Raw genomic sequence first — 125,584 nt, forward strand, 5'->3', positions numbered from 1 at the left:
AAAATTTTAAAACGTAAATTTAAGTATTTCTTATATTGTGGATCGTAAACCGTGACGACTCTATTCTTTGCGTTCGAGCGCTGGGAGAAGTATAGTTACGTTGTATTCAAACTTTAGGCGCGTTTTTCTCAAAACCATATTTTTTGAATTGCCGTACACGATAACTCGACAAGTTATTGACCGATCTCCCTGAAATTTTGCACACATCTTTTTTATGATATTACTTTCCATGTGAATTTACAAGTGTTCGAAAATTTTTCGAAAAAATAATTTTTTCGAAGCAAAAATAAAAAAATTCGCCCCAAAATTCATGCTTTTTTTTTAAGCATTTTATTCCGCGAAATTTAAAAAAAAAAAATTTTTATTCATATAGAAATTATGACATTAATAAACAAAAAAAATTTTAATTTTTTGTATTCAGGTCACTGACGCCGATGCTGCAATGCCCGCCGATTGAGAAGCCCCGCTGCGACCTTCCTGGAAGAATCCGCCATTTTAAATGATTAAAATAAAAAAAAAAATTATATTATTTTAATGTATAAATAAACTGTATGCCAATTTTGAATTTTTAATGAAAATTAGGGCAGATATGGGCGTTTACAGGTATCTGTCCCTTAAGGGGGAAGTCTACTGTGACAAGGGAAAAAACAGGCTTATTTTCCGGATTTTATTTCTAACAAAATATTGCTCGTACATAAAATCTATTTAAACTCTTATCTTTATTATATATTTAAGTTTTTGAAAAAAAAAATTTAAGTCAAAATATTCAAAATGGCCGCTGTGGCACTTCTGCAAGCGCAGGTCCGCTTTTCTATACGGTGTACACGATATCTCGAGTTCTGATAAATGAATCAGCTTAAAAATTTAATTATATATTCTCTGTAATAGTGTCTCTCGTCTGACATAGGATTTTTTTGATATCGTTATTTGTTAAATTGTTATAAACAATAGTAACATCAATTTTAGGCAAAAAAAAAAGAAAAAAATTTCAAGAATTTTTTTTTCAACACCAAAATTTTTATCGACATAATCCTACGTCAGACGAGAGTCAATACTATGTATATGATAACAATATTTTGTTTTTTTGTTTTAGATCACCGAAACGTAAGATTTCATGTACACCGTTTAGGCACCTAAGAAAAGCGGACCTGCGCTTGCAGAAGTGCCACAGCGGCCATTTTGAATATTTTGACTTAAAATTTTTTTTCAAAAACTTAAATATATAATAAAGATAAGAGTTTAAATAGATTTTATGTACGAGCAACATTTTGTTAGAAATAAAATCCGGAAAATAAGCCTGTTTTTTCCCTTGTCACAGTAGACTTCCCCCTTAAATGCGTTTTTCTCAAAACTATGTTTTTTGAACTGGTAATCACTGTAACTTAAAAACCGCTTGGTACATTGCAATAAAATTTATACTGCTTTTTAAAAATATAAAACACTCGTGCCTGATCGAAGGATTTTTGTTTTTTTTTTTTGCAAAATATCGATTTTTTTAAACAATTAATTGTCGGCTCTTTTCTCGAAAATCTGAAAAATATTTCCTGAGGCCGTCATATTGTTAATTTTGGAAAAAAAGCTTCGATCAGGCACAAGATTATCTATTAATGAAACAAATTTCTCTTGTCCAACTGATTTTAGATGAATCTCCAAGGACCTGCGATGATTAACGCAAGGGTCTTCTGGAGAAACGGGCTCCACACAAACAGCGATAACTTTTACAATTATCAAACCCACTCATCTAACACCCCTCTCCCTCTGGACCCAAACTGTCGAAATAGCAAGTTTCCTGGGCCCACCGTTAGATGATCTAGACGAAGACGCCGGTGATTGCACTACACTGACAGGGCAAAGTTACTGTTACAAGAACAACAATTATTAATTTTTTTTTGTTTTGAAGATTTGCTAAGGTCAAGTCGAAACATGATGTATTAATGCTATTTTTATTTTAGTTTTTCTCTAGCAAAAAAAAAAAATTTTGCAAATCATAATTTTTTCGGGACTATGACTACCCCTAACCACATAAGCCGACATAGTATTGCATGCACGGAGAATGTTTATTCTGCTACAACAACAACATAGTATTGTGAATTTCTATACGTTTTCCAATCTCAATATTGCCTTAGATGAGTTGATGGTGAATGAGGAGATGCCCAGTTGCGGTACGTAAAGCTGCGCTTTGTGATATCCGGAGGTTATTTTAACGTGTGACACTGTTGACATAAGTAAACATTGCATAAGCGTAATTTAGTATAGATCGGCCTGCAGCCTTGCAGATGGCGAATCGTGCATTTTTCCCTCCTACAATTGCCGAGAACGAGCGACATACATAGATAGATAGATGTGAGGTTTGCACTTCAACCTCGTGGTCTTTTGTGCTCTCTGCTCATCGCACTACCTCATTCAACCCCACTTGTCTTATTAAACTTAATATAGAGCGACATACAAGCGATAAGGAAGCATTGTTCTTTTTACCCACTTTGTTGCGATATGCTAAATCACGTCACAATGCGGTAAAGATACATCCATAATTTTCCCTTCTCATTTCAGCAGTTATATATGTATTATAAATTAAAGTTTCCACAAAAAAAATGTTTTTAAAAAACGAGATATCTTCCAATTTTATTTAAGCTTTTCGCTAACAAAAATATGCTTAGATTATGGAATTGGTTTTAGTATTTATAGGTATATTCGCATGACAAAGCTTTCTAATTAGTAGTATCTATTTCCTCCGCGCCATAACGTCTTAATCTCGATGTTTCTGCTCGGCTTTATAAAACTTCAAATAATGATTTTGTTTTTACACCTCCCCTTTTAAATATTTAATTAATATGCGGATTATAATTTTATGCACCTTTCAGGATTACTTTTGCTAACACAATTATTGATTTTGTTCGTTGCACATACTCGTATAAATGCCATATTAAAACTTTATGCAAAACAATTAATTTAGTTTCTTACGACAAAAACCAGAAAAAGAAACAAAAGCTTTCCGTAATAAAGGGGTCACTTATAAGGAAATAAACACAGTTAGGTATTAAAATTGTGTATTTCTAATTTCTAAAGTTGCAGCATCCGGGAAATACAAGTGTTTCGATAACAGAAATGATAAGAAGGCTTGGCCGCCGACAATAAGAAACAAAAAGTATAATTTTCGTTTTCGTCCCCCGGTATAATCAAGTTGCTGCGGATTGCCGTAGGGGTCATAATTTATAGCGCCGCTGCTGGAAGTTGGTGCCGCATCGTGCAACACTTTAGTCTTTAAGGTACGCAGCTGTGAAATAAACATACATACATTAATCCAAAAGTAAGTGTGGTAAAATATTCGCACAACCAACGTACCAAAAAGAAGCCCAACGTAAGGCTCGTGTAAAGAAGTGCCATGTAGTAGCCAAAGCCGTGGAAAAGCGTACTAACCAACAAACATGTTACTATTATAACGAACTTATATCCAGCAAATGACAGCAAATCCAACGTTTTTAAACTCGTTTTTATATTCACCACATAGAGGGTGATCGAATACACAACCAACTCAAAAATGCAGTATGCTAATGCGCTCGATGCTTGTATACCAAGTTGTTCGGGTGAGAAACGATTCTGCATGCCCAGCATAAGACCAGCAACAACTACATACGTTATGTAGGCCATCGATGGGATATATAGATCTGGAGCATTGATGTCATAACGCGGCTGCACAGGGTTTTCTTGATCATACTTCAGCGACCAGTCCTGCAATAAAACTTTACTTAGTATTCAATTTTACACAAAATTAATTTGAATTCCTCTTTCACATACCCTATGCGTAAACGGGAAGAGTAGTAAGCGCAATTTGTTGATTACATATTTATTGTCCACAGCAAAATAATATTTCAATTTCGCTACTGGCACCCACTTCTCGAACTGATTCTCCACCATTTGTTTGCCTTGATCGGCCAAACGCTGACCATATTGCATGGCCATATCTTGTACAATTGGCTGCTGGAACATTGCAAATTGTGGAACACCAGTTTGAAATTGTGCTTGCGCATCCGGTGCAGGTACACCTCCAGGACCACCTACACCACCTACGGGTACACTTCCACCATACTGTGACTGAACACTGGGGCCAGCAGCAAACGCTGTAGGTTGAGAAATTGGGGGTGCGGCATAGCTGTAGTTTTGGTTTTGCATTGGTACTGCGCTATTGTTGAAGCCTCCAATGCCAGCAGTTGGGTGCTGTTGCCCTATATCATAACCAACGGCTATTCCAGCACCAGGGTCTTGCATTGTGGGGCCAGCTGTTGGCTGCATATAAGCCAGTGGAGCTGTCATTGGAGCTGATGGTCCAACAGCGTTTACATCACTTACACGTTGTGGCTTGCGGGATGGACCTTGAGCTTATGAGGTAAAGAAGAATTCAAAGTTTAGTTAATATTAATATTCATAAATTTATATTTATCTGTAGTCAAAAACTGCAAGACGAAAACGCGCAACGCTAACTAAAATAAACTAATTCTTGCTCGACATAATTTACAGCTAAAGCAAATAATACACAAACAGGCAGACAGTTAGGTGCAACTTAAAATACTGTTCTACTGGTAGTTAAAAAACAAACAAAACAATTATTAAAACAGTCAACCAATTGGAAGGCTTCTTGAACGCATCGAAGCGAGATGCGTCAACGGCTCTTGCAATTTCTCGTCCTTACAGTTTTCCCACTTACGATTCCGGATCCCAGCATTTGGATTATAGTTCATTTCGTTCTTTTTACAAATGCACTTTGCTACTTTGCGAAGATTTGAGAATAATTTGTAAAATTAGCAACAATATAAACTGCTAGTACACATCACCAATTAGATCGATTTGACATAAAGGCTGCCAGCTGATGCTCGCAATGACGTTTCTTATTAGGAAAGTTTTGTGTGGCCAGACCAGCCCGTTTAGGGAGATTGACACTGTAAGAAGCAGATATGTTACATAATATTTGCAATCATAGTTGTGCTCCAATGGCCAATGATCAGAATCCTAATGAAAATTTTGCACGCAAATCCAAAAAACAACGAAAAGATTTTTTGAAAACTTTGGCAATACTCGGGATGCACATTAAAAAATCTGAAAATTTAGAAATTTTTAACAAATCTGCTTTTTCAAAACTACATTTCAAAACTGATAGTAAAAATTCAAAAATACTGTAATTATACTAAAACAAAAAAAAATAAAAAATAAAAAAAGGAAAACACTTAAAACCGTATTCTGATATAAACTGAAAAGAAAGGCTATGTGCAGAGGTCCGCGAAGCAGCTTTTCCAGGCGACGATAAAATGAAACCTGGTATGTATGTTTAAATAATGCGTTACTTTTAATTAATTAATTTACATCCCATGACACAATTCAACTTGATCATATTGAAATGCAATGGAGCCTTGAGGAGAAATTAAATAGGATGGTATGTACAGTCGCAGGTTGTTGTTCTTGTTGTAGCAGCTTAAACATTTCCCATACATGTACTAGCAATGCTTGTGGAGTGACAACCCGGTAACGTAGAACCGACTATCATGGGAACGACCGCAGGTTGTTCTTATCGTTTCGTTCATGACTGTAAGTTGTAGATAAATTAATAATCCTCCACCACCAGAATATTTTAACACTATTCAGGCTTATTTTAATACTTTTTCAGATGAGTTTCAGACGATTTGAACTCAAACGACTATTCGCAAAAGAAAAAAGAAACTATTTTCTGATGTACTACTAATAAAATACTACTAATAAAAAATAAAGTCCGAAATTTTGTTTTCCTTAACTTAGTCGAACGCTTAATTTCTCCACCACATATACAGAAAACGTTAAATATTATATGTATCTTTTTACATTATAGCGGGTTCAAAAAGTTGAATCAGTTCATTGAATTGAGTTATACTCATTCCACAAAACCCAATTATTTCTTCTTTGTTTTTACAATAATTCTTCCTCGTCTTTCAATAATTCCAATAATAACGCTTTTGGTCAACATTTTGTCGATCAACAGGCAGAATTTCTATATAGAATATGAATGAAAACCTTAATGTTTTAGTTAGTAGGAAAGCAAACCTGCGAAAGTAATTGCCCGACGATTTAGTCTGCAGTGTGCGCACCTACATCCTATTTTGATCAATAGTTGCCAAACTAAAAAGTCCGTTGTTGTTGTTGTATCAGCATAAACATTCCCCGCGCATATACGAGGAATGCTGCTGAAGTGACAGTCCTTGGCCGGATATAAATCCGGGTCGTTCCGGTTACGTAGAACGGACTGTTGTGCCGTAGTTTGCGGTGGCTCTAAACAGGCAGTAGTAGTTGAGTAAAAACAACAATTTGGTTTTGTTTTTTGTTTATACTTCATACGTTGAAATTTTAGCGTAATTTAAACAAAATTTGATCATTTGAAGTCGAAATAAAAAAAAACATATTACAAAATTGCAACCCTGCTGCTGCCCTTTTATTGTCTATTTAATATTTCGTTTTGGTTAAATAAGAGCAATTTTCTGGCTAACCTATTTATTAATTATTACATTTTTTTAAGAACCACTTAATTGCATACAAAATTTTATGAGAGAAATCGGCCGATAAATAATCGGCCAGAGTGAGTGCACACCAACAATCCGATTATTTAGTTGGACCATTATGCGCATCTATAGACCAAACTCGACTAAACTATGCCAATAAAATCTCTCTAGTGTGCTCCGGCTTTAAGCTTTAGCTATTGTAGTCCAATTGGAATTAATTTATTTCAGTAATAACGCTAATTTTGTTAAACGTGGTATGTGTTAATCTGTAAAGATCTGCTTTATTTCTATTATTTGCAATGAAAATTTCGTGTTTTAGGTTGCTTCGATATTGAGTTATAGCGCTAATAAACAACAGCAACTAATAATAACACAAATCAAGCATTTGTATGATTTCATTTAAAAACGAATTAGAAAATATGTAAAAATTTATGTTGAACGTGAATCTTTTTACATAGATTTTTTTACCGTAATCGTATGTAGGCCGGTACTCAACAGGTTTTAGAAACCCACATGTTTTCATGGAATACAAATGTAAACCACATGTGGCGGTCGAATTACAGAAGGACAAACAAATGAGTTTGTGCGTACATACACACACGTATGTATGCACGCGAGTGTTTGACTGGAGTGAACTTGTTTACTAAATAAGGGTTGTCGAGCTATTACTAAAGTACTAGAAATAATAATCACTTATGAATTGTACCTACTTATTTTAAAAGTACTATCAGTTTTAATTCGAAAATCTGGTGAATTATAAGCCTACAAAAACAGCAGAACAATTTTGGTATAAGTTAAGAATGCACACCGTTTCGCTAAAGAAAACAAAATATTGTAATAAATTTTACTCACAACGGTATTGAACGTTTTATACGCTAATTAAAAAAGGAGGTCAACGGTCTGTTTTACACATTTTAAAAACCTCATACTCAGCATAAATAGCTCCATCCAACCTCGTTTTGTTTTTGTTTTAGCGAAACAGTACCTACTTTTGCTTGTCCCAAAATTTTTAGTAATAATAGATATCCCAGTGGTAATAAATGTCGTTCTCACGACAGTCGGTTCTTCGTAACCGCAACGACACGCATTTATATCCACCCGAGGGCTGTCACTTCAGCAGCATTCCCCGGATACATATGTATGTATGATGTATGTATGAGGAATGTTTAAGCTGCTACAACAACAACATCCCAACAAAATAACAAATGTCAAAAATATCCAAAATATGTAGTTCGAAGTAACATAGTTGAATAGTTGTCACTACAGTTGACTACAACAAATCAAAAAAGTCCTCAACGTCTGTCTTTTTCATGCTTTCTATTTCACATTTTTATGAAAATCAATCCCATGGCAGCCGGTTTTACGTTTTCGGAATGACTCGGGTATTTTCCAACCAAGGGCTGCCTCCTCAGTAAACTAGCCCTGTCTAGTGTACCGTACCCCACTCCATGTCTATGAAAATGAAATTTTGCGTTGACGCACTATTTTTGATATTTGCCTTATGCAGGGTTTAGTTGGTTATTTTTCAGAAAGGTTTTTCATGCCGAATGTTCACCATTTCCTCATCACTATTAGAATAAACTTTCTAACATTTGATGTTAAATGCTTTCTTTGGGTGCCAAGCTCGGTACCAATCGAGTGATAGCTATGCACATCTGATAATTTTAATAAATTTGTTAAGTGAACTGAACCAAGTTCTGACTAGGAAGTCTTAAGTAGGCTCGTTGCTACCGCCTGTAACCAATGTGTGCGTCAGATTTTCATTTACTGATAGCTAATGGTTCAAATGGGGTCAATTTTTGCAAAGATTCTCATTATCTCTGTTTGACCGAATCCAATGCTAAAGCTTATCTCTACCAATGGCAATCATGCATATTAAAAACAGGTCGTTGTTAGCAATATTACATTAAAATAACAAATGAAAGTAACAAACATGTTTTTGAAAATCTTAAGAGTTAATGCCGATGATAATCCCTTCTCTCAAATCAATTTTCATTTACAGTTGGACTGTATTCGCAAACGCTACTGATTCTATTTCACATATCAGCAATTGAGCTTCTGCAAAAATGGCATCGAAACGCATTGGTAAGTTAAATAATTGGTATTCAGTTCATCGAATTATTTGAAATAAATTTATTAAATTACCTTTAGCGCTTTTGAGTGTATCCGACAAAACTGGTCTGGTAGATTTGGGTCAGAGTCTGGCCGCGCTTGGTTTTCGTCTGGTAGCTAGTGGTGGCACAGCTACTGCTTTGCGTAATGTAGGGCTCACCGTTGATGATGTTTCCGACATAACTGGCGCTCCGGAAATGTTGGGTGGTCGCGTGAAAACTCTACATCCAGCCGTGCATGCTGGCATACTGTCACGCACCACAGAAAGCGATCTTGCCGATATGCAAAAGCAAAGCTTCGATTTGGTCAACTTGGTTGTGTGCAATCTGTATCCCTTTGTAAATACGGTAGCTAAACCTGATGTAACTTTAGCTGATGCTGTGGAGAATATTGATATTGGTGGTGTTACCTTGTTGCGTGCAGCAGCTAAAAATCATGCGCGTGTCACGGTTATCTGTGAGGCGAGCGATTATGCTAAGGTACTCGGTGAAATCAAGCAGCATGGTGATACCACCTTGGATACCAGGTGAGTGCGATATGTGTGCTTATTTAGTATAATCGAATGAAGCATTAAATACGATCGCTGAATCAAATACGATCGCGATTCGATGATAGCAAAGAAAAGTCTAAGACATTACAATTATTCTAGTTAATAAGTGAAGTTATATTTCAATACCTTCGCCTTTTTTTGACAAAGACTATTGACTATGGATTATTTTCATTTTAGAAAAGTTTTGGCGCTCAAGGCCTTCACTCATACTGCTACCTATGATGATGCTATTTCTGACTACTTCCGCAAGCAGTACTCTTCAGGCGTGTCGCAACTCAACTTGCGTTATGGCATGAACCCACATCAGAAGCCAGCACAACTCTTCACACAACTCGGTTCGCTTCCTCTTAAGGTAGTCAACGCTTCACCAGGATTTATAAATTTGTGTGATGCCCTCAACGGCTGGCAATTGGTGCGCGAACTGAAACGCGCGCTAAATTTGCCTGCGGCCACTAGTTTCAAGCACGTTTCGCCAGCCGGCGCTGCTGTAGGTACACCCTTGAGTCGCGACCAAGCTAAACTGTGCATGGTGGATGATCTGTATGACAGCTTGACGCCGTTGGCCACGGCCTATGCACGTGCACGTGGCGCCGATCGCATGTCGTCATTTGGTGATTTTGTTGCGCTTTCGGACGTTTGTGATGTGGTGACTGCAAAAATAATTTCACGTGAGGTATCAGACGGTATTATTGCACCTGGTTACGAGCCTGCTGCATTGGAGATTTTAAAGAAGAAAAAGAATGGCTCCTACTGCATTTTGCAAGTAAGTTTGAAGAGTGAAAGGGATTTGTGTAAACGCGTTGGATAATAATAATAATAATAAAATTGTTAACAGATGGATCCCAGCTATGAGCCTAGCGCGATTGAACGCAAAACCATTTTCGGTTTGACCTTAGAACAGAAACGTAATGACGCCGTTATTGATGCCTCATTATTTTCCAATGTGGTTACCAAGAACAATACATTGCCCGAGAATGCGATACGCGATTTAATTGTGGCCACAATTGCGCTTAAGTTCACTCAAAGTAATTCAGTTTGTTACGCACGCGATGGTCAGGTGATTGGCATTGGTGCAGGTCAACAATCGCGTATACATTGCACGCGATTGGCTGGCGAAAAGGCTGACAATTGGTGGTTGCGTCAGCATCCCCGTGTTGCTGGCATGAAATTCAAGGCAGGCGTTAAGCGTGCGGAAATTTCGAATGCCATCGACAACTATGTGAATGGCACAGTCGGCAAAGATATGCCGTTTAGTCAGTTCGAAGCAATGTAGGTCTTGAATTAGCATATAACATATTCAAAGAGGTTACTCAAATGCTTGGCACACTTTGCAGGTTCGAGGAGGTGCCACAACAATTAACAGCTCAGGAGAAGGTTGATTGGCTTAAGCAATTGGATGGTGTATCCCTGGGTTCGGATGCTTTCTTCCCATTCCGTGATAATATCGATCGCGCTAGATTGGTAAGCTATTGATTCAAGAAGAAAGACCCAAATACTCTTAATACATTGCTACATTTATTTATTTTATAGAGCGGCGTGTCTTATATCGGCAGTCCGGCTGGTTCTACTAATGACGCAGGTGTTATTGAGGCCTGCAATGAACACGGTATCGTGCTGGCTCATACGAATTTGCGCCTATTCCATCATTGATTAAAATTTTATATAGATTATTTAGTAAGCGAAAAATGTTACACATTCATATACAAACAATATTATATACAAAAAATATTAGTGCCAATAAGCAACGGAATTAATTCCAAATACATAATTTTCTTACCCAAATCAAATCGGATTGATGTTTCGATTCCACCAAAACACTTAACGCCTTAAACAGGCAGATAAGCGGAGGACTTAACAAAATTCACCCCTGCTAGCAAACATTTCTAGTAGGCTTGGATTTGTCTAAGGCTTTTGACACAGTTAACGCGGCTACGTTAGTTGACATTGAACAATCCAATCCGTATGGTCGATACTCGTTTGTGGTATTTAGAGATCAAGTCATCAAATAGGACAAAATAAACCAAGGACAAATATAACCTCTTCCACATTTCGGAGCTTCTATATTTCATATATATTTGAAGGTGTTAAGGAGGATTGTTCGATAGTAATGGCTGGCAATGACATCGATAGCTTATGCTTAAATGATTATTTTATACAATTGGCGCTTACACCCTTTTTGGGTGTTTGGCTGAGCTCCTCCTATTTGTGGCGTACGTCTTGATATTGTTCTACAAATGGAAGGGCCTACAGTTTTAAGCCCACACCGACAGCAGACATTTTTTTATGAGGAGTTTTTTTTCTCGTCCGAACCGGCACGAGTTGGACACACCAATTGAAGCCAAGCCCCTCTTCACCTGATCTTTCCAACGCAGAGGAGGTCTTCCTCCTACTCTACTACCAACCGCTGGTACCGCATCGAATACTTTCAGGGCCGGAGCATTTGTATCCATTCGGACGATATGAGCCAACCAACGAAGCCGCTGGATCTGTATTTGCTGCACTATGTCTATGTCGTCGTAAAGCTCATACAGCTCATTGTTCCATCGCCTACGATTAGCGAGTGCATTGGCAAGATAGGTCGCGGCCTCGTCATTCATAGGAATCGAGCCCTTCTTTGCTATGAGAACACATCATCAAGGAGAAGCTTAAGAGTGAAGGGCTAAAGCTAAGGGAGTTTAGCTGGCACCAAGCTATGGAGCTACGACAAGAGAGATCCTTACTGGGAGGGATACAACCAAAAGAGGTTTAAAAATCTTATAACTCTCCCCAACAATGAATTGAGAATGCTCACAAGCATTTTCACAGGCCATTGCAGACTGTGTAGTCATCTGCACATGATCGGGACCATAGACTCTTGTCGTTTCTGTGGCCAATCGCAGGATACTCCAATGCATCTTCTCCTGGAATGCAGCGCCATATCGTGGAGAAGGTTGAGGCAACTGGGCCATTTGCAACCAGATGAAAAGCGCTTACGCTCAGTACAACTCAGCTCTATCTTAAGTTTAATAAGGGAACTGGGTCTGGATGAGGTACTGTGATGAGTAGAGGGCACACAAGGCCATGAGATCGAAGTGCAAACTTCCAATAAATCTAATCTAAATCTATCCAAAATTGGCCCAGACATATTCAACATACATACCTATGCATATGCAACTGGCGAAGGTACCACTTATGACACTAACACGTCTTCACATGGCCCTTCAAAGCTACTCATATAACAACCTTTGCCCTCTGGACTCACTTTGTCCAAACATCTTGTTTCCAGGGCTTACTGTTAGATGGGATAGACGACGACGGCTGATAACATCACTACGCTTGAGCTGATACAACAACAACAACTGCATTTGGCAATTAGCAACACATTTTGTCTAAAATTAAAAATCTTTATTTTCATTCAGACGCTATTTTTACATACACTTAAGCGCTTATCTCTAAAAAATAGTGCGAATAGTATTGAAGTACATATTTTATAAACATTGCACTTAAACTTTTGACATTAGAATGAGTTTGTTAAACATAAGATATTTTATAAAAATTAGTCATCATTTAAATATTCATCTATGTATATTTATTCATATTTATATGTATATTTGTATGCACACTGCGTTGTGCATCATCGGTGTCTCTACAACTATGTTTGAAGTCAGCAAACCATCGTTTTATTGTTGTTTCTGATGGAGCGGAGTCCCCTTCGCTTGAACGGTATTTTTTCCCATCAAGAAGCAGCGTAAAATTAAAACACGAAATTCTTTTTCATCCATTGTTTTGAAAATAACAAAAGTAGCGTCACTCTTAACACAATAGCGGTTTTTCTCACTTGCAAATTCCTACGAGTAAAGATTTATCCAGTAAAAACTTGCAACTTCCCCTCAAAATGAAATGCCATTTTGCTCTCTCACTTTCCCCTACATTGCAAGGTGTTTGGATACATGAACACCGAAACGTCGTCATTTCTAACAGTGGTTACAAATTATTTGATTCATGAACAGACCTATTGTAATAACTCACGAACTAATGAATAGAAAATCATGAAATTTTAACTGCTGTCTTTTTAAGGTTAGTACTAACTGAAGAAGAGGTGAATGCAATAAAACTAGTGTCGTTTATGTGTTAGGCCCATGTGTTACATCTATGTATATTTACGTGTGTAAATGCATCGTTAAAATGTGCGCAAATTTGCTACAAGCTATGGAAGTCAACGTAGATAATTAAAATTCTATCAGCGTTTAATGTGTACCCTTAGAATCTATTTTACGTTACGTCCAACACTTTTATACTTAATTTATTCTTATTTTTTTACATTCGTTTCTGCTTCTTGCGGAAGGTATTACGACAATTGCACACAAAAATGAAAAATGTCACTATAAAGAGTATAACAGAGGCCAGCACCAAGGCTAGTGTGGTGGTTTGCTCGTAGGAACCGGTCGGGTCAAGTATATGGTTGCGTTGCAACAGTTGGAAATCGACTAGCACTTGGGTACCATTCGGTGGTGGGCACGGCTGTTGAACAATGATCTCCTGATGTTGAACCTACAAAAAAAAAAAAACCAGAAAAATGAGTTGCATACCGTATCATAGTTTCAAATTTAACACATACCTGTTTATTGCGACAAAGCTGCAAGCCAGCGGAATTGGCCAGCGTTTCCGCGCTAAATTCATCCTGCACCAAAATAGGCAGCAGCCACTTTTCGGGCGATATTAATTGCGACCACGACCATAATTTCGAGAGATTGCGCGGATGCACTGCGTAACCGCCCACAGCTACTAGGCCCAGTGTAATCAACACGTTGAAAATGCTGGCGGATACCTTGCAAGGCATGAGATGAGCGCAGAAGAGGGCCAACGTTTGTAGAACTGTGAGGTACAGCAACATGTAACCTGTGTGGAAGAGAGAGAGAGAGAGAGAAAGAGTGTGTGTAAGGTAGACAATTTTAAATTATGCGTATTTCGCAAACTCAGTGTATGTACCCATATAAAGATAGATTCCTGCATCGCTGCTTGTCGAATAAGTGTACAATCCTGCCATGCTGTGCGCCGGCAGCAAATAAGCCAGCCAGATGCATAAACTCGGGAAGAGCCCCAATAGGCACTTTGAAAAAGAAATATATTTTTTTTAAATGATTACTTTACCGGCTCTTCGCTAGTAAAATTTACCTGGATAGTGATGTAAAGTGCGCGCGTATAGAGCCCTAAACGTATATCCCGTTCGGCATGCCTTCGATCCTCTTGCGCGTCGCGTATAGTCAAGAGCAGCAATGGCCAATATGCCACCGCCATAACGCAATGATGGTATCCAAATCGATCGTTGTAGGTGAGTTGCGGATCGGAAGCCGGCACATCCCAGAAAATGCAACCGATACAGAGTGAAAGCACTGCCGCAGCGATCAGTTTACTAATCCAAGTGAGCAGCGAACCCGGTTGCTTGTACGCGGCAAAGCGTTTAATTAAAGCTTTGGTCTGCCCCCAGAAACCCGCTTTCCGTGTAAAGTTGGGCAGTGATGCTGGTGGTGCCGCAAGCGGTGGTTCCGAGTTCATTTGGTCCCACGAATTGGCCAGTGATTCGATGCGCGCCGATGACTCCAACATTGCGGCGGCTGATAGGTCATCTAATGTAACTAAGTCCACTGTAAACGAGAAATATGTTAAAGAGCTGTAAAGGCTTTGGTTCAAAGAGGTTGCACTTACAGTAGTAATCTGCTGGATTTTTGAATGGCGGACACGGATAGCCCAGTTCGCCCATATGTCTGGGCAAGTCGGAGCGACTACCGGAAAAGACAGTGCGTCCGCCTGACAAGAGCAACACACTCGAACACATGGAGAGTATTTCAAATGTGGGCGGTTGTAGTGTCATAATAACAATGCGGCCACCACTTGCCCATTGACGCAAATACTCCACCAGGAAGAATGTGTCAAAAATATCCATATTGCTAGTGATCTGATCGAGTATAAGTAGCGACGATTGTGCGAGCAGCTGACATGCGACACTTAGACGTTGCTTCTCCGAGTGAGTGAGCGATGATACATTTGAAGCGCGCACCGTAGTTAAACCAAGGTCTTCAATTAGCACGTCCATCTGTTGAAAGACAACAAAATTCCTTATAAAACGCAAACTCAATAAATTAATTACTTTGCTGAACACTTACTCTTTCTTTGAGGTCACTTCGATCGAGCGGACCTCTTAAAGCGGCATGGAAATTCAACGTACATTGCACGCTCATGCGCGGATCCAGCGAGGATACCTTCAGCGCTGGCACATAACTGCACAATTCACGTAAGCCGCGTCTATTGATTTGTTGGCCATTGATGAGGATTTCACCACCCATACGTTCGTGCAGACCCGCTAAGCATTCCGCCAACGCTGTGCCTTCGCGTTGTGACGTTGCCATTATGGCGAACAAATCACCTGCTTTTGCTTGCAACGAAACACCGCGTAGACATGGGTTCACATCCAGACAATGCACCTGTATGTTGGGATAGACCAGCCCTATGGTGGAATGCTTCCGGCTAGACATAATGTAACTGGCATGTCCGCCGTTCGGATGGTCTGAGCTGCGATTGCGCGATGTGCCGTAAATACGTGACTCTCCATAATCGTAGCCGATTACGTCAGCGCCACCGGCTAACAAATCAGCTTCACTGTGCGAACGATGGCCGTAGTGCTTGCCATTTGGCATATAGTGATGAGTATTTATGTGGGTGCCCACTACAAGACGGTCAAGTGAACAGATATTATGTACAAATTAGCTGCAATACGCTAAAAAGATGAACTACAAAATTGTTTACTTACCCGCAATGCTGGCGCGGCTATTCGCCTGCCGCAACGCTGTCATGGGTACACCTTGTGCGCGCGATTCGGGGCGTGAGTTAGGTATGCCGCCAATGGCACGGAAATCCGACTCGCTGCGGTATTTTCTACAAAATAGAAAACAAATATTTTAAGTTGCTGCTGCTACATTTGGCATACGCAGAATATGAACTGACCTCAAGTTGGGCGGCACACGACTGCGCGTTGTTTCGTTGTCACTGCTGTCATAGCCCGAAGAGCCTGCCGGCGGAACACCCGAGCTATCGCGAAAACCGCGATTAACACGACCACGCATACCACCCGGCCCCGGCCCCGGCGGTCGATGTGAACGCTGCGAACCAGCATTGGGTGGGAAGACGCGCGGCAGACCAAACTTCAAATATGTGTACATATTCGAGCCCAAGGGAGATCTGTGTGCAGAAAGAAAAATATATACAACGGTAATTTAGTTAGCTAACAGTTTTCCGTTTATCTGCCACAATAGCAAGAACTCACTTCGGTCCGTAGCGCGGATGATTGAGAATTGATTGCACTGTGGTGTCGCGTAACTGGAAATTTCCATATGGCAGCGGTGATTTGTCTGATGAGCCCAAAGCGGAGTCAGTGAAGTCGGAGTTTAGATTTTGTCTACAGAGAAGAGGAGCGGAGGAGAATAAATGAGTAGGAAAATTACATTTAATTCAAGCTTTGTACGAGTATGCGGTTGCCCATGCCATCATAAATTTCTTTGCTTTTTTCGCTCTTATTATTATGCATTTATTTATTATATTGAGTTTTTGTGTGCACACTCAGATGTATGTGTGTATGTTTTATGTAATGCGTGATTGTGGATTGATGTGCAACGTTAACAAAAGAGAAATGCGTAATGGTTATGCTTGAATTGAAGGGCCCGGTAGGGCATCACAATGCGTGCTGTCTAGCTGGATATGGGCAAGTACAGGTAGAGAAGGTGCAGCGCATTGCAACGCCACCTGACATTGACTCTTGTGGCTCGACGATTTTGATCAACGTCAAAAATCAATCATTGTTAATTTATGAGCACTTCCGCCATTTCAAACCTATTCAACCGCAAATGCAGTGTGGTAGCTTCGTTTAGCAGTGTATTCAACCCACACTACCACGAGGCCTCTTGTACATACTAGGCATACTTATGCCAGTAGATATAGTTGTAGCGGACTTTGCTGCGCTAAAGCGGAAATGACAAATAAAATGAAACATGAAATGTGCGTTTTGCGTAGTGGCTAAACCCATACGAGTTAAAACAAATTTTTCATTGAGCATTAAAAGCAAATGCGTTAAGGTCGATTAGAAGTGCATGTAGGTAAAGATTTTAAAATAGGCAACTAAGCGATAGATCACAACAACGTCAAATGCTCATCAAAAATGTCGGATAAGAAACGTTCCATGATAAGCTTATGAATCTGCAGACGACTTTGCATAATAAAATTTGAAAGTTTTTAGCGGTACAAGAGGTTCGTTGAATAATTTTGGTTACTAATAGCGAAGCTTCTGTTAGTAATTCAATAGGACGCGAATGGCTTGAATGCAACAAAAGTGATGACTTCGATACGGAAGACAAGGATTCTCTTTATGCATGAAATAGCAAAATGATAGAAAAAGTTTTTTGTTAGACCCTCGGCAGGCAGCGGCAAACCATGAAAAAGCTCTTAAAAAAAAATATCTGCCATTCGGAGTAGGTTTGAAACTGTTTGTCCCTCCATTTGTGCAACATTATCAAGGCACATGCAAAAAATAGGAGGAGGAGTTCGGCGTTCCCACGACAGTCGGTTCTACGTTACCGGAACGACCCGGATTTATATCCGCCCAAGGACTGTCACTTCAGCAGCGTTCCCCATATATGTATGGGGAATGTTTATGCCGCTACAACAACAAGCATCTCGGCCAAACACCCAAAAAGGGTGTACGCGCCAATTATTATTTTTAGTAACCTACATAGGGTGTGTACAAAGCTGTTCATATCGTGGTCTCTTAAAAAAAAATTCGGAAAAAGCAAACATTCTCATTATTTATGACATATGATTTCATTCAAGCGACTGATTCGACTGGCTTCGCAGTAGCACATGCTGTTATCCCAGTTTTCTAAGATTTTGGTGACGGTTTCTGGCCCTATCTCACAAATAGCTTAGGGGATATTCACTTAAGCGTTAGTCCTTCTTGACAGTCTACAAAAATAAAATCAAATGGTGTCAAATCGCAGCTCTGAGGTGGCCAATTGCCGTCGTGGAGACGGCTGATATATTATACAATTACTGAACTTGGCGCCCAGAAGATCGATCCTGGCATGGGATATATCGCATGGTGTGCCATTCTGCTAAAACTAAACAATTTCCTAATCCATTTCTTTAATTTGCGGCTATAAAAACTCGTCTATCATGCCTATAGCACACACGGTTGGTCGAAATGACGTTTCCAGCCATGGACCAATGATGCTACCGCTCCAAAATCCTCGCCAAAGTGTCACTTTCTGTCACAAAATGGCGTCTCAACGATCATGTACGAGCATTTCGATACCCAGATGAGGTAGTTTTGCTTGTTAACATGAAATGAAAGTGGGTGTCGACAGTAAAAGGTGATTTTGACTTCCTTCAATAAATTTGAAATATCTAATCACGTTAGTCAAGCGTAAAACGATTCATTTCGCTCCGCGGAGTTATTATACAGGCTATTTCTAAGACTTTCAGTGGGTGAGAGCTGAAACTGTTAAAATGACATATGAAGAAAAAAGAGAAGAATATCTTTTGCCAACAAGTGGTACTTTGGACTAAGTAGGAAATTGATTAGTAAGGTTCTTTCTTCACGAACCAAACTAACACTTTATAATGCTCGCATCATCCCATGAGACGCCTTGGAGTGTTTAAGAGAAAGATTCTGCGGAAGATTTTTTTTTGTACGTCAGCGACAGCGAGTATCGCAGGCGATGTATCAATGAGCTGTACCGGGAATTGTTCAATAAAACCCAAAATAATTGTTTAATCATCAAAATTTATTTTGTCGCCTTCAAAATAGGCTCCATTCGAAGCAATGCACATATGCCAACGATTAGTCCAGACATTAATGCACCTTTCTTCTTCAGCTTCTTAAGCGACTTCTCCTTAACGGCTTCTATCGATTCAAAGCGGCGTCGGCGGAGTGCAATTTAAGCTTTGGGAAAAGGAAAAAGTCACAGGGGACTAAGTCCGGTGAATATGGTGGTTGTTCGATGATATTTGTCGAGTTTTTGGTCAAAAAAGTGTTTACAATATGAGCCTTGTGAGAAGGTGCGTTATTATGGTGCAAAATCCATGAGTTCTCTTTCCACGCCGTTTCCTACGCACATTCTCTCTCAAACGTCGCATAACTTCTAAAAAATATTCTATATTTACCGTAGAACCATTTGAGTGGCAAACCGAGAGGCATGACTTCCACTTTTGACCGGCTTTGACGTGGTTTTTTGGGTTTCGGCTCATGTGGATAGTGCCATTCAGCCGCCTGTTGACTTGTTTGCATGTCTCATCACCTGTTATGTTGCATTGGATAAACGTTGGGCTCGAATTCACTTGCTCAAGCATGTCTTCAGGCACCTTCTCGCGATGATTTTTTTGAAAGAAATTCAACTCTCTTGGAACGAGTCGATCAGCCACGCGTCGCATGCCGAATTGATGGTGTAAAATGTTGCGAATTGATTCGTGATACACGCTAAGGTCACGAGCTACCTCCCTAAAATTGAAAAGATCATTTTCCAGCACCATTTTCTTGACTTTGTCGACTCTGAAGACGTTGATGGGCGAGCAGATCGGAACAAATCTTTAGGCTTTCTGCAACATTTTCAACGATTCGGCACACGAAATTCCGTTTAAAACACAAAATTTAAGACAAATTCTTTGTTCGATATTTTTATCCATAGTGAAAATCGCAGAGCACACCTGCGATTGACTGATATAATTTAATGCCAAAAACAAGCTAATTGATAATATGTGCAACGCGCGCTTTTTAAATGAACAATTCCCGATATGTTTTTGACAGAATGTAGACATAGCGCAGCGAATAAAGATCCAGCGGCTTCGTTGGCTGGGTCATGTCGTCGGTGCGGTACCAGCTGGTGGTAGCAGAGAAAGTGGAAGACCTCCTCTGTGTTGGAAAGATCAGATGGAGAAAGACTTGACTTCACTTGGTGTTTTCGACTGGCACCGGTTAGCGGTTATCACGCCGATCAAGAATAAGAGAATATAAGAAAAGAACCTTATGAACTACTCTTTAAGGAAAAAAACTGGTAGCAAACGCACAGGTCGATATCGGTTGATAAAAACTTGATACGAGGGTTGCTACTTAAGTCTTAACATATTATTGTTTTTCAAACGATTCCCTTCTATATAGACTTTGAACGCATATGAAACACTTTTTGAAGCACTTTTCCACTTCGATTGATGTAACTCCAAAACATGTGATTGAAATGCATCAACTGTTTCTCCAGCCAGCGAAGAATGAAGAGTACAAATTTTATTATTGATTTGCGCGAACAAAATGAAACCATTGGGTCACAAATCAGGACTGTATGGCAGAAGACTGATCAATTCGATGTTCAAAAATCCACTTGTATGAGTCGACGTGAGAGAGTTTTTATTGTCGTAATGGAGGATGATTCGTCTTGTGCGATAGTTTTTCCCGATATTTCCGCACACTTCTGGCAAACTTTTCAGAACTGACCGAAGCTGTGATTTATTATATAATATATAGTATTTCCCATGGTTCCAAGAGGGAAGTCGTTTGGCTGCGATGTCTACGGTTTTAGCAATATACAATAGCAGGTTTAGTTTGTTTGTGAGAGGCATAAATAAGACAAGCGTTTTGCGTGTTCGGCGATTTTTTGCTATCGAAAAAAATAGATCAAGAAGCTGCACCAAATTTTGTGTAAAAAATGGAATTAAGTGCTGAAAACACTTGAAATGTTGACACTGGCATATGGTAAGAGTACTCTGAGTCAAAAAAATGCTTACAAGTGGTACAAACTTTTCACAGAAGGTGATGACGCTCGTTGAGAAAGAGAAGAAAATTGTTATGGAGAATCATCGAATAACAATTGGAGAAGTTGCTGAGGATGTCAGCATATCGGTTGGCTCATGCCATGCAATCTTTTCAGAAATTTGGGGCATGAAGTATGCGGCTGCGAAGTTCGTTCCAAAATTGTTGAATTTAGACCAAAAACAATCGCTCGGGAATTATTGAATGACGTCAACGGCGATCCAGATTTGCTGGTGACGAATCATGTGTATTTGATTATTACTTTGAAACCAAAACCCAATCGTCCCAATGGAAGGGTCCAGGATAGCTAAGTGTCAATAGCACAAAGTCGCCGAACACGCTAAAAATGTTTCTTTTATGCCTCTCGCAAGCAAACAAATAATCGAAAGTCGAATGTTTGAAAATTCACCTTATTTGATGAACAAACCTCGTATGCACTTATATGCGAGTATAAAAAATAAGCACCTATTTAAAAAATCCATTCGGTTCATGCTTGAGCACAAAATAAAGTGTGAGATTTTCATTAAAATTGGCGATCAGTTACTGCCCAGGCTGTTTACGATGGCAACGCAGGGCATACGCATTTTGTTATTTTATAATATATTAATAAAAAACTAGATGGTGCAAAATTAATTATCCAATTTTGTGTTTGAATAACAATTTACTAAGCAAAAAAATAAATGATTTGGGTGATGGAAATCTTTGTTTTATCTTTACGCACTCCCTGCTTGACTGCTTGTATACTGCAGGGGTCTGGTTCATAAGTGTCAAATATGATTGACGTAAGACGCTATTTGCAAATATTATAAATCTTCTGTTAGGGTGAGTAATTTTAGTTTACCCATACATATGTATATATGTATAAGTTATTCCAATGACTTACCTATATATTGACCATGCATGTAAGTCCTCTGAGGCCGCCGGCGGCTGTGGTGTATTAGGACCGTGAGGTACTGAATATCGGCGCTCTTCGCGTGAGACCTTTTTCGATGCATTAAAATTGCTTAACTCCATTGTCTACAAAATAAAAGACTGTGTAGAACGGGAAATTATTATTTTAATAGTGATAATTTTGGGTAATTTTGTAATACTAAAGGAATATAATTATCTGCATTCTAATTAGCGAGATATTATAAAAGTAAGAAACCATGTAAAATATTATAAAAGCAAATAAGAAATTAAACCTGCAAGAAATTAAAAAAAAGAGAAAAATATAAAAAAATATAAAAAAAAATAAAAATATATATAAACAAAATATTTGAAACAAGTATAAAAATGTATGTATGTATTGTATATATGTATGCTGAGCAGGCTAACCAATGGTGAAAACTTGACAACAGTTTATGTTCTAACAGTTATCTAAACTGTTCATAATGGCTATGGCTTTGGGGTAAAAGCGGCTTTCGCAACGGTTATGCTTATGTTACCTGCTTGCCAACTTCTACACTCACAGTGATGTATACATATTCATAAAAAGTTCACATAGTTAAGACGAGTATAACCGTAGTTAAGAATGATACTACAACTATTTGCGGCTAATTTGTCGCTTTACATAATAATTATATGACTCACGTATCAGCTATTTGCTGCAGAAATATCTATGTAATAGTGGGTAATATGTTTGTATGTATTTACAAAAAATTACAAACAAAAAATTCAACATTTGTAATGCTGCCCAATACGGCTATTCACCACAGTTCTCTGCACCGCTCACAATAAATCTCCATTCAATTTGTTAGTAGCCACAGCCGGCTAAGCAACAAGAATCAGCAACTAATAGTTGATTCTGTAGCTAATTTTACTTTCCGTTAACAGTTTTGCGCCGTAACCAAGTCGAAGTGGGTCAAGCATTTCAGCGAACATTTATTTACTAGCAAACAAAAACAAACATTGGCCGTCGCAGCTTCCACTTGGGCGGCGAACGCATGAAAAAGCGCGCGAGACATGGTAATTTAAGCTTTTTAAGAAAAAATCCAGTTAGAATTTGCAGAAATGTGGTTTTTATCTTAAGCGTTGTCTCTTTGCTTTCTTATCGTTCCTACCTTTCTTCCATATACTATATAAGTGCGTGTGTGTGTGTGTGTATGCAATGCATGAATGTACATAGTATGTATGGATACAGGCCTCTGCTGCTGCGCACGTGCTTTATACGCGAATATAGTATTATTGGCTAACTGATACTCGCATGTTTGTGGTTTTTCGTTAGATTTCTACGTTGTTGGATTTTTGCCTGAACTCTTGACTTGGTGCAGCAACATTCCTTTCGAGTGATTGCTGATTTTGTTATTTATAAATATTTGATTGGAGAAAACTTGAACGTAAGTCCGTAAATATATAAATGCACATTAGATCGGGTCGGTTCCCATACGATAGGAAAATCTTTGCAATTATGACTCCTGGGTTTGAAAGCTAAATTTGGGAATATTTTGGGGTCAAACAAATGTTGGTCTTTTTTTCTAAAATTTAGCAAGTGCTTGGCAGGATTTTACATCTACAAAACGCCAGGGTATACAACGTTGGGTATTAAAAAGCACCTACTTCCGGTATGTAAAACACTAAAAGTGCTCTGGTGTGTCAAAATTGTTAAAATGGCATTATTTAAAAGAAAAAGTTGACAACACTGAGAAATGAAATAACAGACTTCAAGACTTCAGTATTTTTAAATATAGAAACAGGATAAATATATAAATATATGAACGTTACAATTTTTGTATATTTTTTAAAATATTTTTTTTCGTTCTTCGCGAATTTGATAAACAGTCAATATTGAGATTTCTTCATAATTCTTCTAATTAAAACTCGCTTTTAAAGTGGCTAAAATGGACGGATATGTACTACCTAATAAAGTTATTATTACGATTCCTAGGCAGAAATGCATCGCTTTCTGAAATGCTTGATTTTATAAAAAGTAAAGTTGTGGAAATTAAATTATTTGATGTTGTTGTTGTAGCAGTAATACAAGCCCTGTTAGTGGAGTGTGTTTCACCCGTCGTCTTCGTCTAGCTCATCTAAAGGTAGGCCCGTTGATTGGACTCCGATTACGGCATTCGGTGGTCGGTGGTCGGGAGCTTAGGAAGGTCGTGACGGTCCCCTGATGAATGTCGTTTATTGTCTGTCCAAATACTGTCTGGTCCAGTAAATGTCTGTTCGTTTTGTCCTGGATCTCGTCGGCGTAATTGAGGAGGTGTCTCCTGACGTGCCTGGGAGGCGGCTCTGGCGGCTCAAGCAGGTGTCTGCAAGGATGAAACCTGCCGTAACACCATGAATTATTTGATGAGGAGTTATTCTAGGGTAAAATCATCTGGGAAATATACATAGACGTATGTATAAAAAACACTAAAATATTTACTTATAAGCGCACTAGGGTGGGTCACGCAAAAAGTATAAAACACAAACATTAAGATAATTATAATTTTTTGACCTTGAAAATTATTTTGAAGCCATTTATTTTTATTTTTTTTTTTTATTTTTTTATTTTTTTTTTTCCCCATAAATCGTACAAATGCAAATTTCCAATACCAAATATCTGCGAAGGGTTAAATATATTTTTTAGTAATTAATCGAAGATATTTTCTCATCGATAAATATTTTTTTTATAAACAATTTAAGGCCAAAATTTTGGTTAAAAATCGATTTGTCCATTTGTCAAAAAATTTATTTTGCTTATTTCTTCGATTAATTACTAGATTTACCATTACTTTAACGAAATCTGTTTGGGTCTTTAATTTCAGAGGATTCAGTTCAGAGATATGGTGGTCTTTTTTGAGAGGTGCTCCCGGAGATCAGCTGTAGCTTCTTTCCAAATAAATATTTTTACTAATACTAAGTCTTAAAATGCAGTTAAGAGACAAAATAAAATGTGTACAAATTTTTAGATCAATAAATTTAAAAGTTTTCTCAGAAAAAATTCTGGAAAATTCGCTTTGTTTCGGCCTTCTAACTGTATATAACCCCTTAAGGGATTTCAAATGTGTAAAGTTAATCTGAATAAATCGCACAAATATTGACACTATAAGTCTGAAACATTGCCAAACCGAGTAACAATCAACTACTTTGGGAAAATGTTAAAGATGCGTGACTGAAGATTCCGAAGCGGCGATGTGAGCAATTGCCGTAGTAAAAAATTTGGGAAATTCAACAAAACATTAGTTAAGACTTTTTATTTGCAAACTGTATCAATGAAGTTTGTCTTTAATCTTTTTATAAACCTGGTCAGAATGCGGAACTTATATGGCCACTGCTATTTTAATAATAACCCTGCATTTCTATCTCTTGTTTAAAAAATTTTCGTTTTTCGTTATAGAGCTGATTTAAATATTATGTGTGTCCAGTTAATGAACAAAATAATATCTCAAAATAATAATAAACAATTTCTAAACACATCACAGTTTAAACATTTTTTGAAAAAAATCTCATATTTTTTGGTACTGCCATTTTCTTGATCGCAACTGTATGTATGGACACAACCGAGGGATCATCTCGCTTATGTACCTGTACTTCTTAAACACAAAATATTCTTGTTTCCTTATTTGTGTAGTCGCGGACTGAAATCAAGCACATCGGATACAAAAAAATCTCTGCACAAGGCTCTAAGTCGGTTGTTGTAACACCGCGAAAGAATCCTCAAGGTTTTTATGAAGGCAGTTTCTGATTTTGGTATTTTTTTCCAACAAATACGTCCCGACTATACGTTCGTTCCACAAATCGGACAGAACAATGAATTTTTTGCAATGCAGCGGTGCACTTGTTATTAATCAATGCGCCAAATACGGTCGACCCAGCCTAATGTCCATACAAACCCATGTATGACACACTCTTCTATATGTATATATGTATGTATATACGATGGCACAATAATGTATTGATCGTGTATTCTTTTACGAGCTATTAAAATTAATTCTGATTCATAACATTGCCAAGAAAATATAGAATATTACTTGCAGATTACTAGCTTTTGGCTCTGCAGGGGTTTATTCACAATTAAATTCAAACAAAATTATTTGCGTATTTTATTAAGGCTTTGTGTAACGACCGAAAGCAATTTGCGCAAATTCAGTCAGCAAATAAGGATACGAGTGTGAACTTGTGTATATATGTATGTGTGTATTTATGTATGTATGGAAGAGCGATGCATTGGGACTGCCAATATTAGAGGTAATCGTTGATTCCGGGGTTTCGGTATATTTTGAATGTGTAACGAGGTTCGTCTCGTTACTAGTAAAAGTTCAATAAGCCGGAAGTGTTTTTTTTATAAAAACTAGATTATTTTAACCACTTCACTGATTATAAGAGATGAAGAGGTTTTGAGTAGTATTTCAACGCAAGCAAATTTTTCTTAAATCAGTAGTCCATAGATCAAGAAAACATCAAAAAATCGACAAAATCGTTTTGAACAATCGAAAAGTGAAGTTTCGTGCGTTAGCTTTCGTAAAGATTTTTAAAGAACCTGGATGAATATTTTATTTGGATGAACATTTGACTATGAGAAAGCTCTATTCAATGTGGGTGCCGCGTTTGCTCACTGTTGACCAAAAACAAGAACGTGTTGATGATGGCAAAGCAATGGCAAAACTACATGAATTGAACTTCGAATTGCTCCCACATCCACCCGTATTCGTCAGATTTGGCTCACAGCGATTACTGGCTACTTGCAGACCAAAAACAAATGCTCGCCGGTAAGAATTTTCGCTCGAATAAGGACGTTATCGCCGAAACTGAGGCCTATTTTGAGGCAAAAGATAAATCGTTCTGCAAAAGTGTTAGTGAAATGTTGGAGCGGCGCTAGAACAATTGCGTTATTCTTGATGGAAATTACGTTGATGAATGAAGCTAATTTTGAACGAAACAAAAAAACGTGTTTTCTTTATTAGGCCCGGGAGTTTTCAGCCCACGTGTTCAAATATCTGAAATGCGCTTTTATTGATATAGACGAGCGGCTATTTAGGCTTTATCTAAATGGGGTTTACGGCCAAGCCAGGAAAAGTAGTGCTATGATAACCGTGAGATTCCGGAATTCAAAAACAAAGTAATCCAGTGATACTGCTGGATTGCAAGAAACGATGTGCGATTGTAGGTGATTCGCTGAGATAGACCATTTTGTGGTCTTAGCTGGCCCACATCAATAAAATTGAGGTGGAAACTCGGCTGAAAGTTCTTCTTCGCTAGTTTATTACAATTCGAGAAGGAATATTTTTCGAAGCGTAATATATCGGTGGCACTATGTTCCACAATGGAACTGTGGGAATTTATGGAGCCAGGGAATCCGTCCACCAAGTTGGGAGGAAAGAGTAGTGGAGACTCCTCCAGTAAATTTAGGCTTCCGAATGAAGGTGACCGCCTTTTGCCTGCTGACTAGTGGAATCATCTCTAAACAGATAACAATTTGCTGATAATGTTATCATATCTCTTTTCTCCAGTACGATTTCTTCTCATATATACATTTTTTTAAAGTTCGGACTACAACGAAAACTATATAATGCGAAGTTCAAACTTTATACAAATCTTTCACGTTTAAGTTTGATTTTTTTGAATTAGATATGCAGTTTTACAGTTTTTTATATAGAATTTTAGTATCAAAATACAACTTTCAAGGGACTACAAAATACTGTTGACTTTTGACCTTTTTTTGTTGACGGTGCTTTTTCTCCCATATGAAAAATTCGAGCAAGTATTTTATATAGAAGAAAAGGCGTGACACCTCAGCGAAAAAAAATGAAAAATTAAAAAAATTTGCTAGTAAAATTCAATATATAAAAACTATTATAAAACTACGTACGTAGTAAAATTTGAGAAATTTTAAAAATTCTGTACAAGTTATAAAATTTTGCGTTATATGGTGCTTTTTAAAGCATGAACTATGGTTTTATAAAAAATAGTGGTGTGTTGGTAAGTTGGCAAAGGGGTGTATATGAGAAGAAATGGTGTTGGTACAAATTAATAGTGATTTGAGCAAGTAGCTTCGGTGAAATAGGGACTTATAATATTTCTCTTCCGTAGTATTTCTCTCAGGGCGCTCTAATGGTGAGATCAAAACTGTACGGTAAATTCCCAACTCTCCTTTCTGGCGTAACTGAACATTTCGCCAATAAGCTTACTAGGTCACAGAGGGATTACAGGAAACTGTATGCCTTAAGGTAGTGCCCCTTGAAGAGTTCCCTTCGTGCAAAGAGAGAGTTGAGGTTAATTGAACTACTTGCGGTCTGTTCTTGGACACGTGGGCTTAAAGTGAGATCAGTCAGCTGTGTGACTTGTAGGGCTGGCGAAGTATCGAGAAAACAGTTGATTCTACTGACACCATACTTCTTATTAGTTGTGGAAGTCCAAATTATACTTACACCACCTAACAAGCAAATACTTAGGCAAATTGCGTCTTAGTGCCTCAGTTAGCGAGAATGATTTTTTGCTTAATGTATTATGATAAATGAAAACATTTTAATTTTTATGCATTTTTGTACCATCTTCGATAATTTGTAATAAAAAAAGTATCAGCCTCAAGGTGGTATCCAATGATCACCTTTCTGCAGTAGTTGCATGGGGAATGAAAAGGTAGAATCATTTCAGCATCTCCATAGGTGACTGGGTTAAGATTTAAATATCTTGGTACGAAAGGTGAGAGCACGCACTTGAGGACACGATATACAGAATGCAGAGGTGTGGCGAACATCAGACCGTTAACCGCCTCTTAGCGATTTCGAAGGAATCAGGAAGCAACCTAGGTAATTACTGCGGTTTGCTTACGAAAACACTGATATTGTGTTGGTGATATACGGAAAAGATTAACATAGTTCCCACTCAAATTTCCTTGTTATCGTTTGAACAAAGGTTGGGCGAGTGTGTGACGTGTGAAATGAGCCGGCAGAATTCTGCTGCCGAGTACGCGGTGACGTGGCAATCGAAGTTACTCTACAAATTTGCTTCGGATAGCCAAATTTGCTGATCTATAATCCTTGCCTAAGGACCTATCACGCGCGCTTTTCTGCAACTTCGCTTTATTATAGGCATACATCGGTTTGTCAGCCATAATTCTTATTAGATCCCATTCGATCATGTCCTGTGCCCTATTCTCTTGTCCCTGCCCAATTTTCCTTACCTCTCTTTACATCTCAATGAACGCATTCTTTATTCAACAGTCTGAGTGTGTCGCTTGGGGACAGCTATCGCACCTGAACTAATCCGGTATTGAATGGACTCACCTCGAACTCACCAATTACTTTAAAATACAATTAATGCTAATTTGCTTGCAATATCTAATTTAATGTTTATATTTTTTCATTACAATAAAAAAAAGAAACAATTTGGAATGTAGGACAGATAATGCAAAGTTTTCTCAACACCTGTCATGACAGATTGCCAGATTGGCGCTGCGGAAATGAAGTTTTGAAACTCGCACAGGAAACTCAATGGACAGAAAAAATGTGCAAAGTAAAAGCTGATTCGTTTATTTATGACTTTACACACACATTCGCATGTACTTGGGTAAGAGCTAAGAACAATACCGGCGTAATATTATGACATTTGAGTGCTATTTAATGCGCGATTTTCCTTTAATTGCTTTTCTGGCAAGTTGAATGCCTTCTGTGTTTGCAAAAGACTATGCCAGTCATGCGGGTGGCGCGGAATTCACATGCAAATGGGTTAATAATTAAAGCTACGGTTAACAATGTAAGCATAGCAGCCAAAGTCAAGCAATTGGAGTTGAGCCAACTCAAAAGACACATAAGCGTGCGGATGTGGGATTGCGTAACTCAACAGGCAGGCTAATACGGCTGATATGGCTGGTTGGTTGGCTGACAAACCTGCAGACATGCGGACGCAGCACAATAAACGCTAACCATAAGCGGCGGCAACAATGGCAATGGCCACTGCAACTCTTCAAACGTGCAAAACAGTAGCCTTATTCATTCAGCAGCCGCCGTAACAATGACAGCAAAGCACGCTGCAACAACAACTAACGCTCCGCATCTTAATCGTGTTTACAATATTTGGCGTAGTTGGGTTAGGCACAGCTGCCGCGCCCGTTGCTACAGCTGCTAGTAGCGGTAGCGTTGGCGCGTCGGTGCAACGAGGCGTATGAATTTCCGTTTTGTTTACATGCATTTTTGTTGTTGTAAAAGTTGAAAATGATTTTAGCTTTTAGTGATTTCCCTCTCAATTGTGCCGGGCGGTGGTAACGCAATGAATTGTTGGTTGTTAGCTTAAATTAACAGCAATTAGCAAACAAAATTTTCATAAAAAAAAAAACAATTTTCATAAAAAAAAATTCATTAACAAAAAATGAAAAACAAAAATTTAAATAGCTTAATAATCATATAAATCCGAATCTCAAACTTTTCCTTACAATTCTAAGCTTTTAGAACTTCTCATTTAGAACTTCTCAAACAAATACCCGATATTGTTTTTTTTGTGGAGAAAATTCGCACCAACGTCAAGGAAAAAAATTATAAAAAATCAACGGGACTTTTCGGCAAACACAAACTTTTTTTACTAAAATTTAATAAGCTATAAAATTGCATACCAAAAATCTGCCTAGAAATTCTAATCGTAAACCGCGGAATTGGCTTGCAACTTTTGTGACTTTTTTATAATTTTTGTGCAAAATTTTAAAATTAAATGTATATAGTTTTTGAGCTATACTTTAATATAAAAGTATTGAACATTCAAAAAAAAAAAATAAGAAAAATTTTAAAGTGCTATCATTTTGTCGCAGGGTGTAGATATTCATGCATAACTGTATGTATTTATGTATATCTTTGCCTGCATATGTATATATGCATGTATTCAGGCACTCTTGCAAAGATAGAAATAAATGTTACTCTCTGATATTGATTAGCTGATGGCTGATGGCAAATATGATTATTTATACAATGAAACAGCTGACGGCATCGCCTCCCCATGTGTGCGGGCTGATATGTACTCGTATACACGCACACATACATACACACATAAATAATGAATTCACTCGCTTTGGAGCACTTTTACTTTCCTCGTTGCCGGCCGAGTTCAATGCACAAAAACATTAGCTCATTTTTAGTGCTTTGTTAAAATGTTAGTTTTGTTATTGTTTCCATTTTTGTTAATAACCACCCCCCTGAAAGGGGGATGTGTACTAGGCTAGGCTAGGCTAGTTGTTAAATGGCCACGGCCAGCAAGCAACAAAGCCAATTACCTTTTAATCGCATATGTATGTAAATTTTTATATATTTATTACATGTGTGTGTGTGTGCGTATGTACATATGTATGTAAGCACGTTTGTCTATTTGTAGGCAAAAGCGCATCCGCGGCGAGCTTAGCTATTTTAAGGTAAATGGCAGTAAAATGGATTTTCCATTTGTGAAATTTTTTACATGTTCTGCAAAACTTTTTCCTGCTAGGGCACTGAATGATATTATTCGTACAGGGTGACCCAATGGAGACGCAAAAAATTAATAACTACATTTTCGGAGCGAAAACGCCGCTACATTCGTTGACAGTCACACCGCAATGACTATGGGGAAAATATTAAATCGGCTCTCAGCGATTTTGAAAGAATCATCTGATTGGCTGTCGTAACAGGGGACATCATAGCGGTTTGTTCGCGACAGAGGTTGACGAAAACTTAAACTGTGTTGGTGATATACGAAAAAAGTAGTCACAGCTTCCACTGACGTTACTTCGTTGCCTGCTGAACAACTCGTTCAATCGAATGTGTGATTACAAGAATGACAGAAAAAAGAATTGCGCCCATCAGAGAGTGCGTGACGTTATACTGGTGAGATGTAAAAATGCGAACAAGAATGCAAGAGGAAGAAGAAATGAACAAACGACACAAGAATAGATTGCACAAGCGATTCTTTTAAATTTTCTCAGAGCAAAGTAGCGGCACTTTATTATTCTCTCCATCGTGGTGTGAATACGTCTGAGATGGGCGCACAGAACTCTGTAGCCGAGTCCCCGCTGACGTGGTAGCCGAAGGTATTCGCTCAATTTCGGTTTTCACTCTTGGCCAAACCTGGTGATCTATCATCCTTGAAATGAAAAAAATATTAAAAAATGTCCTGCGTCTCTAAGGTTACTAAGCCATCTTAAAGCCTCTGTACGCAACTCAAACCATATACAGTAATACTGAAGGGACAGAAGTAGCAAATGAGTTATTGAGTAAGTATATAAGTAAGTATATAAGTAATACTTAAGAAACAAATGGGTTGAGTATGAGGTTTCAAGATTGCTGTGCCGAAATCTCAACATATGTTCGCTCCTATAATTAAACTAATTTCAAGTAGGACCTATCATAGGCCACTGCACTTTTGTATTAATGCGCCAATATTGGCCCTAAAGTTCGCTCTACATGGAACTAATACACACTCATCATTGTCGCACAAAATGTGGAGAGATACCACATTGCTGATGAAACGTTGCTGGCCGCAAACCGGCTCTCTTTTATTGGCTGCATGGGTTGCTATTGTGTCGGACATGTCATACGGCAAAAGTAGAGGGCTCCGGTAGCAAATACACAAAATTTATTGGGCTGTAAGTCACATAGGAAGAGGAAGGCTTCCTCTGCGCTGGAGAGATTAGGTGGAGAAGGACTTGGCTTCACTTGGTGCTTCCAACTCCGATTAGCATGGGAAAGCAATGACTGGCGCGCTTTATTAAACTCGCCCAAAATCGCGTAACCGGTTATTGCGCCAATCAAGAAGAAGAAAAAGTCACATACTTTGCTGCAACCGACGAAACATATTCGTTGTGGAATAGGCCTGTCAATTGATGGTTTGCTCTACGTAAAAAGTTGGAGCAAAAAAAAAAATTTTGAAGTTTAGTAAGCGCTTCAATAAGTTTCCGAACTATAGCCTAAACCATCAATTCCGTATTCCCCACTTCAGTTTGACCGGACAGAGGTCTTTGCTGTCTGCAAGGCGATGGGGCTTTCTTGATATGGCGCATTTTGAAGGTCAAGGTCAGCACTAAAAAAATTTTCTTCTTCTTCTTGGATGTTCGCGATTACATGCGAACCTTATTTTGGTCTTCGCCATATGGTCGTCAGATCATATTATTAAGGATGTCATTAGATTTGTGTCTGTTTTTTGCTGCTTCTGTTAGGTCGCCAATTGTTTTGAGACCTGTCCACCCTTTGATGTTGTTAAGCCAAGCCATTTTTGCTTTTCTGCCAATTTTTCTTTCTTCCTCAATTTTTTCCTGTATCAACGGTTGTAGGTTATCGTGTCTTGTTCTATGTTATTTGATGTTTTGTAAGTCCAGCTTATTCTCATAATTTTTCTATGGCACCACATTTTAAAGGCGCCATCCAAATATGTCGTTTTGAAGCAGATCTCCTGTGAGTGTGACTGTATTTACGAACGCCTGAGATAAGCCTCAAGACGAACCCAAATAGACGACAAGTCGATTTCGAGCAACGATATTGCAACTTTCAGGTGCCCCATGGGTCACAAGGTAATGGGGACTACTGATAGCGTATAAGGAGAGGAACCTGGACGTAGGTGCTTGGTGTGTTTAAAATGCACAAACATGGCTCCACATTGATGAAATGCTTTCAGCAGTCCTAGGTTGAAATCGGCCGAGAAGGGGGCATGCATAGTATTAGTGGGAGTATGTCCCACATAACACTAGTGCGGCTCCACGTTTGATGATGTTTCTGACATTTTCGATTTTGACCTCCTCTGGGGCGGGTAAAAGGGTGTACGCTTGTAGTTTTCAACGTCCAGTGTTGTATCGTCTGTGTAGCGAATGTTATTCCGTGTCCCGTTAACTAGAATACCCACATCTGCGTATTTTTTGTTTCTTCAAATATATTAGTGAGCAGAAAACGTTTCTTTGTGAATGGGAAAAAATTCCATAAGTTCAACTTCGTGTAGTGTGGGACTACCTTGTAGAATGACTTGGCGCCAGAGGGCACATTCAATATGGGTTTATTGAAAAACGGGATAAAATTCGATAATTTTTAATACTAATTTCGAAATAATAATAAAAATGTAATAATTTTTTCAAATTAAAAATCGGTGTTCGGAAAAATTCCGCTTCAATTGGGCCACCCTGTAGATAGGTAAGCACAACTACTATATTTATGTTTCTGCATGCAAGCGCATAGGCGCCACACCCTAAAAGTAGTTATAGCCACCAGCCAGCGGTGTTTACAAATAAGTAATGTGCGTTTCACTTTGTTTTGCTATTAGCTCATTTTTATACTTATTATTTTTTTTTTTCACAACTGTTGCATTTCTTTTCATGGCTAGTGCGTGTGTATATTGCACATAAGTGTTACATATAGATTTTATCGCTTGGCACGCCATTTATTTACGTACGAAAGGAAGTTTGGCCTCTAATTTTCAGTTGTAATTTTGTTTTTAAATTAACAACTTAATTTTTTTTTATTTTTTGTGTAGTTTTCATTTTTTATTTTTGTTTTAATTACAAAAATTTAGATTTTTTCATTGTTTTCTGTTTTGTTACTTCACATAATGAAAGTACTAATAACTCTAAAAATACTACATTTATTTTCGCGCCGTCGTAAGTCCCAACGAGCTCGTAAAATAAATTTCATTCAGAGCGAAGTTTTGACATTTATGTGCGTAAATATGTAAATAGCGGATGAGCGTTTAGCTTGAAAAATGTGTTTAAGCCTTGCTCATACGCAAATACTTACAAGCATTTAGCGTAGTGTATATAAATATACCGTTACAAATGCACATACCTATGCATGTGTATGTATGCTCATCTAACTATCAACGAGCAATGACCGCAGGTCAAATTTGACTATAAAGACGCATTAATTATGAGCTGTCACGTGTTTTTTGCTTCTCGCAGTTGTAAAAGAAAGCGAAAGTACGCATCTCAGTCGTTTCGTAATTTATTAAAAAATCTAATTCGAAATTTTGTAGTCATCAAATAGGTTTCACTGAAGTATTAAAACGAATTTTAGTAAGGGGGAGCTGGTGAAGTGGTTGATGCATGGAAACCGGGAAAGTGTTAGGCGACCCTCAGTCAAATAACCTCCTTTCCTTTCGGTAAAGCTGGTGTTCGAGATATTGTGTTGAATAACCCCTGTTGGACAGACTTGTAAATATTCTTGGGGAAATAATGCTGTTAACCTTACTTTTTCGTTAGGTCTATTCCGGTCATAAAGATATTAAATGCTCCTTTGTAGGAAGGTATGTAGGTAGATAGGTAGAAGTGGCAGTCAGTCTCTAAACTAACTCACTTAGCTCATTGCAGATCCATTGTGATAGCACAGTAGCAGTTTACCTGCTACTACTCGTTAAACTATTTTGTTTTAAGTGCAAACCCTTTCATCTGGCTAACACTTATATCCCTAAGACCAACAGTATCATTCAAGAACGCTGAGCCAAAGTATGTGAACCAGACAGAGAAGATGTCTGAAAGACTCTTCCTCCTCCTCATTCTTGCAGCTACTGCAATAGTCGAAATGAAGCACGTTTAATCTTTAAGCATGTCGGCCTAGGAGACAGTGATCAAAGCAACTAACATAGAGAATGTGCCATTTTGGTGCAATTCTTTTTGTAGCATTACATGTCAGACCATCAACCCATCACGTGTTGGCTGATGTGACAATGTCACTTGCACCACCCGGTTTATAGGTTGAGAAGGGTATACCTGCAATATCCATACCAAGAGGCAGGCGAGTGATAGTGCCCTCCCTCGCCAACTTTTCTGTCTTACGATCCCTGGTGTGTCACTATGCCTGGACACCCTTATCAAATGGTAGAGAGAAATGGAGGTGTGCTGCATTTGCGAGCAATGATAAATTAGTGACAACCCAACCAAGAGATTTAATCGCCGCTTGGCTATCAGAATGAATACAGATTTCTCCAAAGGCTGAAATCAGCTTGAAATATGTCTCAGTGGTTAGGAAAATGAGCAAAACGCTTACATGGGTTTGGCTTTCTTACTATAGACGCCAAACTTTATCGTCAAGCTTTAAGCCAACAGTAAAGAACCGTGGACACTTTTTCCGACCTTTTTTTCATGAGCTATTACGAAAACCCTTTGGCCCTAGTACAATATACGAAGGACTCAAAAAGTTCTGGGGATTCTACGCCTTTCCATTTTCAAACTCGTAGCTGTGCTAACCGGCCATTGAATGATCATTCAACAAAATGCCTATCGTCATAGATATGAAATTTAAATTTGGTGCAGTTTGATGAAGGAGTTCATAAATTTAATTATTTTTCAAAATTTTTAAACAATCGTATTCCAGTCTTTGCTATGTTCACTACTATCCAATTTAAAATTTTTCTTCATTTGCTGACCGACACTGGAATTTCATTTTTATGGCAATTGAAAGGTGGGCATGGTTTCTGTTTATTTGATTTTATCCATTTTGAATTCCAACTATGTCTCTATCGAAGGTGAGATGTGAGCGGAGTTATCCTGTTTTTGTTCGTTGCAAGCACGGACGGATGTCATAGGTGGGATGTGCGTGACCGAGGTGTTGGGCTACTGTGAAAACAAACTAATTTGTGAATATTTTTCAACAGAAGAATATTCCGAAAGTGATACTTTATTGCACATGTCGTAAACTGTACACTTTTTTTCAAAGTAATATACAAGAGAGAGCTTTTATTCGAGGAAGTTCTCGGCGGTAGTTGCTATTTGTAAGATAATAAAAAACTTTGCTTCGATTATAGATGTGAATTTGTAGAAATTTTTTATATATCAAAGACTAAAAAAAAAAATATAAAAAAGAAGCAGCTTAATTTCTTAATTTAAAGGAAGCAAACATTTTTTTTCTATTTGCAAAAACATCGTATTATAAAAAGAGTAAAACAATAAATAAAGAAAATTAAAAAAAAATAATTGTTGAAATACTTATATCGAAAAAGCTCTTGCTTGGTACCTAAACTTCGAAGATTGGTACATCCGCGAAGGGCTGGGTCGCACCATCGATTTACTTAGGGATGCCGTTAGGGTCACCCATGTTGGAGAGATCAGTCTGGATATGCCGGACTAATATGGACACATGATTAGGTGGAATGGTCACTAAACATCCCAACCCCCGATCCGGAGTCGGACGAGCCGATCGGACTTGTTTGCGGTTTAGAGTAGGTTATGGTGGTAGACGGTCGGTACGACCAACTCTCTTAGATTTTACAGGCTCGTTCTGATATCATTGTGTGACATGGGGACCTCATTTATTTTTCTTCGTGGAACTATTTTGTGACTCTTATGAAGAACAGGATGGGTTCTATCGCCACGTCAGACAGTTCCGTAATAGAATTGAAAAAGTATTTGTCTAGAAAACCTGCTCTGAGTTTAGCTAAGGCTGGACAATTGCAAGGGAAGTACTCAACTGTTTCTTCTTCTTCCCTATCTCTACAATTTCTACCACTCTACAACTCCTAGTCTCAAGGAATACTAGCTAAACAGCCAATGACGGGTTATGCAAGCCACGACTTTCGAGATATCCGCTCTTAAAGGCGGCCGCAGTAGCCTAGCTGTTATACATGTGCCTTCATCTCTCCATGATCTAATAGCTTTTTGGATATTAGAGTTCAAACGCTCACACTTTGGCAGGCAAGAGGGAACTCTGAACGGTATGGTAGATGAACAGCGAGACTAATACCCGATCTAAAACAGTGGGTAGAAAGAAAGCACGGTGAGGTTAACTATTACCTCACACAGTTTTTGTCCGGACATGGGTCCTTTCGCAAGTATTTGTGGCGAATGGGAAAAGTGAGCCAACCAAACTGAATATATGGAGATACTGAGTATGATGATGCGGAGCACACCTTCTTTAAATGCGAGAGATGGAACGTACAGAGAACAGGTCTGCAACGAGCTATTGGTGTATTTACACCCGAAGAAATTATCGAGAAAACGATGATAGACGAAGAAAAATGGAATGCCGTCGCAAATTTTGTGGAGGATATTATCCGAAAAAAGAAACGCGAAATGGAAAGTTATGCTGAAGACCAGGGTGAGTACTTCTTAGGACGCCGTTTTGGCCCTCTACCTCGAGGCAATGCGGAAGTATAGCCAAATTCATTGACTTAATGGCTATCCGAGAATATATGTATTTAAAGTCGTTTTTGTTACGGCATGCATATTTAGATATGTAGCCACTTCTTTTATAGACAGAACTTCTGCCTGATAGCCGCTGCAATGGCTTGGTAGTCGAAGGAATAGTTCGGGTCCTGAATGCTTCGAAAATACTCCATAGCCAACCTTATCGCCTAGCTTGGAACTATCTGTATAGCAATTTAATTTCCCCCAGTTTTAAGCCAACTCTCAACGCCAAATAGTTTTTATGAGGAGCTTTTTCATGGCAGAAATTCCATTGCCTGCCTAGGGGCGGCCGCTATTAGTAAATATTTTTCTATGATTTGGTGTTTCATGCCCCGAAACTGCGCACTCTTGTAAGGTACTCACGTACCAACTCATTCGTCTATGGTGTTTATACTCCAGTCAATTTCGCTATTCGCTGCCACCCGCTGCACGTAAATAGAACAAGAGGAAGTCGCAGTAAAAAAAAAAAAAAAAAAATTGTTCCAACTTCTACACTTCCCAACCGAGTCGCCTCGATTGAAAACTCAACTTAAATACATAAATTACAAAATATCAGCTATCAGGTAACTGTCACAAAGAAAAGCGGTTCATCAAGCTTCATAGGGGGCATCTTTAAAGTGGAGTATTGAGCTGTAATTATGCAGAATCAAGAAAAGTCACCCAGTAGTATAAAAGAATGCCAGTACTAAATATGCTCCTTAAGTGATATTGGAGAATTATTGCTTGTTGCCACTCGCTGCGCAAGTGACATTGGCTTAACAGGTCTACCATATAATCATTACTGTACATCCAATACATACTTACATTGCAATGCACTCAAATTAATTAGTCTCAAAGAAGAAACCATGTAATGTCTATTGTAGTAACGGCAAACGAAACAACCACAGGCTCGCATTAGTCATCCACTGGGGGCTGTGCACATGCAGACGCAGCACCGCCAGCAACTGACAAAGTTAATGAGCATACAAAGCAAGTAGATTTGCAACCAATCGATTGACGGTCAATTATAATTTGCACTCATTATTCGTGGCAATGTCGACTGCGCCGTTCCAACCAAACCCGTTTGTAATAAACCGTTTTGTTTGAAAAATACACAGTTACCATACTCACCTAATTGCACATACATACGAACACACCATGAATCACATATGCATGTAAAAACATTTTGTGTGCTTAAGTATGTATGCATGTCTGTATGTATTTTTATTTTTCTGCACCAATAGTTTGCGATTGTCATTTATAATTGCGGTAATGATTCGAACATCATGTAATGCCTATTATGTTGCTGCGCCTATAAGTGCATGCGTGCATGCGTGCATGCGTGTGAGTGTGTGTGTGTCTTACTCCCATAGCGACATACTTCGTTGGCTGTTAAAAAGTAGCCAAGTGTATGAATGCATTGCGGAACATCGGCAATAGTGTGCAGTTAATATTGAGTTGCAACTGCTGTACACTTAAACTTTTTCGTACGAACGGTAATTTTGTGGTCAGCATAGTTTTTGCGCGCTCAATTTCATATTATTTACAAAGGTTTTGCTTAGGTCACTGATCATCTATTTATATGAGGAACTGTTAAGAACTCTTTTTGCGGTCTGTTTACTCACTTGAACCAGTTGATAAGTTGCCGATCAAATTGTTACTTTAATTTATTATTATTATAAAAATGCTCTGAACGTTTTCCACTAGTTGCCTTTATTGAAGCATATCTCAAAAGGTATGAGAAGGGAAACATTGCATCAGGTATGTGGCGATTTTAAGGTGATATTTCCCTTAAAAACTCACTTTGAGTCTTATCAAAAAAATGTATATTTAGTCATTATCTTGAGATTTTAACAAATTTGTGATCAATAATTATAAAGAATTTCTTAGTTTATTGCATTGTTCAGAAAATATATTTATAATATATATGTCGAGCTATATTTTATTTGATCAAAAATTAATCGCGGAAATAAAACTAAAAAATTGCAAAAAAAAAAAAATAATGTCCACATATGTGGCCATTTATAGTTGTTGTTGTAGCAGCATTTATAGTAGAGTTCATCTATGAATGGAAAGATTTCAAAAAACCGTACACATATGTGCCGATGTCCTTGAAGAGGTTAAGGGGGGAGCCTGGTTAATGAGGTCTAAAAATTGCATCTCTTTGCGATTTTTTTAAGGAAAAAATTAATTTAGCACTGCAAAGTTTTTTCTATCTTTTAATGAACATTTAAAAAGTATAAAAAATTTTTGTACTGGTTAAAATAAGTTGAAAAAAATGTTTAACATAGACGTTAGTAGAGCGCTGCAACGCTGGAGTTTCCAACTGGCGTACAAGATACAGCTCGCAATTATTATCTAAAGCAAAAAATTCAAATGGATTTCTAATTATCATGATTCATTCCAAAATTTCAACTTTTTTGAGGTTTTAAGAAAAAAATGCCTTTCTATAAAAAAAAAATTCACTTCAACTTGGTATAAAAATCTTGAACATTTTTTTTAATCTATTTTGTTAGTTCAAATAGAAGAGAATTTAATACTGAAGGGAACAAGCTATGATTCATTTCAAAAGGTTCATTCGTTTTTTTCATTCATGTACACCAATTCAAAGAAATCATAAAAATGAAAAGTCGAGAAGAGAAGATAAAGTTTGTACTATAGCTGTCCGGTCACAGCGTAACTACCTAACGCTCGCCTACCTTTGGCTTTGTATCTACGGAAATATTGAGAATTAGGCTCTGTAACTTTGTGTGAATATTCTGAAATATATTAGGAATTGCTTAAAACGAAAAAAAAAAAATAATTTTTTTGACCTTATAAACCAGGCTCCCCCCTTAAACAAAAATAAACACTATTTTATGAGTTCTGTTTTATGTATCAATAATAAACATTACATTTTTTTTAATTTATATTTTTAGCTGATAGTTTTTTCAGCAAAAATAATCACTTTTTTATCAGTTTTATTTTATTTTTTTATTCAAATAATTATTACACTACCAAAAAAAAACAAAATACAAAAAGAAGAAAAACAAAAACTAAATATTAAAAAAAAATAACTTTAAAAATAAAAACTAATATTAACAGAAATAATCAGTAATTTATGGCTTTTATTTTATTCCTCAGAAAGAATCACTATTTTTGAGTTTTGTATGTTTCTTTAAAAATACAATTTTTTTTTTGAGTTGATATTTTTTTTAAGCAAAACTAATTTTTGTTTTATTTGTTATATTTTATTGGTTCTAAATAATCAGTACATTTATTAAAAGAGAAAAAAACAACAAAAAATAATAATATTGCAATAAAAAAAATTTGTATCTAAAATAATCATTATAATAAGTGTTTTCGTTTTTTGATCAGAAGTAATCATATTTTTTAAGCAACCATTATCAGGATTTTATGTATTTTATTTTATTACGTTCACCAAAAAAAAAAAAAAAAATTAACAAAAAAGAAATTGTTTTTAATCAAACTTATCTTTATTTTGAGAGTTGATATTTAAAAAAAAATAATCATCATTTTATGAATTTTTTTTATTGCTCTCAATAATGATTACACTTTGAGTTTTATATTTTTCATGAAAAAAAACTAAAAATTATAAAAAAAATGATCATTATTTTCTGAGCTGATATTTTTAAAACAAATATAGTCATTATCTTAAGAGTTTTTTGAAATTTATATATTTCATCGGAAACAAAAATCAAAAAAATAAAACTCATTTCATTGGTAAAAGAAGAAAATTAAAAAAACGTATTTTTTATAACATAAATAAATTATTTTCTGAGTTGATATTTTTGAAACAAATTATTTTATCATTATTTTATCATTATTTTTTTTTAATTTCATGTATTTCATCGGAAATAAAAAAAAAAACAAAAAAAAACACATTTGCTTGGCATTATTTTTTACTCAAAACTAAAAATAAATTTTTGAGTTTTAGTTTTTGTTTTTGATTTTTGCAGATCGAAAAACTCAAAACCCTACACCTCAACTCATCTTAATTCTTGTCATCATTCAGGTTGACTTAGATATTCCCATAATTGAGTTTTGAAGAATATAATATTTCACTGTCCTCCAACAGCAGTGTGAATGTCTAGCTTTAAAACCAGTGTCTTAGTTACTTGAGATGCAATTTGTTAATCGAGGAAAATTTTGTTTATAGAAACTTCCCTTGAAACCACACACTGACTTCAAAGTGGCGTTTCACATTAGCACCCGAGTATATTTCTATGACTCGCATAAGGTCAACCCGAATTGAGTTAGCGGCAGAGCTTCTTGCTTCATATCTATAAACGATATCTTCCCCGCCGACATTGTCTTGTCCCTGACTCCATGAGCTTCTTCTTTGCGCAGTATTCAGAGATTATTTTCATAGCTGGCGTTAAATTGGGTTAATGCAACTTATAAAGCTACTGCCATTGTTTGAGCTGGTTAGGTGGAATGATGATAAGGTTCTGTTTTGGGATGATAACTATAGCTTACCTCAGCCACAGTCAATACATATTGATAGTCCGGGTCATCGGACGGCCAATATGGTGGCCATATATTTTTGCGGTCAATCTACATACTTTATACCTATAACTGACTAGGCTACAAAGTTTGCAATCATTTTGCTTGCTTAGCTCATTTCACAGCAATTTCCCACAAGCTACGTTGGTCCGTAGCACTTAAAGCGCCAGTTCTCTCCGTAGTGAGCCTTTGTATTTGTATTCATTTAACTTTTTTTCCATGCGCTTTTTCATTTCATTCGTCAAACAAATCGCTGTACGTCTCAAATGGCATATGAAATAGTAAATTAAAAACAAGTAGCCATACATTTCATCAAGCATCAAGAGCAAGACTCATTACAAAAGTCTCACGAGTCACATAACTCAAAAAATTAATGAAAGGTAACAAGATCTAATAAATAAAACCACAACCGAGCTCATATCGAAGCTCAGGTAACACTCCCTCTATATTGGGTTCCCCTCACTCTCCCTAAGTTAATCAGTTGTGATTTGTTCTACTGTAAATCATTTAAAATGAGTTCTCTTTATCAAAAAAAAAAAAAAACACTCTTTACAATTTTAACTTAAGCCTGTTCGATTACGGAAATAGAAACAATTTGTATAGTAACATACTAGGGTGTTCAATAACTTTTGCGGTTCGATAAGGAAAACACAATTTTATGGTTTGATATACATTTTATTATTCAGTATAGTCGCCCTGAGACGCCGTAGCCGAATGGGTTGGTGCGTGACTACTATTCGGAATTCACAGAGCCAACGTAGGTTCGAATCTCGGTGAAACACCAAAATTAAGAAAAAGATTTTTCTAATAGCGGTCGCCCCTCGGCAGCGAATGGCAAACCTCCGAGTGTATTACTGCCATGAAAAAGCTCCTCCAAAAAATATCGGCCATTCGGAGTCGGCTTGAAACTGTAGGTCCCGCCATTTGTGGAACAGCATCAATATGCACACCACAAATAGAAGGAGGGGCTGGGCCAAACACCTAAAAAGAGTGTACGCGCCAATAATATATATACACATATATAGTCTCCCTGAACATCAGTGCACTTGTTCGAACGAGACTCCAATTTAAGAATTCCATCCCTGAAGTGAGAATATGATGGTGAGAGCCCAGCAAAATAGGCTTCCACAGCTGTTATGACCTTATCATTTGATGAAAAATGCTTTCCACGCATACATTTTTTTAGGTCTGTAAACAAATGGAAGTCGCTAGGAGCCAAATCAAAGAATACGGTGGATGCTCCAACAATTCCGATTTTAATTCATGGGTTTTAGGCATTGCCAAAATACTTCTGTGTGACGGTGCACTGTCCTGATGAAAAATAATTTTTTTCTTTGGTAAACTGGGTCTTTTTTAACGAATTCTTTCCTTCAGCTGGTCCAAAATATTTAGTATATTTTATAATAGTATTCCACAACAATTCCAGCTATTCCACAAACAAAATTCCTTACGCATCACAAAAAACGGATGTTAACAGCTTCTTGACCGTTTTCTGGACAGGAACTCGTTTCCACAAAATCCACTTTTTCCTTTCGAAAACGCTCTAAATGCTGCCGGATGCTGAGAAAGTCACATTCGAAGGTGTTTTTGGGCCATTCCTTCCTAAACTGTGAAAATTGCAATGACTTGTATTGTTACCAAATAGGAAAGGAGCAGTCGTACCGGCCGATTTGTCTACTGGACACAACAAACAAAATACTGGAACGTGTTATCAGTAATAGACTAGTCCCTATACTAGAGGACAATAGAAGGAAGGAGGCGGCGTTGAGGCACAAAAAATCCTGTACGGTAACCATTCTGGGCGTAAAAAGCGTCTTTAGTTCGGAGTTAGTCGCACATAGTGGATAGCTTTAACGAAATCAGCATCGCGCCGTATCTTTTCAGGATATTAAACTCTTCTAATGGGGAACTTAGATATGAAAGCAGTGCAGGAACCAAAGTTTATAAAGTTATTTCTGGCATACCGCAGGGATCAGTCTTAGGCCCTGTTTTATGGAATATCATGTACGACAAGGTCCTTCTCTTACCAGCACCCAGTAAAAAAAAATAGGCTTTGCGGATGGCATAGCAATAGTGACGGTGCCTAAGCACGTACAAGAAGTAGAACACATAACAAACGAAGCGATAAAACAGGTGAAAGAATGGTTAGAACAAGTGGGGCTGAAACTGGCAAAGCACAAAACGGAGGCCGTTCTGATAACAAGCCGAACACATGAAAATCAGAGTGGGAGAGCAAACTATGATACCATATATGTTCTCATTCCGCGCTGAGTTACCTCGGCGTCATGATCGACTGTCGACTAAATATTAAGGTGATATTCTTAGCAAATGCGGCACCCATTGTGCACGCAGCTTTCTGAAACTTTGTATGTACAAAATAAATGCTTACACTACCAATAAGATGCTTAAATCTCCTTCAATCACTCGACGATTTTCCAATATGATATCCTGTATTTTTTTTATGATTTCTGGTGTTGTTGTTGTCTTTGGACGTCCTTGACGCGAATGGTCTTCAAGGCTTGTACGACAACGTTTAAATTCCCCATCTTTTTACTGTATTAATTATTTCCTCTGTTTTTAAACCATCCAAGAATAAAAATTCAATTACTGCACAATACTTGATTTTTACCATTGTAGCAAATACATTGACACGTATACTATGTAAATGGCTAGTAAGCAAAGAATAAAACACGTCCATATGAAGAGTGCATCGACATAACAAAAAAAAAAAATGTTGGCTAGTAGCAACGCCCTCTCTTATCGAACCGCAAAATTTATTGAACAACCTAGTACGCAGAGTATTTGCATAAAATTTGCATTGACAAAAAATATATTAAAAAAAATATCCAGGTTATCATATTATACAAATAATACAAGAGGAAAATTCGAAGAGATGGTTCGATACCTACAGCAGAATTACGAAAAAGACCTTCAGCTCTCTTATTGTGGGCAGTAAAAACCGTGGAAAACCATCAAGAAGATGAGCAGACGATGTTGATGCAGATTTACGCCTTATAAATGCTAGGAGAAGCGACGCAATGAACCGAGTTGTATGGAGCGCGATTGTGAAGGAAGCGCTGGCTCACCTCGTGCTGTAAATATTATGACGATGATGATTCGAGTTTGAAAGAGTGTTCTGCCATTTCTGTTTTCATAATTTTATTTTAAGTTCAATGATATGAATTATTAAGATAATGTTTTAACTTTTTCTTCACTTGTATAGTAGGTTAAAACTCATTTTTCAAGTAAACTTATACAACTTTTTTTTTCAAAATTAAATATATTTTTTTCTTTATTCAAATAACTGCATCCCTAATGTACAAACATACATACATGTGAATATTTGTATTTAATATTTTACTAGCAACATTTTAGAAAGTTCTGCCAAAGCAAAAGAATCTTCTCAAAGTCAATAGAGATATTGTTGATGATGAATTGGTTAGAAAATCATCCATTAGAGAAATCTTTCGACATAGCGATTTGTAATTTGTTATGACAAAAAACATTTAGCATTTCTGAACTAACTCAACGTCCCGTCGATGTGCCAACTTCCCAACGCAGCACTGCTGAGCATAGATCAGTTTCGTCTATCTTGTACCGCGCAGCCGAGCGAGTAAATGCGCGAATAACTGCGCATGCTTGTATAGGTATGAGTAGTCGAGCGTAAACATAACTCATTGGCACCTGCCAGACCAACAAAAACAAAAACACTGAAGCAGCAGCAACTATGCTCATACATACATACGCTTGCTTTCTATGTATGATCGGATGTCAGACGCGCGATTGTGAACAAACAAGAAAACTTGGTTAACGCGTCGTTTTGGAATGTCGGTCAAACTGGATTTTTGAATTGATTTAATGTGCGAGTATTATCTATGTTATAGAAATTCTGACAACAGGCGTGGAGTGAGTGGCGGCGACGCTGTTATGGCGAATTTGTGGTACTCGGCCGTACTCCGCCGAAACGCAGCGGAAGCGAGAAAATTCATAAATGAAAGTTGGGATTTAGTGAATGTTTTGCTGCTTGCTGCTTTCTGTTATGTGTGAAGCTGAGCATTGATGAAAAGGTGAAAGGCGAGGGAAAAGTGGATGGATTGCGATACCGCTGATACTGGACCAATTTACATATGCACATATACAGTTACATACTTAGTAGAGATGTGTGTATGTATGTATGAAGATTAGCGCAACTTGACCGAGTCTAGCCAGCTTGTAAGTGATTAACACATTTACGAGTATGCAAGTAAATAAATTGTATGCGCTCAAATACTCGTAAAGTGTGTCTACTTGCAATTAAAGGAGTATTGTACTTGCGATTTTATGACCTCGCACTTTTGTTTTTAGCGAGATGTTCATTTCGAAAAAACAAAAACAAAAGAAATATAAAAATTTTTGAATACGTTTAGAAATCATTATCAAGAACTTGTGGTGTGAAAGCGAAAATAGCTCGAAAAATTGCTTTGAAATGTTGTAAGTATACATATAAATACTATGTATGCACAATTATTTTTGCCGACGGTCTTCTGCATTTGATCTATATAACGATCGGTAGAAATTTTCTATTTGGAAGAAAACGTCCAAACCCAGCAAAAAATTTTCAAAAAGCAATGCGATTTTTGAGCCACTTGCAATATATGCTTAACGGTAATAGAATTCAGTGGACAATAAAACTGCATACTCAGAAGTTTTCTAAAAAATTAGATTAAAAAGTTTAAAATGTGTTTAATTGTTTTTTTTTTTTAATTTGCACTACGTATTTGGAATTTTTCTAGAAATTCTGTCATAAAAGTACAAATATTTAATGAAAATTTGTTGAATTTTTTTTTAATTTGCTCAAATTTTGAAGCTTAGATTTATATGGCTTTTGTATGAGAATGAAATACCAAGTTGTTCAATAAGTTTTGCGATTCGATAAGAGAGGGCGTTGCTAATGGTCTCATTGTTTTTTGTTGTGTTGGTACATTCTTCATGTGAACGTAGGTGAATTGCCATCTCAATCTTCCAATTAATTCTTTGTTTACAAGTCATTTAGTATCGACGTATTTCAGTATTTTCTGCAATGGAAAAAATCAAGTATCGTGTAGTGAAAGCAAAGAAAATGTATGAACGAATGTTCAAAGCGTATAAGGACTTATCGCCATCAATTGTATATATAATATATAATTGGCGCGTACACCCTTTTTTGGTGTTTGGCCGAGCTCCTCCTCCTATTTGTGGTGCGCGCCTTGATGTTGTTCCACAAGCCGACTCCGAACGGCAGATATTTTTATGGGGAGCTTTTTCATGGCAGAAATACAATCGGCGGCTTGCCATTGCCTGCCGAGGGGCGACCGCTATTAGAAAAATGTTTTTCTTAATTTTGGTATTTCACCGAGATTCGAACCTACGTTCTCTCTGTGAATTCCAAATGGTAGTCACGCACAAACTCATTCGGCTACGGCGATCGCCATCAATTAGTTCAATAGAAATAGGGGTTTCTGAATTTAATCGTGGTCGTAGAGGCCTTGAAGACGATTCACTTCATGGATGTCGAAAAAACAACACCCGAAATCGTAGAAAAACTACAAAATATTGTGTTAGAAAATCGTTGAGTTACTAAGAGAGATCTAGGCATCTCATTGGGCAGTATACGCAATATTTTGACTGAAAAGTCAAAGTTGTGTGGCCAATGGGTGCCGCATTTGCTAAGAATGGAACAAAAACACATTCGAATGTGACTTTTCAGCGACATTTAGAGCATTTAGAGCGAAAGGATAAAGTGGATTTTGTGCATCCATTCATCACTATGGATGGGTCCTGGATCTATCACCATGATTCTGAATTAGAACAAGAGGATGAAGAGTGTTGTGAACCTGGTTCTTTCGCTCCGAAAAGAGTTCGAGTCCAGAAATCGGCAAAGAAGGTATTAGCTGCAATTGTTTAGGATGAGAAAGGAATTTTTTTGTGGATTACTTGCGAATTGATAAAACAATAAAGTCTGAATGTTACTGTAACTTTTAAGACTAACTTAAGGAATAAAATCGTGAAAAAAGATTCAGTTTGAGAAAGAAAAAAACTATTTTTCATCAGGAGAATGCACCGTCACACAAAAGTATTTTGACAATGGCTAAAACCCATGAATTAAAATCGGAATTGTTGGAGCATCCACCGTATTCACCTGATTTGGCCTGGCTTCCATCTGTTTCCTGCCCTAAAAAAACCCATGTGTGGAAAATGTTTTTCATCAAATGACGAAGTCATAACAGGTGTTGAAGCGTATTTTTCAGCCTTTCTTGCCATAAGATTCTCACTTCAGGAATGGAATTTTTAAATTGGAGTCACGTTGGCACAAGTGTATTGATGTTCAGGAAGACTATACAGAATAATAATAAAGTGTATTTCAAACCATAAAATTGTGTTTTTCTTATGGAACCGCAAAACTTATAGAATAACTTGGTATATCGTAATTGGCTTGACTAGCACGCCAATGTAATAATAATGCCTAGCGTGCTCTGATGAGAAGAAAAAGAAGAAGAATTTTTATGTTACCAGTCATGCGGAATTTAATACATAGACTGATTTTCAAACAATTTAGGCTACTAAGGACCACTTTTGCTTTCATACAAAAAACTCTTCTCATGAGCGAATCAGATTCAAAATTAAAAAAAAAACACACACACACAAAGGAAGCGTATCAATCGAATGGATTTTTCGCATCGCAAGTAAATTAAACGCAACAAGTTCTGAAGGTAATTAGTGAATGTAAACTTTAAAAAGTTCACTTTTAGTCTGGTTCCCATTTACCTGAACTTGTTTCGCGAGCTTCAATCGTTCGTCCATGCAGATATGTGACCAGCTGCCAATTGAAATTAACAAAAAAAAAAACCAAATTGAAACAGGTTGAGAAGTTACTTGCCCCATATTGTGCACCTTCTGTGCAAACCTGAGTTTCTATTGTATATGTATGTTTGTTTGTTTGTCTGTATATATGCGCGTGTAATATGTACTATTTGTTTGCCTCTAATTTATTGTTGTTGCTGCTGCCACTGAGTTATTTATTCGCTGAATTTATACCGTCAGGCTTCGTTGCATTCAAGGCAGTTAATTGTGGATCGCCAGGCAGCAGCATTAACGAGTTCACATACCAACACACATCCCACACGATTGGCCCCATTGTGGGAGTAGATTTTGCTGCAAAAATGTATTTGGTACGCGGCCGTTTCAAATGTAAAACGTTTGTTTCAGCTACCATCTTTTTTGTAGTTCACCTCTGCTGCTTGGCTTTGTAGCTTTTTTTCGGATTTTTTGTAATCTACTCAGTCAGTCCTACTTACGAGTACATATGCACACACATAAATTCCGCCCATTTTTTACCCGTTTCTGTTTTGTTTCAGGCGTCTGGGAAACAATGCTTTTGACATGAAAAAATTTCACTTTCTCGCTGGCTATTCCGCACTTTGCGTTTATTTCACTTTGTTATTTGTATTGTTTTTGCATTACGCGCTTTTTAGCCAACGCATTTCTGCTTCAAACTCTGCGACTGCTGGGCGATGCTGCTGTTCACCGTTTTATCATAGCTGCTGTTGTATTTTCCTTATGTTGTTGTGCTCACTTTCAGCAATTGGCAATTCCAAAAAGTGCAATTGCAGTCGCTGTTACTGTGGTTGTTGCTGCTATTGTTGGCATGGAATGCTGTAATGCAAGTTTTCAGTGTTTTAAATGCTATGCATTTTGTTGCTGTTGCTGTTGTTTTGATGCCGCTTTTGCAATATCACACAATGCTATTGTTGTTGTGCATGCTCTTCCCTCTCTTTAGCAATTTGCAGTTGCAACTCGCTGTCACTACCTTCACATTTACAGTTATTATTTACAATTGTTGTTAGTGAATTTTGTAAAATGCTACTCGGCTCGCTGCAGTTCAATCCGGTTGTTGTCGTGTCAAATTTTTGATGACCAGAAGAAAGTGAGTTGATGCGCTTTGTCAACGTCCAACTGATGAGCTGACATTTACTGACATTGCCACTTATTTTATAGTTTAGCCTAAGGCGAGTCAAGAGCAATCAGACGGCGTCAGGTTCACGAGCCATGAATGGTTGATTAAAAAGGAATTTCGCAAAATAACTGGCAGCAAGAGTGCGAAAATGGCGGAAAACATGAGAAGTAAACTACAAAAATAAGTATAAAACTAAAAAATATATTTACTTATACATACATACATATATATATGTATATAAATATTTATGCATATTACTTGATCACCCTTGACTATTTTTTTTTCGTTTAGTGAAAAATACTTTCGCTTTGATTTTGTTTATTTTTTAGCTCTTCTAAGAAGTTGAGCAAAAATTGCTTTCCTGTTAACCAACCAAAGGTGTTCAACTCAGGCGCAAGAGAAAGTTATTGATATTTTTTTTTGGAAATTTCAATAATTATTGAAACGATTTTATCTGTGGGAAAAAAGAAGCAAGCACCATTCACACGACTTACTAACACAGTGCCGAATATGCTTTTTAAGTTTTTAATCTGTTTTCAATACAACTGATTTTCGATTAAATTAACGCTGCGTTTAGGCTGTGGCATGACATAGTGGAAAAACCTCACACATAAAATCATGCTAAAATGAAGGCCATCATCGTAGGACTCGCTTGATGTATCGGTTAAAGGGCATCAATGGCTCTAAAATGGCAACTATGCATTCGATAATGCATTTTTCATGAGCCGAAGTTGGTTTAAGGGGATATCTCGTGAACTGCAATTTGTACTACAAAATAACTAAATATTTAACAGCATTTTTTTATTTACTATTCTTCACCAAAAACTCATTCCATCACGCCATGTGAATTTAAATGTTGAGCTATTTTTCCTGTTTGCTTATAACTTCTGCATATAATTGATTTTCCGAAGTTGAAATTTTGCTATGCGTCCAATATCTTCCGCTTGGAAAAGATTGAAAAAGGTGATTCCCCTAAACTTACAGCGTGTAAAATATGTATATAACAAAAAAGTGTAATTTCCAAATGGTGTTTTAAGCATTTTTGCGTAGCGTAATAAAACGTAATAAAAGTGACTGCACTTCAATGTTCGAAAAGCAACAAGAATGCTAGAACACTAAATTTCTTCCTTCAGAGAGGCGTAACGTCACACTGGTGGTGTTGAAATGTGAAAATGTGAATAAGAACGCCAATAGAAGAAGAAAATGACACATACACAGACTAAATGCATCGAATAAAATGCTGTCAAATTCACTGAGAGCGAAATAGCGGTACGAGATAGGCGCTACCTTTGTATTCTGTTCATCATGGAAAAGGAACAGCAGTAACGATGTAAAGCTGTGCTGGGCTAAGAATGATAGATTACAAAATTGTGACATCCGTGAGAGTATTTCTGGTGCAGAGAATGCTGGCTCGCTCGAAAATAACACCAAAAATTAAAAATAATACAACTATAAAATGAATACAAAATAGTCACATATTGACCTCACTCACCACCCTCTCTTTATTGCTATTCTTTATTATCTTTATAGTTAACCACACATTCTTACTAACATCTGTAACATAACACTCTCTCCTCTTAACATTTTCTGTTATTATTTGAGGTATGATCTGTAAGCTCAGATTATTTTAATGTTAGAAATACGTTACAGTTTGTAGGAAAAAACTAATGAGTAAAGTTGTTGGTTTGCGACTTTATATGTGCGACTGTATGAGCTCTACCTAGGCATAGACATAGGGCACCCAATAAAAATACAGCGGCTCCACTGGCTAGGTCATATCGTCCGAATGGATACAAGTGCGGCTCTGATAGTATTAGATGTAGTATCAGTTTGTTGGAAAGATCAGGTGGAGAAGGACTTGGCTTCTGCCAACTGGTGCCGGTTAGCAAGAGAAACAAGAACAAACTGGCGCGCTTTTTTCAACTCTACCAAAATCGCTTAAGCGGTTATTGCGTCAATCAAGAAGAAGAATCGCTCATGGTATTACATACAAAAAATAAAATTTTCAAAATACACATAAAATAAAAATTATTAGCATCGAAAACAAAAATGGGAATTATACCTACTCAGTAAGTATTGCTCGCTATAAAATGTCTATGCTCTTTTTGTGTACGTAACTGAACTGTTTGAAAAGAATGCAAATTTATCATCCATCACGCTATTTTCCTGGGGCATATTCAAATCCACTATTTTATTTAATTTCTGGCAGTTTAGATCAATTATTGCGGATTTGCTCAAATAGCATAAACGAAGAAAAGGCATTCATCAACGTCAACTAAAGTTATTAGAACTTTTTCACTAAATGATGAACTGTTCTCACTGCACGCTCCAAAGTGTTACCTAACAGGAATTCGTTAATGTTTTCTGTATATGGGTAGACAAGCAGCAATTAATATTTTTACTTTAGCAAAACAAAAAAAAAAAAAAAATAGTTTGTTTGAAAATCATTTGCGAAACAATTAATTTCAACTCAATAAAATTTTATTCCAGCTACCAGCATGCCATCACCATATGGTGGGCACTGCTTGGCACATGGCACGCTGACGTTAATTCTCAACAACAACTCAACAAGCGGATTACTGATACAGTAGTATCTCAACTTAAGGGGTACATTTTTTACACAGAGATTTTCTTAGATGTCAAGTTGAGAAACTAATAATTTTCTAATTGATCTCAAAGGAATTTTTCCAATTAGTATCAAATGAAATATTTTTTTAATTTGCATTTTATAATTTTACTTAGTTTATTATGTACAGGGTAGCCAATCTTCAACGGACCCATCTGGCAACCCTGTATCTTTTGACAGAGACGTCAGACGTCAACGACATACCGCGTTGGAAACGTCAGTCCAAGCAGATTTTTACCACGGAACAGTACACGCCACGCGAGCGCTCCCAAATTGTTGAAATTTACATTCAACAAAAGAAGTCAATTGTGAAAACTCAACGTTCGTATAAAAAATTGAATAATGTGAAAAGTGCACCTTCTAAGAACACCATTAAGCGTTTGTATGAAAGGTACGACCACGGTTTGTATGACCAAGGTGATCGGATGAGAATATGGCTCTTGTACGGGCCAGTGTTGAGACGTCGCCAAGGACAACCCAAAATCGGCGTTCTCAGCAGTTGGGAATTGTTCGGACCACTTTACAACGAATTATTCGCATTGATTTGCATTTATTCCCGTATAAGATTCAATCGACGCAAAGATTATTGCCTGCGGACAAGCCTCGTCGATTGGAATGGGCCCAAAAAACAAATGGGTCCGTCGAATATGGGCAACCCTGTGCTTTATTCAATACTTTCTTTCTCTAAGTAGGTGAAAAGGTTGAAGTGCCGGTCTAGCACTCCTCAAGTAGCAATAAAGCGCCGTTTTGATTTCTTCTCCTTACTTGTAAAAAAGAAAATAATCTATAATATGCCATATCCAACTAACTTTAATATAACTTCAGCTAAAATTATTCATCCAGATAGTGGCGCTTCTACATGAGCTTCAGGTAATCATAATTCAGTATTTAGATTGATTAAGATAAGATTAAGATAATTCATTAACCCCTTAACCCCTCAAACATGAAACACTCGTGCCTGATCGAAGCTGTTCTTCAAAATTAACAATATGACGGCCTTAGGATATATTTTTGCTATTTTCGAGAAAAAAAACCGACAATCAATTATTTAAAAAGAAATCTAAATTTTGAAAAAAATGCTTCGATCAGGCATGAGTTTTTTATGTTTTTCAAAAGCAGTATACATTTTATTGAAACCTACCAGGAGGTTTTTAAGTTACAGTAAAAAAACATAATTTTGAGAAAAACGCATTTAAAGATCTCTCCAACGCTCCGAAGCGCCCTTTGTTAATTGTTGAATAACTCGAAAAATATTTCTTCGATTCACTTCAAATTTTTCGCAAGATATTATACTTTAAGGAAATGCAAAATAAAATCCAATTTTTTGAAAATTCTGACTGCCCCTAAACCCTTAAAATATAGAAATTCAATGTCAAGAAAGTATTATACATATAAACAAAAAAATCCTTCCAATATATGTGGGTAAAGAAATAAAAAAAGTACAAAACAATAAATAAACTGAAGCTTGTAAACACTCAGGTTGATGCCCTCACAAATTATTGTATATAGATTAAAATTTAATTATAAAAGCTTTTTTAAAAGAGATTAATTGAATATAATAAAATTCATTCCATTTTTGAAACATAATTGAATACTTAGGAACGAAAGAAAAAAAAAATTAAAAGGGTATGTTCCGTACCAAAAAACCTGCCACTTTTTATTAATTATTTAAACTTTTTTAAATAAAAGTTTTGTATATAAAATAAAATTGGAGCGTAAATATAAGAGCAGCTGGAAAGTTATTAATGATTTTTTAAATAATCTTTAACTTGTGTTTGAGAAAATGGTTGATATGAAATGATAAGGTGTGCTAAAACTCTACTTAAGAGCAAGGGGCTTATCACACGTAGAAGAATATTTCTGCTTGTGCATAATGCGAAAATATTTTGATGTATGTGCTGAACATCTTAACCGCGAGATGGATTGGAGTTCGATTTCCTCTGCAAGGTAGCTACATCTGTGTAAAGAATCCTACTAAAATTTTATCGACATTGTAAAATTTACGCCGTCTTGATATGCCGTCTACCTCTGCATGTATTTGGAATTTTTTACAATTTTAAAAATGGATTCAAATTTACAATAACGAGTTTGCTTTAAATTTTACATTAAAAGTTGATTCAAAAAACTTTGATTGTGAAACCCTCATAAATGTTGAGAAACTTTTTCGGTAACGACAATCTAAGCAAATAGCAATTTACGAGTGGCATGAACGCTTCAGAACAGATTGTGAGTCTATTGAAGATGACAAACGTAGCGGTAGACCATCGGCATCGAAAACTGATGAAGGCATTAATGGGGTTGCGTCGTATTGCTGTAAAGTTGGTCCCAAAGGAATTCATGAATGAATTTCATGCAAAAAAGGGACAGCGCTGACATCGCCAGAGACATGATTTCCAAGGCTGAATTCGACCCAACATTCATCAAACGCATCATTACTGGAGACAAGATGTGGGTTTATGAGTACGACACGCAATGCAGACATCAGACAAGTAGGCGAGCGAGTGGTGAGCTCAGAATTAACTAAGGCCAAAAAAAGAAAGACGTTCTCAGTAAAAAAGGAAGCGATGCTCACGTTTTTATGGATTACAACGGTATTGTACGCTAGAAAATGTTGCCAGAACGTTAGGCAGTTAATAAGGACTATTATTTGGGCGTTCTGAGACTTAAACGAAACACTTCGCAAAAAAAGAAAGAATTTGTGGTTAAACAACTCGTGGATTTTTCACCATAATAACGCACCGTCTCCATGTGCCACTATTTTCCGTGAATTTACGACCACGAACGAAACGTAACCATCCAGTAGCCATCGAATTCAGCTGATATGGCTCCTAGCGATTTTTTTCTGTTTGATTGGTCAAAAAAGCATTACGGGAAACGTATTTTAATAGCCGAAAGGAAGTAAGGAAAAAATCGAAGATGACTCTGATGGCTATGCGGAAAATAGAGTTGCGGAAATGTTGCAAGAGGTGGAACAAACGCTGGCACAAGTGCGTTGCCTTGAAGGCGATAATGTCTCTTTTGAGGAATAAATTCGTTTTGAATTTTCTGAATATATTCCTAGAAGTTTTTGATCAAGGTGATATGTAGATATCTATCTCAATTCCGTTGAATTCGTACAAACAACCGCTAAGTGAACAAAGTAAGTACAAAGTTATGATACTCTTGCCCACTGATGCTCTCACTAGGTTTGACTGGCGTTTGGTTGACGTTGTGACCCCAATTAATGCAAGAGCAAAAATTCATAAAAATTAAACAAAATATTTTCGGTCAACTAATATGTACGAGTATGCCTGAAAGAAGAGCTCCACAAAATTGATACCCTGGAAGGCACGTACAACTAAACAAATGTACCATAAATATATCTGATGCGTTTACAGCACGATTTTATTATTTACCGGCCTATTTATGTATGTAAAGAGTCAAATACTTTTCCATACATAGCATTTACATACATTCATATGTAGGTGCAAACATGATGAAAATGTGTTGAAATATAATATAATTTCATTAGCTTTTGTTTTTCGTCAAGGCCACAAATTATTAAACAAACTATGAAATTTAATCTCTGATATGTGTCGCTAGGTTAGCATTGCGCAATTAAATGGCTTTGTTTTACAGTACCAAGACTTTAATAAGCACCCATATATACGAATGCATGCGTGTAGGCTCACTATGACCCTTAGCGCCAAACTACCTTGACTTTTAATTACATACATATTTAGTGGGCATGTGTACATTAGGGCGGGCAACTTTTTTTGCCACATCTTTCTGAGCTCCTAGGTTCGGATTCTACTCTGCATAAAATTAGAAGAATAAAAGCTCACTAGAGCATAGCTCTAAAGTAATTTTAGGTAACCCAAAATTATAAAAGCAGTTAATTTTAAATAATGCAAACACATGATTTCTGTATAAGTTGTCTAGATGAGGACGAGGAAGAGACAATCTCGCACCTATTGTGCCACTGTCCTGCTATATCCAGACGCAGGTTTACTATTCTGGGTGAACTATTTTTTGATGAGTTGGAAGATCTCAGTTCTACAGAAATCAGAGATACTGGTTTTAGGAGAGATAGGGGCAAGCTCCTCACGCGGCATCACAATGGGCTATGAGCCTGAGTGTCCCACAGGTCAACCGATTCAACCTAATTTAACTTAACTTTAATTAATACGAAGTGAATGTGGGTATTAATACTGACTTAAGGGGTTATATAATGTTAGAATTTTCAAAAAACAGATTTCATATATTAAGAATACACACAGTAAATTTAATATCGTTCCGGCGAATATTTTTGAAGATACGCGCAAATTTGAAAACAAAAAATGTTTATCCTATGTAAGTGCTTTTCAAACTTTAAACGCGTTTTTCTCAAAATGGTGTTTTCAAAGTCGGCGGCAAACATTATTCGAAAACGGCTAAACCGATTAGTCTTAAATTTTAACACGAGGTTCCTAAATATATTTTTTAGTAATTAATCGAAGATTTTTTCTCACCGATAAATATTTTTTTTTATAAACAATTTAAGGTCGAAATTTTGGTCAAAAATCGATTTTTGTTTGTGAGAAACCGCCATTTTGTCAACAAAATTTATTTTGCTTATTCCTTCGATTAATTACTAGATTTAACATTACTTTAACGAAATCCGTTTGGGTTTTTAATTTCAGAGAATCCAGTTCAGTGATATGATGGTCATTGCAAAACGTCTTTTTGAGAGGAGCTCCCGGAGATCAGCTGTAGCTCCTTTCCAAATAAATTTTTACTAATACTAAGTCTTAAAATACAGTTGAAAGATAATATAAAACGTGTACAAATTTTTAAATCAATAAATTAAAATGTTTTCTCAGCAAAAATTTTGGAAAATTCGCTTTTTTCGGCCTTCTAACTGTATATAACCTCTTAAGTACTATATTATGAATGCTATAAACTTTTATTTGCAACTTTTTCGGTGCGAATAATTTTTTTCGTGCATCAATTTTTGATCAGCAAGATAGCGTAAAATGTTAGAAATACATTTTTTTATGTTTTCAATTTTTACTTATATAGGTATATGGTAAAAAACAACTTTCCTATTAAAATATATAATTTGCTTTAGAGCGCCATAATCCAATTTTTGAAATAAAAAATGTATATCAAAAATAATTTCTTTTTGTGCAAGCATTTCCTTCCATATAAAAGATCTTAGAATTTGTGCTTTACATGGGAGGAGGTTCCCAACGCCGTTTACATAAAAAAAAAAAAATTCTCAAAAAACGACGCAATTCTTAAGCGACTTTAAACTTTCAATTTATTGCACTAAGTTTTCTTATTAAGTCTTTTTGATTAAAAAAATGTAAAATATTAGTGAAAATTTATGTTAATTTGAGAATTTCGTATAAAACATAAACATTAGAAATTTGTATTTTAAGTAAAGGGTTTTCCAATAAGAGGTGTTATTCCCGTGAAAGAGGCAATGCTGTCGTTGCTTGTGTGGCACGTAGCGCCGTCTTGTTGTCCAGATCAATACCATCCAACTCCGGCCATAAAAAATCGTTGATCATCTCTCGATACCGCAATTCATTCACCGTAACTGTTGCTCCAGCTTCATTTTCGAAAAAGTAAGTTCCAATGACTCCGACGGACCATAAGCCGCCAAACCTACCAAACAGTCACACGTTGAGAATAGAGAGGCTTTTCAACAATAACTATTGGATTTTCTCAGCCCCAGATCCGAAAATTTTGCTTGTTGGTGAAGCCACCGAGGTGGAAATGGGCCTCATCACTCAAGATGATTTTTCGATGGAATTCCGGATCATTTTCATGCATTTCAACGACCCAATCAGCACGACGATGTTGATGATCGGCTGGCTTGAGTTCTTGTGTTAACTGGATTTTATAAGCCTTAAGACCCAAATCATTATGCAAAATACGGTGTACTGACGTTTGTGGAATGCCTAATACCAAAAAACGACGAGGAATGGACAAACCTGGGTTTTCTTCAACACTTTCGGCTACAACAGCAATATTTTCGGCTGTTCTTGAGTGACGTGCATGATTTTATTCTTCACTTCACTAACAGCTCGAATTTTTTCACCAATTTCTGTATTGCGGTCCGACAAGGTGCTTCACGATGACCAAAAATTTTTATAGTGTATTTTAATAAAAAAAACATCACAGCTTCAAAAGTGACATCTACCGAAACAGCGGGCTATTCAAATCACCTGTTATTGAAGAAGAAATTGCTATTAGTGACAGAGAGGTAAAACATCACACCGACACCCTTTATAATTTTTTATTTTTTTTAACAAAAATTAACAAAAAAAAAATTCACGTAAAAATGTGGCGAATATTGTAAAAAGATAAAGTGAAACTGCATAAGAATTCTGATTAAAAAATTTAAAATTTTGGTGATAGATTTTCGAAATTTTTTAGATTATTGTGAATCTCGTACGAAATTTGAAATTTTGTTTTATAATGATTTTGTTATACGAGTACAATGAACTATATTTTTTTGATAAATTAAGGAAAAAAGGCGAAGTGATGGGACTATAAAACTGAATAACAAAAAGAAAAAATTTTGGTTTGGATTTTTTTGGAAATTTTAAAAAAATTTTGTAAATTCTTTATAGTAGTTTGAAACTTCGATTTATAAAGTTTTTGCTATACAATTAACTATATTTTTATAAAAAATTAACGAACAAAATTAGCGTGAAAAATATGGCGAATGTTGTAAAATGAATTTACTTGTAAAATGAGTTAACTTAATTGTGTGAGCACAAATGTAGCTTATTTTCAAATTTGAGGTGCTCGAGATGGACTTTTTTTCTTATCGTTTTATATAGAAGCTGAATCTGTTGGAATGATATCGATGAAAAAAATATACTCGTATATATATTATATTTATAATTGGTGCTTACAACCTTTGTTGGTTGTTGCCAGAGCTTCTCCTCCTAATTGTGGTGTGCGTTTTTGAGGCTTTTCCGGCATATAACTTCTATATTGTTTTTTCTCCAGGCAGAAATACACTCGGAGGTTTGCCATTACTTGCCAAAAGGCGACCGTTATGAGAAAAAATCTTTTCTATTATTTGGTGTTTCTTACCCGATGTTTCGTAGCTGTGCACTTCCGAATGATAGTCTCAAGACGATCGCGGTCGAAAAAAATAGTTCCATATATTATAAATTGCCCCACCCTAATGCCCATACATTGATAGATTTGCATATAATTTCACAAAGCGCTAATTTGTGTTTGTAAAATTTCGAAATCGAAAAGAAGTAAGTATTAAATACAAACATATAATTAAATGCATACAGACAGATTTACAAGCAGATAATAAACATAAAAGTGTATTGTATTTGCATAATTTTTTACTTTGCACGCCTGTGCAATTTGAATTTAATTTGTATGAATGCCTGATTTCATCAAACATTGAGTTTTCTCTCGAATACCTGTCGCAGTTTTAGGTGCGGTCTCACTTTCAGAAGTGTCGCCTCTCCGCTGAATTCTGCCGCATTTTAATTCAGTTTCGCTGATTAGACACTTAGGTATGCGAGCTGATGTGCAGCACTTAAGTTGGCATTGTGCATGGATATATATTTACTTATATATAAGTAAGTATATATGCACGAAGTCTCCAAATGTGTGACAAATCAAATTTGAATATTCAAGGTGGATTTTCGTTCGGAAAACAAATGAAGATTTTTATTAAATTATCTGCGTAGGAATTTTAATTAGTTTTGGATTAATAATAGGTGATTATTGTTTTATTTTTAAGAAACTATGTTGAGTTTGAAGAAGATTCATAAGCAAATTTATGTAATATAAATGATAAAAATATTGTTTTTTGAAATAAATTTTACTCGACAGATTATTTTCTATTAATCCATTAAATAACTGGCTTATAACACATTAACAAGTTTGGACAATTTATTTGTTTATTATTTAATTTGAATAGTTTGTCAACGAAAATATACTTCATTCTTCTACAAAAATCATATAATTAAAGTTTCTATTCTGTGCAAATTTAAAAAAAAATCAAGAAATTTTGATCCCAATTTCTAATTTTTTAATGAGAATCTTAAGAAAAAATCCAGGTATGCAGTTTTATAGAGCATTAAATTCTAGTATAATAAAGTGCAAGTTGAAGTGGTTAAAAAATTGCGCTGATTTTTGACTAATTTTTTTTTGCCGATGGCGTAGGGGTTTTCTTCCGTACAAAAAAAAAAAAAAAAATATTTTCAAGCATTCGTTGAAATCAACAAAAAATGAGTACTTCATTTGATTTGTCATGAAATAGCGACAATATAATGTATATTATAATTATATAATTTAAAAGCCGATATGCTACTATTTATGACTGAATATAATTGATAGGCTAATAACAGAATGCTCCAACAAATTTTATTACAAGCTCAATGGAAAATCTCAGTTTATATGAATGTGGTTCGGCGACTGACACGTGAAGAGAGCTCTGCAGTGAAGTACAGATGAGCTGAATATTCGACTCATCCGGAAAATAGTGCATTAAGGGGGGCATCTTATCAGTCGGCTTTTAAAAAATCGATTTTTTTTACTGCAATCGATAGATATATTATAGGAGAATATGCCCTCAAAATTTTATAGCGGAATTCAAAGTGATTTCGGAGTTACAGGCCTGTGTACCGTCCCTCGTGTGAGTATACTGTTTACCTTCTGAAAACTCTGAAACACGTTTTCTCAAAACCTTTTTTTTTTAAATGGCGTGTAAGATTAAAAAAAAAAAACGACGAAAGTTATCATTTCAAACCGATAATCAATATAAAGATAAAATGCGCAACTAATTAACTAACAAAATACAAAAAAATTAATTTTTAATGATATTTAACACCTTTTTTGAAAAAAAGCGAAAAAAGCACTTTTTTCCAATAATAAATTGTGTGTTCATTTTTTCAAATTTTTACACAAGAGTAGTCTATTATATGCGGGAAAGCCTTCTGAATAAGACAATATTTTTTTTGTGTTTCAGGTGAAAACTACGACCGCAATCTTATACGCCGTTTTACCAGCGCGCAACGAGAAGGTGTGCGAGATCCCTCATATGTCCGCCATTTTGTCTTTTTATTTATGTTAAAAAATTTTCTATTACTCTTCAAACTTGCCTTCAATTAAATGCAAAAAATTATTCCGGTGTGTCGGTTTTTTCGCCTCGAATAAAAATTGCGAAAAAACACATTTTTTGAAGCCACTGATAAGAGGCCCCCCTTAAATCGCAAAGACTGGGTTAGGATACTTGGCTGATCAACACTAATTTCGCATGAGTTAAAACTTCTTTCTAGAACTGAGTTAATCACACTGGACCTGGAAAACTAAACTTTTTTTGTGCGAACAACTTGTCACTTAAGACTTTTGAGTCAGTTTTGTGTATCAAATACGAATTTGGGTTTACAATTTTTTCATTGCATCAACTTTTATAAATAAAATCAGTAGAAACCCCCTCAAATGTTATTTAAGAAACATTTTAGAGCTGAACGCGGACGTGGCTCACATTTGTACCAGAAATTTAAAAGTGATCTTTTCTTTTGTTTTTTAAACACCCGCCGAAATTATTATAAATACACCACATAATGGAAAGTTTCGAAGGTTTACTTATTTATTTTTGAGTTTCGACTATTTTTTTATAAAAATAGAGTTATAGTTCTATAACTAAGGCCATAGCAATCCAAGTTAGCAACTTTGTTCACGATTTATAAAAGTAGACAATTTTTTTTTTTTCAAAACCTCAAAATTTTTAATCAGAATTTTAAACAAAGAAAAAACTTAAGTACACAGTTTTATATGTTTTATTTTATCACTCCCAAGGAAGGAATGGCATCAAAATACTTGAACGTGAAAATTGGAAAGGATCTGAAATAATACAGCAAGTTGCAGGAAAGCACTCGTTACACGAAAATTGCAATGATAATGGCAAGCGTTTATGCAACTTTGCCGAACTTCAAGGACTATTTATAAGCGGCACATCTTTTCAACACAAACGAGTGCACAAACAAACTTGGAAGTTCCCAGGCCACAATAGTGCTAATCAAATTGATCACATAGTAATAGATAAAAGAAAAAATATTATATGAAAAGGGGGCTAGAAATAATAGAGAAAGAAATAAAGAATCATACGAGCAAATTCCAGCTGAGATTGGTGGATTGCAAGAACAAGAACAAAAATGGTGATCTAGTGAGTGATAGGAATGAGCTCTTAAATAATAATGGAGATGACGCGCCTATTGGACACGGTAGGACGCTCGACAACAGATCAATGCTTTATCATGTCGAAGATATTCGAAAAATGTTACGAGTTTAACATTAATCTATACTGTTTCTTTATAGACTTTAAGCAAGTGTTTGATAAACTCAACAGAAAATGTATCGACCATCACCTAAAAGTACTGGATATACCACAAAAATACATAAATTTGATCAATATGACTCTTACACACTCAAACGCTAAAGTAATAATGAATGGGGAAATATCTGTCAAATTTGAAATGAAATCCGGCGTGAGGCAAACGCTTTTATTTAATTTAACACTGCATTCAGCAATAAACGAAATAGCTCAAGGTGGCACAATATTTTATAAATCGACACAAATATGCGCATACGCTGACGACATTGTACTTCGTGCGAGAAATAAGTAGGCTCTTCAGAACATTTTCAACGCGTAGTGCAGGCTACAAGACCAGCCGGCCTCAATATAAATAAAGAAAAGACGAAGTACATGACACGATCCTTTCATGATAGTAACATCAGAATCGGAAGGTAAGTTTTTGAGTTCATGCAAGAGTTTAAGTACTTAGGGGTAGTACTCAGCATAAATAAGGATATGTCCTTATCTATACAAGACTGTATTCAGGTAGCTAACAGAGCAAATTTTGGCCATATCAAATTTATGAAGTCTTAATTGATATCAAAGGAACAAAAATTACAGATGTAGAAAACTAATATATGACCGGTTCTCACCTACGGCTGTGAAACATTTGTGCTTAAAGTTAATGACATGAATTTACTGATGTGATTGGAAAGAAATATTCTAAGAAGAATATCCGGTCCTATGCGATTAGAAGACGATACATACCGTATATGGTATAACCACAAGCTCAGTGTTTTAATCGCGGGAGGAAATGTAGCGCGGTTTATATAGTCCCAAAGATTACGGTGGTATGGTCACGTTTTAAGAATGAGCAGCGAAAGAACTATCAAAAAAAGTATTTGAAGTAAGCCCTGAAGGAGCAAGAAGGAGAGGCCGGCTAAGAATACGATGGTTGAAAAACGTAGAAGACGATATCCAAAGATGAAAATCTCACAATATACCTTCTACTCAAATATGAACGAGACGTTATCAATAAAACGGTCCGCGGATGACATATGGCAAAAATAAATTTTTTGTTGGATGGTAGGACTGTTATAACCTTACATGGCAAATTTCAGCGTGATATGTCACATAGTTTGTTTTCTGTGCTACTGTAAACAAGTCAACCTCGAGTGTGTTCTTCGAATTTAACGATGGAAATTCAAGTTGAATAAAGAATTTGTTTGAAATTTTGTTATTCCAACAAAATTTCGGCTTCAGACGCCTTAAAAATGTTGCAGACAACCTATGGGGACTCTGCTCTATCGCGTGCACGTGTTTTCCAGTGGTACAAATCGTTCAAAGAGGGCCGTACATCGGTTGAAAACTTGCCTCATGAACGTCGTCCAGCAACATCAGTAAACGACGAAAACATCGGAAAAGTAAAGGAAATTGTGCTTGAAAATCGCACAAATCGCAAAATCGGTTAACACTGAATATTATTCAGACGTTTTAAAGCGTTTGCGCGAGAACATTCGTCTTAAAAGGAAGGAATCGTGGGACAACAAGTCATGGTTCTTACATCACGATAATGCACCAGCTCACACATCACGTCTTGTTCGCGATTATTTGAATAAAAATAATGTTAATATCGTTCCGCAAGCACCGTATTCGCCTGATATGGCTCAATGTGACTTTTTCCTGTTTCCCAAGCTCAAGTTGCCGCTCCGTGCAAAACATTTTGAGACAATTGAAGTCATAAAAGAGGATTCGAAGAACACACTCGAGCTTGACTTGTTTACAGTAGCACAGAAAACAAACTATGTGACATATCACGCTGAAATTTGCCATGTAAGCTTATAACAGTCCTACCAAAAAATAAAAAATTTATTTTTGCCATATGTCATCCGCGGACCGTTTTATTGATAACGTCTCGTTCATATTTAAGCAGAAGTAGATCGAAAGCGAACTGTCGAGAAGAATGGAGGCGTATTGTAGAGGAGGCAATGGTCCACCCCGGACTGTAATGTCAAGATGATGATGAGGAAGGAAGTAATGTAAAATATTGGTTGAAGTACTGACGGGATATTACTTCACTCCATATCACGTAGCTAAAATGGGATTGGTCCAAAACGTAGCGTGTAACTTATGCGAAGAAGAAAATGGTACGTTAGAACACCTGCTTTGCCCCACCGCTCTGCTCTAAGCAGAAATCGTTACAACTGCTTGGAATTGGTATAATTTTCATCGCTGATGGATATTGTTGACAAAAGTTTAAACTGTTTATGAAAACTAGCCAAGACATGCATCACGAACTATGTTTAACACCACTCCAACAACAATGCTAACACTACGGACCCTTGAGGTCTATATGAGATCTATTCAGAACAGCCAGATAACCCAACCTTTATTTGTCGTTAAATTTTAGTATAACAGAGATTGAAGTCGCTCAAAATTTTCGTTAATTTTTGACAATTTTTGAACTATTTTATGCTGTACTGACTGTATGAACTACTGTACATCTGTAGTGACCATATAAATAGGGTTGTGAGAAATGTATTTGCTACACTGCGTAAGTTGAGAGTCTCTACAACATTCACGCCAGCGGAAACGAGGTGCAGATTAGTTCTCCAAGTCCTTCTCTGAGGTGGTATACAGCAAACTGAATTCAATATCTTGCCACAAACTTAATGAGACATTTAATAATTCTACGCGTTATGTTTATGGGATTGGTAGATATGAGCATATCTCTGCCTGACGGACAAAGTTACTGGGTTGCAGTGTTGAAAATCATCTGTCTGCTAGGAATTGCATATTTATGTGCAAACTTACTATATTCAAATTACCTGTCTGTCTGTTAGAGCAGTCAATACCAGCAAGGTCTGGGAGACACTACAGTTTCATTGTTCCAAAATTTAATTAACTTACATCTGGACTATTTTTCATTAAAACTGTTAGAGTGTGGAATTCATTACCCTACACTGTGAAGACTGGACTTTATATATTTAAGTACAAGGAGCAAATCTATGATTATTTAAAAGTGTTTGATTGCATGGAATTAGGGTGTTAAATTTTTATCTTTGTTATCTAACTAGCAAACCCGGCCCCCTTCGCTGGGCACACTAAAATAGAATAGATATGGTTTAGAACAGAAAATATATGATTTTCATATTATTTATTTCTTTATTCTTTATTCAAGCATAAACAATATATTTGGCATAAACAATATTTTTTGTTTTTCTATTTGTTTTTGAGTAAATATAAAATACTAGCAAACCCGGCCCGGTTCGCTGGGCAAAGACACGGTGGGTCCACGTTTTGGCATATATTTCGACACCCTAGTCATCAATAGGTATGAAAATTACCCCACATTAAATCACTTATCGACAGCTTTCATTTGATGCCCATATTGCACATCCACCACCAAAGGTTACCCGGGCCCACGTTTTGACCTATATCTCGAGACCCCAGTCACGGAGCGGCATGAGAAATACTTTGTACTAAAGCATTCACCAACAGCTTCCATTTGATACCCATATTGTACATACACATCCGAAAGTTACCCGGGTCCACGTTTTGACCTATATCTCGAGCCCTATTTCCAAAATAAAATATAATCCATGTCACTCGTGGATGATGTAGCTTTCGAATGGTGAAAAAATTTTTAAAATCGGTCTAGTAGTTTTTGAGCCTATTCATTACAACCAAACAAACAAAGTTTTCCTCTTTATAATATTAGTGTAGATAACTAGTCTTTCCCATCTTAATCTACCTTTTCTTTTTTTACTATCAAAAGCCATATTGTATTGATTTGTTAATAAATTAAAAAAAAATAGGTTAAAAAATGTTCATGCTGCATATAATAATGTTGAAGTACTATAAAAGCCGTCTTATGTTCCGACTACGAACGACACTAAATTGTTACGTTAAAATTATTATTTTTTTGTTTCAATGCATTGTCAGTTAAATAACAAAAAAATATTAAAAGATCTGGGTATAAATAAATAAATAAACAAAATTTTATATGAAAAAAAAATCAACTATTTTAAAAATAACTATATTCAAAAAATTATTGAAATTAAAAAATAAATAAGTAAACAGTGGCAATTTCTCATGATGTGGTGCCATTATACAAATTTTGGGAAGATCAAAAGTTCAAACTTATCAGCTACTTCCAGTACGCTTTCATCTTCTCTTCAGCTACATAGGCTCTCTGGCCTGCACTGCGTATACGCAACGTTGAATGCAAACGTTTGCAGTAGTTGAATTTAAAGCGTTGATTTGCTCCTGGCCGGGGCCGCAATAGAAACTTGGAAAATCTAACTGGGAAGGGCCATCTAAATTTGTTGGTAATAATGACTATTGCTTGCTGGTACTAATCGATTTGGTAGAACCACGCTTGGTTTGATAGAGCAAGGCTTGAAACTGAATAAAAAAGTTAGTGATGTAGTGAATGTATTTGCGCAATATTTTTATTAATTTTTATTTATCATTGCAAGTCGTCTTTATTCAGCTTTTTATGTTTATATAATATCAATCATCTGAAGCATAATTATAAAATATTGATGCCAATATTAGCGGTATGGTTGAACGCGTAATTTCGCAACATTTTTTATTTAATTTCGGAGTCCTGATGTTCATCCTGCACCATAACTTTCTTAAACAGCGGTTTTTATGAATAATAAAGGTATAATTGCTGTGAATTAAATATAGGGAGAACAAAAATATTTCCGTACATTAGGTGATATTAATTTTTTCATATTTCTAGATTTCTTTTTTTTGATTAAAAACTCTTAAAGTTAGTAGACTAATCGACTCATTCTATTTAAGTAAGTGGTGCACGTGTTCTCGAAATGGCACAGTTGCACACCCATAGTGGGTTTTTGAACGGGAAAAATTTTAAATTTTGTTAATTGGATTAATGTGAAATTTTTTCAATAAGATTTTATTAGAAATGCTTCCTTATAAAAATTAACAAAATATCGCTAGACTTGAATAAACTAATTCTGGTATTTTTGATTTTTTTTGATCGAGAGCTCTTGATCCCGGAACTTCGAGACTGGCATCCCATTTATACGAATTTCACTTAGCAACGAGCTCACTAAGATTTTTCAAAAACAGATTGGCTGGCGGCTTTGGAAATAAAAAAAGCTGAATAATTAATTGCTGGCCTCTGTCTATCTATACCTAATAAATATTAATATATTAACTTTTCCTGTTTTCCAAGGAATGTCCATATTTCGATTTATCAACACTTCTTGTACGAATAATACTCGATTCAATTTCATTCAAAAATGTTAATTTAAATTGGCAAGGCTATTAATTTTTAGAATTGAGGCTAACTCATTGACAATGGGAGTTCATGCTTGTAATTGCAGCAGGGCAGAGGAAAATTTAGTCAATAATATTAAGGGTTTGCTTGAGACGGACAGACAGTCGGACAGGCATGGTTAAGTCGACTCCTCTAGTCATTCTGAACATTTTGTCTATATTTATCTCGATTTTCTTATTTTGCTACAAAAATTAATCAGTAATTAATCAATTAATCGATGACCATTGGTTCCAACAAGACGACAAAACCTGCCATACAGAGCGTTTAACAATCGATTTATTGCAGTATTCAAGCCACAATATACGCCGCATGGCCAGATTTATTCGCAAAAGTAGTGGCCTTATCGAATGGACCATGTAAATCGTAGCCGCGGCGGGCATATGCCGGATATAATATTTGAAAAATAAATGCCTGGAAATCATCTACCAGATTATAATTAATAAAAAAATTATTTCAAAAATATTTTTGTTTTGTTTATCATTATAAGTTTTCAAGTTCTTAAAACGTTGAGCGCTGCGCTCATATTTCTGACCTTTTCCCTCGGTCGGCAGAAAGCGGTCGTTCTCTAAGTATGGGACAATGTAATATTAGGCCTCTTCTATTCTATCTTTATGATCGATTAACTTGACGAAGAATTTGCATGCGAAAGCAACAACAAAGTTATCGGGTAAGATTCGTCGCTAGCGAGTAAGGCTTTGCCTCATTAAACTGGTCTTACAAACACATGAAATATAAGGCAGCTCTATTCCAGCGATGCCAATTTATGTTCATTTATACCAGTTGCTTCATCTATTCGCTACTTGCTAGCGCTAAGCGAAAAGAAGATGCCTATTATCAGCGATCAAGAAGTATATACCCTATGATCTGAAAGTACCGGGAAGGTTTAAATAAAACAAAACAGAGTTAAATTTCAGGCAAATTTATTTTATCTCCTTCATAATATGACTCGTTTGAAGCAACACACATATGACAAAGGGAGAGCCTTTAGCTCCTTCGTCGCATTTTCTTTGATGTCCGCTATCGACGGAAATCTCCTTCCAGGAAGTGGTAACTTCAACTTGAGAAACAAAAAGAAGTCACACGGGGCCATATCAGGTGAATACGGTGCTTGCACGATAGTATTTACTTGGCGTTTGGGTCAAATAATCCAGCACAATTTGGGCTCGGTGCGATGGCGCGTTATCATCATGTAAAATTCAAGGATTGTTTGCTCATATTACCGGGTGGCCAGGCAGCCATTAATGATCCGATGGCGCTAAAAAGTGACAGATGTCTGTCTTACAGCCCTACCAACATAAGACGCGGTTCCCACGTGCGCTGTTCGTTTAAATTAAACATTCCTGTTACTTTTTGATCATAGGGTATATATGTATATACATATATAATTGGTGAATACACCCTTTTTGGGTATTTGGCCGAGCTCCTCCTCCTATTTGTGGTTTGCGTCTTGATGTTGTTCCATAAATGAGGGGACGTACAGTTTCAAGCCGACTCCGAACGGCAGATATTTTTTTATGAGGAGAAAAAACTTTTTCTTCATTTTTGACCTTTCACCGAGATTCGAACCTACGTTCTCTCTGAACTCCGAATGGTAGTGTCGCACCAAGCCATTCGGCTACGGCGCCATACGAGTACAATGCCACATATAAAAATGCTCTATTTGGATTTTCCGATAGTTTGACACACATCTTGCACATTCATTTATATATCAGATACGCCGCTTTGAGTGAATTGTAGTATTTTGCCTTTGACGTTGGTGGGTCAGTATAAAGCTATACATACACAAATACCCTTACTCATATACATATATAACATTTTATCAATATAAATGCATTTGCCCGGTCCCACATTTAAATTTCAATTCTTTTCCTGAGCCCAAGGTTTGCTCTTGTAAGAGCCAAGTAATTTTCCTCAGTAACTTACAATTTTTTTTTGCGTTTGCCAATTCACATCTATATTTATATGTGCATATTTGCACATAAGGGGCATGTGTGTGTGTATGTATGTATGAATGTAAGAAAAATTGCTGCACGTTGCCAAAGTGCATGGAAACTAAAAAAGAGAAAAAACCTTTACACATAACAATTTGACAAAATCCGAATGACACAAATTCCACAACAAGAGACATAAATCTGAAAAACAACAAAAAATAATAATAATAATAAACCCAAACAACAACAAAAATATAAAAATAAAAGCCAGTTCATATGCATAGCAATTTGAACCAACCGTTCTTTGTGCTTTGTTGGGGCACTTTTGTTGCTGCCTTTCCTAGTAACACGTATGTATATGTATGTATGTGTGTGTATTTGGCTTTGTGACTTTGTTTTGGCGCAGAGTCAACTTCGCCAACTGGGCAGCAGCAACAGGAATAACTGCAATAACAACAATTTAGCTTCATCTATTGGCAGTCAGGCCAATGGTGCATTCACGAATGTGTGCGTGTATGTATGTTTGTATGTATGTAAGTACGTGAACGCAACTACCCAGTTATGAAAATTAACGTACACGAACCAACATGCAGACACACATATTTACTCGTACACATGAGAGTACTTGCATGATCACGAAGCTATGTATGTATGTATTTATTTTCCTTTTTTTACACATTTGTCGGTTCTCACCCACAGCCGCTTGAAAGAAGATAATAAAAAGAAATGGCTAAAGCATGAGTACTTGAATGTAAGGCAAGGAACCACAAGCACTGCAGATCTACTTATACATATGTATATGTGTTTATGTATTTAGTTATGTATATATGTATGTATTGCCACACTCACTGACGCGTTTTAACCACTCATTCAGTACTCACTCAATGGCCTGTCAGCTGCCATTGGGTGGCCACAAGTGCCCGCGAGACGCGAGACGCGCGGGGCATAAGCGCTGAAAGTTACTAATTCACAAGTTGAATGACATAAATTCAACGGTAAATTTATTCGCAACGCGTCAAAGTGCCAGCCTACGTCGAAGGTGCTGTCTGCTCTCTGCTGAGAAAGCCATAGTGGAGCAGTTAAGCGCAGAGGCTGGCGCTGTGCCGCCGGTGGTAGTGGCCGCGCGGAAACTATGACAATGCATTTTGAATGCCATGAAAGTGGATAAAATAGATGTAATGAGAATTATCGTGCAAACAGTTGACTGCTTGCTCGAGTTTGTCTGTATGTAAACGAGTGTGTAAATTTATTACTATTTTCTAAAGCGCTGCATGTCGACTTCTTTCACAAATTCTTAGATTTATTTGTGGCGGTACATTTGTCTGCGCTGTCATTGTGCCAATGCTGGCAATTTTAGAAAATCATGAGCCTACTTCTCAAATGAATTTCGATTTTTGTGTCTGTGCACGCACTTTGGCGACGCCACACACGCCACCACTGCGCATACGCTCACGCCTCACAACTATTGTGCGTTATATACTTGGATATTTATCGCCACTTTCTTTGGCTTTTTTTCACGCGCAAACGCTAATTGAATTGAAGTCAAACGAAAATTACCTGAAATGGTAATGAGGTGAAATGAACGCACACGCATTGTCGCAGGCATTGATGTAAATGTAAATGTGTGTATAAATGTATATATGTTTTATGGATGTTTGTATATAGTAATGTGCTTATGTGCATATTTTGGCTGTTGTTGCAAAGAAATGTCAAAGAACCATCTCACACGATATTCCACCGAGTACAATATGCAGGGTCTACTAATAAGTCGATAGATTATTAAAAACTTGATGTGCCTTTTTCGCTCAAATCTATCAATTGCCATCTAAAGTGACGATAAGTTTACTCTATTGCATTTGGCCAAATTTTCTTATATAATATCTAAGAACAGATACTAAGCCACAATTCACTAAAAAAATATGTTGCCTCATATGATTACTGTTATCACTAGGGACTAAATGCAACTTTAAAGTGACTCTTAGAGTCGACCCCAACTAGAGGTTACTATGAAGCGGATCACTTAAAATTTGTAAGTAAAAAAAATTTATAAAATATATTGTAATTAGTTAAGGGGGGACCCTCATTTATCGGGTAAAAAAAATCGATTTTTTGGAAATAATTTTAATCTATTCTACAACTATTTAAGAATATACTTTCAAAATTTCAAGTCGATATCTGTATTTTTGAAGGAGTGACAAAATTTTTAACAGGACGCGACGGGTGGCCTGATCGCCTGTATCCAAAACTTTAAACGCGTTTTTCTCGAAACATCATTTTTCGATTTTGTGTACACAATTGAGAACGCTGTATTGAACCAATCAGGCTTTACAATAGCTCATTTTAAAGATAATTAAATTGTTTTCAATGTGACATTAAGTGTTTTTTTAAAAAAAAGATTTTCATATTTTTTTGTAATTTTAAAGTCAATTTTTATGCATGAAAAATCACTTTTAACATAAAACTGGGTAAAAAATATCAATTTCGACATTTTTTTTAAATCAAAATGTCACATCGAAGGTATTATCCTAAAGTTTTAAAAAAAATTTGGTTTTTTTATTTCAGAAAAAAATTCAGAGCGCTAGAATGTACACAGATAGAATGAGGTGCCATGGACGAGGTGTATATTTCCATACTTAAAATGTTTTTTTTCTTCTCCGAAAATTTTTGTAGACAGTCAAGACATTTATTAAAGTACTTTATGAATTACAAAACGTTTGAAGTTATTTTACCTGAGAAAAAAATTCCCAAAAATGATGCATTTTTCGACCGTCTAAATGAGGGTCCCCCCTTAAAGAAAACGAGAAGGTAGACTTTTATGCCAAAAAGTGGTCAGAGGGCCATAACAACCTAAAAACATAGACAACCTAAAACAGGAAACCAAAAAATGGATTCAAATAGAAATACTGGAATAGAACAAACTCGAACAGCACTCCAGTTCCTGAACTTTAATACCAAGAGAGTAAAATCTACTCTAACACTAGATAAAAGGGGCTTAGATTACTCAGTGGAACACTTACAGGCCACTTTACCTGCAATAAACATTTCAATACTATGGAACTTAGTTTATGCAGGTTCTACTGTGATGAAGAGGAGACCCCGGAACACTTAATCACCAATTGTGAAGCACTAGGTCACAGGAGACGCAGAATCCTGAACTCATACCTACTAGAGGAAGACTTATAAATGCACTCACAAATGCAAATTGGATTTTTAATAAACATTAAATTAAATTAAACCTACCGGGTCCGGCACTCGGCACACTGTAACCAACTTCAGACCGCTCGCGCAGCTGATGCACAGGTATCAGCTGTGTGTTAGTTGACTAAATGACAGTCCCGAGTTTTGTTTACAAACGCGCGAAAGCTTTTTGCTGAGAGTAAATGCAAAAAAAGAAAATCAGTAATGAATTTCAAACGTTATAATGTAATTCCATTATATTTGGCTGGAAAATCATAACTGGCGATTGTTCGTTAACTTGAGCACCTTAAAGTAAATAAAGTCTTTGTTTATCACACCATCACTCTTTTTACAATGATACTGGTAGCATCGTGAAACGTCATGTAGGTGGTCATCAAAAGACTGCAACGTCACGTGAAATGGTTCAAAATGTGAAGAAACGACTTGAGCAAAATCACCGACGAAATGCCAATCAAATGGCAAAAGAACTGCAAATATCTGACCATAGCACCCGCCGCATACTGAATAATGATCTCAAAGTCAAGCCTTACAAGATGCAAAAGGCGCATGATTTCACACCAAAGCAGCAACAAGTCAGACTTGAGAGAGCGAAGGAGTTGCTTCGCTTGGCCGAAAGCGGTAAATTTCCGAACATTGTGTGTTCTGACGAGAAAATTTTTCAAATTGAGCAATTCGAAAACTCCCAAAACGACAAGGTTTATTTGACCGACCGTTCATATGAGAATTTAAGTCATCGATTGGCCAGCAGGAGGCAGCATCCGTCACACGTAGTGGTTTGGGCCGCTGTAACCGCAGATGGGCACTCTCCAATCATGTTCATCGAGCCTGGCGTCAAGGTAAATACGAAATATTATTGGGAAAGTATTCTGTAGCTTACTTTAAAGCCGTTGGCAGACAAACATTTCAGTGGCAGACCATGGACGCTTCAAGAGGAATCGGCACCGTCTCACAAAGCTCGAGTGAGTGTGAAACAAGAATGGCTAAAAACAACGTTCTGAATTTCATAATGTCCACACAATGGCTCTCAGTTTCACCAGACGCGAATCCGATGGATTATTCTCTTTGAGCCATTTGGCAGACCAAGGGCCGAACTAAAAGATTCACCAGTCTCGAGGCACTGAAAAAAGCCTTTGTCTGAGAGTGGGACAAAATACCTGCAAGTCACATTAGGGCAGCTTGCGACTCGTTTCTGGGCCGTCTGAATTCCATAATAAAGACAAACGTTGGTCGTATCGAGCAAAAGTAATTGATTCTTAATTTTGTATTATTTTTCCAACACTTTTTACTTTCAATTGAATAAAAGTAATTTTCCAAACTAAATTTATGACCGTTTTAATTGGTTACATTTTACATAACCGGAATCTTTAGAAAACTTCTGGACATGTAGTTGCCCGCATACATCGGAACTCTTTTATAAGGAAGAAAAGTCTCGACGTCGTGTGTAAAAAAAATTGTCAAAAATCAACGAATTTTTGAGGGACTTCAAATTTACACTTGAATATACCAAAGTTGAATGGGTTATAAAACTGCATACACAGAAGTTTTTTTTAAATAAAGCAACAAAAAAAGGAAACCAGTATTAAAATTTGGATGACAATTTTTAAAATTTTTTTTTTAATTTTTATACATTTCGTACAAAATTTGGAATGTTATTTATAAAGTTTTGGTTTGCAATGAACTATATTTTTATAAAAAATACGAAATATATTACGAATGTTGTAAATTAACAGAGCCGATTTTACATTGTATAAGCTTATATAAATAAATAAATAAAAAAAAAACGGAACGTGCTACTTCAAAGCATTATTATAAACGATTAACTATAACAAAATGTAACAAAAGAAAAATAGGCAAATTCAAAAAATCAAATGTTCGGATTGCCTTTGCAGTGCTTTATATGTTAGTTACTTTTTCAATATAAATAAATAAAGTGACTTAATTATATAAGCACTAGTGTACGAGTACATAGTTCTTTAGCACGGCTAAAAAAAGTCTGCCTTGCATTTACGCAGTACATAACTTTTTAATTTTTTAATAGCAAATTTCTATTCTCAACGAAATTACCTTGAAGCAAAGTGGCAGTAAAAATGTATTAACTTAAAAATTATACAGTGCAACGCAATAAGCAGTTTTAAGTTTATAACATTCCAGCTATAGAATTTTCGAAGCCAATGTTTCCATACACTGACAAAGAAAAATAATTTAATTAATTTTCTTCTTAAAATTATTGCACAGCTAATACTAAATTTTATTTCAATTATGAAACTCAAGTAAGCTATGAATCACCACCTGAAAATTTGACACCAAGCACAACAAAACCAAAACCAACATGAATTTAAAGAATTAAAACAAAATTGCTTGGCTTGCAATTTCATGTCCGCAGCTGCAAATCCACTAAGAGATTTTCATACCTTTCAACGCCATAAATGCTATCGGCATCAGCAATAAAATTTGTAATTATTGCAACAAAATCAATAAAAGCAAAAGTAAGACAAACCAGCAGAATTGTGCAAAACTAAGCGGATTGACTGGTATTGGATTGGATTGCGGGCCAACTCGAAACGGAAATAATTGGCAAATTGCCAATGGCGAAATTCCGTAGAAAATAATTAATATTTGGTGTTCAAAAGTGACAAATTGGAAGCAAATAATAATAAGAAAAATTAAAGTAAACGACCGATATTTGAACTCTGGCAGAGGTTAAGAAGATATTTGAAGTATTGGGAGCATTGCTGGAAGTCTGCCGTGCGACATTAGTTGGCTTCACTTGTGATAAAATGTTGATGGGGGCATAATTTTTTTCATGCGAAATATGTAACGACATTCAACGATATTTTGAGCTAAAAAATAAGGTTTTTCATATGTAGTAATTAAGTATTTCTTTTTCTTCTTAATTGGCGCGATAACCGAGTTTAACAAAGCGCGCCAGTCGTTTCTTTCTCGTGCTAACCGGCGTCAGTTGGACACACCAAGTGAAGCCAAGTCCTTCTACACCTGATTTTTCCAACGCAGATTAGGTCTTCCTCTTCCTCTGCTACCACCAGCTGGTACCGCATCGAATACTTTCAGAGCCGGAGCGTTTGTATCCATTAGGACGGCATGACCCAGCCAACGTAGCCGTTGGATCTTTATTCGCTGCGCTATGTCTATCTCGTCGTAAAGCTCAGTACAGTATTTCAGCTATGAAAATATCCGATTCGGTATCAAAAATTGTATATGCCAAAAGTTATAATATTATTTTTAATTCTTTAATTAAAAAAAAATACTAATTAGAAGAATGAAAGAAGAAGCTTATGGCAGGTAAGCGCTTTCTGACAGTAATAATTCTTGGTTTTGACGTTCTGACGATGAAAGCTTCAACATTGAGGGACTTAGAAATGTTCGCATCTCTATAAAGCATTTAAGATGATGCAAAATTGTGGGGAATACTCTATAAAAATACATAAACAGGAAATGGAGAAATCGTAATCGAAACTGTGAGTAAGACAATCTATTGAGACCAAAGGGAGGTTCAGAGCTGGTAAAAGCCATGCCCCTCTGCTGGGACAGGCACCTTGATGCAGTGCAGGGGTTTATCGAATCTCAAATCGAAATCAAGCACCAAGGTAGAAAAAGAAGTAGAAGACTCGTACTTAGGTTTATTTAGGAACGGCATGATGAGAGCCTTATAGAGTGTTAGTTTTGTTCGTCGAGTGAGGACTTTACTACACAATTGTCTACGTAGTTGAATGTAGCTTTTATTGGCATGAGAGATGTCTTGCTTTATATAATGGATTTATATTATATTACATGGGACGTGGTCGTGAAATACGGAATGCTATTGATTTCTATCGATGCATCATTTGCGCCAATTTTAAGAAACTAAGTTGATTTCACGATCGAAAATAAACCACTCGCTATCTGTTTTATGACAGAAATGGTTTATTTATTTTAATTTATTTAATATTTTAGATACAAGCAAGACTTTCCATATTCTTTGAAATGACTTAAGTATAGGAGTGAACACTTTGAAACTAATTAATTATTACTATTTGTATCTACCAACCTTCTTAAAATTAATGAACTCAAGTAAGAAGAAATATTTTAAGAAAAAAAAAAAATTAATAAAAAATATGAAGTTGCTGAGACTTAAAGTGAGAAGATAGAATAAATAACCAATTTGAAGTGCTGAAATTTCTAATTTTAATTTTGTAGATAAAGAGTTCTGCAACTGCATAGCTCTTACGAAAAACATACTTGATGTAGTTGAATATCTTTTTTTTTAGAGCTTAAGAGCTTAAATTGATAATAGAAAACAGTTCGAATGATTTTTTTTTATTATAGTCTGGTAGATAATTTGTACAAGCGGCTAATTTGGTCGATAATTTCATCGAATCTATTTTTTGAATATAAGATCCGGGATATGCTCGCCGCCGCTACGAATTGAATAATCTATTCGATTAGTCCATGTTTTGGCTGCTTTTTCCAATAACTTTAAATAATGAATCTAAATATGTAAATCTATATATCGTCCCCTTAGTATTAAAATAGCCTATAAATTTTTTGATGTTTTGAGAAAATGAATTTCAAACTTTTTGTCGAAAGTAGCTCTCACTCAAATTTCGTTATGTCTGTAAATATCTATTATTTTTTGACTGACGTTTTGACCCACTTTGTGGAACTAGAATTTGACAAAATTTTGACCACATATAAAATCGACGATGGAGAATCCAAAAATTGAATAAAAAAATAATAGCCTATGAGCACATAGGCTATTGTTATACTAAGGGGATGATATATAAAATTCAAATTATGCATGTATCTATAGATCGACTTGCGTCCTAAACGCATAAACCGATCGTAACCAAATTTGAAACACGAACTGGATACCTTACCGGGATGGTCATAGACTAAAAAATATTTTGATATATATAGGGGGCGTGGCACCTCCCATACAAATGGAGTTTTTAACAGTCCGTATTTCTGAAAGTATTTACGTTAGACTACTGAAATTTGGTAAGGGGTTATATGAAATTAATCCTTACCACATCCAGAAAAACTGCGTATAACGAAAAAGGAGGCGTGGCACCTCCCATACAACTGGATTTTTTAACAGTCCGTATTTCTGGAAGTATTTACGTTAGACTACTGGAATTTGGTAAGGGGTTATATGACATTAATCCTTACCACATCCAGAAAAACTGTGTATAACGAAAAAGGGGGCGTGGTACCTCCCATACAACTGGAATTTTTAACAGTCCGTATTTCTGGAAGTATTTACGTTAGACTACTGAAATTTGGTAAGGGGTTATATGACATTAATCCTTACCACATCCAGAAAAACTGCGTATAACGAAAAAGAGGGCGTGGCACCTCCCATACAACTGGAATTTTTTATAGTCCATATCTCTGGAAGTATTTAGGCAAGGCCAATGAAATTTGGTAAGGGGTTATATGAGGTTAATCCCTAACACCTCCAAGAAAACTGAGAAAAACGATAAAGGGGGCTTAGCACCTCCCATATAAATGCTATTTTTCATTGTCCATATCTCCGGAAGTATTTGGGCTAGACAACTGAAATTTGGTAAGAGATTATATAAGGTTAATACCTAACACCTGCATGAAAACTGGTGATAGCTAGAAATAGGGCTGAATTGAATGCATTCTCTTATTGGTAAAGCTTTATCGGTAAGTAAACAGTCTAGCAATCTAACCAACTCATGGCCAATTATATGTAGCCTGCTCCAGAGTTGGCGCACCGAAAAACCTTTTTATTTATACTCAAAATAATATAAGAAAAAATGTCGTATATCCGATCGTTTTAACTAATACCTAAACTGACTTAAAAAAGCTAAAGTTGTTTTATTTACATAGCATACTTTTTGATAGAAATGTGGGGTGAAACCCACGGGTATAAGCTAGTAAATAATAAATAAATGAGCCCAATTAATAAAAATGTGACGGAAACGATGGTAATATAGCTGAAATTATTCTACGAGTTGTATTTTATAGGCAAGTAAGCCAAGATCATTACGGGTGCCATGAGTACAACCTCTGGCGATGCCCTAAATGCTATACTTGATTTGCTCCCCCTGGTTCTTAAGATACAACAGGACGCAATAAAAGCATTGTATAGACTCCATAAATATGGTTTCTGGCACGAAGACGGAACTTCGGTACTTAGAGAAATCTTTAAGTTGCTATCTGAGCAGTATCCACTGTTTTTGGCACCTACTGGGTTGCCCATATTCGACGGACCCATGTGTTTTTTTTTTAAATCAAAGAAAAATACAATTTTTTTGATGTTGACGATAATAATCTTTTTATTTGGTTCAAGTAGATTTGTTGACATCACTTTTTGAATATGATATCTCTCAAATGGCCGCCTTGAGCCTGTACGGCGTATTGTGTTCCATAATTTTAGCTAACATTTCGGCTGGAATATCGGCTATTTCCTCACGGATGTTGTTCTTGAGCTCTTCTATGGTTTTTGGCTTATTAATATAAACCTTTGATTTTAAATATCTCCACAAGAAGAAGTCAGGTGGCGTTAAATCGGGCGAATGCGCTATTTTTCGACATCAAACGACGAGGAAACAATTTCTTAAAAAAATCGATTGTGGTGCGATCAGCGATTATGTATGCAATATACATAAAGAGCGATGGTCCGGTCTAGAACGCTGGAAAACAGAAAACTGTCAAACTTTTTACTAAAACTTGGAAGTAAAGACGTTCGGTTGATGGTCGGTATTATTATAGGACACAACCCATGGGGTCAGCATATGAGCACCATTGGAATCATTGAGGACCCAATGTGCCTGTCTTGCTTGAAGAAGGCGGATAGCACTGAGCTTTTTCTCTGTGAGTGTCCTACCTTTACTAGAGTTTACCAGTTTTGGGTTCCGATGTCGAGAATGAGTAATATTTGTTCTTTAAGACTGTATGATATTTACAGATTTGCCAAAGAATCTGGAAAATTCTCACAGGACTAACTATCTCTATCTCTGTTTGTATTCTTTCCTATATCTTTCTCTGATACTTTTCTTCTTCCCCCCTTGACTATCTACCCTCTTTCCAGAGCTCTAAATACAATGGGCTTTTTAGCCTGAGTGTTTTAGGAGCCACGAAATCTCTTGGGGCTACTTGGCTCGACATATTCATTTTCAAGCCAAGATCCCTACGTAAAATTTTCCATTTAGGCGAAAGACAAAGGTCGACAAGTTTAAAATGACGACAAATCGAATGCGGTAACTTCTTCAATACTTTACTCTAGAAATTTGCGAACAGATTTATTTTTTTTTCAAGTAAGTTCCTACAATTTGGAAGCGTTGTTTTGGCGTTAAGTGATTCATGATGACTTGCCAAACTTTACTAATCAGAAATGCCAAAACAGTTTCTCATTCTGAGTTGTCAAACCATAGATAGGTGATATACTTGTAGGTAGTTCTCATACAGCTAAACACATAAGATATGAAACCCCCGATATTAGATCGGTGTGCCGTATGAATGTATATTTAATACTCACATAACGTGATTCACAGCAGTTCCTCCTTAAACAAGTAAAATGATGCAGTTATCGTTAACGCGCACTTAAGTTAAAATATGAAAAAAAATTATTTAAGGATATTTAAAAGGTTTTTGAAAGTTTGATAAGAAGTATTTTCCTACATTATAAATACATAATTAACTGAAATGAAAATGCGATTTTTTAATGAAATATTACAATAACAATACACCTCTTGTTAGAGGGCAAGTCACGCATTTAACCCTTTACTGCATGATTTAATAAAGCGTGGAAAAAATTATTTCACGGTGGAAATAAATTTATTTAATTATCAGTAAGGCATATTAAGGGGTTGGAGGTAGTCAGATTTTCAAAAAATTGGATTTGTTTTTGCATTTTCTTAAAGTATTGGGTTGTCCGGAAAGAAATTGCCGATTTTTTAAAAGAAAGTAAATATTGTACATTTTTACTAAAACTCCTGGCCTTTATTTGCGAAAAACTGAATCAAGTGCGATTTTATAGCCTCATTATTGCCGAAAGTTTTACCATTTAAGGAGTTCTGCAAAGACCAAAACAAGTGGTAGTCTGACGGCGCAAGGTCAGGGCTATATGGTGGATGCATCAAAAGTTTCCAAGCCAAGCTCTCTCAGTTTTTGGCGAGTGACCAAAGATGTATGCGGTCTAGCGTTGTCCTGATGAGATATGCGATTGATCAATTCTGGCCACTTCTCGTTGATGGCTGTATTCAATTTGCCCAATTGTTGGCAGTAGATATCCGAATTAGTCGTTTGGTTCCTCTGAAGCAGCTAAAAATATACCACACCTTTCCAGTTCCACCAAACTGACAGCGTAATCTTCTTTTGGTGAATATCAGCCTTTGAAGTGGTTTGTGGCGTTTCATCATGCTTGGACCATCCATGATCGTTTTCAATTGACGTTTTTGTAAGCAATATATGTATTTTTCATCGCCAGTAATAATCCGTTTCAAAAAAGGGATCGACTTCATTGCGTTTACGATGCATATCACAAGCGTTCATTCGGTTGTTTAAACGAATTTCTTTCAATTCATGTGGTACCCAAATGTTAAGCTTTTTTGCTGGTCCAAGACTCTTTATATGCTCATGAGTGGTTGGTTTCGGTATATTTAACTTCTCTCTAATATCACGCAAAGTTACATGACGATCCAATTCGAGTAAAGCCTTGATAACGTCTTCATGGACATCACTTGACCGACCTGAACGTGGCTCATTTTTAAGTGCAAAATCTCTAGAACAGAATTTGATAATTCTTTTAAGGCTTTATCACCATATAAATCAGGTAACTTTTTAGCTACCTTCTCTGCGCTTTTACCTTTATGGAAATAATAAAGGAAAATATGACGAAAATGCTCTTTTGTGGGCTCCATATTAAAATTGACGTAAAACTAACAAATATAAACAAAATTACGCGCACTTTTTTCTAAAGCAAGCTAAAAGTGACAGCTAATAGCTGTTCGAAGAAAAAATTAAATTAACAATTATCAACGCCGTCTATATGTAAAATCGGCAATTACAATTCTTTGACAATTATTAATTTTTTTTGTTGAAATTTAGCTAAAGTCAAGTCGAAAAATAATGTAGTTTTTTGTTATGTTTTTATTTTTGTAAAATAAAGCAATTGACTAGCAAAAAAAAAAATAAATTTTGAAAATCATAATTTTTTCGGGCCGCTGACTACCCCTAATCCCTTAAAAGAAAAATAATTGCTAAATATATATTTAATTAAATTAGTTTACATTATTTTATAATTCTTAATTTGGAAATAAAATGGAATTGAAAATGCCATACCATATATGGGATTATATGCGGTAAAGGGTTAAATATTTTTTTATGTATGAAAACTTTGAATTCGATGAAAGTTTGAAGAAATAAAATATAAATTATAATTCTGTTTACAATATCTTGAATGCATTGAAAATGCCATAGGCGGCAATAAAATAATTAATAATCACTTTGCAATCGCTTTTGCGGCATATCTACGAGGTGATTGTAAAATAATACCCCCATATGTAGTCACATTAAATGATCAGTTGTCAATGAGGCAATGCTCGAGTTCTAATTGCAAAAACAACAAAAAACTCCCTTCTCGCTCTGTCAAACAACATAACGGTAGCCATGTAATAGAAAAAGAAATAAATGTGAAAATAAAGCAAAAAGAAATACGACCAAGAAATTTGTGCAAAGAACAAATCCATAACCAGCAATCGGTAATCACCGCACAATGTTCACCCAAAGCAGCACACAGCTGACCACACCACCTCCTGCCCGCCCATGCCAAACCATCGATTGCTAAACCGTTAAATGCGCTAAAATAAGCTTTGCTTGTTTGATCACCACTAATACTACTTTTTGTAGCTGTCAAAGCGATCAAACATTTCGAGCTGAACAGTTCGCTTCAATAACTACTTACATACATACATAGATATGTATACGGGTATATGACTGTACTTGCGACTGGCTAATGTAGCAATGAGTTTGCGCTCGCAGTCTTTCGTTAAGTTTGGAATCAGGTTCTTAGCTAGTCATCGAGTTTAAGGAAAGTTCAACGTTTTGTTTCGTTTTTATTCGTATTTTATCGTCTGTTTGCGGATATATAACACATTTTTGGTGTTCATCACTTACGAAACTATGAAACGTTAATGGTTGTGTAAATATTTAATATTATATATGAAATCAAATCAAAGTGGATAGAACCTAATGGAAAAAATGAACAATAAGCGAAAAGTAATGGGAAAATTTTTGAATGAAAAAACTTAGCAAACAATGTTATGCCAAAGGTAGTCGTGTTTTTTCGAAATAGTTAAACACCTGCACTATCCGTAGACAAACGTGGCCCGAATTAAGTAGGGAGGATCTAAGGATCGTAGTAGTTCTCCTAGTTGGACGCTGTATAATAGGAAGGCATACCAGTGGAAAAGAGGCACGTTCCAATGACTATTGTTGAAGCTGTTAGAAGACTGGCTCTGTGTAGAAAACGCTGAGAAGGCTCAGTCTCTCTCTGAAACTAAATAGTATATCCAGCTTTTTAAGGCCACCCAATGGCTTAGAGAGGACCAAGCAGAGTAAGAATAGGATAGTTTCGGTGGTATCAAAGGCATTTAACTGGCTTAATTGAGTCGAAGCTCAGGCACTGCTGAAAGTAAGTGGTTATTAACGAGTGGCCCAATTACAAGACCATGTTTTTGAATCATATCTACACCACGCTATTAAAGGATAGCACATCAGTACTCTGAAGAGTTTTGACTATTTTCATTTTTTGTTCATGTTTTTTTTTAATACTCATGATTTTTTATATAAAAAACTTCGTGCATTGGGTGTGTAGAGAAAATGTACAATACCGTCAGGCAAAAGCATATAAAAAATCAACGAGATTTTTAAAAGCTTCAAACTTGCACTTTATATTTATATTATACTAAACTTTAATAAGCTATAAAATTGCATACCAAAAATCTATCTAGAAATTAAAATACAAATAAAAATCACGAAACAGGGATGAAAAATTTATGAAATTTTCATAACTTCTGTATACAATTTTAAAATTCGACTCGTATTGTTTTTGTTAGACAATAGCACTTTAATATAAAAATAGTGAGCATTAAAAAAAATAGAAAAATTATCAAAGCTTATAAATATGAGCATTTGTTATTATATGTCGCGAGCTGTATGCTCCTTTGACCGCATGCCAGCCTTTGCTGACTTTTGCTTAAATCCAAAATCATTGAACAACTCATTGAACGCTTGATAAGAATCCAGTGGATTATTATTCACTTACAAGTCCTAATTGGAATAAAAAATAATGGTATCACCTAGAAAACTCGTTTTAGAAGTCAATATCCGCGAAGAGAGTAACTTAAGAGAGAGAGAGAGAGAGAGAGAGTTACTTTAAACTTTGGGTTACGTTAGGTTAGAATAAATGGCTATCCACACGAGGCACTCGCTTAGTCAAAGAATCGAAATTCGTCCATTGTGATGGCACTCAGAGGAAAAACAAAGCGAAAAGACTAAACAGCGTGAAAAAGGAAGATGGGGCTTTGGATTAGATAATATCGACCAACGTTTACATTTCTCTTGGCCGCTTCATGCTACTGATAAAATTCACCAGGCGTATGATAGTTAAACCTGCTACATCTGTAGGTATAACAAAGAAGTTAAAAACCAGGTGTCTGAATCTTAGACCGACGAGAGCAAGGCAGCTGAAAAGAAGGTGCTGAAATGTTACCACCTCATCCTCCAGACAGTTTCTGCAGAAAGGTAATCCTAAGGCCCCTCGCGCGGATACCTAACGGACAATGCCTAGTAAGGACACTTACTAAATTCGAGGGCTCCGGCTTTGTTAGGCTTAACCCTTCGAGCGCTTTCTATCTACACGTGGCCAGAATGATTGCGCGACTTTCTACGTTTACGCACTAACCCAGCGCTTGCTTAGCTGATGAGAGGCCCATCTTTCCAGGAGTATACCACAGGTTCTCAAGGGAAACCCAATCCTCTCATTTCACGGTGAAACCGTCTCTAGGGTTTCCTGTCAAGCCACCTCATCAGCCCAGCAGTTTTCCGCAATACCACTGCGGCCGCGAACCCAAATAGACTTAATATTAAAGTATTTTGAAACAGTTGAGAGAGAAATTAGGCATTCCTCGACTAATTTCGAACAATAACAACGAGCCCAGGGCCCTAGTTGCCGACTGACTATCGGAGTAGATATTTACAGTAATTGAAGAAGTAAGCAAAATGCGATAAAATGGGTACTAATGTGTTTCAACACTGGAGGCAGTCAGGGTTTTCAAAATTGCACACGAGGAAATGGAACTCCATCTCTTCTGCGCTGCAATTCAGCAATTTCATTTTCCTTAATGTTCCTATGTCCTGGAACACAGATCAGAGATATGCTACCTGTACACACAAGAGATTTGGTGTCCTTTTTACAGGAGCTGACTAGTTTGGATCTACACGATGGTGTCGTCAGAGCCTTTATCGCGGCTTGGATATTCAAAACATATCTCTCTTGCTCCTGAAAAGCATAAGATACTGCTGTTTCGGTAGTTTTAAGAAAATAGATAAATTGGCTTATTTAGTGACAGCCTCTGCTTCGACTCCCGATTCCATCCAGGAGGTGTCAGTGAAGACAGAGGTACCAGCATCGGTACAGATCTTGCCCTCGCGACAATCCTGCCTACTTGGAAAGAGCCTCAAACTACAGTTTGCGGATAAAGAGATCTATACGAGGTTCACAGAAATACGGTGTTAACTGCCCTTTAATTCTACTCTAAGTAAACTTGTTCAGCAGTCAGTAAGAATATATTTTTCATTTGACGAAATATGTAAGTAAATTGAATTTCAGGCGTAAATAAATGATTTTATTTGCAGAATGCTCAGGTCAATTTCCTTCCATCTCCTGAACAACAGGCGCTTGCCTTAGCCAATTAGCTTAACTTTGCCTGCTGAATTTGTCTACTGTGCAGTGGAAATATGAGTTGGCTACACTGTAGAATATTTAATACAAATTTTATTTTACAGTCGTACGATTACATTGAGTATCATTACAAATTTATACTTCACTTCAACAAGCGCTAGCACCTGATTTTCTCCGATTACTAACTTTTAAGCGTCTTTTAATTATGGAAAATTAAAAAAAGTTAATACCTATGCATACTTGTATAAAGTTAAAGCCAACAACAGTGCGATATGCTGCTCTAGCCATCTTTAGCCAGCCACACACTTCAAACAGGAGCATCTTTATAGAGCTGCTTGAAATTTCGCGACAAGTGTTGAGTTGAAAGTATCGGTGCAGCTCAGTATGCTGTCAAATTGGAGTCGTGAAAGTGGTACATACATATATACATATAATACATACATATACAAAAAAATCACGAAATAATGACGGCATACCGGTATTTTGAGGAAACGGTAAGCTGGATGGAGAATTCGTCACTGATGAATATACCAGATTTAGGTGAATGGCATCGGATGAGCATGAAAAGTTTCTTTGTCAAATTTGATGTTTTTTTAAAGATACATACGTACTCGTACGTAACGTGAGTGGAAAGAAATAAAATTTAAATTTTTGATGCCAACAAACGTAATCTTCTAATGCATATTACGATGTGAAATGCTACTTAAAGTGTGAGCTGAGTGCTCGCAAACCATCAACACAGCGCAAATAAAGCGAGGCGCATTGTCCATGACATTCGCGTGCGAGTGTGCCCAATTTTGGCGTACAAGTTTGCATACGTGAGCGGCAAAATAAATGTCACACGATCCATATAAAACGTGTATGGTTGCTTAAAAATGTAGGTGATTATACAAGGTGGCACAAAATTAATCATCCAATTTTGGTTTTGAATAACTTTTTTTAACAAAATAAAAAGTAAATTTAGAGCAATGGATATTTATGCGCTTCATTGCTTGTCTGTTTGTAAAGGGGCCGCGAAAGGCGCGCTTAGATGTTGTTTTAAATAAGACACGTACAAATTTAGGTTCTTTCAGGTTCACTATTTCTTATCCAAAATGCAGATCTTAACAATTATATGTGAAAAATGCCATCATTTAAATGTCTACCAAGAGAATGTCTGATGGCAATATTTGATGAAGCATCGCTGGGGGTATTTGAGAGAAAGATTCTGTGGAAAATGTTTGGATCTTTGAATATCGCAGGCGATGGGACGATGAGCTGTATGAACTTCACGACGACATAGACATAGCGCAGCAAATAAAGATCCAGCGGATACGTTGGCTGGGTCATGTCGTCCAAATGGATACAAACGCTCCACCTCTGAAATAATTCGATGCATTACGATGCGATAGCTGGTGGTAGCAGAGGAAGAAAAAGCGCTATTACCCGTTGGAATGATGAGGTGGAGGAGAGCTTGGAATTCACATACACTTTCTATGTGTTCCTATAAGGTAGTCTATGATGATGATACCAACTACTGCACAAATGGAAAGTCAGTCTGAAAGTCAGTTCTATGCTCACTCCTACTAGGCCGGATCCGTCTAATTACTCAACAAGTAGACTCCGTGGTCCATCTATTATTGGTCTGCGCGATGTAGACCGACCTGATTTAGACCCTGCTTAAGAATAAAGGGATGCATACCTACTGCGCCGAGTTCATTGATTTAAGATCCATTCCCCTCCTAGCTAGTTCATTCGCAATGAAATATCAAGGAATGGCTCTATGTCTAATGACTCAAACAACGTTCGTGGTGCAACGCTTAGTCAGCTCATTTAGAAATTAGAATAATGTAGAGTTGCGACGTGTATGGAGAAGGTGTCATAGGCGAGTTTACTGCACAGAAATGGTTTGGTAAGTTCAAAACTGGCGACTTTGACGTCGATGACACGTCCGCAGCGGAAGGCTTTCTGAATTCAAATCACTTTTGAAGGTTGCCAAACCAGTCGTGAACTGGAAACAATTAACTACGATCATTCAACAAAGAAAGTCTCCTTCAAATTGCTTCTCAGTATCTCGCCCGCCATCGAGCAACTCGCGGTCATAAACAGCACTTTTTGTGCCTATACATTAATATGAAGCAAAGAAAGGATTAGATGGCTCCAAGAGGTATGCCAAAGACGAGAGTCAAGGCGGATCTTCATTCAAAGAAGATCATGATATGTGTTTGGTGGGACTGGTGGTGTACAGGGGATTGCTCAAAAAGAATGCCATGGTCAACATAGAGCTCTACATTGCTCAGCTACATCGCGTGAATGAGGTCATTCGACTGAAAAGACTGATCGACATGGTCAAACCATACTCCTTCGCGACAACGCCAGGCTCCATGTTGCACAAATCATCAAAGCTGCATTCTAAGAGCTCGAATGGGCATCGACGTATTCTATGGAACTTGCACCACCGACTACCATCTTTTCCGCTCCATGTCAAGCCATATGAAGGGTGTTGCCTTCAATAACAAAGACGTCCTTAAAAACTGGCTCAATAACTTCTTTGACACCAGACCAGGAAATTTTTGGCGGAACGGCATTAACAAATTATTCGAGAGGTGGGAAGAGGGAAGAGAGTGGGAGCAACGGCGAATATATTGATTAATTTGTTGATTTTGTTTTTTGTTTAAATAAAAGTATTCGGCAAAAACGCTACGAGCTTTTTCCCCAACTCAATATTTTCGTTCTGACTGCCATCTTGACTGCCAGAGTAGGCAGTGATTGGTTGTTCTACAAAGACGAGTCATTGACCCATAACGCACCTTTCTTATAGTTATCAACTCAGCTTAGAAAATACTGCAATATTCAGGTAGCCGTATCCTTAGGTTCATCTGGGTGCTTCATAATAAATATTAGACCAAAAAATTGTTGGGATTAGTGGTATATGATTGCTTTTTAAGAGCTTGAGAACTGAAAATGATAATATCAAATATTATCAAACAGAAATATTGTTGGAAAACTATAATTTTTTTATTATAATCTGATTGATAATTTAATGGTATTTATTTTTTAAATATGTTCGCTGCGGCTTGTACAATATGGATATCAAATGAAAGCTGTAGATAAGTGCTTTAATACGGGTAATTTTCATACCTATTGATGACTAGGGTCTCGAAATATATGCCAAAACGTGAACCCGCCGTGTCTTTGCACCGAATTAAACCAAACTTATGCACATTGTTAAATAAGTATTGAAAATGGGTTTCGTAAAGTTTGGTTGTAATTCGGAGCACTGGCAACGGGTACAGCGTTCTTTTGAACCAGCCATAATGTCGCTTACTTTTTTAACGCTTGGGGCGGAACTGAACTGTCATTTTGACAGTGTGAGTTACAATGTGTCAATATTTCTTTCTGATTTGGATGCCATAAGGAAAAAACGTAAGTGCAACATGTAAAAATTGTATGTGCATTTTTTTGGAGTGGATTTTGGAACAGTGAATAATTCCTTACGAAATTTGAGAATTTAATGTGAAATCCGAATGAAATTATGTGTTCGTGCTCCAATGCTTAATAAAACATATAAATTGAAACGAAAAATTCATGGATGATCAGGAAAAAAGACGATTGTTTCTTAGTTATTCATATGCGTTGATTTGAAATTTAAAAACAATCTTCTTTTTTCCTGATTTTCAATTTATATTTTATATTTACTCAAAAACAAATAGAAAAACAAAAAATATTGTTTATGCCAAAGCGCTTGAATAAAGAATAAAGGAATAAATAATATGAAAACCATATATTTTCTGTTCTAAACCATATCTATTCTATTTTAGTGTGCCCAGCGAAGGGGCCGGGTTTGCTAGTATATGTATATATATAAATGAGCCAAGATCCTCACGAAAAATTTTCCACGTTGTCGCAGGACAAAGGCCAACAAGTTGAGTACGCGGATGAAATCACATTTCGGTGGCTTCTTAAACACTTCGCTCTAAGTGTAAAGCGAATTTCCATAACTTGAAAACTTGCCAAACCTTAGTGAATAGAAATGTTAAGACAGTTTGCCATTTTCAGCTCTCAAACCATAGTTATTGATATCAATAGTCCTCATGCAGCTAAAAAAACACCTGATACAGGGAGGCGAAAAATTAATCATTCACTTTGTTAACAAATAAAGCTATTTGCAAAAACTATAAATAGGGTGATTAATTGTGTGTCAATTGGTATAATATTAAGTCACAAGAAATACCCTATGCAACTTCTCTAGACTCATGTATGAGCAAGCAATTTCAGTACTCATCCGGAAACTCAAAATGCCATACTAATGAAACAATCTCTCTAACTTGATTTACAATGAAACAACTTTATAAATTACTAAACTTAGGATTCATTAAATATGATTAACTTCCCTTGATGGAATACGTCATGGCTATTATCACATACGAGTTACACATATATGTACATATGGGTAAATCACAAACAACCTTATTAATGCGAGTACTGTTTACTCGGTAATTAAATAGCTGACATATATAGCAGAAACGATTTTTCAATATTTGTATTTTTTCATTTATAAATAAATAAGTGACTTTGCTATATCTTTATTAAATTTTAATACTTAACAGCTGTCGCAAAAGTAACAAATGTCATTACTAGTCACTGAACGTAATTAAACGTGTTTGTGCCTACACTAACTAATTTGGCTTTTGTCTAGCAGGAAATCAATGAAATTGAAACTGACACCATAGCAAAACCAAATAATAATATTTATCGCATGACATAACTTGGATGATGTACTCGTTGTGGTTGATGTGTGGTTGTTGTCACGCAAGGCTGGAATGCAAACTGTTGTGTTTAATAATAATGTATTACAATATGTATAAGTGTATAATAAAAGTGTGACACAAAAAATGTGTGCAGACTTAGGGCGAACTCCTTTGATATTTTCCCCTACTAAAACAGCTATATTTTATAAATATTTTATGCCGGCTTCGTTGGAGGAGAGATAAGCATTCGCAAATTTGCCACTATCAGCCAAAGCGAGGTATCTTTAAAGAAATTACTTTTTTCCTATAATTTTTAATACTTTACGCCCTTCAAGTTGAAAGCCAAGCATGCGACTTTGCAACTTTGAAGAAATAGCCAAATCCAAACAAGCACGTTCAGCCTCCATTGCCCTAGTATGTTTGTATGCAAAGCCAAAGTGAAAAGTGAAAAGGAAAAAAAGTGAAAAAATGTATGATAACAAAATATTGTATTTAATAAAAGCTACTACATATTAGCTATGATATGCGGCATATGCGGTGAAAGCTGTCAAATCTCATAAAACAAATAACTTCACATGCAAATTCGGTGTGAAGGTATGCAAAGCAATTGCCGAGGAATACAAAGCGAAACAAAAATGTGAAATGGCTTTGCGAACTTTATAAGCCATTCAACTACAATATAAAAAAGTTTGTGAGCTCTTTTCAAGACGTCTGTAGCATGAGTTGAAGCAAAGAAGTGGAAGAAATTTCCATTTTTATATTTACCTGCAGTGGGTAATCCCTGCAAAGCTATTAGCACGTTCTCGAAGATTATCATTTTACATATTAACTTTCATATTCACATATAATAAAAATGAGGTTCGAAATTTCTAAGATTTTTACCAAATGTTTAAATTATACAGTTACAATAAAAATGAGGACTACGGTTGGCGTGGAATGAAATTAGTATGCGCATTTGGACTTCTAACATTTTGCAAATGCAAAATTTCTATATTTTTTCACCACAAGGTGGATTTGCTAAATATATATACATAAGTATAAAGAAATCATTACGAGTACCTTAATACAGGAAGACTCTAATAAACTGCGTTAAATAACTTTCGCACAGGGTTAGGTTAGGTTAGGTTAAATGGCTGCCCTTGCGAGGGGCCCACTTGGACAAAAATTAAAATTTGTCCGTTGTGATACCACACATGGGGAGGGGAGCAGGAAAGATGGAGAAGCCACAAAGAATCCAGGGCTTGGATTAGAGCATCTGAGGATGACGACCAACGAGTGGCGATTTATGTTTATGCTAACCGCTTCAAGTTGCTGATGAATTCCACCAGATTTGTGATATATAAGTCCGGAATATCCGCTGGTGTCGCGAAAAAGTGAGAGCCCAGATAGCACAATGCCTTATTGACAATTTTTGTTAACTTATTTGACAAAAATTATGTTTACAAATCCAAGTTTTACTCTGTGCAAATTAAAAAAATCAACAAATTTTCATCAAAATTGAAATTATTTTGATTGAAAATTCTGCATTTGTGTCCTTTTTTATTACTAAAGATACTTGATTTTGAAAAAGTGTTATTGTGCTTGTGCATCTTTATGATTTAAGTCCTTGAAAATGTTCGCTTCGGTTTCCAATCGGCTTCGGCCGAAATTGGGCGAAATTCAGTTCGGTTCGGTGTCGCTAACGGCTCAGTTACGAAAGCGATAAAAAAAATTTGGAAATTACGATTTAATTCGTTTCAAAAGATTATGCATCCGGTCCTTAAACATTTTTTTATTAACAAATTTATTTAAAAAAATTGTTCCCTATTTTAATTTTTTGTGGGTACTAGCCTATAAATTATGAAATCTCAGGTTCTTTCAAACAAAGGAAAATAAAATAATTTTATAATTCTTTCATTAATTTTTGTAATCCTTTTATATGCAGAGGATTTGTTCTAGCATAGTTTAATGAGCTATTCTCTCTTGAACCTTTTTATGTTCTTGAAGAATCGCTTCGACCGCCATGATTCAATTATTAAACATTAGAATTTTGACACTCTGTTACAAAAGGTTGCATTTCAGAAGGGTGAACAAAGTGGTAGCGGAAAAATTAAATCCCTTTCGTTAAAATGGTAGCAAAAGAGTGTTTTCACACACAAACTATGTTTAAAAATAAATTTAAATTATTATTCCCACCCTTTTTGGGGGATCCTCCTCCTATTTGTGTAGTGCATCTTGTTGTTGTTCCAAAAGTGGAGGGATCTACAGTTTCAAGTCGACTCCGAATGGAAGATATTTTTTATAAAGAGCTTTTTAATGGTCAAAATGCACTCGGAGGTTTCCCGCTGCCTACTGAGGGCTGGCCGCTATTGGAAAAAACTTGTTTGTTCATTTTGGTGTTTCACTGGGATTCTAACCTATGTTTTCTCTGAATTCCGAATGGTAGTCACATATCAAACCATTCGGCTATGGCGGCAGCCCAAGTATAAATAAATAAATGGTACAAATGACCAAGTGCGATATTAAAAAACTTGTTTAACTTAATCCCAGAACTATATTTTGTTAATTAATTTTGAAATCTGAAACCAATCGCGAAATTATGAATATTCGCCAATATGAAGCTATTATGTTACCTATGCCGAAATGGATCATAATAAATTCTTGCATAGATTAAATGGATTAGTCATAAATTTATTTCCCTAAGCTTTGTACATACTTGCATCTTATTTTACAACGCTTTGTAACGCCACATAAGTTTGACCTTGGACTCTTAAGTCTGAATTTCTCTTACATTACTTACTTTAAAATTGGGTCCTTGGCTACTCTGGAGTGGGGGGAAATGAAAGAGCGGATGAGTGTACAAGAAAAGGCTCTGAGCTTGACCTTCAGCGGGTGGCAGAGGACATAGGCAATACTCTAAATGAACTGCGATGAACTTGATCGCTAAACCAATAGAAGGTGGTCTCTGCCTACTGAGTGCAGGGTCTCTAAAGTGCGCTGGCCAAAACTGAATCTTAAAAGAATAAAATGTCTGCTTTGGTTCAACAGATCAACTATTAGCGTTCTTATAGGTGTTATAACGGGTCACTGCACTATTGGCACGCTAGCCATTAGAATGGGTGTACCTCACAATGATTTCTGCCGGAGTTGTGGAGATGAAGAAGAAATTAAGTCGGTACAACACCTTCTCTGTGAATGTCCTGCTCTTCAACGAAGCCGTGTCAAATATCTTGACGATTATTTCTCTGAAGACCTGAGAAATTTGTAAAATGTCTCACTGGAAAGACTTGTTGCCTTCTTAAAAACATTTAAATGGTTTAAGCAACTTAGTTAAGAAATCAAATTAGTTGGAAATCAAATGCAGGTATCACAATGGGCCTTAAGGTGACCGAGTGGTTTGTCTTAGACAATCAACCTGTCTAACCTCACCTAACTACTCTTCTTCTTCTTGATTGGCCCGATAATAACTCATGTGAACAAATTTTTCAGTCCCAGGTATCCGCTTAAAAGAGAGTAGGTACATTGTACTCATATACCAAACTTCTTCTTGATTGGCGCGATAGATGCTTTTTAGCCGAGCTTAGCTTTCGTGCTAACCGGCGCCAGTTGGACACACCAAGTGAAATCAATTCCTTCTTCAACTGATCTTTCCAACGCAGAGGAGGTTTTGCCAAATGAAAACTTGTTGGTAATTTATCTATTTTTTGAAGTGAAAACTTCTTTAGAATCTTTGGGAGTGATTTGAGACTCGATGAAACGAAAAAGCGACACTACGAAGCGTTATATTATATGTTGATATACGTATACGTGTGTGGCTGCGTACTGCTGAGCCACGCTAGTATAGTGAGTATTGTAGTATGTATACTACACTGCCTATTACTTTCTTTGTTCTTTAGTTCAAGCGTCATACGTATGTATGTTTGTATGTATGTTAGTAAATATGTGTGCGCGCCTGCGTATTACGGAGCCACGGTGAGCGAGAAGGCATTATGTATACCTATACTACACTACCTAATACTTGCTTAAACCAAGCATCCTACGAATGTTTGTGTATATGTTAGTACGTCTGTGTAATATACGCGTTACTACGCTCATAATAGCAACCGCGTGTGCTGTATTGCGCCCGTATTTTTATATTCGTAAATATTTTCATTTTTAAATATTTACCGCAATTGCAGGCGGTGTTGCAATATACCACAATCAAAATGACGGTGCTCGTATTGTAACTCCACAGATAGATTTGAATGCACAGCAACTAGAATCACTGTCTGTTCAGCTCTCTAAAGTGGGAGAAATATTTGCATGCGAAACCAGATTGAGCAATGGAAAAACAGTTTTAGTTGTGGCAATTTATATTTCACCGAATCAATCATTAAATAGCATCACGGAATTCATTCACGAAAATTTAATAAAGTATTCACCAGAAGTATCGCGGATACTTAGAAAAGATTACGATAAAGTTCCAATGATTTTAAGTGGCGATTTTAACGTAAATTTTGCATTGGACACAGCGGTTCCTTTAATTGACTTTCTCAATACAACATTCAATTTGAAAATGTGTAAAAATCGCACTGCATCGACAACACGATCGAAAACAACAATTGACGCGGTATTTCAAAGATATGTTGACAACATCGAAACCAAAGCATTTGTATCATATTTTAGCTATCATAAGTCACTCGTATCATTTGTTGAAATTGAAAACATTGAGGATAAAATGAAGAAAATAAAATAGGAACTTTATAGCAATATTATAATGAACCTATAATTATCCCGCTCCTAATGCTGCTTTCTTCTCATTCTCTCTCAGTTTGTTTTACGCGTCTAACCGTTAAACTGGTATTTTTTTCTATTTTTAAAGCAACCTAGTAAGTACTTCTGCAGCCTATATTTGAAAGGAATTGTCAAAATGTTAAATCTTTCGCGCGCATTGCTACGAAAAATGCTCTACGCCATCCTTTGTGAGGATGTATTCCCTATCGTACTGGTCTTGGACATATCAAGTAAGTTCTTGCTCATAACCACACCCTTTTGAAAAAGAAATGTTTTCCCTACAATGTTTACTTTTCTTCCACTTTTACTAAAAATTTCTAGAGTTAGCAACACAGTGCCTTGCTAAGGGAGGCAATTTGTCAAGAGGCAACGAGAAAGCTGTTTACTGAACAAATCTTATTGAATCATGATCAGCCCCATTCATTCAATATCCATAATTTGTGATAAACGATTCACCGTCTCCTGAGTTTCTTTCAAATGACCAAATTGTTTATGTTTATTTACTCACACCTCAGAAGTGACCTCAAAAATATTAATTGATAACTTGAAGTTTAAGGCACACCGTCGCATATATGTACATATGTACATACAAACGTACGCATTGAATTGATTTGGCTTCATAGCAAAACCAATCTATGGAGACAGCGAAGAGAACACCTAAAACGAAATGCCAGCAAAACTAGTTTTTTTGATGCTACGCGGAAAATGCTAAGAACAGCATAGTGAAGAGTTGGTGTTGGTGTCAGTGATAGGCGAGAAGAAGATATAACAAAACTCAGAGTAGCATAAATAGCAAAGCAAAAGTAAAGAGCATCTTACGACAGCCACAAAAATGTTTTCTGATCCTCAAGTTTACAAAGCTTTTGTGTAAAGAAGAAATGTGCGGTGTTTAGAGAAGAAGAACATAAGGGAAAACAAGAAAGCGAATAGGCAATGCCTAGAACTCGTTAGCACTGCTACAAATGTTGAGTTGCTGAATGTATTGGCAATAGTGAACATGAATGTGGCTGCTTCTGTATGTATGTATGTGTGTATGTATGGCTGTATTTATGTATTGAAAAGCAAGTGCTTGGAAAACCTGGCAGGAAAATCAACGTGTTCTAAACCACAAACATAGTTCGTTACCTTCTAGTGAATGCGGCGTTATGCTTACTTTATATGCTCGTGCCCTTGTCCAAGCAGCAGTACTGATTTTGTAATTAATCCTATTTTTAGACAATCCTTTAATGAACTCGACTGAAAAAAATAAAATATAATGGGATGTCTTGATTGATTTTCAAGAAATTCGAGAATTTGTTAAGAGTATCAGCTACTCTTTGCATTAATAAGTCAAAATAGACACATTTCGGTAGTATGAAAAAGCCCTAAGTGTCCAGCTTGCTATAATTCCTATATATGAAAAACCCAGAAACGGAACGTATCAGGAAGTGTTCGATTTCCCATGACTTTAATAGGTGAAAAATCGGTCGACAGCACGCATATAGGGTCTTTCATGCTCGAGTTTCGTTTTTAGAAATGTTTTGTTTTGACTTCTGTCATAGTTAGATGGTATTTTCTTTGGCAAATTTATTGAGTAGGAAATCTACTATAGTGAAAATTCGGTTCTTCGCGAGGTTGAAGATATTTTCAGCTATAATTTCGGTTATTATTATAATGATTCAATAGAGTCCTTAATAAAAAAGACAATCAAAAATATATATTTGTTTTTGTTGTTGTAGCAGCATCGAATGATTGGGGAACGCTGATGAAGTAACTGTCCTTCGGCAGACAAAAATCCGGGTCGTTCCGTTAACGTAGAACCGACTGTCGTAGGAGCGGTAAAACCGATAGTGATGGGGCTCGGTTTCGACTGGCTCGTTGCCAGACATAAAAGCCAGTGCATGTTCGGTCACTTAATTGAAGATTTCGCTGATATAAAGGAAACTGTTGAAGAAAATTAAAATTAGTCAATTGGACGGTGTTCACAGGAATTTAGTCTATCTGCAATCAACGTTTGTTGATTTTTGTGCAAGAATTTGACCCTTGAGTAGGCACAACAAAGAAGGCCATAACGCCCTCATAGAGAATTCAACCAAGAAAAACCTGACGAGTTTACCTCAAAAATCATCTTCCCTTATGTTGTTCATTCCAATTTATAAAGAAAATTAAATAAATTCGTCATATTTGGGCTTTGATAATCCACAGCAATATGGGGTCTGCTAATGTCACTGGATATATATTATTTTCTATGAGCGTCAATGCATTTCTTGGTGGAGATATTTATGTTAACTAGATTGTTAATGTTGTTAATGCTGTGAATAATGCTTGCGATTTAACAAGATTGTACGATGTGCCATAGTTAGGTTAGGTTAGGTTAGCCAGGTTGCTTGTCTAAGACAAGACACTCGGTGAGACTAAGTCACATTCTGCATACCTGCATTTGATTTCCATCCCTTAACTAAGTTGCTTAAACTACTTAGAACTTTTTAAGAAGGTAACTAAAGTGAGACATTTTGCAAATGTCCCAGGTCTTTAAAGAAATAATCGCTAAGATATCTGCCACGGGTTCTTTGAAGAGCAGGACATTCACAGAGAAGATGTTGTACCGACTTAATTTCTTCTTCATCTCCACAACTCCGGCAGAAATCATTGTGAGGTACACAAATTCTATTGCCTAGTGTGCCAATAGTGCAGTGACCCGTTATAACACCTCTGAGGACCCTGGTAGTTGATCTGTTGAATCAAAGCAGACATTTTATCCTTTTAAGATTCAGTTTTGGCCAGCGACTTTAGAGGCCCTGCAGTTAGTAGGCAAAGACCACCTTCTATTGATTTCCGCGATTACGCTCAAGTCAATCGCAGTGTGCAGTTCGTTTAGAGGTATGCTTATGCCCTCTACCACTCTCTGAAGGTCAAGCGCAGAGCATTTCTTTGCACACTTATCCGCTCTTTCATTTCCCTCCACTCCAGAGTGGCCGGGGACCCAACAAAGTGTGGTGTTGTGTTGTGAGATAAGCGAGAGTGGCCTTCCGCATTCTTTATCACATCATGAATTAATGCGTGATGATTCCAATGCGTTGATCGCTGCTTGACTATTTAAAAAAAAATGGTGAGATTTGCCAGAGTTAAGTCCATTAGTCTTATCGTGCAGTCTTTGCAGCTTTGTCTAAAGTGTAGATCTCAGCTTGAAAGGCGCTATACCGGTCTGGGAGTTTAAAGGGAACAGTTAAAGGATAATTGCTCTGAGTACACTACCGATCCAGTGCCATTGTCTATCTTTGAGCCGTCAGTATAAATATGGTGACCACCATCATCTGATATGACTCTGGCCTTCCAATCTTCTGAATACTCGACATCACATTTGATAGTTTTTGTTCAGATTTTTATCTTGGGAACAAGATAGTCTATTTTTGATACTTCTTGGAAGTGTTCCACAGATAGTAAAACTCTTGCAAGTCCGGCCTATTTGCCTTAGTATGTAGGATCACTTCCCCCGCCATCTGTGGCGTCGATTAGAGCGCACCTGTTATTCCTACACACGTTGGACTTTTATGAGATTCTTTAGGTAGGATTGTGTCTGCGCCGCCCCCACCACACGAAAGCTCCATAAGTTAAAATGGGTTTGATGTACGGTATCGTTGTCTTATATCTTCTAGTGAACAAAACTAGTTCGATCTTGGTTGGGTTAAACATTATGTAGAGCTGGCCCTCTAACAGAGTTCCCTTAACGCTGATTGCAGGACACCGCTGATAGTCCAGAGAAATATCTCTATCATCGCCTGATTTAATACCTTTAAACTATTTCATGTTAAATCGACTATCTGAAAGATAGTGCTTATTTGTATAAGCGCCAAACAATTTAAGATAGGCCCAAATCCCAGCAAAAGAATTCAATTCTGTACGAGCGAATCAGGGAATATTTGGAGAATATCATACATTTTTTACGAATTTTTGATGCTCTACTACAGATAATAATTAGATAAACGTATTCCCATTCAAAATACGTATTTGATATAATTTTAAGAAAGAAACTCGTGCTTGGCACACCCTGCACTATACTTACATAGAATTGCCGCTAGTTCTTAACTAGAAACTGGTTTCATTGACTTTACTGCTTGAAGCTAACCCTGTAGGAAAATTACATTTGCACGTATGCACATGCTGAGTCTACGTTTGAACGAATTTTATGGGCGCTACTATCATTACAAGTATATTTATTGTTGGTGTTGCTGTTTGCTAAATGCTTTCCAAGATCTTTGACCTGTTACAACGCTGCCGAGGAGAGTCCATATACCTTTCATCGAAAAGTGCTAGAGTTGCTGAAAAAGCGCTCAAACTTTTTTTTACTTTTTCTTTTTATTTTCTTCCACACATACATACATACATATTTATATATTTACACTTCATACTATTTTAATTTTTTTCTCTCTCTCGATCGTATAACACTTGTACTTGTGCAATTACGGTGTTCCATTCTGTATTTGTTTTGTTGCTGCGTTTGTTCTTCAGAATGTACATATGTGTGTGTACTATATATGTGTTTGTTAGCAGGTTTCTTGAATTACTTGTAGGTTGTGTGCACCTAATGCGTAACTAAATTAACGGTTAGGGCGCGTTACGTGTACAATAATCGCACGGCCAAGAATTACAGCGAGGAAATAAGAAATTAACGCTGTTGGACTGACGGACGGGGTGGATGGATGGCTGTCGGTATTTGAAGTCATCATTAAGGTATTATATTATACCAGTTATTCTTTTTTTATTTTATTCCCCGCTAGCAAGTGTAAAATATTAAATGTATTGTTGGTATAAGAAGCAAACATATGTTCAGATGTGTATGAATACTCACAGTAGCGTATGCAGAAAATTCTATTGGTGGACAGTTTTTTTCAGTTCTTTCTTTGTGCCGGTACTTTTGATTCAATAGTTCGCTACATGCAGCAAACCACAAGGCGCTATAAGTATTACATATTGGCGGCCGCTGTAGCCGAATGGATTGGTGCGTGACCACCCTTCGGAAGTGACTATGTTCGAAACACCGGACATGAAAACACAAATGATTGAAGGAAGTGCTTTCTAACAGCAGTCGCTCGTCGGCAGGTAATGGCAAACTTCCGAGTGTATTTCTACCATGAAAAAGCTTCTCATAAAAAACCGTCTGCCGTTCGATGGCGGCATAAAACTGCGGCACACCACAAATAGGAAAAGAAGCTCGGCCAAACTCACAGCAAAAAGTGTAAGCGCCAATTACTATTATTATTATTTTTACTATTTCGTATTAAAATGTCCCAATTAGTATTCCCAAGAAAATCACATAAGAAAGGATTTTTTTAAGGGATTCATAAGTAGTCAGTTTTTTTTTTAATTCTAAAATCGACAGAGCAATGGTTCTTTTTCTACAACTCTTTCAAAACCTTTACAAGGGTGCTGATTTTTCAAGATTTTTAGTAAAAAATGTTTTCAGTAGAATACACTTTGGTCCCGAATGTCATAATTTGTTGCATAAACGGCCGATTGGATGGTAGTTGACCGCGTATAAGCTGCGATTCGACTCCAATAGACTACATTTTGATGGGAGCAGTTAAGCATAAATGTTACGCCAACCACCGGCAGACATTTTAAGATTCAAAAGTTGAAACATGAAATCAATGCCATTTGAAAAATAAATTAAGTTGGTGGAACGGGCTTCTGGAAGTGATTTGCATCATTGTGTTCCGCGTTTCATCTCTTAGGATCCATTTACAACTTCGACTGATATAACAACACATCCGAGTAGGTATAACAGCTAAAACCGTTAGAAGACGACTTTTAGAAAAAATAACTTACGCATGAACGCATGAACACCTGCCACTTTTCGAAAAAATAACTTGCGCATGAATGCATGAATGCTATAAATAATCCACTTCATACTTTTGGAATAACTTCGTCTTGAGCGATGGACGCAATTTTGATATTTAAGAATTAAATGACAGAGGTTAAGGTTTAGCATCTGGCCGACATTTCGACCTAAGAGACCTTTCGTGCCCCCAGTGGTAGTATTTTGCGGTAGCCTTCAAATCGAAATATTGGTTGTAAGTGGATAAAATTAGCCTTAGAAGGGGAAATAAGTCTCTATTCGGTTGCAAACTTTCACTGATCCACACATCGTTCGAGAAGCTTGCAAAGTCATTTGCTAAGATTCCATTTAGGAAGGGTGCTTACGCTTAGTTGTAGTTACCTAATGAAACAAAATCCTCATATAGAAGGGGTTTAAGGTGACACATTACAACCTCCATAATTTTCCTAAACATTTCCATTAGAATTGCAAATTTTTTAATTCGAATTTTTTAAAAAGTTTCGAAAATTCAGATTTATAGCCCATTGAATTTAAGTATAACAAAGTGTAAGTTTAAAGTAACTCCAAAATTGCATTGATTTCTGAAATTTTTTTTGTTTTTTGTTTTTGCTGACAGTGCTGTTTTTTTTTCATGTTATAAATATAAATGTAAGTGGATAAAATTAGCCTTAGAAGGGGAAATAAGTCTCTATTCGGTTGCAAACTTTCACTGATCCACACATCGTTCGAGAAGCTTGCAAAGTCATTTGCTAAGATTCCATTTAGGAAGGGTGCTTACGCTTAGTTGTAGTTACCTAATGAAACAAAATCCTCATATAGAAGGGGTTTAAGGTGACACATTACAACCTCCATAATTTTCCTAAACATTTCCATTAGAATTGCAAATTTTTTAATTCGAATTTTTTAAAAAGTTTCGAAAATTCAGATTTATAGCCCATTGAATTTAAGTATGACAAAGTGTAAGTTTAAAGTAACTCCAAAATTGCATTGATTTCTGAAATTTTTTTTGTTTTTTGTTTTTGCTGACAGTGCTGTTTTTTTTTCATGTTATAAATATCGAGCATTCTGTTTAAAAGAGTTTGAAAGGTTGATAACATTTTGTTTAATTTTTTCAAATTTTCGCAATAGTTGAAGGGTGTATGTATTTTATAGGAGAATGAACTATATTTTCATTAAAAAATTATCAAAATTAAATAAGAAACAAATAAATTGTCAATAATTCCATGTGCTATAGTCTATATAAGGTGGTGGTATTCGAGCAACAAAAACATTTTTTAGATTATGTGTTAAGGGAAATATGTGAAGAATAGAAAAAGGGAAATATGAGAAGAAGAAAATAAATGAAAAATATATAAAAATACATAGTTTGTCGCGTATTTCCAACACAACAACAACTTTCTGTCATTCGGTTTTACAGATATTTCTAAAGCCGAATTGAAGAAGAAGAAATCAACTACTCCAAGCACATCACCTTCTATAGAAATGCCTAGTTATTTAACGCACTGTAAGCATTTATTTCTGCTTTGTTCTTCTTTTACATAGATACATTCAAAAAAGCGGAAGTATACAAGTTTTTGTCTTAAAATTTTTGGTGCTTAAACTACTTTTTTCAGGAAATCAATAAACTTCAGTAAGTTACTATAATTTGAACAAATAAAAAATTGCTTAAATAACACTTAACATATACAAGTATTTTTCAAAAAAATAAATATACTCAAGTTCTTTAAGACCAATATTTTGCCCTAGCAATGGTCTTAGAGTTAGAATAGAATCCTCAAATACACAGACGCAGAGGGCGGCCTAAAGGCTATTTTCGACGCGGGCTTCATGAGAAATTATGCAGCAAAAATCTCACCTGGATGCAAGCTAAACTGACAGCCAAAGATAGAAAAAAGTGAAAATCATTGACTTTGACACTATGCGCCTCATAATCGGCGCTTAAACAAACATTAATCAAAAAAAATTCTTTACGATGTGCTAATTAGCGGGACAGGCTGTATACACAGATCCGTCGATATAAATCGGAAAAATATTTCGGAAGGCATTGGCGTTAGGTTCAGATCTGCTGATTAAGGAACACTTCGTTTTAATTTTCCTTTTTGCGGCAAGACCCCCATTTGTATGTGCGCTTCGCGAACTCAACGAGATTTCCATTTTTATTTTGCTTGATTTTTCATTGCCCAAGAATGGGTTTACTGAATTATTAAAATGAATTTTATTTTAGTGCTTTCTGCACTTTAGCTCTAAGTTATCGTTTTAGTCAGTAAGAACTTTTATAGTTTATTGACTTCTTGAAATAAATAAATAAAAAGGTTAGTGTATTCGTTTCTGATCGACAATAGATTACGATGGTAGGTGGTAGTGTTACTGTATGTCGAGAGTAGTATAGCAGAGTTGCGATGTTGAAATCGGCCGGAAAAAGTTCTAAAGAGGTAACTGACTGATTTGGATGCAAAAATGACAATACGCAATAACAAAAAAAAAACAATAAGAATTTCATTCACCAACAACAACCAGTGCCAATACTGGACTGCAATCCTTTTAAGTCCCCGTTGGGCACCTTTTTAAAAGCCTTCGGTTGGGCACTCGTGTCTAGCGTTTTTTTCGTCCTGCTCGAGGATACTTTTTAAAAGGTTATATCCATAAATTGATAGAAAATTAAGATTCAGGAAGCTACCTGGAAGTCGTTAGCTGTAATAGAAATATGTTAAATTCACATCAAAAGTCGAAAAGCCAGTCTGGGCAGACCCTGGTGCCCAAAAGGAGGGTTAACTATTACATGTGGGACAAAGAAGAAGAATAGATTAATGCAAGGCCTCATAAATGGAAAGCCAACGTAAAATGGCAGTGATGTCCAAAATTGCCAAAACTGAGTTGGCGCTTAAGGTCTAAACTGAAGTTGGTTATAGCCTCCAAAAGCCTGAATAATTTTCAACTATGATATGAGGATTCCCTCATTGTACATAGCATAGATATGTATGTATGTAAATATTTATTAGCACATATCCACTACTTTTATTTTTAAATTCAATATTCCGCATACACCTGGAGGACACTGTAAAAATACATGGGTATGGTGCGGTACATATGTAAGTGCACCAACAGCTCAACAGGTGACTAGCGAAGTCATTGAACGATTCACTGTAAAACAAAAGTACGCATATACATATGTATGTATAAATATATTTATATAAATGTCCTTCGTTCATTTCTCTCTCCTTATTCTCGATAAACCACACAAACATACAAATTCCTGTATGCGCAAATAAACTATGAAGAAAGCCGCCACTGGAAATTTAAATCAGCATAAAACATTTGCATTTATCCTCATAATCAGCGTTTTTCACTAACAATCCGAGGGGGTGGGTTCACCTTAACATTTCTATATACTATACATACGCACATGTGTATTTACATTTATTTTGTACTCTCATACCACACTTGTGTTTTCCTTTTCTTAATTGTATTTATTTGTGTTTACAAAGCTGTTTCACTCACCGAAATTTATGTTATTTGCTTATGCACCTTAGTTGATCTTATTTGCCACAATTCCACGAAAAAGTAAGGTCGCTTGATATTTGCTCTGTTTTGTTGGTTGTTGATTATAAGCGAAATCAAAAAGAAATATATATATGTATGTATATATTCCTATTGTGCATACCACTGCTATTTCAGCATGGAGCAGCGAAACAATGCATACAACAACTATACCACCTGCATTCACACAAATATATGCACATGCGATATGTACTCGTACTAGTTTTGTAAAGAATACATACGCTAGTATCTAGCTAGATATGTATGTATGGGTAAATGTTTTTGAAAATCTGCACAACTAGACGAAAATTTCGCTTTAAGCGCCGATTCGTATTCTCACCGTTAAGCACTTTTTCACAATTCTAACCAGTCGGATTGGATTGGATTGCAGTGGATTGCATTGATTGCCGTTTGCACATATACACGTATTTGTAGTTGGTTGTGTATGTGTTTTATTCCTTTTTTTCTAGCAAACACACTTTATGAGATAGAATTTTTTTACATAAAACTTTATAAATTCGTATAACAAATTTACATTTACTCGTATCGATTTATTTCCACATTTTATTCGTTGGATTTTTATTTGTATTTAAATTAGTTTCCATTCTTTGAAAAACTTCGGATTCTCTTCCTTTGGATTTTATGTTTATGCTTTCAATTATTATTTTATGTGGTGCTTTTCTTTATTATTGAAACTCACGTCGCGCCGAGCGCCGACTAACTGACGTGCGCAAACTCTCTCGGGGAACTGAACTGAACTTGGCCTCTGACGCCATCTTAGTCGGCAAATCTAACTTGAAATTTTAACTGGAAAATGTTTGTATTTCCAGTTGGATTTAACCGGGCTTTCGTGTGTGTGTATATGTGAGGAGGAATGTGTGTGCTGTGTGGTGCAAGTGATCGAAGCACAAGCAAGCGGGGATTCGCGCTCAGTGAGCGATGAGAGAAGGTGAGTGTTGCGGTTAAGAATATTAAGTACAGTGAGAAGAAGGAGAGAAATAGTATTAATAATAAAACAGAAATAAAAATAACTGTTGATTCTATACTCGAATAACGATAAATTTTTAAAGATTATACTATTTCGATGCGTTCATTCATTCTTTGGATATAAACTTTTAGAACTGTCAAGAGCAACCGGAGAGTGACCAAAAAATTATATTTTTTCTCCCTACGTGCTGCTTCAGAAGTTACAAGTTGACCTGTCTAAATAAATACAAAAAATATGTATTTCAATAATACGTACGTATGATATCTCGGAAAATGCTTTTACGGACTAAAAACTCTATTTTGAATTTTTGACGATTTCTTTAGTGTAAGACGCCAAAAATGCAATTTCTTATGAATTGAATGAATTTTTTATGAAAATATGGATTATTGTTATAAAAAAAGTTATTCCTAGCATATTCGTTTAAGCTCTTGTTTTTTTTTAATCCATTTCTTTATTGTCATCTGTTTTTTAAACATTAAGCAATATTTTTACTTAAAGCTATTTAATTTATTTAAGAGCAAAACTTTCTCATGAGTCTGGTGAAGGTTATGGGATTTGCAATTATTCCTGTGCCAAGAGGGTTTGAGTGCGATTGGAAACGTGTATTGTGTGATGTGGCATATTTACTTATTTCTTCAATTATTGTGGGTACTTTGAGATCACGATGAATTTCGGCATTTGATATATAATAAGGGGCATTTGAGATCATTCGGAGGGTTTTCGACTGGTATCTTTGAAGTATTTCGAGGTTGGAGTTAGTCCGTATCGGTTTCAAGATAGTTGAGTGAAGTGAGATCTTACTTTCGAGAGAAACATGAGAATTTAATTATAGTAACCAACATAGGCTTCTGAGTTTTTTCCTAAAGCCTTCCGTTTGGTGAAAATATGGGTTTTCGATTTAAGTTTTCTATCAAGATGTATGCCGAGATTACATTATATTGCTGAGCTTAACGGGTGGGCAATTTTTTCGATTTAGTAGAAGTAACTTGGGAAGATTTTGTCGGTTTTGGCTTAATGCGCCACTCTTTCAACCAATGACTTATTTTATCAAATTCTTTCTGTAGTTTTTGAGAGGCTACATAGGGGTGGCAGTGAATTCTGAGTACGGCAGTGTCATCCGCGAACGTTCCGACTATTGTTTCTTGAGAAGCTGGTAGATCGTATGTGTATAGCAAATATAAAGGGTTTTCTAATAACAGGTGTTACAGGTGAATGTATTGCGCTATCGAGAGATGATTAACGATTTTTTATGGCCGGAATTGGATGGTATTGATTTGAACAACGTTTATTTTCAACAAGACAGCGCTACGTGTCACACAAGTAACGAAACCATTGATCTATTACGGGAAAACTTTCCGGACCATGTTATCTCTCGAAGAGGTGATCACAATTGGCCATCGAGTTCTTGTGACTTAACACCTTGCGACGTTTTTCTTTGGGGCCACGTGAAAGATAAGGTCTACGCCAACAGCCCAGAGTCGATTCAAGTCCCCAAAGATGGAATTCGTGAGACTATCGAGGCCATAGGGCAGCCACTTTGCAATTCGGTTATGGAAAATTTCATGTAAAGGATGTTGTCCTGTACGCGTAGTCGTGGTGGTTATCTGCCTGATGTTATATTATTTTCCACTATTAACGGCTCACCTTCCTCTTTATAATGAAATAAACATCCTATCATTTATATTAAAAAATAGCATTTTTCTTTGAATATTAAAAAACCCTACAGATTGTGGCCCATAACACTCCCTTGGCGTACACGAGCTAAACTTTCACTTAGTTCAGACTGTTCTTCGCCTTGCTTGACAAAGAAATATCAAGCTTTGATGAGAAACTTAAAACTTAAAACTCGAAAAGCCAATTAGCTTAATTCATAAAACATGTTCCTAAACGTACATACCCAAGGTGGCGTAAAATTAATCATCCAATTTTGTAAATTTTTGATTAAATAAAAAAAATATTTTAAGTTATGGAAATTATTATTCTGACTTTTATCGAGCGCACTGAAGCGCGCTTGTCTGTTTGTATACTGCAGATGTGTGGTTCACAAGTGTCAAATATGATTGACGTACGACAACATTTTCAAAAATTATAGATCTTCCTATATAGTGATTAATTTTGCGCCACCCCGCGTATCTGCGTGGAAGTAGAATCAGAGCAGCTTTGTTTCATGAAGGATCTAAAAACGTGAACAGATAAGAGATATCACGAGATACAATATCCTTTTGAGGGCGCAGTGTACCATCGTTCCGTTTTTCTTAATTTCATATCTCTTTAAGAGACATACATTTCTCTCTATTTAAGAGAAAATAATTGCATCATCATATATTCTGTTATCATTTTATGAATGAAAATGCTAAATAAATGTTATTTTTTATTGTTTTTTTGCACCACTTGCAGGATTTGTTTACAAATGCAAATCAGCTGATACGATTTTTCCAAATCAAAAACGGTTCTATTTAATCATGTAATTTCTCACTAAGAGCTCAAGCTAAGTTATTTACCGTTAAAAATATGATCTCAGTCATTTATTTTATTGTCGAAGATAATGAGTTTTCCATACTTGATTGAATGAATCGTACATGAGCCACAAATTTCGCTAGTAAAGAAAAACACCTTTTACTAATTAAATGCTCCTAACTGGTACAAGTCATATTAAAGCCATGTTTCTTTATGAGCCCAAGCCTATAGCTCTAATCTATGTGGTCGTTTCAAAGCAAAGGCGATGGTCTTCGCATACTCTGCCACCAGCAGCCACCACGAGGATTTGTCGTGAAGTATGATCTACTATATACATTTTGTTGTATGTTACCATAAAGCTCACTCAGCTGCTAATTTATAATCTGAAACCTTTGTCATAATGATAAATTGCCTGCCTTTTCGAATGTTGTTACCACTTAAACAATATAATAGAACGGATTTGATGATCGACTTATGAAACATAGTTTTATAATCGAGAGAAGCTTCAGCGCTATCAAGCGTGGAACTAATAAAAAATAAACCTCAGAAATGATTTTTTCGTAGCAAAAAACCCTTGCATATACATTTACCCTCTCTTATTCAGAAAGAAGTCGAAGAAAGACAAAGAAAATCGTAGTGGCACAATTTACCAGGCTTATCGCAATCGAAATTAATACGTAGCTTTAATCCAACCCAGATTGTATGGAACTAAATAAGAGTAATTTTAGAATCACCACAGGAATTCTAACAGGGCATTTTAGATTAGGTTTTAATAGAGAGGAAGATGAAACCGCCAAACATGTGCTGAAATCTTGTTCAATAATGCAGATTCCACCCGAAAGGATTTCATTCTATTAGGGGGAAAGATCCCTAATTTATTATTTATTTATTTATTTATTTCAAGTCAATGGCATACAGAACTAGATATTTGAAATTTTTTGACCAAACGTCCCGCAAAATGTATACATTTATGGGCACCTAACACATGCGTCTTGTATCGGACTGTAACGTTCTGTGAATAAGTTAATGTTTGCTCTCATTGAAAGAATTATTAATTAACTCAGATTTTTATGCTCTTTCAATTGACTTTAAATTCTTTTCCGCTTGCTGTTACTCACCTGCTAAGTATTTCCTATTTTTCCCTCACTCTCGCTCTCTCGCTCTCATAATATCTCATACGCACACGTTCGAAAAACGATGTAATTCAATGGAAGTATTCCAATTCTTAACCAACAAAATTCCAATTGGAAGTACTGCCATGTCACAAACACGGCTCAAAGCGCTGAGGTGGCTTAGCAAGCGGCGCAAGCCATTCCAGCTTCAGTTAATGCGAAGCGTTTTTTGTGTTCGGACGTGTCGACGGATAGTATTGAAGCCGCAGTTGGTCCCAGTTAGCGTTGAAGTTTTTTTTTCCTTGTTTGTTTTCTCTCCGCACTTCAACTACAGTATTCTCATCAACGTTTCAGTGTGTGTGTTTGCGTGTATGTGTTAACCGATTGACGCGTGAGCGCTCCTAACGAAAAGTGTAAACAAAACAGAAGCGGCAAGAGAACTTTGAGTTTGCGCGCATTGGTTTGTGTGTGAGTGAGGTTGCAGCGGAGTAACAGAGCAGCGTAGCGGCTGAGGGGTGACATGAAAATGATCGGCAGCGATTACGTTCTGGAGGCGCACAACATCTTTCATACCACAGAGGTACAAAATAAAGAATATCGTTAAAAAAAGGTTGTGTGAAAGTATAAATGAAGGAAAAGAAGCTATTATAAGCAAAGTTCTTAAAAAGTTATTAACAAAAAAAATATCCCAAAAAATGCATTAAAATGTATAATAGAAATGCATCCAAAGTTCGCTACCGAAATCTTTTGATTGCAAGTAACATATGATTCATGCCTTGCCTTATCACACAGGTCGATGGCGGTGGTTGTTTCAATGGCGGTGGCAGTTCGGCACTTGTGCTCAAAGGTGTTAACTTGACTGTGCACAGTGGAGAAGTGATGGCCATATTGGGTTCAAAAGGTAAAAGCTACATCGCTACAGCATTTAATAATATTTTTTTTTTAATACTCAACATTTTTTAATAAAAATTTGTGCAGGCAGCGGCAAACGCGCTTTGTTGGATGTCATTGCACGTCGAGCTGATGGTGTGACGCGCGGTCAAGTATTGCTCAATGGTTCGCCACTGACTAAAGCGCTCTTCCAGCAGCGCTGCGGCTATGTGACACAATCATGCACTTTTATACCGGGACTGACGGTGGCGCAGACGCTGCATTATACGCCGACGATTGTGAGTTAGCTAATATTCAAGAAAAATAAAAATTGCTGTTTTTAGTAATATACCATCTCGATAATCCGGTCGGATAAATTTTCGAGGGTATGCAGGCAACTGGAGTGAAAATGAAAATTACGAGGGTCCTTTGAAAAAACCGTGCAAAAAGAAAAACTACTTAATTATTTGGGGTGAACCTTTTTTATTTTTCGACATAGTTTCCTTTTGGGCATAAACACTTCACCCAACGCTATTTTCGTCTTTTGATCCCTTCCGAATAATAGGATTTGTCCAAGTCTGGAAAATAGCCATTCCTTTCGACAATTACCTCCTCGTTTGAATAAAACCTTTTCCGCCCAACATTTTTTTTTTTTTCAAATTGGGGAACAAAATAGTAATCCAAGGAGCCAAGTCTGGAGAATAGGGGAGATGCGAAACGAGTTAAAGCTCTATTTCCATTAATTTTGCGATCACAACTGCAGAGGCGTGGGCTGATGCGTCGTCGTGATGGAAAAGGAAAATCAGTCGACCGCCTCCCGACGAAATACTTAACGGTAGTGCCAGGAAGGTCGGTGTTTTGACAGTAGGAGGCTTAGTTCTTGTTAAAGGCGCACTCTGATGAGGTTAAGCTTTCGATAACTCCTGCTCGTAAAGAAAAGAAGAAAGTACATTCATCTCAAATGAGCCAAAGACCACGAAACAATTTAGATCATGAGCTTAAGCGAAACTAAATAAATCATGGAGACAGTTTTTTGAGATCACAGCGGTACCATTACATATATCAAATATTAAGAATGGGGAAATTGTGCATTGCTGGATGGATTACTGGAAGCAAAAGAATCACACTTGGTTAAAAAAGAAGTTATTTTCTATCAATACAATGCATTGGAGCGCAAGTCCGCCGTCGCAATAATAAAGTGTCTTGAATTTGGTTACGAATTTCGTTTTCCCTCATCCAGCGTGCCTTCTGTGACTCTTTGCTGTTTCAAAATGAACGAAGAAGAAGCAAATCTATGTCGAATAAAAAGCTAATCGATGCAGTTACTCCAAGAATTCATATTTTTTGGAGGGTATTAAAAATGTATTGTAATAAACGGTTAATGAAGTGTTTGGCGCTTAAACGAGATTTTATGGAAATGTAACATTTTTCACTATGCAATATAAAATCTCTCACCTTTATTGTTTCTTTTGGTTATTGACAATGTTTTGGGAGCGGCATTAGAAACCAACCTTAAAAGAGATATCATTTGGCATCCAATGAGTATGGAATACCTCGCCGACCTGGTTTACGCCGACGAAATTTTTCTGATTTTAAAGAAAGCGAAGGATACGCAATCAAAGTTTGATGATATTTTGCTTCATGCCGAAAGTGTGAGCCTTGATATTAACAAAGGCGGTGAACATCAACTCGCTAAGTGCAGCAAACCTCACACTAGACAGTCATGTAGTAGAAGACGTCTATTTGCTTTTGACAGCAAACTAACACCTGATGGCGGTGCTACAACAGATATAGAACACCGAATCGTTATAACAGAGTGCGCTCTCGCCAGTTTAAATAAAGTTTGGCATTGAAAGCAGCTGGCAAGCAAAACTAAACTTCCCGTTTTCAACACTAATATTTAATCCATCCTGGTCTATAGCTGTTAAACTTAGCTAGTATCTGACGAAGTAACAAACAAAATTCAAACGTTTGAGAACTGCTGTCTGCGCCGAACTCTCCGTATTTGAAAACTGGACCTGAAATGCGGATCTATTCAATAGATATAACCAAAGGTCGATAAATATTGAGCCTCGGGAAAGAAAATGGCGCTGCGTGGGGCATACTCTGATAAACCAGTGCACGAAGTTAGTAGAGCTGCTTTAGACTGAAATTCACAGTGAGCACGAAATAGAGGTCGTCCAAGGGACTCATGGCGGCGTAGCAACATACATAGATGGCCTTGATCGTATAAACGAAAACCTGACATTGGCACAGGTTAAGGTGAACCCTGAAAATCGAAACGAACGGAAATGATTGGTTCTGGCACTATACCGTGCTTCGTATAAAAAAATGCCGAGCATTCGTTAAATGGAAGAAAATGCGTAACATCAAGAATAGAAATTATGAAAATCAACGCGAATAGCTTTAAACCAAATTCAGTGGGCTACAAAAATGCATACTATGAATTTTTATAAACATTCTGCCTGATGAACATTTTTTCCCTTTTTTATAAATTTTATAAGTTTGGTACAATTTTTTTCAAAAATTTTGGTTTAAAAAGTAAGAAATTTTAATGAAACTTTCTTGAATTTTTTAGAATCTTGTACAAAATATAAAACTTTAAATTATATGGCTTTTGTTAAAATATAAACTATTATTGTGAACGCATTAAATGCAGAGATAAATTGTATTAGCAGTTATTTTACAATTAATAACTCGCACGCTGAATAGTTTTAGAAAAAAATGATTTTCTGAAATTCAGATCCTTTATTGTAATAAGTATTAGACATGTTCTCAGTAACAGAATAAATTGAGTACATAAGCCTGGCCAGAAAAGTCATAAATATTTAGTATGAAACCAAAAGGAGTAGCGAATATTTTTACATAGTTTGTAGTTCGTAGTAATACAAACAAATTCTGCTTTAGCCCCCGGTTAATAGAGTAAAATATTTGGAAATTTGGATTGCCCTGATTGCCAAGATGGTACTGTACAAGTTGTATATGAGTTTGTCTAATCTAAATACTTAACTTTGCTCTTTAGCTATCTGGTTATTTGAAAAGCTCAAAGGTACGTCAAGTTCTTGCTGATTTGGCGCTCTCTCAAGTGGCTCACAAGCGTGTCGAATATTTGAATATGAGTGAGGCGCGCAGGCTAGCCATTGGCATACAGCTAGTGAGGGACCCAGGTATGTATAAAAACTCATAATACTCGAAAAACTTTTCTAAACGATTTTGTATGATAACTAACACCGTGCAACAGTAAAAGCTGTTCAAGAAAAATTTCAAATGCACGTGAAACTGTAGATTTTATATAATACGGCAGTTATTCCACCTCTGAAAATAATCTCAAATAAGTCATTATCTTGTGGAATTTTCATCGATGACAGGACTAATAAGTGCAGTTTATCAAAAAAAATTTTTGTAATATACTACAATAAAATATTTAAGTCATTTGCGATCCATCCATCCACCATAGCTTCCTATTGAATTTGGAGAGCATTTCAAAATTATTTCATTAATTTAACATGGAAAGTTACTAGTACTTTGAAACAGTAAAATTTTTGAATCCATCAAAGCAAGCAAAAACAATAATATTGTACAAAAACCAAACCGAATGCTTCTCTCTGCTTTCAAGAAAGTGTTTTCACATATCTGTTTCGGGATCATTTGCTAAGATAATTTGATATACCGTTATTTTACTGAGTTCTTACACCCGCGTTAGTCATCAATCAGTCATGAAGTGATCGTAAGAGTGATTTATTGATCAAAATATCAAATCGTATTCAAAATTACTCGTACCTGGAAACGGGTATCGTTTGAAATGACTCGGACGGTCTATTATAATTATACAAGAGGAAAAAATGTATTAGAAGGTACCAGAAATGTTTTATTTAACCCGACATCCTAACTATAACATAATAAATCGTCCAAAAAATTAAATTATGTTGAAACCAAAATCTGCAAGTGGAAGACCACGGAAAAAATTTGACCGCGCCAAACGAGAAAGTAGCCTCAAATCCCCACATCTCGACAAGAAATCTTGCTAGGGAGCTTAGAGATGCGTTTAGAATCGAAACAGCCTCATGAAACAGTCAGTCAAGTTTTGAAAACACACAGATAGATATACTTAAAGAGTTCCTCCAAAGAAGCCTTTGGTTTCTGCACAGTATATTGAAAAGCGGGTATCTTTCACTCGAGGGTACACCAGATTTAACTACCGACATGATGTGATATGCTGCGATGAGACGTAAATTATCCTGCACTACTATGATGGACTCAATATAGTGAGGAGCCAGCCGTTAAAGAACAGGAAAGCCGGAATATTATACCGACAATGAAATATGGCAAGCTTTCAGTCATGGTGTGAGGATGCATGTCCAGCAAGGGAATGGGTAATTGGGAAATGAAGGCATGACTATTTTTGAATATTCTGCGATGTCGTTTGGCAAATAGCGCAAAGCAATTTGGCTTCATTTTTTACAACAAACCTCAAATTAAATTCTAGCAGGACAACGACCCAAAACATGGAGCTCATATGGTCAGAATTTGGCTCCTTTTCAACTTCAGTAAAGTATTGAATACTACAGCCCAAAGCCCAGATATGAATCCCATAGAAAGTTTTTGGGCATATTAAAAAAAAGCTCTAAAAAGGCACTCAAAAGGTCGAGCAAAGTTCAAAAAAATTAAAAACAAATAAAAAATAAACAAAAATATGATAAATACTCAGTTTTTTATTTTCTCTTTATGAATAGAACAAAAGAAACAAAAATAATGTAAAAAATATAAATAAAAAATAATACTGCACACCCAGTTTTTCATTTTCTCTCTTCCTGAAAAAAACAAAAGAAACAAAAATAATGTAAAAAATATAAATAAAAACTAATTCTGCATACCTAGTTTTTCATTTTCTCTCTTCCTAAAAAAATAGTTCTGCATACTCAATTTTTCATTTTATTTTTTCTTGAAAAAAATTGAAAAAGTTCATTTTCTCTCTTCCTGAAAAAAAACTAAAAAAACAAACAAAAAGAAAAAAACTGTTCTGCATACTCAGTTTTTCATTTAATCTCTTCCTAAAAAAATAAAAAAGGAATAATTCTGCAAACTCAGTTTTTCATTTTCTCTCTTCCTGAAAAAAAATATAAATAAAAAAACAAACAAAAAGAAAAAAATTGTTTTGTATACTCAATTTTTCATTTTATCTCTTCTTGAAAAAAATTGAAAAAATTCAAAAAATAAAATAAAAAATAAAAAATAGTTGTGCATACTCAGTTTTTCATTTTCTCTCTTCTTGAAAAAATTAAAAAATACAAACAAAAAAATAAAAATAAGACATAGTTGTGCATTCTCAGTTTTTCATTTTACCTCTTCCTGAACCAAAAAAAAGACTAATATAAAAAATATAAATAAAAAATAATTCTGCATAACCAGTTTTTAATTTTCTCTCTTATTGAAAAATAAACCAAAAAAAAAATAATAATAATTCTGCACACTCAGTGTACAATTTTCTCATACATTTAATTTTTTAAAGATTTTATGTTTAAAAGCTATAGATTTCAAAAAATTATTTTAAATACTTATGCACACTCTATGAAACTAATATGGTCATTTATTTTCTCTTCCCACTTTTTCCATTCAAGTAATGCTCCTGCTCGACGAACCCACTCAGGGTTTAGATCCACTCAGCGCCTATTTGCTCATATCAATACTATCGAACAGCGCCAAGAAAACAGGTTGCGGTATTTTACTCTCCTTAGAGAAGCCACGTTCCGATGTATTTCCCTTTCTCGATCGCGCGCTATTCCTTTGCCTGGGCGGTGTGGTCTACTCTGGCGGCACGCGCGCAATGTTGGAATATTTTCATAGTATTGGATTTCCATGCCCACAACTCGAGAATCCGTTGATGTATTATCTGTGTTTGTCCACTGTGGATCGCAGGCAAGTAGAGAGCTGAAAAGAAGGAGCATAGAAGAAAATAAATTTAAATATTTATATATTTCTTTTGGTTTTTTTTTTCTTTTGTACACAGAAGTCGCGATCGCTTTTTGGAGTCCAGCCAGCAGATTGAAGCATTGGTAGAGCGATTTTCACGCGAAACGCCCATGTCCGATGCGCCGCTTAACACAATGGGCAGCGGTAAAGTGCCACTGGCATATGGCAAGCCTGGCGAGTTGAAAGTCTGGATTATGTTGTATTTGTAAGTGTTGTAATATGCGTGATAAAATTCATTTTTTAAGGAGCTGTTGTATGAGAGCTTTGTTTTAGAAAACTGCTGGCTTCAACCTTTTCCTGCGGCATTGCTGGCATGAAAGCGCTTTTTATGCGTCTATTATTGCAGCCGTTAGCGATGGGGCTTTTATGGCTATTTTACACTAATGTTGGCGTAAGTGGCGCTACAATTTGTATGAGTAAGAATATTGTAATAAAGTTTTATTTTTTCTTGTAGGACGATTCGCATGGCTTCTTCAGCAAAAATGGCATGATTCTCAATATTATTGGCTTGGCGTATGGCTGCGGCATACTCACCACAATTTCGCTATGTAAATAATGTACTAAAAATTGTTGAACGTTAGCTTGTTATTACACTCTGTCATTTCAGTTCCCATCTGGCGCAAACGATTTTCACAGGACACACCCGAAGGCTTGTACTCAGGCGCTACGTTGCTGATCGCCTACAATTCCATAGCCATACCATTTTCTTTGATATCGGCGATATTTGCCAGCTGCGTGATTTATCCGTAAGCATAGCCAGATTTCCAGATTGCCATATTCCCATATAATTCCAACATATTTTAAATTTTTATATGATTCACAGCCTGCTAATAGATCCCAAATTCCCGAATGGCACCGTTTTCGCCTATTTGCTGGTAGCGTTGTGGTCTAGCTTTGTGCTCGCCGAGCAATTGAGCATCGCCTTCTTGCTGGTCGTAAAGGTGCCCTTCAACGCCGCCATTGCAGTCACTTACATTCTCGTGATTAGCATATCCTTGGCCAGTGGCACTGTGCGCTCGTTCAAAGGCCTTCAGCCGTGGCTGCAGGACAACACAAAGGGCACCCACACACGCTATGTGTCTTCGTTATTGCATAGCATCGCCTTCCAGTCACGCAAAATGAATTGCACTCCCACAGCGTCTGTTATATGCCCCAAACCGGCTGATTTCCTGCACGAACGTCTCGGCATGGCCGATCCAGATGTGGGTTGAGCTTTTGCATTTTCATTTAAGCCAAATAGTTTTTTAAATGCTTTTACTTATACAGGAAACAATTGATGTTGCCGCCTCGTGCGCCTTCGCTGTTGGCTTGGCAGCCTTTAATATGTTACTCTATTTATTCCCAATGCCCAGATGTGTGCGACAGAAGTTTAAAGACTGAATCAATGGTTGAAGAGAAGAAACGCTTGCTCGTTCGCGCTCCACTAAATTGCATTTAAGGATTAGCTGTATTAAGTATTGAAAGCTCTAAAATTTTATAAACACATACATATGTACACCTACTTTTTAATTTGATAATAAATGTATGTGTGAATCATTTCCTTTTAAGAGATTTACAAAGCCCGATTAAAAACATTGATTAAAAGTCTCAAACTTACATAGATGGGCTAGAATCCACTCAGAAACAGTAGTTACTTTGTCCATTAACACATCTTCGCTGACATTCGCTATATTAAATGATCGTCCCCATACAATAGTCATCTTCTCACTCTTTCTAGTCGTAGAAAATGCTAGGAATAATGGAGTAAAATAAAATTACAGTTAAGTCCCTCAAAGTGTAAATGTTTAGCCTCTTTCTGCTGATCGAGATTTACTTTCATGTTCCCTTAAAGAACCATTTCGATTCCTATGCTAAGATTTCAGCTCTCTTTTCAGCACTAATAAATCGGACTCATGGTAAAAAGATTTTTAGACGTGTGCTCCTTAACAGACCGTTAGCCAGCTCTCAGCAAATTATCACTTCAATGGAATGAAAGAACTTGACAGAATCAGCTGTTCAGCTGACGCAGCAGGGGTAATAATTTGGTTTGTTCACACAAAAACTGAGACTGTATTGTTGATATACGAAAAAATCAACCAATGACACTGCGTTGCCGTCTGAACAACGACTGATTGGACTAGTGTGTGAATATGTGTAAAATGGTTGTGCCTAATTCGGCTGCCAAATCTCCCAAGTGACGAGGCAGCCGAAGTTCCCCTCACAATTTTTTTTTCACCATAGTTAAAAAGCCAACTTTGTAAATCTATCATCCTCACCTCGCACTCGCTTTTCACCGTTAACAAAACGACACTCTGCTCTCTCAATAAATGATTGGCGTTTATTTATCTCTTACTTTTCATTCAGCTGATTCATTTTTTCTATAATTATCCGGTGAGTCCATAAGTTTATGCGTTTTTGAAGGTGGTTTTAAAATTAATAAAAAATATGTGTAAAGTATTTATTAATCAATAATATATTTCCCTTCATTATTTACAATGTCTTCCCAACGTTAAGGCAAATTTTTAATTCCCTGCTCAAAAAATTTGTTGTCCATGGAGGCAAAATACGTTTCGTTATTCCTTTTTATAGCTTCTTTTGAGGAGTAGTTCTTGTTACTCATATGGGATTGAAGTCCACGGAAAAGGTGATAATCACAAGGTGCAATATCCGGAGAGTATGGTGGATGCGGCATCAGCTTCCATCCGAGCTCGTTCAGTTTGCCCAATGTTTGCCTTGCGGTATGAGGTCTTGCGTTGTCGTGGTGAAACAAAACTTTGCGTCTATTCACTAAAAACGGTCGATTTTTTTAAGTGCCCATTCACGTTTCGTAGCTGATGGGAATAATAATCAGCAGATATCGTCTGGTTTGGTTCCAGAAGTTCATAATAAACAATACCGGCCATATCCCACCAAATAGACAGAGAGAGAGAATCTTCTTGGGGTGAAGGCCATCTCTAGGGGTCGGTTCTGGTGTTTCATCTTTATCTAACCATTGTCGTTTCCGAACAGGATTATTGTGAAATACCCATTTTTCATCACCAGTAGCGATACGGTTCAAAACACTTTCATTTTCAAGCCGTTGCAGCAGCTGAGAACACACATTCACTCTTTGCTGAAGGTTGGCAACGGAAAGTCTCTGCGGAACTCATTTTCCCAGCTTTGAAACCTTTTCCAACTGAACCAGGTGCCTGTGAACTGTTCTATGCGATGAATTTAATCTTTGAGCTATCATATCGACTGTCAAATTTGGCTCATTTTCTACGAGTTCGGGCAGGTCGCAGTTACCACTTCGGAATTTTGAAAACCACTTTTGCGCAGTCCGCATACTCACGGTATCCTCTTCGTGAACAGTGTTTATTTCTGCAGCAGCAGTTGTTTAATTTTTACCACTTTTATAAAAAAAAATACAAAATATGCCTCTTATACGAGTTCGAAGATTCCATTTTATTTTTTAACAACACCTGATTCTATCCGCGATTAAAATTACTTGTTGAATGCACAATATGTATATCAAAGAAATTATAAATAGTTCCGTTCCGCGAATAATTTTTGTATGCAAAAATCGTACAAAAGTGAAATTATGGGAAAAAATACGCACGAACTTATGGACTGACCTGATGAAAAAAAGGAAAAGGCTAGTAATTATTATATTGGGTGTTTTTTAGCTACATGAGAATTGTCGTTATCGAATCAGCTAAACGTTCGACGGCATTTAGTTCCAACAATAATCGGTTTATTGCAATATTCAAGCAACCATTGATTTATTGGGAAAATAAGTCAAAATTTGGACTGATCGTATGAACCTGTTTCCCTTTGTATTTTTACACCGACCATATCGATGCGTGAGGACGATGAAATGCTTTCTCTTTCAAGGAATATAACCAATTGAGTTTTAAAAATTTACAACGATGCTTGGAAGCAGGCTGGCTTTATTTAAAAACAAAAAACTATGGCTAATGATTTCTGAAACATTAGCGTAGAAACTCAGTTCCGCCGTCTAAAAATATATTATTAAAAAAAATTATAAAAAAATATATTCAAAAATATATTATTATATCTTTACCCCGATAAAACGTCGAGTTATGACAATAATTCCCTACTAAATTTTCAAAAAATTTCATACTTTTATAGTAATGACTTAAAAGGAAATTTTGACGAAGTTCAGATGGAATTAATTCCTTGTCATAAAATAATTGCACTATGAAATACAATAAAAGCGCAACAGTTTTCAATTGAAACTGCACTAGTGAACTGTGCCGAAAAAATGCCCTGTTGAATATTATTTATTAACTATTCTAGAAATTCTTCGTATTATAATTTGCGAGAATGTGAGAAGACGTGTTTGAAAATAAAATCAATTTGAAGATAAAATTAAATTATTAAATTAAATGAAAGAAATTGGATTAATTAGGCACCGAAACATTACGTTTAGTTCATCCCACAGCGCCAGTTCTGCTTACCAAAAGTGGCCCACTGGCACATTATATTAAAACCTTGTTTAAGTAATTTTATAGTATGATGTTGAATCATATTATTAATAAAACACATAACATTTTACAACCAAAACATTTATTTTATTTTATCTTATCTTACCTTTTATATTTTGCGCCTTTGCATCACTCAGAGTTACAACTCGTAGCCGCGGCCGACATATGCCGGATATCATATACAAAAGAAAGAAAAGCCATGAAATTGTCTTCTAAATTATAATAAAAAAAAAATATCTCAACAATAGTTCTCAATAAGTTCTCAAGCTCAACACTTGATATATTCTATTTTCTCAATACCCGGCGTGCATTGCTACGTTGAAAAATTTTTATTGTTAATGGCGCTTTGCTTTTAAAATTTGCTCTGCTTGAAAACGGGTAACAATTCAGCGAGGGTGCTGGCACAAAATTAATTACCTTATCGGAAGATCTTTAATTTTTGCTGTCAATCATATTTGACGCTTGTGAACTGAACAGCGGCAGTATACAAATAGACAAGCAATGGAGCGTGCAAATATCAATCATATATAGCGTGGTGAATCAATCATATATAGCGTGCAAGTAAAGTAGATATGCACATATTTTACAATATCCTGAATAAGGAGTTAATAAATATTTTGTAATATACTACACTGTGGTTTGGCAGCATTCTAACTCAAAGGTAGAAAAAGGCACCTTCGACCCAAAATACATAGTGTTAAGCGTTACACAAAAGCAGTGACCACGAGAAAGAAAATAAATAAATGTGTCGCATACTTTCAGGCGCATGTGTTAAATGCCATACACTGAAAACAAAAGGCAATGTAATTAAAGCTACTGTCGTGTTCCCGTAGCTTTCCAAGTTTTTCCCTTTCTTTGTCTTGGGTATGCGAATAAGTTTCCGCCCTCGTAAAATAGGTGTCGTTGCTGATAGAATTTTTGTGTTCGCTCTAGTAACTCTACTGGTGATTTGAACGTAAAAAGTATAATTGAGGTCTCGATCGCGGTAATTGACACTCGTTTAAAGCGTAAAGCTCCTTATTTATCTGACGTCAAAAATGTCTACGTTCGTTCCGAAAAAAACAGCATTCGATCGTTACCGACTGCAGCTAATGCGTTTGAATCGAGTTCTCAAAGAAAATCGGCCAGAATGGGACGGTAGACATGGCAAACTGATTTTGCTGCATGAAAACGCCAGACCACACGTTGCTAAATCGGTCCAGAAATATTTAGAGGGACTGAATTGGGAAATCTTGCCCTACCCGCCGTATTTCCCAGACATTGCACCTTTGGATTATCATCTCTTCCGATCAGTGCAATCAGCCCTTATTGGAGAGCAGTTCACTTCTTACGAGAGCGTTGCAAACTGGGTGAATGAATTTAGCAAGTCAAAAGAACACGAATTTTTCGTCAGAGGAGTCCGTATGCTGCCTGAAAGGTGGAGTAAAGTTGTAGCTTCCAATAGCACATACTTCACATAATATCATGTATTATTTAATAGTTTAAACAATTCGTAATTTTGGCTAAGAAAGGAAGGAAATTTATTCCCATACTCAATGTTAAAAACTCAGTGTTGCCAGAAGTGAAGATTTCTTTTCAAAATGAAGATTTTGTTCATAAATAATTAATAAAATATCAAAATGAAAATACTTATTAACCTTATATACAAAAAATCTTAATAATGAAGTTAACAGGCATGCATAACATGCGAATGTACGACAACTAAGGAGGAAGGGTTTTTGGGGCTCAAAAAAAAAAAAAATCCGAAAATGAATTTAGGTATTGTAGAAGGCATCCGACCAGAGGCGGCCAGGATTGGCGAATAGGAAAGATGTTGTGTTCCATGACGACAACGCCAGATGCATACACGTTTAATGAAGTGCCTGAGCGTGGATGAGATACTTATAGTATTCCGAACTAACCGGAATCGATTATCACCCTTTCAAGTATTTGTGAAATTTTCTTAACGATGCAAAACTGGCCTCAAATCAGGCTTGTGAAAATGAACAGGTTAAGTTTATTACCAGCAGCGGTGAGGACTTCTTCAATCGCAGATTTATGAAATCGCCTTCGAAACGGGCAGAAATTATCGAACAAAATGGTGCATATTTGATCTAAATCCCATAATCCAAACTATGTTAATTTCATCTTCGAAAGAAAGCGAAAAAATTATCACAATTTATTCACACACATACATATGATACCTATTTATAAAAGCTTTCAAGGTGTTTAGCCGGGCTCGACTTCCATTTTCCGCAGTGTTCCTTGATAAAATTCTAAATTGCCTATGAACAGCAAATGGCTTTTAAAATTATCTTTTTTGACTATCATCTTTGGAAAAGAACTGTCCTTTATTGTATGGTTTAGGTCCAAAGTGGGGGCTGAGCCCGTGGTCGATCGAACGGCAGTCATGCGACATACGTCGCCGCATTACCAGCCATACACTAACCTATGGCGATAACTTTATTTTATATTTGCTAGATACGAGGGTTGCTATTTATATTTCCGCTCTTGGTTTCTTCTAGTATTGTCAAGCGCCATTTGGTATCCATTGGAAAGTTTGACATATTTTATCATAAAGGCACTTAAAACGTCTTGATGTCTGGGTCATATTAGAGTTGTTCACAGTTGCTATAAAAATTCATGCGCGAAATTATCTAACCAGATTGACTTTTCCAAATCATTTTATAGAGTTTTTCACACAATTCTCTTACGAATTATCCTGAATTAGCCTCGCTCGGTTCTCATTATGTTATCTTTCAAAGCTTTAAAATCTTATTTATGCAATGCTCCGCACCTTTCATTACATCTTCAGCGGTGCCACAACGCAATATTCTAGGGTCCCTACTCTTCTACAAATATGCCGATGTAGTGAAAAAATGTTCCGTGATTAGGAATACAGAGGATATTCTTATATTGCAATCAGAATTTAATGTGCTCGTTCGCTGGTACAGTAGGTAGTAGGTGAAATGGTTGAAGATCCACACTGGCAATCCCCAAGTAGCACTAAAGCACCGTTTTAATACCATTTTGATGCCTCCAACGAGCAGATATCTACTGCCAGCCAGAGCTTTTGATATAATGAAGAAATAATGATGGGATTTAGGTTGGCGCATTGCCCCAGGCTGTCGAAGAAAGGAGCACTTAGTGACCTTAATCGTCTAGCTGCTAAGCCCGCAGCTCTGCAATTATCATTAAATAGTAACCCTAGCTTTTCCGCGTGTGTACCGATCGTCCAGAGACCGGTAAACACAGCTACGAGTTTAGAAATTGAATGGAGTTCAAAGGACTTTCTGAGTCTTTCGTATATTGTATCGGCGCCAAAGGGTTTTCGATATGAAATAATATGTGCAGTTCCCCTTCAACAACTGTCAGGGGGATGCCGATGACTGAGTAGGAGCTCTCTGAGGCCAATTCAGTCCCCTTCCTGGAAAACTCATTAGCAATTTCATTTCCTTCTATGTTCCTATGTCCTGGAACCCAGATCAGAGAAATGTTACCTGCACACCCCAGAGATTTGATCTCCTCCTTACAGGAGTTTACTAATTTCTTTCTACACCATGGCGTCGTCGGAGCCTTGATCGCGGCTTGACTATCGGAGAAAATGTCAATATCTCCCTCCCTCCCGCGTTCCCTAAGCATTTTGCATGCCTGCAGGATCGCAAAGAAAGGCTGGTACAGTAATCTCTGGGGATCTCTCTGAATGTAAAGAAATATTTTCAAGTTACATTAACTTTAACAAATCCTTTATCGCAATGTTTATTTCGAAAGAAGATTGGGATAACAGCCTAATTGAACAGATGGCTCCAAATTTAGATAATAAAGTAAGTGGAGGGGTCTACTCCGAAAAACTGGAGATAAAGCAATCGTTCCTGCTATTAAGGAAGGACTCACAGCAATAAAAATGAGAGTAACATCCACTAATGAAGTCTTCATTTATTCAGACAGTCAAGCAGCGCTAGCACAAAAGCGCTAGAATCCAAAACGTACTCGTCACAGAATGTTTTAATATACTAAATGACGTGTCTCAACACTACAAAGTACACCTTATTTGGGTGCCAGGCCACAGGAATATAGGAGGAAACTGCAAAGCAGCTAAACTTACTCGAATGGGTACAACCCTT

At 36.4% G+C, this 125,584-nt stretch overlaps 4 protein-coding genes across 10 annotated transcripts; 2 read left to right on the forward strand and 2 right to left on the reverse strand.

Moving 5' to 3' along the window:
* Window positions 1-2,590: 2,590 nt before the first annotated feature.
* Window positions 2,591-5,040, reverse strand: LOC129235887 (protein YIF1B-A). Of its 2 annotated transcripts, none has more exons than XM_054869949.1 (4): window positions 4,688-5,040; window positions 3,796-4,376; window positions 3,343-3,729; window positions 2,591-3,274 (listed from the first exon to the last, which is right to left on the reverse strand). In XM_054869949.1, exons 1-4 carry the CDS (start codon window positions 4,734-4,736, stop codon window positions 3,038-3,040), a joined length of 1,254 nt encoding a protein of 417 aa, XP_054725924.1. In that variant the 5' UTR covers window positions 4,737-5,040; the 3' UTR covers window positions 2,591-3,037. The 2 variants fall into 2 exon arrangements, with proteins under 2 accessions (XP_054725924.1, XP_054725925.1); XM_054869950.1 differs by having other exon boundaries at window positions 4,703-5,037.
* Window positions 5,041-6,638: 1,598 nt separating this feature from the next.
* Window positions 6,639-10,961, forward strand: LOC129235888 (bifunctional purine biosynthesis protein ATIC). Its single transcript, XM_054869951.1, has 7 exons — window positions 6,639-6,772; window positions 8,521-8,603; window positions 8,670-9,156; window positions 9,358-9,943; window positions 10,016-10,449; window positions 10,515-10,641; window positions 10,711-10,961. The coding sequence occupies exons 2-7, from the start codon at window positions 8,585-8,587 to the stop codon at window positions 10,828-10,830; spliced, it is 1,773 nt and encodes a 590-aa protein (XP_054725926.1). The 5' UTR covers window positions 6,639-6,772; window positions 8,521-8,584; the 3' UTR covers window positions 10,831-10,961.
* Window positions 10,962-13,183: 2,222 nt separating this feature from the next.
* On the reverse strand, window positions 13,184-106,348 carry LOC129235889 (ATP-binding cassette sub-family G member 8). Of its 3 annotated transcripts, none has more exons than XM_054869954.1 (11): window positions 105,580-106,348; window positions 21,888-22,021; window positions 16,481-16,612; window positions 16,162-16,395; window positions 15,968-16,092; window positions 15,324-15,883; window positions 14,866-15,253; window positions 14,335-14,804; window positions 14,149-14,269; window positions 13,778-14,058; window positions 13,184-13,710 (listed from the first exon to the last, which is right to left on the reverse strand). In XM_054869954.1, the coding sequence occupies exons 2-11, from the start codon at window positions 22,016-22,018 to the stop codon at window positions 13,477-13,479; spliced, it is 2,676 nt and encodes an 891-aa protein (XP_054725929.1). In that variant the 5' UTR covers window positions 22,019-22,021; window positions 105,580-106,348; the 3' UTR covers window positions 13,184-13,476. The 3 variants fall into 3 exon arrangements, with proteins under 3 accessions (XP_054725929.1, XP_054725927.1, XP_054725928.1); XM_054869952.1 differs by having other exon boundaries at window positions 21,888-22,036; XM_054869953.1 differs by lacking the exon at window positions 105,580-106,348 and adding an exon at window positions 49,860-50,281 and having other exon boundaries at window positions 21,888-22,036.
* On the forward strand, window positions 62,843-118,587 carry LOC129235890 (ATP-binding cassette sub-family G member 5). Of its 4 annotated transcripts, none has more exons than XM_054869957.1 (12): window positions 62,843-63,339; window positions 63,434-63,862; window positions 110,968-111,076; window positions 111,154-111,344; window positions 114,068-114,212; window positions 116,664-116,961; window positions 117,053-117,220; window positions 117,289-117,406; window positions 117,470-117,563; window positions 117,623-117,761; window positions 117,839-118,217; window positions 118,282-118,587. In XM_054869957.1, exons 3-12 carry the CDS (start codon window positions 111,055-111,057, stop codon window positions 118,393-118,395), a joined length of 1,668 nt encoding a protein of 555 aa, XP_054725932.1. In that variant the 5' UTR covers window positions 62,843-63,339; window positions 63,434-63,862; window positions 110,968-111,054; the 3' UTR covers window positions 118,396-118,587. The 4 variants fall into 4 exon arrangements, with proteins under 4 accessions (XP_054725932.1, XP_054725933.1, XP_054725930.1 ...); XM_054869958.1 differs by having other exon boundaries at window positions 62,843-63,281; XM_054869956.1 differs by lacking the exons at window positions 62,843-63,339; window positions 63,434-63,862 and adding exons at window positions 110,435-110,453; window positions 110,530-110,755.
* The last annotated feature ends 6,997 nt before the right edge of the window (window positions 118,588-125,584 follow it).

This window comes from Anastrepha obliqua, chromosome 1 (assembly GCF_027943255.1).
Source record: "Anastrepha obliqua isolate idAnaObli1 chromosome 1, idAnaObli1_1.0, whole genome shotgun sequence".
NCBI lineage: Eukaryota > Metazoa > Arthropoda > Insecta > Diptera > Tephritidae > Anastrepha > Anastrepha obliqua.

Coding starts and splice junctions, on each gene's coding strand:
- LOC129235887 (XM_054869949.1), bottom strand. CDS start 4,736: ATGAACTATAATCCAAATGCTGGGATCCGGAATCGTAAGTGGGAAAAC. Junction 4,377..4,687: donor GAATCGTAAGTGGGAAAACT/GTAAGGACGAGA, acceptor TTACCTCATAAG/CTCAAGGTCCATCCCGCAAG. Junction 3,730..3,795: donor TCTTCCCGTTTACGCATAGG/GTATGTGAAAGA, acceptor GTTTTATTGCAG/GACTGGTCGCTGAAGTATGA.
- LOC129235888 (XM_054869951.1), top strand. Junction 9,157..9,357: donor GATACCACCTTGGATACCAG/GTGAGTGCGATA, acceptor TTTTCATTTTAG/AAAAGTTTTGGCGCTCAAGG. Junction 10,450..10,514: donor TTTAGTCAGTTCGAAGCAAT/GTAGGTCTTGAA, acceptor CACACTTTGCAG/GTTCGAGGAGGTGCCACAAC.
- LOC129235889 (XM_054869954.1), bottom strand. CDS start 22,018: ATGGAGTTAAGCAATTTTAATGCATCGAAAAAGGTCTCACGCGAAGAG. Junction 16,093..16,161: donor CGTGTGCCGCCCAACTTGAG/GTCAGTTCATAT, acceptor TCTATTTTGTAG/AAAATACCGCAGCGAGTCGG. Junction 14,059..14,148: donor AGGAATCTATCTTTATATGG/GTACATACACTG, acceptor TCTTCCACACAG/GTTACATGTTGCTGTACCTC.
- LOC129235890 (XM_054869955.1), top strand. CDS start 110,696: ATGAAAATGATCGGCAGCGATTACGTTCTGGAGGCGCACAACATCTTT. Junction 111,345..114,067: donor TGCATTATACGCCGACGATT/GTGAGTTAGCTA, acceptor TTTGCTCTTTAG/CTATCTGGTTATTTGAAAAG. Junction 114,213..116,663: donor ACAGCTAGTGAGGGACCCAG/GTATGTATAAAA, acceptor TTTCCATTCAAG/TAATGCTCCTGCTCGACGAA.